Source organism: Echiichthys vipera (genome assembly GCF_963691815.1).
Source record: "Echiichthys vipera genome assembly, chromosome: 1".
In the NCBI taxonomy this organism is placed as follows: Eukaryota; Metazoa; Chordata; class Actinopteri; order Perciformes; family Trachinidae; genus Echiichthys; species Echiichthys vipera.
Window position 1 is genome coordinate 30259064 of NC_139826.1, and position 107457 is coordinate 30366520.

The window sequence follows — 107457 nt, forward strand, 5'->3', positions numbered from 1 at the left end:
CCTTTTTGTCTCCTTCCTCCGGGAGCTTTTGAGGACAACCTACTCAGTGAGAGATGACAAGGCAGGTTGTTGCGAGGGTGGCAGTGTGCAAACGCACGTCCCAGACACACACCACCAGAGTGAGTAACAAGACTGACCAAGGTCAGTCAGAGTGACTCTCTACCTAACTGGCTTCAGGGCTTACTGTAAATCCCTTGGAAATGTGCCCTGTCTGTGTGAATATCATCACCTTTCCACCGGCAACCGAATCATGAATTCATTAATGTGATAAATTGTGGCCTGTTTTCATAATACAATCAGTCTTAGTTGGTGTGACAACAGGAAAAGGCACAGACATTTTCACATGGCTCCCAAATTCTGTGCATGTCTGCGAAGCTCATTTTCGCAACACTAACAAAGTGGCTATTATTTCAGTCCAGCGGGTAAACAAGATGCAGACTTGTTTCCTCTCTTTTTCCCCATTGGCCTTATTAAAACCACTGGAATGGTCTAGGAAACACTCCTCTTTTTCTTATTGAGTGAATTCACTGTGGCCGATTATTGGCCTGTGTGTGAGGGCACAGGATAAATAAGAAACAAACGTAGCGTACTGGAAGACCACTCTCCCTTTTCTCTCTCTTCTTCATCCTCTCTCACACAAACACACAACACACTGCAGAAATGGAAACACGTGTGTTGCCCCGTTAAGGTCATGCTAATATTTACACCTGGTCTCATGCTGTGAAAACACAGGTTTCCACATCCCTGATTGATGCAGAAGTGTCAAGAAAGACGGCCGTCCCGGAAATGGCCCAGCTTATGTCAGGTCTGACTGGAAGAGGTATAAACACAGCTGTCTGCAGAGGTGGAGGGCGTAGGTCAGCGATGGCGATGCTTTTCAGCAGTGCTGCTATTCCTGTATGGAGAGGTGGGAGAAGTCAGAGACTTTGTCTTATTACTCAAGGGAACAAAGTGTCTTTTAAAGTTAAGATTCAACATCCCAGCCGAACTCTGAAGTGACGCACCCACAGCGAGTCAACCCATGATACAGTTCCTCTCAGCTCTTCAGATCATTTTCGCATCTTCGTTGTTACGCCGCATCATTGTTTTGATTTTACTGTCCGCAGTTTAACCTTTCTGGTTCCCTCTCACCACTCGCAGCTTGTTTTTGGCCACAACCAGCAGCTGTTTTCAACAAAAAAGCTCTACAAACCAAAACTTTAAAGAGACCGAAATTTGCCTCAGGAGTTGGTGGAGACCAAATCAGAACTAAAACTTAAAGAGTGAATATTAGACTGCTGCTTCCAATCTGTTGGATGTGTAACATGTAACTGCTGCCCCTGAGTGACTGGACCTGAGAAACAAAAATATTAAAGTTGTCCTTCAAGTCTTCAATTTTAGAATTTTGTAATTTTAGCATTCAGATTCCTGAAAGTCTTGCATTTGACCGGCAATTTGTTTATGAAAAGCTGTGACTTGACAACTGTTAACCCCAGTTGGACTTTCCCCTTAAGCAGCTCTATAAGTTATTGTAAGGGGATCAAAGAAGTGAATGACAAAATATTCTCTCGGGTCCCTCTGCTCCTCCTCTGGACTCCTGACACTGAGGTTACTTCATCTCAAGGGTGTGTGAGCGTCTCATGTGACTCAACATATAATTCAGTCGATGAAACACCGCCATCAGTACCCCACTTGTCAGGTCAAATGCTCACTGTCACTCTAAGCGGCCCCACCCAATCTGGTTTCCACGGTAACTCTGTATTGTAGCACCGTGTTGTGGAATCTCGGGAAGTGCTTTGTCAGAGTGCTCATCTCTGCAGGCCGTCTGCTCTCTGCGACCTCTAGCATTTGTCATCAGCAGACCAGCAGATCTCTCTCTCTTCACATCCTGTGCAGAAAATTCAGACTGATTCAGACTTGAGTGATGACGAGGATAAGTGAGACTGCTGACAACCTCAAATTAGGTTCCTCAACCGTTTTCTTGTCATTATTTGGTGTGTTTTCTGCATAGGTGCATGTTTTTAGGCCTTCAATTGTGCCGTTCATTCTACTGTTCATATTTTAACTGGAACTTTCAGCTGGAGGCAAACCACAGCAGCCAGACACGGGTGGGACAGACTGACAGTCAAAGTCCCATTGCTGCTCATCTCGCCCCTCCACCCTTCTATGTCATAAACCAACCACATCCAACTTTCCGCCTCTCTTCTAAAACTTTCTTTCTTTCTACCTTTCTATCTCTTCGATCACCCCCCCATCCTCCCCAATCATCCATCAAGCTGTGGCCATCTGGCTCTCACTCTCCACACTGCCCGTCCACAGTTTGGTGATGCCTTGGTTTAGAACCACACATTAAAAACAAACGCTCCAGAGGCTCCACATGTGTTAAAGCTTGGCACACATTACAAACTCCTTTTTAGATTTGGAAGTCCTTGAGACACAAAACAGCTGTAACCATAGTTGTTTCAACTGTCCACTGTGAGTCTGACAATGTTAGAACAATTTTAATTAGTGAGCTTTAGAGGTGGATCTTGTTACATTTGGACAGAGCCAGGCTAGCTGTTTCCCCTTTTTACAGTTTTTATCCCAAGATAAGAAACCAGCCGGTTTCCCCATTAATTACTGTACAGCATCAATTGACCTGCAGAAACAGTTTGTTTAGGTAAACTATGCACTTATTTTTGTCAAAGATGCATTATTGTTGCTTTGTAAAGCACTGCAACCTCACTTACGACTTAATTTCCATGGAAATGTAATGCAACTTTCACTGCAATAAGTAAAGATGTTTTGTTAATTGCAATGGATTCTCAAACTCATGTAATTCCCATTGTTGTTTAGTGTTTAATGAGTGGAAAATGATGACTGACTGAAAAGTTGCAAAACCAAATCTAAAACGCTACATCATGCTTTAGAAAACACTGTGCCAGTTCCAGATTATCAGAACCGGTTTTCTCCAAAATACAAATCACTCACACTCAACCGAAACATCTCTATGAAAACAACCAGAGTGGAGATAAATCTCGGCTGAAATATGGATGTTATGTATAGAAAGCAGAGACAGATAGAGAAGCAGAGAAGAGGTGAGTCATTTTGATACAAGCCAGGCAGCTTTCCAGAGGCTTCGACAGAGACAGCTCATAAATCTCAAACACCCCAGGAAATTAAGTCATACCCCAAATACACCATTCTAACTGAATGTCTCTTTTGTTCACAAATATTTATACGTTCTTTTACACCAGTTCCTCCCCGATACTGCATAAGTGCACAATTCAGGGAAAATGTGTTGTATAACATTAGTGAATCTCGAAATCACACTTTTTTAAAGGAGGATTCTGCAGCTTCCAACTCTCCTGTGTTTTGATCCTCCTCAGTTTGGCGCTGTTTCACAAGTGGTGGAAAGTATGTGGAGGCTTTTTTCCACACGGGAGAGTTTGGTGAGTCAGTTGCAGTTTAAAAACAAGGACAGATTTTGCTGTTTTCTTCCTCTATTTCCCCAAAACCATCTGCTTCATTCTGCAGCCCTCACTTACGATCCATAAGCCCTGTGGCAGTAATTATTACATTGCAGTCTCACACACAGTAGCTTCTCTCCAGACTCAAGTTATGAGTAATTTTAGTGGAGCCAGCAGCTCCTGCACCGTGAAATGGCAAAGGGATCATGCTGTGATCCATTTTATTATCATTTCCCCCTTTTTCACATTCAGAACATTTCATTTCTTGTCATAGGAATTACCTTGACACAAATTAACCCCACGGACCATGACAGAAGCTCAGGACTTTTAATGTCATAAAGGAGATTTTAACTGTGGTTTACAAGTTTCTAATTTAATTCAAACTCAACCTCAACATTTCATTATCAAACACAAAATTAAAAAAAACAACTAATCAGGCCAGCAAAATAATTGGTTCCCCCCAGATCAGGCAAGCCACTCTGATCAAGAAGGGCCCCTGTCACCACCTCCACCAATCCTTTTCAGTCTCTGCCATCAGTTCATCTCTATAAAGTCCCACTGGCCCGGAAAACATCAACAACAACATCCTTTAATCCCTCTGCGATCATCATCCTGGACAAGCTGACACTGTTCTTGTCCCATTTTACGTGTGTGTTTGTGTTTAAATGTGTTTTAAGTGTGCATTCTTTGTTTGATGTTGAGCCTTAAACTTTATCATGACTAACTAATCATCAAACATGTGTAAACTGTGATTTTTTAAAAATGTATTTATTTATTTTTAGCTCTTTAAGATCCCATGGTTTCAAAATCATTACCATTTTTTGGGCTTGATAACAGGGTACAGTTTATAAAACGTTACACTACACATCTGGATTTATCCATTAAATGCAAAGGTGCAGAATGTAAATGTAAACTCATTTTCAATGTTATAAAGCTTCATTTCAGTTGTAATACCTTTTAACCAAATGTACCTTAATGTGATCAAAATGCATGATCTGATTTGAAGTCAATTTCATTCCTCCATGTACTGTGCTGTTTACAGATGGATGACAGTAAAGTCTGAATTAAAGACATTAATTAGGGGCCAAAGTGTGACAGTGTTTCATCACAAAACACTGCATATTCAATTGATAATCAAGGAAAATTACAATGTGAAATTTGTCCAAATACAATGGATCATGTCGTCAACAGCAGAAACGTTAGATACATATTGTAACTTATAATTGTTTTTTTTTCTCAGAATGGTCTCTATGCAGCTTTAAAATGGAAAACAGATAAATGTGTTTTTGCTTGGAGAAGTCATGCAGAATGAATGTGAAAGCATGCAGTCTAACACATACATCTAAACCAGATGACAAATGAAGAAAGTAAGTAAGAAACTATGAATGTAGAAGGGAGAGCTGTTTGTGTGATATGATATACAGTATGTGGTGGGAGGTGAGTAGGATTGAGGTAAAACCCGACTGAGGTGTTGAATAATACTGATTAAATTTGAAGACATTTAATGGTAAATATTATCAGTTTATGTGATATCCAAAACGATTTCAAATATTTTTTAAAAGAGGACATGACGGACAAACTGCTGTTAGTTACTCAACCGACATACTGAAGAATAATGATGATAAGATAGTTTGGAGTTACACTCTTCCTCATTCATCAACAAGCTGCTCTGTTCAGCCCCTCAATGTTTTTGCTCATTTGGGATGCAGAAAGGTTCAAGTGCTCAGGTGGCATCAGCCACCTTGGACCCCCAGCTGATGTGAAAAAACAAAAAAGGTTACAGCTGTATGGCCTGATCCAATAGTTGAACAAATCCCAATCCCAGAGCTGGAGGACATTTTGGGATTTGGGAATCAGAGCACTACACTACACACTAAATATTTTGTGGGGGCTGAACAATGTTTTGTTAATTGGGAGTGATATAATGTGTCCTTTTCTTTTTTGTTTTGGCATATTCATAATGAGAGTAATGTTTTGCAATGTTTTATAGTCATTTTAATAGTCATTAAGTGGGTTAGGGTTAGGGTTACTGTCATTAGTTTTATAAATTGTAAAATTTGTAGCCATACAAACATCATCAGTAATATACAGTATCTCATTGTATCGCAGCTGTTATTACCACTACTCATCACTGATCATATTTACCACCATAATTATTATTATCATTGTCATATTCTATCACCTTGGCTGTGCTTGTTTCTGCTTTTCTATTATATTAACTGCCATAACATGTGAATTATACTCACATTGCTATAGATATTATTATAGTTACTGTTACTTTGGTGGTTGCTTGCATCTCTGGAAGTGTCTCTCTGTCTTTGTCTCTCTCTCTCTCTCTCTCTCTCCACCTGTCTGTCTTTTCTCTTTTTCTCACTCCTTTTCTCCCCAACCGGTCAAGACAGATGTCCATCCTCCATATAAGTCTTTTTTTACCTACTCCATATGTAAAGTGTCCTGAGACAACTTCTGTTATGAATTGGCACTGTAAATAAAATTGAATTGAATTGAATTGTGTCTTTGAACATTTGCACATTGCAAAATTATTATTAAATTATTAGAGCTCCAGAAAAGACTTGTCCCAGAAGTAACTAGTTTTGGGTCTGAGTTGTATTTTTTTATGGTGGTTTATTAATATGGTGGTTTGTCATTGTGATATGTATGTTAACATGTGTTTTTCTCTGCAGGTATTAATGCTCCTGGTGCCATCTCACCTGGACTGATCTCTGAGTTCTCTGAAACGAACAGACTTCAGTTGCTCATTCGTCTTTATAATAACTTAATGTTTCCTCTTCTTGTCTTGAAAGTGAGGTGTCGAGTGTCGGCATTGCTCACACTCAGGCGGGTCATCCACAGCTCCAGTTAAAGCCCTCCCCTTCAATAGGCTGCAGCAGTATAAAACCTGTGCGCTCCTCTCTCCTCGGTCTGATGCACCGGCTGCGAGGCTGCAGCGGGGAACTGAGAGTCAACAGAAAATAGATCTCTCCAAGCTAAACTTCAGTTCTGCACTCGCTTCTTCTGTAAACCTTGCTTTGCTAACTAACAATTTTTTTTTACTTCACCTTGAATTCTATATTTCTCCAAAAAATGACTGGTGGCCCACTGACAGGGTTACTGGTTGCGCTGTGCGTAAGCAGCGCAGTCCACGCCTTACCAAGGAAGAGCAAAAGACAAACTGGCCAGTATCAGGTGTATCCTCAAGTCCATGACGCAGCGGCCGTTACTCCAGGTTGGTACAAGGACTCCCATAATAATGTTAAGTGTTCTTCAGCTTAATTGTCCTTAATGTGGAAAAAGTCATTTTTCCTTTCTGCATTAGAAAGTTGGTGCGAGTTGTATCAAGACATTGTGGCAGTAACTTTTGTACCATACTTCATTTTATTTCCGTTTTATTTCTTTTGAGATGAGCCAGACAAAACGTTAATGGCCATTTTACGCTCCAAATGTTTGTTAATCTTTATGTGACATATATTCCTGTTCTGTTATTTCTAGTCGGCTGTGAGGAAAACGGTCGCTCATACAGACCGAATGAGCAGTGGGAGAAACCCTACCTTGATAGTACACTGGTGTGTACCTGCAATGGAGCAGGCATCAAATGTAGAAGTAAACCTGAAGGTCAGTCTTGGACCAACTGGTTTGAAACACAAATGTCACACCACTTTTTACATCTGGAAACGAGTGAAACGTTTGGTTTGGGCCTCCCCCAATATCACTTGTTCAGAACTTTTGTATCAGTGACAACAAAAGTTGACTTAAACAAAAATTGGGATCTTATTGAGGTATCCATGTGATCAGTCATCAGCTCGTCTTTACGCAGCAAGAGAAAAATCCACAACACTAACTAACCATTCACAGTGTAGTGTTTCCTCTGTTTTTCTTTCAGAGGAGGAGTCCTGTTATGATAAGTACAATGACCGGACATACCGGGTCGGGGAAACCTACGAGAGACCAAAGGACGGGATGATGTGGGACTGCACCTGTATTGGTTCCGGTCGTGGCAAGATCAGCTGTACCATCGCAAGTGAGTCACCAGAATATCAAAAATCAGCATTAATCTAGATGAAATGTCAGTGATTTTCAATCCAAATGAAATCTACTGTATATTCTATGGATTACTGCCATTTTTGTGAGTTTTATTTTCCTCACAAAAGAAAAGTGGGTTGTCTGTCCTTCTTCTTTCACACACTTATCATATTTCACTTAAACTGTAAAGATTGAATATAAAATCTGAAGGATGGATATGTTTCGTAATGCATATTAACTTAGGACATATCTTAAAGCCGACTAAGTACATTTTGTCCTTCACAGACCGTTGCCATGAAGGTGGGAGGTCTTATAAGATCGGGAACACTTGGCAGAGGCCTCATGACACCGCTGACTACATGCTGGAGTGTGTGTGTCTTGGAAATGGCAAAGGAGAGTGGACCTGCAAACCTGTGGGTGAGTCCTTTTGCCTCATAAATTCAAACCTGCGAGGCAACCAGGACGTCAGCACTGTCCATGTGAAGTCTGGGATGCAGAAAAATGGGAAATATCGCAACTTCCACCACACATATGCCCATAAACTTTCAGACAGGGTCATTTCCCAGAAGCATGACTGTGCTTGATAGCATTGTAAATATTTGACAACAGTCCAGACAAACATTTGCCCATCTTACGCCACAGCTATTGATCTTCATTGACTTAATTTCTCCTGGAAATATCTGGGGTGATTTAGATGCTGCTATTTCAAGCCGGATCTTACAAACAAACTGAAGATGCAATAAATGTGTGTTTCTGTGCAGCTGAGCGTTGCTACGACAACACTGCTTCATCATCGTACGTTGTGGGGGAGACCTGGGAGAAACCGTACCAAGGCTGGATGATGCTGGACTGCACCTGTCTGGGAGAGGGAAATGGACGCATCACATGCACCTCAAGGAGTAAGACGAGTATAAACACACACACTTTTTACATAATTTAGTGGCGGCTGCTTACAATTGTTGTTCTCCAACCAGACCGTTGCAACGACCAGGACACCAGGAGGTCCTACCGTATTGGAGAATCATGGTCAAAGACTGACACAAGTGGACACCAACTGCAGTGTCAGTGCTTAGGAAACGGCCGTGGAGAGTGGAAGTGTGAGAGACACAACGCAGGCCGAAGTAAGGCTAAATTTTGCTGAAAGTGTTGACCAAATAGCAAAAACTCTGATCTTCTCTGACATGCATCATTCTTTCAATCTGCTTGATCGTGTGCAGCCACAGGTGTCGTGTTGAGCCCCATCCAACCACAGACTCGGCAGCTGCCCGAGCCCCCCATCGAGGGGACATGCCGCACAGACTCTGGAGCCACCTACTACGATGGACAGCGCTGGTTCAGAAGCCAGGGCAGCAAGCAGATGATCTGTACCTGTCTGGGTAACGGAGTCAGCTGTCAGGAGTGGGGTGAGTAAAAGAGCAAATATGATGGTGAACTCTGTGCTCTGTTATGTTTCCAGTTAGCTTTCCTTGACATGAGTTTGAGGGCCCCCAGTTCATGTCACAACACTCAAATAATCATCGTCATTAGGTGTATGTCGCTTTGTCTCTGCTACAATTACCATTTTCTTGCTTTTCCCTCTTCTGTCTGCGCAGAGGCCAGGAATCAGGCGTATGGTGGCAACTCTAACGGCCAGCCATGTGCGTTCCCGTTTGTCTTCATGGAAAAGACCTACTACTCCTGCACCTCTGACGGACGCACAGATGGGCAGCTCTGGTGCTCTACAACCTCAGACTATGAGAAAGACCAGCAGTACTCTTTCTGTACCGAGAAGAATGGTGAGACACAGGAACGGGGATGTAGACCTGGGCGTGACCATTTTATTGGTTTTCTGGATATATTGGACTGATGGTGGCCTGTCAGTGTCATCCACCAACAATTTTTTAAGATTCCCTCTCAATATCTTACCCAGTGGTGGAAAGAGTACTTATGTCTTTTATTAAACAAAAGTAACAACACCACAGTGTAGAAATGATCTATTATGCATTCAAAATCATGGTACTATAGCATCAAAATGCACTTTTAGTCAAAATACTCATTATGTGGAAGGTCCCATCGCATAATTAAGTATGCTATATTTTTTTATTATAATAGTTGATGTGTTCATTACTTTAATTTTGCAACTAGTAAACATGGAGCATATTTTAATTACTTTATACTGCTGGGTAGTAAATCCATAATAAATAATCATAATCTATATGTGTTATTATTCTGAATCTGCAAAGATACTAGTAACAGCTGTCAGATAAATGTAGTGGAGTAAAAAGTACAATATTTGCCTCAAGTAAAGTACTCAAGTTAAGTACCTCAAAAGTACTTGAGTAAAGGTGGGCTACTTAGTTACTTTCCACTAGTAAGCTTTAAAAAGTCTGTACAACCTGCAATGGAATTTGATTTAACATCAGTGAATTAATGTACTTGTTCATTTGTGTTTTGATCTTAATGCATTTTACACTCAAGTCTTTCCCTCTTAAGAGTTCCCTCTTTGTCCCTAAACTCTGAAGACGACAGCCCATGGTAGTATGTTAAGGTATAACCTGCAGTGTTTCCCTCTCTATTCCAGCCGTTGTGGCAACAAGAGGTGGAAACTCCAACGGCGGCCTGTGCCACTTTCCCTTCCTCTACAGTGGCCGCAACTACACCGACTGCACATCTGACGGGCGCCGTGATGGCATGAGGTGGTGTGGCACCACCCACGACTACGACACAGAGCAGCGCTTTGGATTCTGCCCCATGGCTGGTGAGTGTGTGTGTGTGTTTGTGTGTGTGCGCTGCTTTGTTTGTTCCACACCATGCAGTCCTTTTGAAACTTATCAGTTGATAAAATTAATAATATAAGTATTTTTTTAATTCTCAAAATTTTTTAGTCCAGTCATTTTGAAAGGTTTCCAGTTTCACTTCACAATATAAAATTAAAATCATAATGTTAGTCAAAATAGATTTTTTCAAGGAAAGGTTTGACATTTTTCAAATGCTAAACAAACATGCTATAGAAATATTTTCTTTGTAGAGGATGCAATCACACTAAATGCTTTGGTCTTTATTTCATCTTGTTTTCATAGATGCTAATGACTGCTTGGTTGCATGGCTCACTTGTCGACAACTGGAGACTAAATAACTAGTGTTTAAAGGAGAGAGTGTTTATGGTCATGGGAGAGTAATGGCTCTCAAAGGGCTCTTACATTTACAGCACTTGATCACACAGAGTGAGGACTCACTGCACCAAGGAGAATTCCCAGTCCGAACACACCCAGCACTCTTTGTTTTTGTTTAATTTTTTCCTTGTCTTTCTTTCTGTAGCTCATGAGGAGTTATGTACCACCAACGATGGAACAATGCACCGTGTGGGCGACAAGTGGGATAAACGCCACGATGTCATGGGTCACATGATGGAGTGCACATGCCTGGGTAACGGCCGTGGGGAGTGGAGCTGTGTTGCTCACTCACAGCTGCGAGGTCAGAGAGCTAACTCCATTTGGATAAAAAAAACAGTTAATGTTGTCTGAAGCACAAATGTTTTATGTTGACCTTACTCCTTTTTTTTTAACATCCAGATCAGTGTATTGTTGATGGCTTGCACTATGAGGTTAACCAGGAATTCTCAAAGCGCCACGACGAGGGCTACATGATGAACTGCACCTGCTTTGGACAGGGACGTGGACGCTGGAAGTGTGACGCTATCGGTGCGTTCATGGCTCATTGCTCAGCTGTTGGGGAATTCAAATGGGGCGGCAGTAGTTCAGTCTGTAGGAACTTGGCTTGGGAACAGGAAGCACAGACCAAGTATGGAGTCTGGACCTCCTGGGCACTGCCGAGGAACCCTTGAACTCCCTTCACTCACTCTCCACTGTGTCACTATGTGCCATATGTTTCCTTTGTGTGTGATGCAGTAAAATAACAAACAGAGAAGAAGGATAATTCTGATAATTACCTGAAAATTACAACACCATCTTTTGTACAAATAGATCAGTGTCAGGAGCCACAAACCAGAGCGTTCTACCAGATTGGAGAGACGTGGGAGAAAGCCATCCATGGTATCCACTACAGCTGTTATTGCTATGGCAAAGGGATTGGAGAGATGAGATGCGAACCTCAGCAGACCTACCAAGGTAGGAAAAACTTATCTTCACAGCATTATCACTTTACAGCTGCTATCCACTTCAGTTTTTGTACAGATCTGTTTCTGCGGAGTCCACATGGTCCATATTTATGTATATAATCTGGTGGTTTAAGTGTTTATCGCCAGAAGACTTCAATCGGTGCCCTACAACTTGCATCAAAAGTCATAACTAATTTAGATTTAGCATGACACCTTTATATATCTGATGTTCATTATAGATAAATGTTTGCAAATCCACTTAGATATCAAAGAAAAAAAGACATTTCTTTTTCTGATCTTCCTTATAAACATTGTTCTGAAGTTTTCGTCAGAATCAAAGTGATCCAGTGACACCAGGAAGTCAGTGAGTGCAAACGGGAACTGCAAATAACTAATTTGGCATGACTTTTCATTGTGCAAATTTGCTAAAATGCAAACAAATATAAGTAAGTTACACTTCAGCATCATTTTCTAATTTGTGGACAATTTATTATAATTGTGACAACTTTGGCTGGTCTGAGGCTCAATGATGGGATAAGAGAGATTTAAATCCTAAACCCTACACATACAAGATAACATGTGTGTTATAGACTAGGATTATTTGTTTTTATTATTTAAGTATTATTCAATTGGGAATTTCTCCAATGCTTCTCAGGGTTTTCCTGCAGTCAGACAGCTCACAGCTTAATTTGTGTTTGCTGTACTTATTCAACCCTTCCTCTCACCTACCCCTAACCTCCCATCACACGTCACTGAAATAAAAAAGTTCACTTGCCAGGTTAGTGGAGGGAAGCGGGGGTTTGGTGTTTTTCTGGACTTTGAAGTCTGGCAAATGGAGAAGTGCTTGCCAATCACATCATCCCCTTGGTCTTTGTAGTCAGAGAGGTTTTTCCTCCCCCGCCTGGTGTTATTGTGCCGACCTGCTGGGAAAAGGATGCTGGGCTGGGACGTTTGGGGTGGCCTTATAAACACTTCACCTCCAGTATCTCCCTCTTGTTGGGTAAAAGTTGCTTAATGTGGTACTTTGTACTGCAGCACATAGTGTGTCCTGATCTAAACATTGACCGGAAAAGTTCCAGTTGAACCATTTATCTCATCATGATCAATGGTGTGTGCAGAGCTGCTAGATGAACTGTGATGAATATAGTACTCCGGTGTTATATCACACTCTAAGATGTCAGCCGTGTTTGAGCTGGTTTAGCACCGTCTGGTCGTTTGGTTCTGTCCCAAAACGATGAATCTGCCTGACAGAGGCTCACCAAAAAGTAGCCAACTTTCACCCACACTCTCTACGGGTAACACTGTTTCATTATATGTCTTTGACAACGTGAAAATCTTTTTCTCATCACTAATAGCAGCTGTGTTCTGTGTCTCTCTTTATTCTCTCCTGATGTCTTCCCCTAAATCTCTTCCTACCCCTGCTGCTCTTACTCCTCAGATGGCCACAGACCAGTCCAGGTGATCATCACAGAGGCAGGAAAACAGCCCGACTCCCACCCCATTCAGTGGAACCCCCCATCATCTGCCCAGATTACCCAGTACATCCTCAAATGGAGAATTGTGAGTTACTCTTTTGGTTTAGCTTAGAAAAGGCAAATTGCTTTTAATGTGCTGACCGGTTGCATTAGTAAAGGTGAGCAAACAGTCAAGCTGGTAATGTTGACCGGAGTTCGAACATGGACAAACAAGGGGATTAGAGGGAACACACACTCCCCTTTACAGTGTGCATACACAAACACACAGACTCCAAAGAAAATATCCCCCTCCCTGTGATTTGCTTTCACACACATAGTTTTCTCTTTGAATATCTCAAAGACTGACAAGCCGGTTGAGATGTTTATGAAGCTTTAATTGAAGTCAAACAGACTTCCCTCTGAAGGTGTTTGTGTATTTTGGACAGCAGAGTCACTTAAAGCCCCCGCCTGGCTCTCATGCTGAGAAAGTTTGTAGTTTAAAATAAAACAACCTCAGTTTAAATACTCCTAAAGCAGGATTTGGCAGTAAACAGGTCTGAGCCAGAATCCAGATCTTTTTCAACTTTTTCACCTGCGCTGTCAAAATTGTTCATTACTTTTAAGATTTATGCGTGCCATCAAGAGTTTAGAAATCAGATTATCCAGTTGGAATAACAATCTCGCTATGAGGTCCATTTAGTAGCTCTTCTGCAGCTTTCAATCATATGACATGCTCTTCATCTTGTGATGGAGCTTGCTGGCTTATAATGTGATTTTAGTTGTTCAAATTTCGAATTTTAAGTATAAGATAAACATGATTAAAAGCCTCTTGACTTTGGAAATGGCGGTTGAGAAAAAGGTTTTGATCTTCATCTGCAGATTTTTTTTGGGGGGGTTAGGTTTAGGAAAACATCATGGTTGGGGTTAAAATAAGTACAGTATGTTTGTAATGTAACTTAAGTTTCACTTTGACTTTAATGAGACACAAACAACTGTTTCCTGGGCTCCTGTTTTTATTTCTAACCTAATACATGTCATAAAAATTGATTTATAACCCATTAACATTTTATTTTCTTACCCTTTCTGGTAGAAAAATGTCCGTGCACCTTGGAAGGAGGTCACCGTCCCCGGCCACCTCAACTCTTACACCATCAGCGGGCTGCGTCCAGGTGTTACCTACGAGGGTCAGCTGATCAGCTTCCTGCGCTACGGAAACCGCGAGATCACACGCTTCGATTTCACCACTACCCAAGGTTCCTGTGAGTAGACTTGAGCAGTGAAATTATCACAATGTCACAAATCTAAAGAGATTTTTCAAATGAACGTTATGTCCCTTGATCTCTCAAGTGGAAACATCGGAGGGAGAGACGACCCCACTTCCTCCAGTGGTAGACACTTCAGAGTCGGTGACTGAAATCACCTCAAACAGCTTTGTTGTGTCCTGGACATCAGCCTCTTCTACCATCTCTGGCTTCAGGGTGGAGTATGAGCTCAGTGAGGACGGGTCCAAGTCGAAAGTCCTGGGTGAGAGCCTTAGAGCATCATTAAATCCTCCATAATTATCATGCAGATCATTGAATGGATTGATTCATTGGGTAGTTTTTCTATAGAGGTTCTAACTGATGTATCTCAGGTTAAATGTGATAAATATCAGTTCTATTAGGGGTGACGAATATGGATAAATCATCTACAGTATATGGCATCTGTCATTTTATATCAAGGTAATCATATTGTAAATTTGTCTGTTTCTGTCTACACTGGCCAATTAAATACCTGGTGAGGCAATGTGCTTCCTCACATTCATGCAAAAATAATTTTTTAGAAAAACTAATATTGCCATAGAGTGCGGCAGGAATGACTTATTTTTGTAAACCATCTTGGAAGTTACCATCGCCCTGGTCCCCTCGACAAAATATCAGTGTTTATATTTCCCTTGGATTATTGGCAAACAAAACTTTATGATATTTACATGTTTTGTTCAGCGAGATCATTTTCACAAGCGTTAATGCAATCGCTAGAAGTAAAAAGCTAATGTCAGGCTATAAACAAACCACCACAGTCTCATGACTTTACCGTCACCACCACTAAGCTGACTGACCTTTAATTTCCTCGACAACCTCTGTAGTCTCTTTGAGCCACTTGTCAGCAACCGCCTTTTAAAAGACACGTAAACACGTGTTAACCACAGACTTAATTTCATCGCGAACTCATTTCCGGGTTTTTGAGGACTAATTCCTGCAGAACTCTACTGAGTAGTTCCTCATTGATGTGCAAAATTACCCAAAAAGGTTTCAGTCACTCAGAAATGTTGAAGAAATAGCCACCATGGTATAAACTTACAGCAAAATCATGCTATAAAATAGTGAATACATTTATAAAAACCGACATTCTGGCACGTGTATTAACCAACTTTTTGTCCGCTTCTCCAGATGTTCCACGCACAGCCACCTCTGTCACCATCGGCGATCTCCTGCCAGGACGCAGATACAACGTAAACGTCTACGAGCTCCCAGACCAGGGACAGCCAAACCTCATTCTGACTACCTCCCAGACTACAGGTGAGAGAATCCCTCTCCTCCTCCTTGTCATGATAATATGATCAAATACAAACACATTTAGTACATTTTTAAACAAAATCCAACGTGACAGATTTCCATTTTTTTCCTTTCCCTAGCTCCTGACACTCCTGCGCAGCCTGCAGTCCATGATGTGGGAGAGTCTTCCATCCGAATCAGCTGGACCAGGCCTCAGGCTCCTATTACTGGTAAGGAACTTGTCTCAATACTAGTATGTGTCATTTAAATTATAGTTTTGATATAGAGATCCATATTGTTTTGTTTGTGCCTGCCAGGTTATCGTGTGGTGTACACGCCGTCAATCGAGGGCAGCAGCACTGAGCTGAACCTGCCAGACTCAGAGACCTCAGTGACCCTGGTGGACCTTCACCCCGGTCTCCTTTACAACATCAGCATCTATGCTGTGGAGGAAGACCAGGAGAGTGAGCCTGTTTTTGTTCAGGTCAACACTGCCGGATCCCTTCAACCAGGTGCACATTTTTAACAGATATATTTATGTATCTCATGTCTTTTAGTTGACAAAAGGGCTGAAATGAATGTAAACTGCTTAATAACATAAGCCAATGGGAGTTTGTTTTTTTATTTTTATTTTTTAAACACTAACCAGTATGTATGATTTAGGTGGACTCCTTTTATATTGTTCGTTGTCTTCTGGCTCGCAGTGAAACCTGAGAAGATTAAGTTTATACTTGTAGCTAAAGATTCCTTATAGGGCAAAGGAGCTTTATGAGAGGCTTTCCAGTGTTTGGGAAAGACTGAACCTGTCAAAACATTGTTTTGTCAAAATATGCTTTTACAGCTATAGCTATACCATGGTAATATCTTCTTATCTTTATTTTAGTCTGTCGTGGCCCCTGAATGACCTCTCTTTAATCCATGTTGGGCTCTGAAACAGACACCTGTTCAGGCTTAGTTGAAACACTTATGAAAAAGCAAGCGTGCATGTACAGCACTACACCCACACACACTTCATAAATCTTCAGTGTATCTTAAACTGGATTTCCATTTCGGACTCTCTCCTCGTGCCTGGCACGGCAAAAAGTACTGTTTTATTATGCTAGAAAAACAAAACCAGATGCTGTAGATAATAGCATTTCTCTCATACATTATTTTCTGCTTCATCTGAGCCATTATTGTTAAGATATGTACATTGTTACAGCCTTAAATTACACTTTTCTTGTTTTTCAGATGTCTGCAAAGCTGTCACAACACAGACAAACAGATTTTAGATTGTTTTACTGTATTTAGCTTTTTAAAGTTAGCCCTGTACAGCTAAGATGCCATGTGGAGGTTCTGTTGATGTTTTGTCTTTCCCCAAACAAAATGAGGACTGATTCATTAAAACTATTGCTCCATAGCGTAGTCAATAACTCTAAAGGGTAATATAAAGACACCAACTATACCCCATGTCAATCAATCTACCACTATCTGTCCACAGAGGAGGTGCTGGCACCCACAGACTTGCAGTTCTACGAGGTCACAGATATGAAGATCACCATCACCTGGACTGGTCCACCCAGCGAGGTGACTGGTTACAGGGTGCAATTCACCCCTGTTGGAAGTGACGGCACTGAGACGAGACTCCTTCCACTGCCCATCTCACCCAACGCATATGCCGACATCACCCACTTACAGCCGGGCACACTGTACCGCTTCTACATCTACGCCATCAACGGTGGAGCGGAGAGCAAGCCACTTGTGGGAGAAAAGTCTACCAGTAAGTATCACCATGGACAAAGGAGCCTAGGTCTGACACAGACAACATATAAAGATGGGATATTTTCTTCCTTACATGTCTTTTATTTTCTTACCCCTCTAGAACCTGATTCGCCCACCGATGTGCGTTTCACGGACATCGGCCCCAACAGTGCAATGGTCATCTGGGAGGCTCCCCGCGCCATCGTCAGCGGCTACCGTCTCTTTCTGAGCATCGAGGGCTCCAACCCCATTGAGAAGAGGATCCCTGGCAGAGTCACCCAGTTTCCCTTGAGGAATTTACGTCCAGACACCCAGTACACTGCTGTCCTGCACTCTGAGCTGGACAGTGATCTCAGCGAGGGCGTCACCACATATTTTACTACCAGTCAGTATTAAGAGAAACACATCATCTGCTGAGATTAAAATAAATTGTTGCAATGAATTCAAACATATTTCCCCCCCATTCTTTCCTCCCAGCTCCACAGATGGGAAACGCTCCTGCTTTCAGCACTGACGTCACTGATACCGCTATCATGATCACCTGGATACCCGTTCGCAGGTTCAGCTACAAGGTAGACACCTGCATCCTTTGACCACGAAATAAATAAAAAAACAACTCGATTCATCATCTTAAATAACATTGTTCATAGTCAATCAGATTTGGAGCTGCTCTGATCAATATTTTTATACTATCAATGGGTCAAATCTAGTGACAACATCAACTTTATGAGGTGATAATATGTCAGTGTTATGTTGTGCTGCACCCAGGCGGCAAAAAAATCACCTAACGCTGATTTAATGTGTTTGCTGTGGTTTTATTTTAAAGGTCCCATTCTCAGGTTAATGCTTGTATTTTATGTTTCTATTAAAACATATTTACATGCTTTAATGTTTAAAAAACATATTGTTTTTCTCATACTATCTGTCTGAATATACCTGTATTCACCCTCTGTCTGAAACGCTGCGTTTTAGCGCCTGTCTCTTTACGCAGCATCTAGACATGCTTTATAATAAATAAATAAAAGGACTTGGAAATCTCTACTTTTATGGGCTCTTTAAGTGTATTTTCTTAGTTTCTGATCTCTGCCTCCTCTGCCCCTGCCTCCCCCACAGCTGTCTGTGCTCCCCAGCCAGGAAGGAGAGTCTCCCAGAGAAGAAACCTCTGACTCTGGACGTATTCATATTCCCGGTCTCATTCCTGGAACTCAGTACACCTACAGCGTTCAGCCCATCTTCAATGGACACAACCGTGGAAACCCCGTCACCCGCAATGTTGTCACTTGTAGGTATCCAATTCACTTTAGCTTAAAAAAAAAGAGTAAAAATAAAAAAGTAATGCTGTACGCCCACATAGCACTGTTCTAACAATTAACAATAGTTAGTTTGAAAAGTTCCTGCTGAATCAAATCAAGTTTCTCATGCTTGTGTCATGATCTGCATCATCTCTTTGCAGCCCTGTCTCCTCCCACTGACCTGCGTGTAGAGTCCAACCCCACAGGAGATCTCACTGTCCACTGGGTAGCTTCCAAAACACCAGGTAAATATTGACTGTGCTCCCCACGCACTGACAGCACACTGGACCTCGCCAAGTCTAGACTAGTCTAGCCTTCAAATGATTTTTTCTCTCTCACTAGGACAAATGTCTCTACCTGGTATTTCCTTTTGACTCATGAATTGCAAGAACCTCTTGACATCTTACATATTTGTCATGTTCCCACACCCTCTGCAGGTATCTCAGGCTACAGAGTGACAAGCACGCCGACCAGCGGCCAGCGAGGAAACACCCTGGAAGAGTTTGTAAGGGCTGATGAAACCTCATGCATGCTAGAGAGCCTGAATCTGGGCGCGGAGTACAACATCAGTGTCTTCACTACCAAGGGCCATTTGGAAAGTGTGCCTGTGTCCACAATTGTCACACCAGGTAGGAGCCACCAGCCTTCACACATGTGTTAAAAGGCATCAAACACTTCATCTACAGAAAGGACAAGTGTGTCTGTTAGAGATGAGCAAAAGAATGAATTTCAGTCAAAGTCGAACTGGAGCCAACTCCAATATTTCATTTCCTGTCATAACAGTAATATTTACTTATATTTACTATTCAAATCTTTACAATGTATTCCTCTTCATGCTCAGGCCTTTTCCCTGCAAACACATTATTTTTTAAATTGGCACACTTTCAAAAAGTTGTGGGGAAAAATGCTTGAATGCCTTAATGAAGCTGCATCAACGTTTTTTTTAGTCACCTGTCAAAACGACCAACGACCTGACAGACATGTAGCTCTGACACCTTATTAAGTTCTTATGGCTAATGGGTTAGCAGCATGGATGTATTATATGACCAGAATCCAGTGTGGTCACTCAGCCTGGCAGACAATTTTTTCCAGTGGCCACTCGAGGTATTGCAATGGAAAATCCCCCTGTGGTTAAAAAAGCATTTTTCCCCATAGACCACCATTGTAAAGGAGATGTCTGAAAAAACACCTGGAACTGCAAACAAGGTTGATTATGACTGTTTCTATGATGAGTTTTTAATATTTCTAAAAATGTCCTTTAGCTGAGAAAAGCTATTTAAAAACCTATGATGTCATCTGAATGTAAAGTCAATGGGCCTAGCATTAACTTGTGGGCGGGGCCAGTGGGCTGCATTCCCCAGAAGTAAGCTGGAAGCCAATAAAGTTTTTTGGCGTCGATACCGGGCGAGGAATTCTCCATGAACTGAATGGTGCTACCTTAGGATCCGGTATCCAGGTCTTTTATGTGGTTAGCAGAAAATTGCCTACTTCCACATTCAGCAGCAGTGACATTAATTTTGACCAGAAGAATTATATTCAACACAAATGTCCTTTGAGCTGGGTTTGGTCTCCACCAACTTCATCAAAATGATCTTGGACTTGTTAGAATGAGGCTAGATGGAGCTGTAAAGTTTGGGGCTAATTCTCTGGGTTTCTTACTATGAGCAACCCCTTTGTAAAAATACATTGTTTAATGCAGCTTTATTTATCCTAACCTACTGCTAACATGACCTTTGGCTGATTTACTATGCATGGGGATCATGTTTATTAATTGGGATGGTAATTCATTTTTTTAGCATGCTCAGAAACGGTTCCATTAATCACTGCTTTCATTTTTAATTAAATTGTGGATGTTTATTGACTTCAGTAATTTGTAATAATCTCTATCTAGCATGGCTACTGTTACACTCCGGATCTCTGAATGCTTTCTTGGAAATGAAATTAATGTTTTTTGGTGTAATTAATGTAATTATAATGGCTATTGGGTCTTTCTATCTCTCTAAGTTTTGCTTGCGCTTTGCAACTGGCCTAACCCTTTCAGACATCCCCACACCGAGTCACATTGACTTTGTCGACATTACTGACACCACCATCGGCCTGCGCTGGATCCCTCTGAACCATTCAACCATTACTGGTTACCGGATAACGGTACTAACGTCAGGCGAGAGCATGCCAATATTCCACGATATGGTGGAAGCATCTGCTGGTTATTACACGATTCGTGGTCTGGAGCCGGGCGTGGACTATGACATCAGTATCTTCACTGTTACAGAGGATGGGGAAAGCGAGCCGACCACACACACAAAGCAAACACAAGCTGGTGATTTAACTCTTTCACTCAATCCGTGGGAAGGGCTTGGGTTTTGATCTGAGAGAACTGATGAAGGCGCATTAACTGCCCTTTTTTATCAACGTACACAATTAACTCAAACACTACAGAACATTTGAGGAATGTATCATGTTAATAATGTTTTCTTCATGCCATTGTAAATCTACTTTTATTGAATGATCTCTTTGTTTTTCCTCTGTTAGCTTTAACTTTTGACCCCTCATTCTTCCAGCCATTCCCGCTCCCACCAACCTGCAGTTTAAAGGGGTGGGTCCTGACCACATTAGGGTGACATGGACAGTCCCACATGTCGCCACACAAAGTGACATCTCTCGGTTTGTCATCCGATATCACCCTGTTGCCACCGACGATGACATTAAGGAGGTTAATGTCGGCGGAGCCACCAACACCTTCCTCCTGGAGAGTAAGACGACATAAAGATTGTCTGTTTAAAAATCCAAAATGTGTTGTTTTTCATTGCAGTGCTCCACGTCAAGCCATTCTAACTGTATACTCATCTCTCAATTTTCATATAGACCTTCTGCCCAACACTGAGTACCGTATCAGTGTGATGTACGTGTACGGTGAACGAGTAAGTGAACCAGCCACAGGGACTCAGCAGACAAGTGAGTATAATAGTGGTTTCCAAAATTAAGGGGTAAGAGTACCACAAGACCTATATATATATATATATTTCATATTATATAATGTTTCATCACATAATAACAAGGCAATATTTACATGAACTGTATTGTTTTTTAACAGAAGACAAGCAATATCAAATTAGCTTAATTAATTAAAAACTTTTTAAATATGCTTAAATATGCAATTATGCGGCATCCAAGATTGGTGACATGAATGCTTTTGAACAGAAGGAAGTAAAGAACATGCATTTAACAATTAGCATACCTCATTTTTGTTTCTTGATCAATTTTATAATTAATAGGTATCTGAAAATGTGCACAAAACGACTTATTCTTGTTTAGACTAAGACTAGATATTGTATTTATATTAATGTTAGTTTATACATGTTTCATACTAGCATTTATGTAATTTCTATTTGAAAAATATTATAATAGCTATTCATGGTGCCAATTTGAGCTAAGGTTGAAAGTGTATGCGTGTTTTGTGGGTGGGCAAAAATCACCATGAAGTGATGCCATTGTTTAAAAAGGTTTGGGAGCCACTGAATTATCACACCAGTACAAAAACATTCCAAGTCAACGACCCACTAATTATTAAAATAGATTATTTATGTTGTGTTGCAATTTCATAATTACCATTATCATTTTATGTAGTTAAAATGTCTCTGATACCTTTCCCTGCAGCTCTGGACTCCCCCACTGGCTTGGACTTCTCTGACATTCGCACCAACTCCTTCACCATTCACTGGCTGGCTCCGACCGCTGCTATCACTGGCTACCGTATCAGCTTTCAGAAGACGAGTGGGGGACGGCCAAAAGAGGAGAAGCTGCCTCCAACCAGGAACTACTTCACCTTGACAGGACTGACACCAGAGACAGAGTATCTGATAAATGTGTTTGCTGTCAGCAACAATCAGGAGAGTCAGCCTCTGACTGGCACACAGGCCACCAGTGAGTTTCTATACTGGTTTCCACTATCACCTCTCCTTTTCTTCTCTTAATGAACATGCATTACGATTGTTTGGTCATTTTCTTTTTATAGCATTTCTTTATTATAATGCACCTCTTTCCTCTCCTCTTCTAATCCTCTCCAGTCTCCGACGCTCCCACTGACCTGGAGGTAACATCGTCCACCCCGACTAGCATCACCATTCGTTGGGACGCCCCGTCTGTCACAGTGAAGAACTACAGGATCACCTATGGAGGCACAAGTCTGTATATGTGTTTTAAGTTGTAGTTTCATCTAAAACTACTGCCATATTTGGAGTGTAACACTCAGCTCTTCTTCACTCTCTTTCTAGGTGGCGAGACTCCTCAAGAGTTCACAATCCCAGGCACTCAGACTACCGCCACCATCACCGGTCTGCATCCCGGCACCGACTATACCATCACTGTCTATGCTGTTACCGGAAGAGGAGACAGCCCTGCCTCCAACACTCCAGTCTACATCACACACAAGACTGGTACAGCAATGTGAAAAAAAATTATAACTGGGGAAAAAATGTTGAGGGGTTAAAACTAAATCGATACTGTGCCATGTGTCTGTCTCTCTCTTAGATACCGAGGCCCCCACTGACATGAAACTGACTGATGTGAGTGACAACGCCCTCACAGTGCGCTGGACTCCTGCTCAGGGACCAATCAGAGGCTACAGAATCACCAGTGTCCCCAAGAATGGCCTTGGACCCTCCTACTCCGAGGTGGTGGCCCCTGGTAAGAAAGAGCGAAATATAAATAGTTGTTTAGAACCAGGCTAAAATCTTTATTATATATATTATTTTATTTTTTTCCAACACAGTATCCTCATGTCATTGGCTCCTTCTCTGCTTCTCTGTTACAGATCAGACTCAGATGACATTCACAGGTCTGATGCCCACTGTTGAGTATGTCGTGAGTGTCTATGCCTTGGGCAATGATGGACAACACTCTTCCCCCGTGGTGGAGAATGCTATCACTGGTTCGTTTGACTCACTTCAGTGAAAACTGATCCAAGAGATATAATTTGCCAAGTTCTGTTCTAACTTTGGGGACCACCATCTGTAGAGTGTTATGAGAGCACAGGCCATACTGGTTTTGGTTTTTACAGATAAGAAGGAACCAGTCCAAGGAGAGATTTATATATGAAAGACAAGCTGTTCTCTTTCCATATTTGCCGCAGTTCATATTTACAAACTAGCTGCTAACTGACAGATCTCCGAGAGTCCTGAGTCATGTTCAAGTTTCAGTATCACTACCAGGATTATATGTTCCTTAATAAACACAACGGTTCAGATCTGAAATTAATTCTCCCCTCTTCCTCCTCTCCTGCAGCTATGGACCGTCCCAAGGACCTGACCTTCTCTGACATCGACTCCACCTCCATGCGCATCACTTGGGACAGTCCAGACGGCACGGTGACATCATACCGCGTCCTGTACTCCAGCTCAGAGGAGAGCGAGAGGGAGCTGCGTCCAGCACCCAGAGGTGACCAGTACACTGCGGTGCTGAGAGGCCTTCACCCCGGGACAGAGTACACTGTTAAAGTCATCGCCCTCCATGGCCGCACACCCAGCCCACCGCTGGTGGGAAACCAGGCTACAGGTAGAAATACATGTAAAGGAAGTGATGAATGTGATCAATATTTTCTGTGTCCCGTGACCCCAATTCTAAATTTGTTTTTGCTGTCTCAGTGATCCCTGCTCCGACCAACCTGATGATCTCAGAGGTCGGTCCCTCCACCTTCACTGTGACATGGCGAGCCCCTAATGCACGCCTGTCAGGCTACCGTGTGGTTGTCAGCCCCAAGAATATCAACGGCCCCAACAAAGAGATGAACCTTGCTCCGGACACCACACGTGTTGTCGTACCAGGACTCATGGTAATAAGAGTTCTTACCTCAGTATTTAAATGGATTCATAGTCAGTCATTGAGTAAGTATCAACTGTATGTGTGTGTATCCTAGGTGGCAACCACATACCAGATACATGTCTACGCTCTGAAGAACTCTGTCACCAGTAGACCACTGCAAGGCGAGACGACCACACTGGAAGGTAACCGGATGCATCATAACTGAGCACATTTCCAGTCATCATTGCATTATCCACTGCTTTTTTGACGTCTATTTTCTTTCACCCTCAATGCAGATGTAAGTCCTCCTCGGCGTGTACGTATCTCTGATGTGAAGGATTCTTCTTTCACACTGACCTGGCGCTCCAAGGTGGAAACCATCACCGGTTATCTCATTGATGCTACGCCCCAAAGTGGCTCGCACCCCACCATCAGCAGGACCATCCCAGGAGACACCTACACCTACACTCTCACAGGTACACCACCTTTTCCTACGAAACAGACCTTTAAGAAATGTGGCAACAGATGAAAGTTTTGGAAGTGTGATTTAACTTTTCTGTCTTGTTTTTCTAAGGTCTACAGCCAAGCACCACATACACTGTTAAGATGTATACTCTGAACGGCAACACAAGGAGCGCCCCAATTCCTCTCACCATTAAAACAGGTACTTCTCTCTGCTTCATTGTGAATACATTTTCAGGCTTCATAATGTGAACGTTAAGTCAGGTTTTTCTATATCCAGAGATGTTGATCTAAAAGTAGTCATGGTGTTCTCTCTCTATCATTACATACAGTATATACTGTATATAAAGGTACAATGTGAGTAGAAGCAATGTAAAGAGACAAAGAGAGAGAGATGGAAAAAATAAGGTACACAACGCTTTAGTTAAATACAGCCACAGTTGATGCACCCATTTTCGAAATCTTTGGTGGCTCCAGAGGGAGTTGTGAAAGTCTGATAAATTACCTCAACTGATGTCACTGGATGTCGGTTGGAGCTGAAGACTACAAGTTTGAACATTTAAAAAATCTTTCTCTCGTTTGTGTGGAGTTAGAAAGAAGCTGCTACTAGCATAACACAACTGAAGGGTTCATCCCTATGTTCCCCGGGTCCGATGTTCCCTGGATTTAATCCAGCAATTTAATTCAGCATTTTGTTGGTTTAGAGGTTTCATTTTAGGGTCAGGGTTAGGGGGGAGTGTTAGGGGGTACAAAGGTCTATTTGCCGTGGAATTAGGTGCTGAAAAAATAACAGAACAGGGAACATAGGACCCTTTCTGTGAAAAGCAGGGAACAAGGAAGTCAAAGAAGTCTTATATCTGGTTCTGCTACGTCAATTTAATTAGTTAGTCCAACTTTGTTATAGGAGTGCACTGTTAAATTGGTGGCGCGCTCCTTTAAGTCACATCTTACAAAAACAGATTCAACTGTAGTCAAAGAGTGTGGTCTTGACCTTCTCTATGTAAAGTTTCTTGAGATAACGTTTGCTATGATTTGGCACTATATATAAAAGCGGTTGAAGATGAATGAATGAATGAATGAATTGAACTTTAGCACTGGACACAAATCACAACTCGAACCGACAGTGAGTGAATCAATCTAACATGGCATTTTTCTTCATAGCTGAACCAGCGGTCCAGGCTCCTAGCAGCCTCCAGGTCACATCTTTGACCCCAACCTCCATCTCCTTCACCTGGCAGCCGCCTGCCACACACATCACAGGATACTACGTCACCTACGAGGAGTCAGGAGGAGCCCCACGAGAGCTCATTCCACGACCCCACGCTGGCCAAACCTACGCCACCATATCTGGTATGCACTTGTCAACCTGTCCATTATCACTACAAATAACATTGCCACTGGAGATATTATACAGATCACATTTGTCACTAAAATCATTCATTTGGCTAAAGCACTTTTTATTCTTCTTTTCAATTTGGATTTTTATGTTTTGTAAATGTTTATGAAAAGCTTCACACAGGCTCCACTGGTTAGATCATCCTTTTACATTTAATCCTGAGTCCGGTGCGACCTACTAACTCCACTATATGAAAATAAATCCTCTCCTCAGGCCTGAGACCAGCAACAGAGTACATCATCAAGATCATCGCCATCCAGAACTTACAGAGGAGCACACCTCTCGTGGGAAAAATCAGGACTCGTGAGTATTTTGAGACTTCGCCTCAGTTCTGTGACAAATGTGATGGTAAAGGTGATGCATTTGAATGATATAATAAAGTGCCAAATTCAAATGAACTATGGGTTAACATCCTACAAAATCATTGTATGGCAGCTTCAATCGGCTAAGCTGAATCAACACTTTGTGCTGCAGCAGCTCAGAGGCCGTAGAATAAACTGTGCAGTCAATCAGTGTTAGGCTCCTAAAACAATAATACCAACAATAAAACCCTTGTTAAAATTTTGAATGCCTAAAAATGCCATTCAAAATATCTGTTGTGTGTTCATAATACTGCATTAAGACATACTTCAATAGGAAGTAATTATGCTGCACATGCGTCGCCTCCTGTTGGATGAGATATGTTACTGCAGCTCTGCTCTACCTCCCCCCAATCTAACCTGCTTGCTTCCCTAACCCTATCTCTCCCGCCCAGAAACAGACTCCTTGCTTCCCCTGCCGCTGCCCAACCTCCCTGGAGGTGTTGATGATAGGCTGGATGTGCCTGATATTGACAACACAGTCCAGGTAGTGGGCAACAATGACCAGGATGGGCACAGTGGTCAGAGCCAGAATGTGGAGTACACAGAGTACAACAACAACGGAGACAACAACAGATATAATGGGAACAGTGGCAATCCACAGTCTCCCTATGGGCAAGTTCGTGAGCCCCTGGTCTTTGTGCCCCTTCCTGATGCAGAGGGCCGCAGACTGCCCATCCTGAAGCTAAACATGCCCGTTGGCTCCACGTTTGGTAATGAGACAGGAGTGCCGCAGGAGGCCCAAACTAAGACCTCCATCTCCTGGAAGCCTTACAAGCAGAGCAACGCCTACCTAGTGTCCTGCCATCCCCTCACACACTTGAATGAGAAGATGTTCCAGGTAAGAGAAAAGGTTCCCAGTCCAGCCCATCATGCTGTCTGAGCAGTATCTGTCAATCATATAAGATGAAATCTCTTAGCTGAAAAAAGCTCTTCTCTCTCTCCATTTCTCCAGGTCCGCCTGCCAGGCTCAGCCACCACTGCTACCCTGATAGGACTCTCACCTGGAGCAAACTATAATGTGATGGTGGAAGCTCTGATGGGGGCGCTCAAACACAAGATACTGGAGCAGGTTGTCACTGTTGGAAACACAAGTAAGAATCCTACAGCAACTGCTGTGTCAGAACTGGGCTCCAAGACAAGTCATGCTAATTTATTTACCTCAGTGGCCTTTTTATATCTTTTTTCCCTGGCTGTTGATATGACCTCAGAACATTCCCCATGTTTGGATAATGTAATCTTTTATAATTGAGTATAATGTACATTATGTCAAAACACTTAATCCAACAGTTCAACAGCAGTGGTGTCCTATTCACCACTCTACTGTTGTAAGAGAAATACTGTTTTTTTTTCAATACAATATATGGTATATGGAGGAATCCTGAAGTGAAGACATTTTTGAAGACCCTTTCCATACACAAGTTATTGTCATTGTATAGTTTGTCTTTAGAATTCTAATTAAAAAGTCATAGTGTAGTGTATCATGACTTATGACTTTTTTAATACATACTATAACTTTTTTTCTCATTTTGACCATGTCAGAAAATGTCATAATATGACATGCATTAAAAAATGTCATGAAAAATAAATTGTGTAGTATGTCATGAAAAAAAGTAATTGTATAATATGCCATTAAAATGTCATAAAACGTCATAGCATTGTATGTGAAAAAAAATTATAAAAAAGTAATGAAAAGTTCATAGTTGGTAACAAAAAAAACCTTAAAACAAGTTAATTAAAAAGGGAGCAGCAATTAATCTAGCTAATCAAACTTCAAGCAATGATTAGCTTACACACATTTCTTCCTGTTTATTCTCCTCCACCCATCTTTCTTCAGTCCCAGAGGGAGTGCCCTCCACTAAGGACTCATGTTATGATGCCTTTACTGCAACCTACCACGATGTTGGTGGTGAATGGGAGCGGATGTCTGAGACGGGCTTCAAGCTGTGGTGCAGGTGCCTGGGCCTGGGGAGTGGCCACTTCAGATGTGACTCGTCTAGTAAGTTTTTGGAATATTTCTTTTCCTGGAGGTACTTAAGCATACTGAGTATATTTTACTTAGTTCTCAAACTATTATTTTGCCCATCATTAGAGTGGTGCCATGACAACGGCGTCAACTATCGCATTGGAGAGAAGTGGGACCGCCAGGCAGAAAATGGTCATTTGATGAGCTGCACTTGTATAGGGAATGGCAAAGGAGAGTTCAAGTGTGAACCACGTAAGGCCTTTTAAGATTCAATGACATGGTTGTCTCTAAAAGTCGCAAACGAGTTACAAAAAAATGTCAAAATTCTGTGCATGTATGCCCACACAGATGATTCAGTGTGCTACGATGATGGCAAAACTTACAAGGTGGGAAACCAGTGGCAGAAGGAGTACCTGGGTGCCATCTGCACCTGCACCTGCTATGGAGGACAGCAGGTACGACACTTCAGCCTCCCCAGCTTTGGGTGTGATGTCCAGTGATCATATATTGACTTGTGATTAACTTGTTGTCATTGTGTGAGTTATCTAAATGTAATAGTCAAAAATTAATTTATTTCTTTATGTTTTGATTGATCAGGGCTGGCGCTGCGAGAATTGCCACAGACCAAAGGGGGACGTCGATGCCAGTCTGCTGCAGCCTGTTAGATACGGAAACACACTACGCGTGAGTGGAATTAATATAAAATGATTTTAGTATTACGGTTGTTTTTTTCCCAATAACAGCACCGGGTTTTTCAGTGTTTTCTTGCCCTTGATATCATTGGTGGTTCCAATATTATCAATTTGTCTTATTTTGTGTATTTAATATTAATAAATAAGCATTGCATGTACTGTATATCAAATGAACTCACATGGGAAACTGATGAAGAGTGTGATCAAATCTAATGAGCGAAACTCTTTAACTCTTCCTACAGAGTATACATTGCCCCATTGAGTGCCTCCGACCCGACCTGCTGGCAGACGCAACCGCTCCTCAAAATCCCCGGGAGTAAAGGATCTGTCATGTGCTTCGCTCCCTCGCCGTCCATTCGCAGCACCGTCTCACCATTTTGAAGCCATGCTGTCTGCAACTGAACTTACTGCCTTATCACTTTCTGACAAATGTTTAGCCAACAATGTTACACTGCCCTGCTCCTCTTAAGCCAGTCTTTTCACTGTTGACTGTCAAGTCTCTAAATTCACACTCTATTGGAAAAAAAGGACCCCTGACATTTTTTTTGGTCACATTTCCCGCCACATACTTGAGCCTTTACCTCAATGAAAGTAATTTAGGACTTGTCACCAGTCAGATTTATATTCTCCTGCAATTGACATTTCCGTTTTCCATTTAAATATTCAGACACATTTCCTAATCAAAGAGCAGGAACTATCAGAAAGTAAGCACTGTGTTAAAGAATGTCATTATAGTTATTAACAATGTTGAAATTGTCCATGAAAATGTGCTTTCCTTTTCTGTAGCCCTTCTTTCTTAAATGAGGGGGTCGCACTGTGTGTGATTGACACATTCTGATTTCGTTTGTCTTTTTACTAATTTATCCCTTTAATCTCAACGTGTGAATGTGTGAACTGGGATGTGAGGATTTGAACTGTTCTATTTTTGTACTTTGTTGTCCGTGCCAAAGTTGTTTCTACCTTTTCACAAGAAGTCCCTTATTTTAATAAAGCTGGAGAGATCCTGAAACCTAACCTCAATATCATGTTTGATCTTTTGTAAATAAGAGTCTAAAAGTGCTCTAATTTTGCATTATATACACACACAATACAAAAGTACTTGCAGAAGACTTAAAACTTCTACCACCTGCTCTAAAATAAAGGCAAAAATGCCCTAAAAGAACAAAACCCCAGAAGACTAATTTGATAAGCTAATCTGTCTTTAAGAGAATGAGATGTCGTAAATGAAATACAAAATATATGCAGGCCAAGCTGAAGCCATTTGGGAGATATCAAAAATACATTTCCTTAATTTAAATCAGAGTTGTTCCAATACCATTTTTTCCTTCCCGATACCGATTCCTATACCTGAACATGCAGATCAGTCAATACATAGATACAATCCAGTACCAGTGTGTTTATTATTATTATACTGTTTTTAACAGCTGTATCTTACAAACCCTGTATGGATTAGTTTTGTATGGTCTGGCTCAGGTTAAACCTTTTGTAAAACACAAACAAATACATACAGACAATGCATACCATAGAACTTTCTTGTATTACCTAGTCAGTCATAACTGAAAAAGGAACAAACTACCATAAGGGACATTTCTTCTGGGCTCAGTTGCGTGGTAATGGCCTTCCATAATCACCAAAGTGACTAAAAATTAATCTTAAGGGGGGAAATTTCACCGCAATCAATCTATAAATTGTTGGGATATTTCACTAAATTCCAAAAATGTAAACCTGCTGGTGGCGCAAAAGAAGTTGTTGAGATTTATTTCAGTCCAAAGTGGTGCTGCTAGCATGGCTAAAAACATTCACAATACTCATGAACTGTTTCGACAATTTATTTTAAACCGAACATGATGGACCTTGAATCAACATCAACAATTACTGTATCTCTCTAATGTTAGGATCGTAGTAAGGAATGCAGTTAATGCGTTACAAAACAGTGCATTTGTGAACTCTACACTTCAGCATGATCAGTAGGAATGTTTTGAGTATCAGCAGTGTTAGACTTGTTTTTACTCTAATGATGCAAAACTGAGTTGAGAAGGAGAACTGCTGAGGTGCTCAGTGGTGGAAGAGCCGCAGGTTGGTGTGCACCAGAGCGATGCCCTGCTCATTACAGGCATTAATCACCACCTCATCAGCAGCAGAGCCGCCTGGAGCTGCAATGTACTCCACACCACTCTACACACACACATACAAACACACACATACAAACACACACAAACAGAGGGAAGAGACATTAGTAAAATGGTTGGAATGGTTGTCAGTACACTTTTGCTTTCAGCCAACAGAGTTTCTGCAGGTCCCATGCTATGTTTTAATAAATGCATATCGTAGAAACCCATGCGTTTGTGAAAGATGTGTTATATTTACCCGTTTGGCACGATCTATGTTATCTCTGAAGGGGAAGAAGGCATCAGAGCTGACAGCCACGGCCTGCAGGGAGCTGATCCAGTTCATCTTATCAGTCTCTGTCAGAAGCTCAGGCACCTCTTCATACTTTGACTTCCAAGCTTCAAAGTCTGGGCCCTGTCAACACAAAATACAGGACTTCTCTTTTAAGTGATTTTCAATGTCTCAAACTTGACATGACCTCAGACATCACAGGGGACACAGGTAGACTGTCTGTACTTAAGTGTCACTGTGGGAACAACTTAAACTGATTTATCCAAGTAAAGAAATGAAATGAGAAGCCAGAGCCAACTAACTGTAGCTCTCTTTGGAGTGGTAACTAACCTGATAAGAATGACCAGCCACTGACATGAAGAACATTACACCACTTGATTATCCACTTACAACTACACTACTTTTTAAAGGTGTCTGTTGCCCCTTGCTACCTCCCTTACCTCTCCAATGGTGTTGCTGACATACTGATCAATTGCGTTGGCCATTTCCGCCCGCTTCACACCACTGCAAAACTTCATGTTCAGGACACGAGGGTGGTGTCTCAGCCACCAGTTATCGGCTTTGTCACCTGCCAGACGTGTGCAGTGGATACGAGACTGCTGACCCGCTCCAATACCAACAACCTGTAAAACACAGAAATCATTAGAGAAAAATCGGGAAGTCAGGAAAAGTCATAGAAAAGTGTGTCCAAAAAATAAGCCCAAAAAGTCGTAGTATGTTATGCTGAAAAAGTCCCAAAAAATGCTAAATTCAGTCATATGATAGCCTGTCTCAAGCAGTCACATCATAATTTCATGAAATAGTCAGGAAAAGTATTTCTAGAACACAGGTTTCCTACACATTTTCTATTTTTTTTTTTTTAATTCTGGACTTTTTCCAGACTCAAATTTTCAGATTTCAGAGTATTTTTCAGTCAATATTAAACATCTGAATACCAATGGTTAGATGCTTATGTAAATAAATTGTTTTAAGATCTAACTTTAACACTTATGTTAAATTCTGACTATGTATGCCATTATGTTACCATGTACTGTAAGCACAAGACATTTTTACCTACATATTGTTGCTCATATGAGTGAATGAACTCCAACCCGAGACATGTTCAAAACACAGTTAAATTTTGCAATTAAAAACTGTGTACCTGCACCCCTACAGACCGTAACAGTAGGGATGTACAGTTAAACAGAGAACTACAAAAGAAAACATGTCGTTGATTCATTGGCTTTAGATGGAGTAAACATACTTGGAAATAATTCAATCAAAACTCAATCATAAATAAAATGTAACGCAGTCGCAAGGCGAACGGTAACCCTGGTAACCATTCTACAGCAAGCTTGATTGGTTTCATATCATCTAAGGGTCGGCTTTGTTGCATACGTAAAGTTGTTTTTATTTGTATCCATTAATCTTTTTTTTTTTAGAAAGTGAGATAGTCTGGAAACAATAGACATTTTTCCGTTTTTCCATACTACTTAAGTTAAATTCCATACTGCGTAGGAACCCTGTGTATAGCTCATCCAAGATCCTCTCTCCTCCTTTCATCTGCCTGTTCTTACCTGCCCATCTTTAGCGTAACAGACAGAGTTGGACTGAGTGTACTTGACAGCGATGGTGGCCACAGTGAGGTCCCGCACAGCTTCCTCGGAGAGCTTGTGGATACAGAAAACAATCAAAAGGGTGAACACTTCGATTGGTCAGCGTGTCTATTATGAAAGAATTATTCACAGCAGGATGAAGAAGTGACTTACGGAGCCCTTGGAAACGACGTTGCTGAAGAACTGCTTATCGATAAGCGCTCCATTCCTCTTTTGTTTGAGAAAGAGGCCAAACAGCACTCTCACCTCAGCCTCATCAGGCTCATACCCTGGATCCATCTGGGACAAAGAAACCAGAAAATCTAGCTAAACTCATCAACCTTATTTAAATACAAAAGTGAGGAATAATAAACATTTTTTTAAAAATCACTCACCTGAAGCACACAGTAGTTGCCATTCTTCTTTTTGGAGAGGATCTTGAGTGCCTCCTCGTCATAACCAGGAGCAATGATACCATCTGACACCTGAGAGCAAAACAAATTAAATCCTGGTTAGACAAAGCAATGTTGCAGCAAAAAAACAAACTCTGTATTTTTTCTTTGGCACAGTTTTACCTCTCTTGATATAATCTTGGCAGTGGGAACATCACAAACATCTGACACAGCAATGAAGTCTCCAAAAGACGACATCCTGTCTGAACCTCTTGCCCTGGCGTAGGCCGTGGCCAGCGGGCTGAGATCCTTCAGCATGTCATGCACCATGCACACTTTGGCTTCCTCCTCAGTCAGAGGAACTCCTACTGCAGCTCCTTCAGAAGAAACAGGAAAAAAAATGAATTTTCACATTTAAATAAGGTGCATGAATCTGTATTTACCTGAGTCTGTATTTGTACTGTTAAGAGTGTGTCTGCGTGTCTTTTGTTGTCATACCAGCAGGGCTGACATGTTTGAAGGAGGTAGCAGAAGCCATGCCAAGGGCACTTTTCAACTCTCTGACCAGCTGCCAGGCGTTCAGAGCATCACACAGGTTGATGAAGCCGGGGGAACCGTTAACCACTGACGGGGCGAAATGAATCATGTTTATTTGTAGTTTTCTGTATTTCTATGGAAATGAACAACATTTTTCAAAAGAAATACCTCACGTCACTGAATTATCTCCCTCTTCTACAGTCTTATTTCTATATTTCTCTCCGACATGGTCATTTTAGGGTGACATGGATATTGACAGGACACGACCGCCAAAACTCCTGCCATTTAATTAGTCATACACACCTATTATGGTGGAAAATAAGAGAAGTTCAATACACTCTCAAATTTGTCCATTAAATATGTCTGTTAGAGACTAGAAACAGAAAAACGGCTAGTCTGGGTCTGTAAAGATAACAAAATCCACTTAGTTAGATTTAAGAGTGCTGGTAGGGTCATTTGTTTCCTTTAGAAGGATCCAGGCTAGTAGTCCCCCCTGTTTCTAGTCTTAGTAAAGATAACCAGCTGCAGCTTTATTAACTGACGGATGAGAACACTCTCACATCCAACTCTAGACCAGTGAGCAAATAAGTGTATTTCCCAAAATGCAGGAAATTAAAGCAAGAAACAATCTGTGAGGCTGAAAAGTTGTCCAGGGGGAAATTTGTACAATTTATTGAATTAAGTGTTATACAGATTTAAAACTGCTCTTTGCCTGAAAACAAACATGGTTCCTGAGAAGTCTAAGCCCTGCAATATGTCAAACTACTGTCTAATCTGTCTCTAAACACAAACTCAATTAGCAGATGGTCTACCTTTGAGGGGCAGGGCTGAGCGCAGGGTGTAGAGTTGGGCGGGTGCTTGGTGAGGGTTCATGCCGTAGCGCAGAGGAAGCTGGGAAACACCGCGGCTGTACTGACCACGAAAGTAATCCGATATAGCCTCGTCATACTGTGCTGTGTGTGTAAAGGCCTGAAGAGCAAAGAAATACACTGTATTTAATTATAGACCGCAAAAGCATTTACAATTTATCACAAGAATTTAATACAAAGTTGAGACCATTTTATAAGACGACTGTGCTCCAATGGCATTAGGGATGAAGGAATTTTTAAAAATATTACGATTTGCCTCTTGGTACTTTGTATCGTCGACCAAAGGGAAGAAGTTCAAACTCCCTATCGAGTGGATGAGAGGGATTGTTTGCTATGTTGACAGCTTTTTTCCTAAGCACTTCCTCGTACAAACAACTTAATCATAATTGTCTCATCCCTATGATTTTTGAAGCTATGTTTTACTATTTTACCTTTAGATTACTGTACCCAACTGCCATGTTAAAAGATAAGATTCCCTCTATCAGGTTCTTATAAACTGTCTCCATAATATGCTTGCTCACTCTAAAGGAAATGAGCTTGCGTAGTGTAGAGGTTGATTACAGGTTTTAAACATAAATTAGTTAGCAAGTGTCTGTATGAGAATCCACCTTTGCCTTCTGAGACTCAGTTTTTGGTGTCTGAAGGAATAGTATGCTAATATGCTATAGAGCTACCATATTACCATTGGATACCTCAAATTGAAACCTGAAAATATAGACCTTTAACGGAATTCCATTGCTAGGCAACATCAGCTGACAGGAAGTTACCAAGGACTAAGGCTGTCATTCTCATACACTGCAACAGGAAATAAACTAGGACTGTTTTGGAATGTTTATGTTTACATATTTGAAAAGGTCCATAGACAAGCAATGTAAAACATTACAAAAGACACTACTTACTTAGTTTAAAAAAAGGGATTTTAAAGCATTGACATACTTTGAGTTTTACAATCTAGTTTTTACAGCATTAAGAAGACCCCCACATATTCAAAAGTTAAGTTGCATTGGGGAAGAGGAATGAATGTGCTCCAGAAAGTATAAAGTACTTATTACAAAAATCACCCTAAATATGCTACTTTTTTCCAAATTCAGTTCATATACTTGCAAGTTACAATGATAGGGAAAAGAAGAAAGTTATGTTACTTTTAGGGCCAGAGTCCTGCGTGTTTCCAGAGTTGTATCTTTTTCTCCTGAACTATCCATCTCCTTGGCAACTAGCAAATAGTCAGCAGGATCGCACACTATAGTGACCCGAGCATGATTCTTAGCCGCTGCTCTCAACAGTGTTACGCCACCTGGAAAGAAAGAAGGAATTCTTTTTCAAAGCACATGCTGATATTTAGAGGTTTTAATTCAGCGTGACACATTCATCTGTGTGTAATTTACTACATGCACACGATCTCGTCTGCACATCTCACCGATATCTATCTGCTCCACAGCATCTTCCACCGTAACACTCGGGTTAGAGACGGTCTTCACAAACGGGTAGAGGTTGCACACCACCACCCTTAAAAGAGCAAACACAGAATCAATGTCATACTCTTCTTAAAGATCATCGATTTGAAATAAGACATGCATTCATTACTGCAACACATTTGAAGTTTGTTAACAGTCACAAAAGGGAAGACTTGCACTTTTTTGTAATTCTAGATTTCACAGCGTGTTCATGCGTATGGCCTCTCTGCATTCATAATCCGAGTCATTTTACCTTATAACTTTGGTATAATTGTAAAAAGAAGTGTTATGGTAAATATCTCATTATTTTTGCGATTACAAAGACTATCAAAAGCATGTGAGGCGTCGTGCACAAGGATCCTTATGTGGTCAAACGTACACGATAAAGTCAACTCGCAATTCATTCTGATGGTTGTGTGAAAAAAAACACTCTTTTGTTAGAGAAATAACTCTTTCTAACTCCCATACGAGGGTCATGACTCAAATCTCATCAGTTTGCTTTCATTTACTTTTAAGTGAAATAAACTACAGGGTTCTCTGTCCCAAAATCTGGTTGCTAGGGCAACAATTATTTGCATGGTTCTATCGCTTTCTTATTATTTTATCAACTAACTGATAAAATCACAATCACAATTTCACAGAATCCAAAGTGATGACTTCTATTGCCCAAACAAATATTACATATAAAGTTCTTTTTAAATAAAAAAAACAAAAAGCAGCAAATCACAAAAAAGATAATATTGCAATTTTTTCTTTTACAAATGACTTTAATTAACTATCCGAACTGTTGATGACTTTTTATTGATTTGCTAATCATCTGATTAATTGACTTCATTTTAGCAATTTGCTTTTAATATTGCACCATTACAACAGACTTTATACCTGATAATCTGATCCTTAACCAACATTTTCGGCCTTGTTGTCTATGTTTCTATGGATTTTCTTAATTACTCTTGCATCATTGCTGTTTAAGTATCATTGATCAAGGATCTCATGGACTAAATGCCCTGTTCTCGTGATAAACAACTTTACAGTGTGAGCTTTTTCTTACATTGTACATCCTAATCAGATGATCCACTCAACCTCTCATCACACACACATACACACACACACACAGACACACACAAACACTCTGCATTATCTTGGAAAGACAAATAAACAGATATTTCTGTGTGTGTATCAGATTTAAATCAAGTGTGTAGTTAAATCCTCCGATGACCAAACTGGGAAATCTCTGATCTGATCACATTCTTCTTCTTGGCCATAAAAAAACAAATGAGAGTCACAGGACGACCTTATAGCAGGAGCAGCAGTTTTCCAATTAAATAGCGGCTAAATCAACTACACATGCTTCCTAATGAGACAACACAAGCCTTTACTCTAACCACGTCAGCTTGTGATCTGCCACAGGTCATGCATGCTCTTTGATTCAACTGTGCTTTGTATGAAGGATTTCCAATTCAGCCTTATTCACCTCTATTCCAAATAAATATCAACTGTGTTATTAAAAACCTGAGAGCATTTTAAAACGGGAATTTATGAGTGTTTCAATGTGCTGCTCTCACCTGACCAGGCTGTAGCCCAGCTTCTCCATGTCTGCAGAGTCGGTGGGGGTTTTCCTGGCCAGGATGCCTCCATGGACAGCAGGGTGCAAGGTCTTCACTCTGCCTCCCAGCATCTCTGGATGTCCAGTCAGCTCAGACACATCCCTGACACACAGCAGCAGAGACACTGACAGGTTAGAGAAGGCCACCAACAGAAGGAGCTGCTAGATTTAGTGAATTTGGGAGAAAACAAACACTTGATTTATTTTTTTAAAGGACCACTTCATCACCCACCTGACAGCCATCCCAGCATCACGCAAGGCTTTGGCTGTGCCACCTGAGGCGACAAGAGACAGTCCAACATCCACCAGCCTTTTGGCAAAGTCCACCAGTCCAGTTTTGTCTGAGACACTCAAAAGTGCTGCGAGGACAGATTAAGTGATGTAAACAAACATATGCATGCGTTTAAAACACACAATAGAGCAGTAAAGGCTGTTTTTAGCGAGGTAAGGGTGACCACGTTGGCTCATGTTAGCCAGAGAGCTAGCATCCTGCATTTCGCAGAACAAAACTTTATAAGACGACAGTGAATTAATGAAATGCGCAGGAAAAGTCTTACCAAGCTCTGAGGAGGCCATGTTTACAGTCACGGTGTTATCTGCACTCTGTGTGGGTGTGAAGAGGGGTTCTGCTCACTTTTCAGTGACTTTAAACCAGTAAACTCTGCAGAGTCAGACTGTGGAGGCTGTGACAAGTCCACACGCTTTACACTGCTTCATCAAGCGCTTCAAAACTACAAAGACCCGCCCAGCTGAGGTCGGCCCGCCCCGCACACACAAGAGCACTCAAAAGAGCCACACTGCGCACGAAATGCGCATTTTAAATTTTAAACGTGTCTTTTTAATTTTATTTTACGGACACTTTCAAATATGTAAAGATAAACGTTCCAAAACAGTCCTAGTTTATTTCCTGTTGCTGTGTATGTGAATGGCATCAGCTTACAGGAAGTTAACCTGTTGCCTAGCTATTTAATTCCCTTGAAAAGGTCTGTACAAATATACAGGATTATACATACATAAAAACAAATAAGTAGAAAAGCAAAAAAGAAACAAACAAAAACATAATTCACATAAAACATGCCAGTGGTCATCAAATGATTTAAAATAAATTAATTGAAAACATTAAACGTGTCCCAGTTTTCCTGTTGCAGTGAATCACATCAACTGACGCCCAGGCTGTTGCCATAGCAACGGAATTCCATCATATGTTTATCAGCTCTTCAGTGAAACATTAAAGCACAACTAAATATGTGTATAATAAAGATAAAATAAAACACAATTTAAGTAAATAAGTAACAGCAAATTAACAAATAATAAATAAAATATAGCCTATACAAAGACAAGTTGGTTAGCAGTATAGGGTGGTATGTGCAACAACAACAACAACAACAATAATAATAATAATAATAATAATAATAATAATAAAATCAAAGACAAAACATAAAAAACTAAATAATAATAATAATGATTATAATAATAATAACTATAAAAATAAAAAACAATAATATTAAAAGACAAAACATAAAAACCCATAAAAGAATAACAATATTACTACTACTACTACTACTACTACTACTACTACTACTACTACTAATAATAATAATAATAATAATAATAATAATAATTAAAAGACAAAACGTTCTTGTTCATGCTTAAGGATAAGCCTATCTTTAATTCCATTATGATTTTTAAGAACGAAACATTGAGTGGCTACATCAAATCAAATAGACATTATATATATATATAGATAGATATATAGATAGATATATAGCCTATATCCAGAAATGTGTTAAATGTATTTAAAATGTAATATATCTCTCTCTATAAATATCATATATATTTTAGGTTAGGCCTTTATTTTACAATTTAACTGTAAATATCTAAAAGTGAGTTTATGACGACGTGTTTTGCAGAATTGTTTTTTTGTCCATCACCAAACAAACCTGTAAAAAAAAGCTGTAAAAACTTAATTATAAAGATACATATGGACAGGTCACGTTGATCTTTATGTATCCAATCAATAACTGCTCCAAACTGGAGAACCATAATAAAAAATTGAGTCAGGTCAGGGGACGTGTCTTCTTTTGTTTTGCCTCAAGAGGGCAGAAATGAACCTTGTTCAAACAAACGTCTGCAGCGTAACTGTCTCATATTATATAACAATATCATTTCTCCACATAATCTTTACAAGGGAAACTTTAATGACATTATAGGCCGACTGAGATTTATGTGAAGAGCTGTGTCTTCCCTTCTGAGTCACTGCACAACTAGTTTTGATATCCAGTTTACTTGATTTGATCCCTTGCACCATTTTTAGGTTTAGATTCTCATTTTTGTTTTTTTCTTGCGTCATGATCATCTTACTCTTTTAAATAAATTATTAATGAGCCAAGTTTTTCATTATCAAGGATTGCTTCTTTGTAATTTTTGTGCACATGATAAATAAAAACTTGGACTCGAGACTTTTACTTATTTCATACAGATTTTATTCCTTGAATGTTCATCTGATTATTTGTTATTATTATCATTATTATTAGTAGTATTTATTAAGTATTATTGTTGTTGTTTATGCTATAGGTCCATGTTATTTACGTTAATCTGCACATTATTCATTTTTTACGTTTTCTTTTGTTTGATGTAGGTTCAATCTTTTTGCTGATCAGCGCAATTGAAGGTTACACTGACACCAAGAAGGGCCATGCGCATCACCACTAGCCCATAATTGGTAAAACACCTGTAACATACATTTCCCTGCAACAATAAATGACGCTCATGAATACGCACGCTTTTCAATAAACTTTATTGGACCAAAACGGTGCCTTTTTCCTGCTTTGGAACAGCGTTTTAAGTCGGACAGATGTGAATTTATTAGACCCCGTCACTCACTCCTTCACTCGGCCATTAGTTAAGTGACAGGACAGGGCCCGGGGAAACCTGCACCAAGACGTGTGATTACGTTAAAAGATCGCACAATCTGTTCATATTTACGTAATGAGCCTGACATTTTCCAGATTGATTAAACTATGGGGTGTAAATATTTTAAAGGGCTCCCTGATTTATTATCCAACAAAGCAAAAAAAAAAAGAAAAGAAAGAAAAAAAGAAAAGGTGGCAATTTATTTGTCTAACTATGAAAATGTGAGTTTCTGGTAACCGCCTTGTGTTTGAGGGGCCGGGCTGACATCTCAGGGGCGAGCTGAGTGATTCAATAGACAGTGAAACGTTTTTATGGAAAGACACAGGCTTCACTATGCATTATTGGTTAAAAAGAGAGAGGCAGGAAGGCCGTCAGCACTTTACTTTAGAAAACTGACAGCATTATCAGCACTAACTGTAATTTACGCCGGATATTTTTTAATCAACGTGACTGGTGTATTCAGATTAAATTAGAAGAGAAACGGAATCAATGACCTCCATATATTGCTACACTGCCTTATCAATTAGCTGTGATTTTTGGTACTGTGTCAGATGGGCCTGTGTCATAAAACAGGCCAAATGACATCTGTCAAGCAGCTGACAAGTCACACAACTAAATGAGCTCCTATTGATTCGCATGTTTTTTCATCAGCCAAATTAAAAGCTGCAGTTTGATCGAGGTTCAGTCTGCAGGCTTGTTTTGTATTCTCTACTCACCCGTATTAAATCAAGTCTAAAAAGTTCAATGGAAAGTCCTTTGAAGTTCCTAAGTGGACATAAAGTAACTTGAAGCGTTAATGTGCATTGAACAGGTTATTTGATGCTGGCATCAGGCCTTATTGGTTAAAGCTGTGCTGTCACTTAATTTACTGCATGTTTAGCTCTTAAACTGTAAATAAAGTGACTCCGGAGCATTTCTAATTGTGTTTTCCCATCCTTCTGTTGGTATTAAACATGGTGCCCCATAGTGTTTTAGTTTAGTTCATTACTTAACAGGGACAGTGCAAAGCATATTAATAATATCTCTGAGAAAAAAATGCAATAGTTTGCCAGAAAGACTAATTTTTCTGTGTGGTCTGCAGGGCAGGCAAACTTTAAAAGCACAGGTTTTAAGAATAAAGGCGTTGAAAATACAGTCAACGACAAAAAACAGTGAAAATATGCAGATACAAACCACCACACAGAGACAAGAGAGGCCGCTCTTATGACACACAACGGGGTCACAAGTTGTAAGAGCTATTAACCAAAAATAGTGACTCTATATAATTCAGATAAAAGATTCTAACATTTGATTAGACGTATGATGGCACAAACTCTATTACGCTTAATTTAGTCTTTTTCATGTTGAATCGTCTTATGTCACAGAATCGGGTCACAATCACATTTAGACTAAAACCCCAGCTATCGAAACGTGTGACCATATCTAAATAAATGCAATGGGGCACCGTGTTTGGTAAAAAAAATATGCATTAAAATACCCATGAACTGTATTATGATTAGGCCTACATGGTAAAAAAAACACATTTTAGAATAACAATAACATGTTATTGATAGCCTGCATAAAGTCAATAATGTGGATCATTTTATCTATAAACTTCATTGCATTTATACTCAAATGTTAGTACATCAAAGTACTTGCCCTAACCTTCAGATAACAGAGCTATCAAACCCAGTAAATGTCTCTCATTACTTTCATCATTACTTTCATACCAATACATCTTTTAATTAATGTACTGTATGTGGGACAATCGATACCCCTAATTACACTTAAATTTGATAGCTGCATTCACAATAAACCTGAAAGTTTTTGAAATACTTCTTAATGTGGACGCTGTACATTGTGAAGAAAGAACCGACCTCGGCCTCCTTCTGTAGAGTCAGTAGATGAAACCTTCACAGATATCATAGTGAATAATTTCATAGGCCTAGACGGTTGTTTATATTTAAAAAAAAACATTTCTGAAAATCTTTGTCCCCTGGCCAGATGTAAAATCATCAAATTAAAACAACAATAAAACACACATTATGTAAAATTTGAAACATGAGAAAGGAAAACGGAGAAAAGACGATAAAGCAGAATCATGCCAAGTGGGATCTTTTTCACGCGTTTTTATCATCTTGAGACTCTTTTGTTTGTTTCTGGGCAGAATACCACAACAAAGTCCCTGCTAACAGCGCCATCAGCATTTAATGGCACTTCCAATCAGTGCTGGGGTTTTTTTTCTTCACAAGCGTGGTGTGAGTGTGTGTCCGGCCACTTAAGACACATTTAATCCCTATATAAACATGTGACTGTGGTCTGAGAAGGGGCTAAATGACACCATACTGCATCTCCTCCAATCTGCTCTTTAATCACAACCCTTACATGGGTGGCTATTAAAACGCCCCGCCGCAGTAACACACACTCATCATGCTGTTGCTCCTGGAAATTAAATTGGGCCTGTGTGACATCACCATCAGGCTTTTGATTGCTTTACTTCCTCTTCATTAACTTAATTATTTGGCTATCAGTAAACCCCACTGGGTAATTAATATCTGAGAGCCTTTGTAGTAAATTAAAACTGTGAACTGAGAATCGCTTTTTGCTACCAGAGGCAGCACAGCGGCTGTGAACGAGTGAACACAAAAAGGGTTTTTCTCTACATCATGTTGGCTTGTTAATGAAAGCATAGACCGTTTTCCTGTGAGCGAGATTTAAAGAGATACAACCGCAGAGCGTGATGCGGAATGACGTATCGTTTTGCGTCATTCGGCGGATTTTGGCAGATCTGTGATGCTCAGTTTCGCGGGGACTTCCACCACGGAGACAGGTCAAACACTGTTCATCTGAACATAATGCCCACATTGCCATGATACAGACCTGGATTAAAATGGGTAAAGTATCCCTTAAAGTATACCTTTGAGGTGTTTCTTTCTTCTGATCACAAATCGCAAGTTTGTGTTTATATAAGTTTTAAGGGGAATATTGGTCTGTCGGTCCACCACTTTGGTTGTTCAGACATTCATGGTCTCCAGAGGATGATTCCTAATGACTTGTGATATTCTGACTATTACTCTAGCGCCACCAGCAGGTTGACATTTGTGGTTGTGGACTGCGAAATTCCCATCAGCCTCAGCTGCACTTTGGGTTATAGCTAGTTAGAAAATGTGAGTATGCTAACACGCTAAACAAGATGGTGAACATGTTAACATTACCTGCTAAACATCAGCATGTTAGACTGATTCTTCTTTTCTTTTTCATCTTGTATTATAGACAAATTTCAAGAAGAGCACGAGAACCTAATCCTAACTTTTACGTTGGGGACAGTTGGCATTGATAGTGTCTCATTACTGGCTGAATACATGTTGTTCCCATAATAAAGTTATTGTTATCACCAGAGGATAGTGGACGATGTACAATGTAGTGGGCCGATCATTTTCACAGAACTGGTTCCTTCGAGTTGATACATGTATTGAACCTCTGGAGTTTTGATACCAAAATGATGGCATCAATTACAGTCCAGGATTTTGTGAATCGTCTGCATCTGGCAGAAAAAGAAACAACCCAATACCAGTGGACATTGCTCTCAGTTTGTCCAAGTAACAGTGTCTTCCTCCGATTCGAGTTTCCTGAGACATGACATGGTAGCAGGCCCGTTCTAGTTTAAAGCAATTCTTACCTCTCTTGCATGTCTCACAGTGCTTCCCTCAAAAGTCCCACCATCTTCCCCCTGCCTGACCTCTGACGCTCCTCCCCCGACACATGTGGCGAGAGAGAAATGCTGCGTTCCAGTGCCATGGAAAGTCCAAGGTTTCGGACCTCCAACTAGGCAAAGTGCACTGGAATGCCCGTAAAACTGGAACCTCCTTCTAGCAAATTCGGGGGAAATCAACCAACCCCAAATTTGCTAAAAGGAGGTTTCACTTTGACAGTGCACTTTGCTTTTTTGGAGGTCCAAAACTTTGGACTGCTGCAATTTCCCAGCTTGGAATCGATAAAGTATTTCTATTCTATTCTATTCTTCTCATGGCACTCGAATGCAGAATGAGCAGCGCAAGTGAAATGGAGCGATAGATGACAGGCAGGAAGCTCGTCAAATAATTTAATTCGGAACAAATAAAATGATTGGTTTGACTTTTATCAGAAATATATGAGAATGGAATATTTCTGAGTTCTAACACCTGGTGGATTTCTAATACATTTTAATGTGCCATATGCTTATAAGGAGCATTTTAAGTTTACAAGAGAAAAAAAACCAAATGCCAACTGGTAAGCTGAGTGCTCTAATGCTATTCATGTAATATATATATATATATATATATATTGGTATTCCAGGCGATGAGTACTGATATACAGTTTTTTTGGGGTTGTACAATAAAACATCTATGTTTTGTTAAACCGTAAAATGTGATATATATATATCACATTTTCTAAGTAACGAGTCCATGCTTGTAGGGCTGTATAAACCCAACACGATGTTGCAGAAAAGTGATTTGACTGATGACTTATTACTTTTCCTGAGCAAGTAGCCGTCCAAGTTTGAGAGAACATTTCATTCGGTCGTGTTCTGCTACCAGACTGTCTGGACTCGAGTCACTCACTGACGTCCTCGTTTGATTCCCGCCCGTTCATTGGTTGTCTCGCTTCCTATGTTCTGAGTGACTGCACCACCGTAGAAGGTAGCGTGAGCAGCACGTTTAAGGCGAGTAGTGGGGCAGTAGAGGGAAAAGTTGGCAGTTTATGAGCACTCTGCACTTTCAACAGGCTGATACAATACACACTGAACTCTAAAAAGAGTCGTTCAAAAAGATTTGTTCGTTAATTTTGGCCCATCATTAGAATTTAGCAATTTCACTATGAGCCTGTATCCAGTATCGTTGAGGGCCCTCCTCACATGACGACCCTGTATACTCATAAATAATCATAAAAAATTATGACCAGTTATTAATAACTCAATTCTTTTCTAGCTGTCCTTTTTATTTCACGGTTACACCACAAACAAGTTTCAGATAAATACAAGTATGATTCATCTTTGCAATCATTCAAATAAATTAAGTTAATTTACATGTAAGTGACGAACAAATTCATAAACATCATCAACAACAAAACAAAACATCAATATTTACACATAAAATGCACAAAAGTAAATAATACATGAGAGGTTCTGCAGCAGATGTCTCTGAGCATATTTTGTTTCCTCAGTCATCACACAGCTTGTTTAACTTTTTTCTTCATGGTGCAGTGGAGGCTGCACCTTTACTGTACATTCTGACGCTGTCTGAAGGTACGACAGTTCACGTGTGTCATTTTGCATCCTTCACTCATTCATGTAGTCGTGTGTGTTCACTGGGTGGAGCTCCAGCTGTCAGTAGATGGAACAAAGACAAGGGAAACAGCTAAATTTAGGGAGGAAATGAGCACCTTTTTTTCTCAGCATGCTACCAAATGTACAGTACTTAGAGATGATTTTATTCACAGATAGTTTTTACAGTGTATTTGTGTCATTTGTGTGTGTTTTCATTCTGAAATTGTCTTCTGTAATGACCACAAACACAGACGTGTCCCAGTGTAATGTCTCTGTAACACTCAGGAAATGAAGCTGGTGTTTCTTGGGTGTCTGTTCACAGTCCTGCCCCGATCTTCCTGTCACCTCCTCCTACTTGCACCCCCTCCAGCTCTTCATCAGAGAAAGGGCTGTGGGGATTGTAGTCAACGTCAGTGCTGCGCTGCAAGAAGTCCGTGGTTCGTGGCATCCCGACAGGAAAATCATGCTGGGCTTCCTCCTCCTCTTCTTCCTCCTCCTCCTCTTCTTCTTCCTCCTCCTCTTCCTCCTCTTCTCCATCCTCCAGATCCAGATCCATTCCTCCGTCGTCCGGATTCACAGCTCGTCTGCTCTCGTCTGATTTGTCCGTGGCTGTTTTACCTCCACTGCGTAGGCGCTGTGTCTCAGATGGAGCAGAGGCGGTGGCCTGCTCCTTGGCCTTCCGGCTACGTTTCCACTTCATCCTTCGATTTTGGAACCAGATCTTGACCTGCCGAGAGAGGACAGAGCAAAGAAAAGGGCTTGACAAGATGGTCATGTTAAGGAAATCTATTCATCTATCTATCTTTTATTATAACATCTCTTATTAATAGGTCATTCTGAAAAAAACCCCCAACTGAGTATGTTTTGATTTGATTTTTAAAATACACTTTCTGTCCTGGAAGAGGGGTCCCTTATTGGTTTCTCTCTCTGGGGGTTTCTACACTTTTTTTCTGAATAAAAACATCTGTACACCTTAATATTGACTTTTCTTTTACCACTGACAAAGAGCAAATAACTTATTTTCTTCTGCAGAACTTCCACAACGCAAAATGAATTGGTAATTCATAAATCATTTATCTTTGTTCGCCTGCATCCTTTAAATAATACTTGAAATGTATATCTATGATCAAATATACTGTAATTATACCAGAATTATGAAGGAATATATAATAAAATTAGTGACACAAAACATAATTTAACTCGTACACATAAAATGCAGAGAAAGCAAAAATGCATTAATGTCTTTGTTCAGTCCTTTAGGAGAAAAACTCACTTTGGACTCAAAACAGTCTCAGGTGGTCGATATCACCACAATAATTAAACAACATAAAGTTAGTCTTTGCTTAGTCCATAAGGGGATGTTTTAGAACACGTCAGTCACAATTTGTTGAGAAATTAATCACCGTTGGAGGTATATTTGAATTAAACAGCTTATGTGTTGTTTTAAGGTGCCATTTGTGTTGTTTTTTTTAGGATGAAATGTTTTACACGATTGTATGTCATTGGGGTTTTATCGTCCCATTTCTGTTTTATCTATATTTTATATATGTATATGAGGTGGCAGTAGCTCAGCCCATAGGTTACTTGGCTGGGGACCGTAGGGTCACTGGTTCAAGTCCCTGTGCGTACCATGTACGGAGCGTGGACTGGTAGCTGGAGAGATGCCAGTTCATCTCCTGGGCACTGCCGAGTTGCTGTTGAGCAAGGCACTGAACTGCTTGGGGCGCCGGTCACTGGCAGCCCCCTCTCTCCTTAATTGCATGTATAGGTCCTGTATGTGCATGTGTGTGTATTTCGGGCCTGTGTGTGCAACATGATTAATAATAAGAGTGAAAAAATTTAATTTACCTGTTGCGGGATAAATAAAGTAATTCTTCTTCTTCTATATGTTGCTTATCTTCTGTTGAAAAAGTGATTTCAGGCTTTTCCTGGTTCAGTAGAAAGTAAATCATATAACTAAATGAATCAAAAGTCTGTCCCCTACACCTCTCTATGCATGTGCTGTGTCTGGCCTGTAGTATGTATTCAGCTTGACAGTGGATGAAAGCTGAACAAGAATAGGATGTCTTATGTCAGTTCTTGCCTCATTCATGTTTCTGTGAATAACCTTTTTTTGTTTGTTTTCTTTAAACCTTGAAATGAACCTGTTGACTGGTGAAGTCTCTCCTTTACCTGTGTTTCAGTCAGCATAAGTGAGGTGGCCACTTCGAAGCGTTTGGGTCTGGACAGGTACTTGTTGAGCTTAAACTGGTTCTCCAGCTCCAGCAGCTGCTGACTGGTGAAGGCGGTGCGGGGCCTCCGGCACTTCCCCAACAGACCAGACTGAGGGCCCGCTGGAGGAGGAAGAGCAGAGTTATCAATCTGTGGACAGGATGCATTTATTATTGCTGTAGCTATGACAACTTTATTTTCTATTTGATATCAGAGATTCATAGGTTCACTTGTGTTTTTATGTTTAACGCGTCTGGAAATGTTTGTTTTGAAACTTACTTGTGAAAGATGAAATGTTTTGCCAGTAACTGCCACCAATCTTATTCATGCTGCCAAGGACATAGGGAGTTCAATATAATGTTGTGGGTGGGAACAGGCGCACATATGCCCGCACTCTCTCGCCATCATTAACTATAATAGCTTTACTCCAGTTTATTGTTGACGGGGGGACACGGCAGAAGCGGACGCAGAGGCCATAAAAACACAGGCACGCCATTAACTTAATGAAAATTCAATGAAGGCTTTTGGGATTTTATTGATGAACTACAGAACGTTTTAGGTGTTTGTTTATAGTTTCTTCGTCACACAAAGACAATTTCCATCGGGTTGGCGTTTATAGAGAAATAAATGGGCCAAAATTAAAATATGACACACAGATATGCAGTAAACAGAGACCAGTGTGTACTGTGCGGGACAATGTGTGGATGTTATTAACGCTAAACATAAAATAAATACATATATATATATCCAGCGTTACCGTGAATGACATGTTATACAAAGCATATTTTGGAAAATAGGAATAGATTGTTAGGTATAATTATACTGATTACTTTTTGATGATGAAAAATAGATGTCTGTTATTCAACAACACTGAAGCATAGAAGAACAAATACTCAGTAGCAGACTTGCTGATCATTGATATCATTTAAATACTAAATCATTGGCTTTTATTATTCAGAGAAGGAAAACACGATAACAAACAACAAATAAGCAAAAAGAAAGAACGACCTATAACGATTCATTACGCCTAAAAGCCCATACATTCTCTATAATTGCATATAATAAAGAATAAGCCTAATAATAATAATAGTAATAATAATAATAACCACCACACTACTACTACTAATAATAATAATCTAATAATAATAATACTAATGATAATAATAACTGAAAATAAGTCGAGTTTAGTGAAAAATTAACTCCGTTTCATTTGTCAGTCTGTGTTTTTTGTTGAGTTTACAAAACCTCCGCGGTTCTTCAGAGGTCACCTCATCTGATTAAAAGCTGTAAAACTTACTTAATAACGAACAACGGTTCATGAGTTTCAGTCACATTTGAGAATTTTAAAAACAATATTTTTGCACCCCTTATCTCATCTTATTTGGCTTTTGAGTTCTAAAGTCTGGATATGTTGGACCTATAATGATCATATACAGGCTACTCACTGCTGTAATCTGGCAGGCGTGGCATCATGATCCCGGCGCGGATCCAGTGCTCCAGGGGCAGAGATCCCGCCATGGCAGCCGCCTTCAGGTGCTCTGGGTAGCTCTGTGTGAGTTGTGTGAAACCGGTGTATGCGAACGCCGGGTGCTGCCCACCCAAGGCGGATAACGGGTACATGGGTGTATGATACATGCCGGGAATCGAAGCGAGTCCTGGATGCGGGAGGTTAAGGACACCGGGTTTGTGGATTAGTCCTTGAAGTTGTGCGGCCCGCGGAGACGGGGTGTCCGCGCGGCGGCAGGACACCGGGCTGCCCGCGGGGCTGTCGCTGCTCAGACCGGGGGAGAGGTCTCGGCGTACCCGGTTGGTCTCATCAGCGAGCAGGGCGTCAATTCTGAAGTTTTTCGATTTCTCCATGACGGCTTCACCGCGGAGGACTGCAGAGTCTCAAAAAAACAACAACAACTAACGTCGAGCTTGGCGGGTGCGCACCTGTGCCGTGCGTCAGCGCGCAGACAGCGGAGCCTCTTCCAGTCACAAACTCATATGTCTCCTTATCTTTTCATAAAAGCGCAGACCGGACAGATCAGCACAAGTTATATACTATTCAAAAACAATTATTATTATTATAATTATTCACTAGTCTATTAGAAAAAAACTCTTTTAACAAACTAAATCACTGGCGTTTGCAGGTGCATCCCTCCTTCTATGTCCTTGAATTGTACCTGCACATGTCACCCTGCAAACATTGCGTTCGTCCTGGTGTTTAACAGTAACTTCACAAAGAATCATGTGTCTCACTCCATCAGTCCTTCCCCACCCCTGCAGGCCGGTGTGAGCTGGGATTGGCTAGAGGCTGAGCTGCTCTGACGGGCCTCTAATCAGCTAATTACTCGCTCGTTTCTCCCCCCAGAAAGCATTCAGAGTGAGGTAATGTCCAACCCCTGTCCCGCCTGCAAACACCTTCAACTGCATCAAAGCGCTGAGGTACATTAGAAGATTAGGCGATTGTATTTTCAGTATCTATCTTACTGCCAGCTCCTCATACTCAACACAGATTGCAGCTACCTTGCCATAAACAAAGAATTATATCCACCGCGTTGATTGTCCAAACTAATTATTAGTGCTGCAAACATCCAACACACCTTAGCAACAAATATTGGCTGTTTTTCAGCAGCCTTGAGTTATACGATTGGCTGACGGAAAATTAAAAACAAAAAAAAGAAACATTGTGTTCACTCCAGTATTTAAATCATTAATATTAATGGCTTGCTTCATGCTCATACTCAGGCCATACCAATGCCATTAAAGTTTACGAGTAGGAATTGCACACAGACCGTATAAAAGTGTAATGACTTGGCAGAAGAGGCTATAAGTTAATTGGCCTTCTGCTTAAGGTGAACTAATGCCATTTTAAGACTGGAAAAAGCGAAGGTGCATCAGCTGAAGTGTCCTTTTTTTACATACATGTTGCATAATTGGTGTAACATACTCCATGTTATTTCACGGACAGGAAACCATGTAAAAATCGAATAATAATAACATATAATAAGCTCTTAATACATGTCTACTTGAGCTGTAGAGTTAAGGCAGTGTTTCTGAGTCTTTTAATTTGTTTAATTTTTTCATGAGAATCTGTGGACGCAAAAAAAAAAAATACTGATGCTCAACATTTATGTGCATTAACGGGATGCTTTTTTTTTTTTTTGTAAAGAAAGGAACTTTCGGTCATATATCTGGACCTATAACGGGCGTGCTGCTGCTGATGATCTATCCCGGAGGATGAGGGGTCCAACCGGGTGCAAATAAGCTTCAGTCCCGGTAGCTCACGTGGCGCAGAAGTGGCAGAAACTCCGCAATTTTTCTCCTCCTTCCACTCCGATTGCCTCTCTTCTCCTTCCACACCTCCTCTCTCTCTTACCCTCATCCCACACTCCTCTATCCTCCACTCTCTGACTTCATCTCCTTCCTCCAGTTTACCGGTAGAATTACCCCTCCCTCTACTGAATCAACCATCCTGCAACTCCACCTTTTCTGTAATATTATTTAGTGCAATTAGATTTTTCTTATAGCCTACGTGCGCCTGTGCAGTATATATATCAAAATAAAACATAAAGTAAGTCTGAGCAAGGAAATGCATTAAATTGCAATAAGACAGATAATATATATATCTGTTTATGTTGTTAATTTGGTTTTAAATAAAAAAACAATGCATATTTTCAATACCAAGAGATGTGTTGCTTATAATAATTGCCTTTATTGCAGATAATTGATTATTGATTGATATACATTAAACCAATGTAACAATTATAACACACTGACAGCACTATCACAACAAATATAAATGCATGAAAGGCAATTCAAATCCCTTCACATAATATGAAATATCACATAATCATTTGATCTAAAACAAAACATCAGTACAATCACAAAACATAAAAGGATATAGGGAAAGGCTGCAGCCCAAAGCAGCGATCTCTAGAATCACATGTATCCACAACAAAACAAAGAAAAACAAAATAAACTTAACTAAATACATATTTACAATATAACACAATATATAAGGAACAAATACAGGAACTAAAGGGACATCTGCACACGTCAAGACCAAATGTTGACCTTGGACCTTCAATACCTTTTCCTCAGAGTTGTTGTTATTATTATTATTATTATTATTACTATTATTATAGTTATTGTTATTGATATATATATATATATATATAAAAATGTTTTCATTCTATCAATAGCAATAATATTTAAGCTACTTCTACCACCACCACTCCTGCTACAATTAATAATATAATAATTATTACATACAGTACACACTGACTTTTAGTTTTTAGTAATCTCTTTCTCTCTCTTTTGTGTTCAACTTCAAATGTTTAAATTTGCATTAATGTCAAACATCCATTGTTTTAAAATCATCTATATAACATAAAGACAATGAAAGGAAATTTCAGTGTCTGTCTCAGCTGAAAGCGGCTCTGCTCTCCTGGTCCTCTGGTTCACAACGGCTACAACAACACAGAGCATCACCAGCAGAGCACTGAGCACTGAGCCCCTCGCTGTGTAGAAGGTGGAGTGAATCCCAAAAGGCTCTCCGTACTTAAAAATAATTCTGGAAGTTGACACACACTGACCATATGGGTCAAAACTGCACACCAGTACTCTCCTGTGTCTTCCAGTGAGATAGTCGTGATAACCAGGCTCCCATTCAAGTACCTGCTCACTCTGCTTAGTTGAGATTTTACACAAATTATTCTCCCTTCTGTTCTGTTTGCCTTGATGACTGACCCTTTTCCAAATCTCTGCATCTGAGAGTGACTTCTTCTCCCTCTGAGAAGAGCTCTACAGCAGGTGGGGCCAAATTTACATCACACAACCATGAAATACAATTGCATTCACATAGAGGTCAAACAGGAGTAAAAACCTGTGTGATAACAGATAACGTTAGTGATGACAACAGGTCCACTGAAGTCACAGTCTGGTTTTGTTGTCCTAGGTTGGAGTGTATTCTCTAATCAGGCGTCTTCCATTGCGGGGGCTGGTCATCGGTGAAATCAGAGGCAGTGCACAGCAACACAACCGTCTCGTCCACTTAGTTGTAGATTGTCTCTGTATATAGGTTTAACTTTACAGGGTGACTGTTAACGCTATGCTGTTCGTTCATCACCAGACAAGTGTAAAACGTATAGGTTATTATGAAACTGGATACATGAAAAGCTGATGTGTTTGTCACCAATTGGTATCTTTCCTTAACATTGCCCATCACAGATGTCGCATTGTCCCCAAGACTCTTGCCCACATTGTTTCCTTGTATTGTATATGACGCTTGAGCAGCTGGGTATCCAGATTATCAGCTGCTCTGAAACATGGCAGGTCCACAGTTTCTCCAAATCTCACTGAAATATATTTTATATCAACAATTAAAGTACAAATAGTAAGAGTGATGTTTTTCTCAGGAGTCACGTTGCCCTCAGTCCAATACTCCTCTTGGCACTGTACAGGCCGGAGTCTGAATGCATCAGGCTGTGGATCATGGATGCACAAATGTTCGGCCAGCTGACAAGTGGTTGTTTCAAGTCCTCAGGTACTGTGGAGTTCTTGGACCAGAGGTCAGAGGTGTTCCACGGGACAAGTTCACCAACAAATCTGGAGATCAGGCATCATTTGTGGTTGGACAAACATGACTTCCTTTTCCTCATCATCATTGGAAACTTTCAAGCATTAGGCTCGCTATGACGCGATCTGTTTCCTCTGGACGTGTCTTAAAGCCTCGCAATACGTCTGTAAACTTATGACCTGAACATTTTTAAAGTGTTATCTTGAGGTCACTGTACAGGGAGGGACATATCTAATGGTTAGAGTAATAAGATCAAGAGTTGGGGTTGAATAAGTCTGGAAAGAAGTTGCATGCTGTTAAACCATGGTCACTGAGGATTTTCTTATCCTGATTGGCCGGAAGGTTTGTGTAAAATGTGACCAGACACGTCTGTCAAACATTTGTCTGTGTTTAATTCATGCATCAATACAATAGCAACAGTGGAGCTTTAAGTCACACACAGTGAGTGTATGTTAACCAGACATGCTAGCAGCTCTGTGAGGCTTTACTTTGGCACAGTGGTGCTTTGAGCTAAATGCTATCATGCACCCAACCTCTGATGTCTCCTCCCCAGACTCCGGTCACACACTCTATTGGCATTCTTCTCTTTCCACTTTCTTCTCCCTCTCTTCTACGTCACGCCATACTCCTCTATCCAACTCTGATTTCTTCCGTCCTCTCCCCTTCATCCCTCTCTGCATGGCCTCTTCTTTAATTTATCACCTGGTTTATATTTAACTCACACTTCCCGATGCAGATTTAGCCCAGAGCACACAACAGTTTAGCCCCCCTATTTCAACCTTATGCTGAGTAGTCTGGATCCATCCCTCGAGAGTCTGTCACCCCCTCTCTGTGATTTAAACTCAACTATAGACAATCTGTTATATTGCACATTAGTCTGGTATTTTTGATCTTGTATATATTTCTTACATTTTTTTCATAATATTCGTCTGTATAATATTTGTTGTTTGTATATATGGAGTTTCGTAGCAAAAATCATTTTCCCCCTGGGATTATTAAAGTATTTCTGAATCTGATTCTGATTTTGTGGACATTGTTGCAGCCTGTTGCTGGTGCAGGGCTCATGGTGTGTTTTCTGCAGCCTGTGGGCCAATGCATGTGTGTCTCAGCCCATGTTGGGCCAGTGTTGTTTAGGCAATATTGACATGATTTTTCAATTTGGTTGTTGTGTTCCTGTACATGTACAAATAATAGTTACAAAATACAAACAATACCAGTTTGTCAGTAGTTCAAACTGATCCAAGCTGAAACCGGGTTTATGGATGCTGTCATGAAATATATTTCTGTATGTCAAAGACACTGTACTCGATATTTCGAACATTAATACAGCAGCAAACAAATATTTGCATCCTGAGCAGAGAATGAAATAAGTCTCCCTCGGTGTGCATTGTAATCTGAGTTTCTCTGGTCTGCCCCAAAGTACAGGACGTTTGATCATCACTTCACGTAAACTGTCAGAAAGTTCCCTTTTGTATTCGCCTATTCCTGTTCCGTTCACCCTGAATAACACAATTTCCCTTATACAGTATATACTGAATTGGCTCAGACTGCTGGAAGTCAACTCACACATAATCAGTCACAAACTGGCATAATCTTCTTGCTGAGGAGGCAACAACGGGTATCTTTCTCATTGCTCTGCCAGAGGGAACATATTTTTTGAAATGGGAAAGATTCTCTGCCTCTCCCTTTCTCTGGGACTCCTTACTTGTTAATTATATTCACCTTGTTCATTTGTTCTTTGTGTTAGTTTGCATCATTTTCGGATTAGAATTATTGAACTTTCACTCAAACAGTTCATGAATGTAAGTAAAATGTGTTATTCAATAAATCAGGTCCCAACAACTAAACAACTTTCCGTAAATTTGATTTCCCATAAATAATGTCTAAATGTTGATTCAGAGACTTCGTCTGGTGGGGAAATAATACATTTTTTATTTCTTGACCTTCATCTACCAGGTGTGCATTAGACAACAGAGCAGATCGATTAAATGATCCACATAAAATGAATCAGCAACAATTTAGATAATCGGTTTATCGTGCAGTTCGGCACAAATTCACTAGTTCCAGATTTGGAAACGAGAATGTTTTCTGGTTTTGTTTGTCATTTATGACATGTATATAATTTCTCTGAGTTTTGGACTCACTTTAAAACATTTGAAGGTGTCCCAGTGAGCTCTGGGAACTTATAATTAGCAATAATCAAACTGCTTGAGAGTGCTGGTGTTTGGTCTTGGAGACATCCATTCAAGGAGTTTCACCAGTTTTTACGTGGCGTCATCAGTTTTTCATCACTTCAGTCACTTTAAATAACAAACAGCCAGTGCTGATGTCACAATCTTACATTCAAACTGCAGCTCCAGCCTCCATACCAAAAAAACCCCCACAAAACTTTAAATGTTGTGTCTCAGGAAATTGAAATCCATTCTGCAGATATGAATAAAACACTACATGGGAGAATCTTTATAAGACCCCCACTCATGATATGTAATTGGCTGGTGCACGTGTGGGTGTGCACGCGGGTAGTTGACCTTCAGAAAATTGGAGCTGTCTTGCAGGTCCGCCCATCTCTCTCTCTCTTCCTCCCTCACCAGTGTGTCTCTGTGTCTCTCCCCCTCAGCTCTCTATCAGGCAGATTACTGCCTGTCTCTGGCGCTGATATAGAGGTAATTTGCTCCAGGGAAATCAGTGCTGCTTTCTGCCTGTTTCTGTCAACCTCTTCCCCCTGCAAAGTCTCATTCCCTTGCTTTTATGATTTGAAGGTAATTTAAATAGCCAGGCCACGGGTAAATTTGTCACCCAGGCCTGTTGACAGAGGTGCACAAATTAAATTGAATCAGTGCCTGAAAGTGCGCTCCTGCTTCCAGTGTCAGCTGACTTCTGAGCAGCGCTGTGCACACTGTCGCTCTCCTTGAAGAGATCAAATGGTGTTTTATGTGTGTAGCCACGATAGTCAATATTAGTCATTTTAAATTAAAACAGCGAAGGGGATTTAGGTCAGAAAACCAACGAAAACATCCCGAAAAGTTTGCTTTGCAAGATAGTCTCCAATTTTAAATAATTCAGACTAATAAAGTATGCAAGCAAACAAGTTGTTAATCAGGGAAAGCAGTAAATGAGTAAGTACATAAAAACAGAAGGGCAAACATTTCTTGTTGATTAAATCTAAACACAATATTAATTGCCCATCAAAATACAAAATGACAGGAGATACCCAGGTTTTCAAAATATCTGTAGTTTGACACTCCAATATATCTATATCCTGGTACATCTAAGCATGGTAAGGCTCAACTAAACTCACTCTTTTTGTGATTTTCCATGATATTAATGTTTGGATCTGGTACTTTTTATACAATACTAGAAGGTGGAGTTAAAACACTGCACTAGTTATCGGGACACGTCCTGCACAAATCCGCTATTTTTAAATAGCCAACCTGCCATAGCAATAGCAACTGCTACGTTTAATTCACTAGATTCAGACTTTTAAAACTGGCAGCCCCATAAAACTTTGCCGTACACTATGTACATTGACCATATGATTGACAAAATGCAGACGTTCTTCTGTTTGGTTGCCGATGAAAGGACTTGAGTGTCATGTTGAAGATGACATAGCTGCATGTGGTCACCAGCTGAGAAAGCTGTGGGTACTAGAACCTGGTACAAAAAGGGAGAAAGGCATAAATCAGGCATTTTTAATCATGCCAGTGTATCGGTCGGTCCACGTCTTTGGGTTAAAATTGAGATATTTCTCGAACTATTGAATGGATTGCCATAGCATTTAACATTTCATCCAGCACCCTCATGAGGTTATTTTCTTTAGTAAGTTAGGTTTGGTTTGGTTAGTTTATGACCCAATACCTGCAAAACTTATGAAATTCAGCTTCAGCTTTGCAAATGTTAGAGTGCTAACAAGTTAACATTGGATGGTGATTGTTAAACATTATACCTACGAAACATCAGCATGTCAGCATCGTCATCGTGATCATGTTGATGTTAGCATTTAGCTCAGGGTAGCCACAGCCACACAAAGCTGCTAGCACGGCTGTGGATTCTTTGTTTTGTTTTCCTTTTTTCTTCGCACCTATAAATAGCAGAGATGGTAATGTGGTCGTATATCGATCAATTAGGCAAAAGCCTTTCAGAGGTCAGGGTCAGCCACAGTGCAGCACAATGTGACCACTACGATTTACTGTGCGGCTGACGGACACTTCAACAGCGTGGAGGACGCTCACAACTGAGTCATCAACAGCATTAGCAAGATGTAGTTATCTGAGGGTTTTATTTATCTTAACATTGACTCCGGTCTAACCAACCTTAACCCTCATTACCCACACATGTCCTCACATGCACGTGCCCTCTTGAACCCTTTGCAGAATTCTCAAAATGTGGCGTACACCTTTCTCACCGTGAGAAAACAATTGGTTCAAAGAGACCGCCGGCCCTTTACGTTGCACTACAAAGCAAGACTTTATCGACGAGTTATGTCAGTAAACTTAGCGGCCAACAGGAGTTTACTGAAACATTAAAGAGCTTATCAGCAATTACAGGCATATTTTTCAATCATTACCACAGCTCTGAGACAGCCTCCCGTGTCCTAAAACTAATCCCGGTTTGCTCTTGTGCTCTCTGTGTGCTCGCCTAATAAACACACTATTGACTCCCACTGGGTCACCGATCCTCAGTGGTTTATTTAACTTACTGATAAGACCCTTCACACTGTTGATAAGTGAGACTAAAGAAAGTTCAGGAGCTTCTACAGATTGCCAGTCTGATAACATGGATCATGTTGCGGACCACAACGGACCATGAATGATAGAAATATACTGTAAAAGGTGTTGATTCACCGTTATTCAACTTGCTTCGTACGTCCACATTCCTGTCTCTGCTCTTCCTTCAGGCTTGTTGTGACACATGTAGTTTTTCAGGGACATTGTCCACCAGCACTGGTTTTCCCACCAGGCCTGGAGTACAACGTCCAGATCGCGGCTGTGATAAATGATTCTGCTGCACAATGGGCTTTCTGTGCAGTGAAAATCAGCTCTCCGTACCCCAGGTAATTAAACTAATTCCCACAACGTTAAAGGCAGACGATAAATCAGCTCGCTTTCTGCCAGACCTTGAGACGAAAATTAATGTTGTCTCATTAAGGAGATAAAGGTAATTTATTAGAGTTTTACTTCACTCCTCGGTCTCTGTACCCTGTCCCCATCATTTATTAACCAATATTGAGCTTTGCCATATGACATCCAGCCCACTGGATGTGAATCTCCTTCTGTCTGTCTTTGCTACTTTGGCCTCTTCCCACTCCCATCATCAGGTGTGCATCAGCACTTTCAGGAGCTGCTGGTGGAGAGAAAATGCAGTTGTTTGGTGAACCTGGAAGTATTTGCTCTACTTGGAAGTTTTTAAGACTAAGCATAATGTCTAAGCACATAGGGGAATTCTGCCATCATGCATAGGGAACTTTTCACATTGATCCTGCTTAAGCAAACCACAGTAGCAACAGTATTCTTCAATCATCCAGTTGTAACAAACATTTTTGTTAATGGCGAAATCTTTCAACTAAATCCAGTAAGCAGAAAAAGCTCAGCCCAACAGCAAAACAGACTACATCCTATCTTTGAGACCGTAATTACACGCAGACAAATGGGAGAAATGTTTTCATCGGTCTCACAGTTTTAATTCTGAGTCAGAGATATCAGGGATTTCTGACCACAGCATCATGCAAGAGATGTCTGACACATGAAAGCCTGACGCCGGCCTAAAGCTTGAGGCTGTACTTCCAAGAAAATCAACAGAAATACTCATTTCAGGAAGTGACCCAATATGAATGTTTAAATGAATCCAACGTAGCCCTCAGCTGTGGTAAATACGCCAGGAGAAGAATAGGAAATGTGGTCTGCACAAGGAGGAGGCCGGGGTGGGTGGAACGGTCAACAAATAGTCAGACTTTAAGTTTCTATCTGACTGTCAAAGCTTGTTTACTTTAACCATTGTTCCCCAACTAAATTGTTTATTCAGTAAAACATTTATTCTAACCGTAAATGAAGCCCAACAGGTGCTGCTGAATATCGAGAGTCAGACATTTCTCAGTAAGCTGTTTGAAACATTTATTGCTGGATTGTGGATCACTTTTAGTTACAATTCAAATAGAATTAAAGGTATCTCTGTGGTGCGTCAATGTAATGGGCTGATCTCAATAGCCCCCTTGCATATTTCAGTTATAATCTTAGCTAATCAAAGCTAAATAAAGTGGACACATTTTATAAACCACAATAGAGGCAGACTAAATAAAACAACAACAGGTTCAGAGTCTGCTTCACATCTAAATTGGGGAATTCCAATCTCTTCCCCAGTTCACCTGTTTATTTTTTCCACACTGGAAACAAAAGCTTCCTTTCAACATAATCTAGTCCAGTGTGAGTTTTATTACCATTTAATGGGTCATTCCATCTAACAGCCCTGTGTTTTACTATCACCAATACAAGGGCCCCATTGTGCATAGACATGGGAGACAGGAGATAAATACACCTTATCAGCCACAACAAGACATCATTACTTTCACCCTGCTATCTCACTCTCCCTCTCCACCGTGCATTACATGCCCACTTATGAGGATATTCAGAGCCATCAAGTGCTTTGAAGATCTCCGCCAGTTGGCTGTTTGCTCTCCCCGTTTCCCCCTTCTGCAGATCAACTCTATTTCAACTGTGTTGTGTTATATAAACACACTGTATTTCCAGCTACTTTGCTGTCTAAAATGACATCTAATTGCTACTTTTGGGATAAGGCTCATTGCTCATGCTATGCTATGTTTCCGCTGTGAGGAAATCGCTCACTGCCATTAGCACGCGGGTAATGTCTTCTTATTGCCCAATTTACCTGTTAACACTAACCAAAGGTTACTGAGGGGAGAAGGACAGATGAGCGGTGAAAGATAGTGAGAGCAAGACATGCAGGTTTTAGGTCAAAAACAACAATTTCACTTAAAAATGAACTCGACTGAAATAATTCTGCTACTTTAAAACAAGATAGAAAATTACCTTTGTTAGGCAAAACTGTAGGCATGGTAGTCGGTCTGGCTGCCACTAGTATCTAGTGTCTGTAGGGCCACCATGAGGTTCACATTTTGTGTTTTTTGTATTGGATGGACTGTGATGAAATTTGTTACAGTGGGAATATAACTTTTCCTATAAGTGAACTCTAATAAAAAAATCGCTTTGACAGCTCCTGTTAAGAGTTTTCGTGGATATACATAAAGTATGTATGATGTGAACAGTTAAACATTAAGAGGAGCTTCTTCAAATAACTGTTGAATTGAAAAGAGAAATTTAGACATTGCTGCAGAAAATAATGTAAAATAGAATAGTTCTTCACTTTAAAAGGTCCTGTGTGTAACGTTTGATATGTGTTAATCATTTTATAATGCCAGTGGGCAAAAGAGACTTTCACCGCCTCCTTCGGTTGTACAACAGCCCGTGGACTTCTATGTAAAGGATTCTGGACTGATTTTGGTGGTCCAGGATCAGATCCCCGGTGCTGTGGTTCAGGCTAGCTTAGGGTCCAGGCTGCAGGCTAGCCTGAACCACAGCACCGACTTTAAGTTTGGTACTTCAAAGAGTTGTTATGCAAATTAGAAAAAAAATTAAATCACACACCAGGCCAATCTTTTAAGCAAATTAATCTCTTTGTGGTGATGCTAGAAGTGCTACCTCCCATCAGGTAATTTGTGTTCGGACGCAGTCAATATTCAAAAAATTTATATGAATTGATCAGTCACTTGACTTTGTCAATAGACTAATGGCACACTGCTAAAATCTGTCAATCAATGAAATTGTGGCAGAGGTAAATCACAGCATTGTTGTATATTTTAATGGCTCTCAATTGATCAAAACGTCATCAGAGGTGTGACAAAGTGCGGTCAGTCCAGCTCCTTCAGGCAACAGAGCTCTGATGAAGTGACACAACGGTCAAAAAAACCCATACAGAGGACCAACAGTGTAGCTAACATCTTAGCACATTATACACACAAGACCGTAAATACAGATGAAACTAGATCTTCTACATTTCGAGTTCGCCTTTCTATAAGTGTAACGGTGAAAATAATGATGTCCAGTCCTGCAAGAAACACTTCTGCTGCTAATTTGATGATTTGGCTTTGATTCACAGCACACTGCACCACTGACTTTGAGGGAACAATCAAAGTTTAAATACAATCGTCTCTGCCTTAGTCACTCATCTTTTCTTCACTCCTTGTTCATTACATTTGTTCTGTTTACGGCTACAAAGGTGGAGAGGTCAGGGAACTCATCCCTCTCTGTCAGCGTGCTAATTGGTTTGAATAAGCTGACCCTCCCCCCGATAAACTATGTGTGCTCAATCTTTAAGGTAGCCTAAATCATTTTTAGTCACTGTCACAAATAACTATAGAAGGACAAATTCTCCATCTCATTTGGATTAAACATTTGCATTACATATACTGTGCAGAGAAACAAAGGCTCTGAATGTATTGATATATACCAGGAAAATCACCATATTAATTTAATGAAAGACATTCAAGATGTTAATGAACAGAATCTCACCTCAGCCAGTTTTTACACTTGCATTTCACAAACAAATCTCTGGTAAATCTGATAAACCCGCCAAATTATGTCAAAATGGTGAATCTTTGAAGCTAAGACTACAATTTTATTCCAGTAACCTTTCTTGTAGTGGCACAGTATGAACTTCCTGTTAGTTGACATAACCTACAGTTGAATGAGCAGTGAAATTACTACTTACTGCAGAATGACAAGTTTTAATTCTCCTTTCTCGTGGTTCCGCTTTCCACACAACAGACTGAACAATTCTGATCAATTTCCAATGTTGGCATCAGAGGTTCTGCTCCTGATTTGGTCGATCTCCTGCACACTCAGGAGTCAATCTGGGCTATTATTTTAATAACTTTTCTCTCAAGCTCTCTGTTTTTTTTTGCTCTACGTAACCATTTATGTCACTCCGGGGCTGAAAAATAAAGCCAACGTTGGATTTGCCAAAAAGGAAGTTTTCAGAAGAGATTTTAAAATGTTTTACTATTGAAATTTAAGGATTACAGCCTCACACCACAAGCTAAATTACTTCTTTATGGAGTGTATCGCCTGGTGCTATCCTTTATCCTTATGTTTATCTTCTTTCACCACTGTTTAAATACTCATTTCTTTGATAATGCTTTCTTTCTAATTTCCCTCTTGGCGATTTTATTGTGTCTTGGTGTTTTTGTGTTATGAAGTACTTGACACTAGTAAAATAAGGTATTTGAGCACTTGAGTTGACATCCTTTTCGCCTATGTCCCAAACGATTCCGGGACACAAAGTCCTACACCTGCCATATTTACACAGCTAAATCTCATATTTATTGACATTTGGTTTTGTTCAAATATCCTTATGAGATTTGCACTGTATTTGATATTCTGTTTGCTCTTGGTGCACTGACGTGTTGAGTTTCAGGAAATGCTCCAGATGTGCCAAGCTGGGACCGACTCAGAGCGAGCTAACTGAGGAATTAGCAATTCCATAATTGGCCGTTCAGTCAGAGGTTCTGACAGGCCGAGATGATGAAGCAGTTACTAAGTGATTTGTCTCCTGCTCTGTCTCGCACTGTGCCCGACACCAAACTTCAGGCACCAATTAGAATATCGTCTGTGTCCTGCTTTTCAGACTACTTTAGTCCTTTTCCCTGGGTCAACAAAATGTCAGACTTTTACACAGGAGACTACTGTGTGTTTCTTGTTTCTAACTGCAAATCAACTTGGTTCTCTTTTAACCATGGCATGTTACCATGACGATATTAAACACCAGTTTCACCGGTGGTTTGTGTCTCATTCATGTCCCCTCCCGTGTGAAGGTTAAACTTACAAAATACAAATTTTAACCCAAACCATTATCTTTTTCTAAACCTAACCATGTTGTTTTGATACCTAAACCAAGCTGACGTTTAAGACAAGATATTCCTTTATTAGTCCCACAAAGAGAACTTTCTTATTTACAGCAGCAAAGTGGATTGCACACATAGAAGAAGCATCAATAAGATAGAATAAAAATATGAACAATGTAAACAGAGGGAAATATAAAAATCTAAGAATAAAAGGAACAATATATTCAGCATTTTTTTTAGTATTTTAAATTTACACTAGACACAGAGAAAAATAAAAGTATTTCACATTGTGATTGAGATTGTCATTATTTATTATTATTGTGTTGGTGTGTGGTCTACTGGGAGCAGTGCTGATTGACAGCTGCAGGAAGGAAAGACCTGCGATAACGCTCCGTCACACACTTGGGGTGACGCAGCTTGTCACTCAAAGAGCTCTCCTGTGCTGTTAAAGTTTCCTGCAGGGGGTGGGAGTCATTCTCCACTCACTAGTTTGTGTTTGAATTCACAACATTAATCATGTGTTTAAAACTGTGATCGTTGAGCCTAAAAAAGTGTTGGTATGTGGCGACCTCAGCGGGTCAGAGACATTGAGATTCAACGTATCTGTGTGTATGCAGAAACGTACCAATGCCAACATTTTATTATGGCGAGAAAGTCCCCAGTAGTATGATATGTGCTCTGTGTTTGCCCTATGGCCAACTGTATGAAGTTTTAAATGTCGCTAAAGGTTGGGTTGAGTTGCCATTTAGTGAGTTAAGTGCTCTTTGGTTTTACACTTATATATATTAACTTCCAGGATTACAGATAAAGATGGTAGAAATGGTAGAAACATGAACATGGATGAAAGTCCTACCATTAAAGAGTATAGTGGATGTGCCCACTAATGTTTTCAGAACTCACTGAATGTGCCTTTAATGTCCTTCATCGTCCTCTCTGTTTTCTTGCACCGACTCCCTCGCTCTCCTGTTGCCCCTCCCGGATGTTGTGTGCTTGCCCTGACAATGCAGCATTATGGAAATAAATTGTTCCATTAGGTGCATTGTGTTCTGTCATCAGGCCAACCACACTGGGTTATTAATGGACACGGTCTGCTTTGATTAAGCCTGAAGATTTATGGGGAGAAAAAAAACCACCATGCACACACATGGTGGCGTATCAACCAACATATTTTCCTTCACTGAGGTGTGTTACACCTCGCAGGAAGTGACCTTATGAATGCTCAAACTGGAAGACCCCGGATATATGGTTTGACAGATGACAACACACGGATATTCACAGCGGCAAAAACATGCAGTAAACACTATAAAATGTAAATGACTGTCAGATGAAAAGGTTTGGATATCTTAAGATGTACTTGATAACCCATACATTAACTTGAGTTAAATTATTTGATATGTTTTACATCAGTGTGGTCTGATATATATTGGAGACATCCACAGTGCTGGATAAATAAGTCTTGGTGTCTACATGCTAACATGCTCACAATGACAATACTAACATGGTGATGTTGAGCCGTTATAATGTTTACAGTGTTCTACATCTTTACCTAGCGTAGGGCTGGGCGATATGGCCAAAATCTTCCATCTCGATATCTGTCTTTATATATCTTGGTAATGATATATATCACAATATAGCATGTTTTCTGGTAATTCAATATTTAAATAGTCTATATGAAATAACCACATGGTAATGCAGTTTTTTGTATGCTCACATGTGAATTAAATGCTTTTTCACACTTTTTAAGAACTTAAGTGCAAAATGAACTTGACATGCATGGATCAAAACGCAAGTGTTGGCCAAATGATAAAAACATTGCCGAAACGCAATTCAGCCGCTGTTTTTTTAACATTGCAATAGAAACGATGTAGAAAAAATATATAAGATAGACATTTTTTCATATTGCGCAGCGCTGGTTTAATTAGCACTGAACTCTGCAGCAGATGGATACGTCATCAGGTTTGCAGGAATTTGGTCATAAAAGAAATTATTGGACAATAATTATTCTGATCTGATAATAGCACTAGATGCAAATCAGCAGATAACAAAAATTATTAGAAGATATTTCACCAAAAGAAAAAAGGCAGCATGATTAATCCTCTGGAGACGATTAATATCTACCAAACTCATATCCAGTAGTGGTTGACATATTTCAGTGTGGAGGTGGAAAGAGCGACCAAGCAACCGATGACATTGTTCATGCCGCTTTCAAATGTATATTTAGAAGCTTCTGACCATTCGAACACTCAACAAGCGATCGTTTGAACCAATTCACGAACAGGACAGGACATCTACAAAACGAGATGTCGCTGTTTCAGCATGTTTGTTGGAGTGCAGCGTATCAGACCTGTGTGTAAGCTACATGCTAATTCAATATCTGTATCTTCACCCATTTTGTTAGAACCATACGGGCCTTAGTCATTGCCTCTCTACAACACAGGTGTGTGTGTGTGTACGTGTGTGTACAAGTGTGACTGATCCCATTTATCAGGCCAGTTAACCCTTGGCAGCAAGTAGTAATACAGAGCAGAGGACCAGAGGGGGATGCAGGCACTCGCTCTAATTAAATCCCCCCTCCATCTACCCACCCACACCTACACAGACTGCCTCCCCTCCTCCGGCAGGAGAGACTATGACCTTCCAACCCAGCCCCGCCCCCTGCTGCCTGCATCTCCCACCTCAGCTCTGCAAACTGCTAAGCCCCACATGGAAACAGTTTTCTGTTCATATGGGAGTTTACATCTCAATCTTTGGTGTCACTTACTTCAGCCACACTGTTTGGATTAAATTACTAATCTGTCACATCACAGTATGCTCAATGAAAGACAGCTCTCACTCACTGCTCAGTGTTTGCACATCACTTAAACAGATGAGGCCCCATATAAACACGTAGCAAGTGCATCAAAATAAAACAGTCAGATTAGAAATAATCAACATTGGGTTTTTAAAAAAATATGAACGTGATGTCACAACAAATGTGTTTATGTTTTCAACCATGCATGCGGCACCTTGACGTGTTCACCACTTCGGTCCTGACAGAAATAGCTCAACAAGTATTGGATGGTTTGTCAGTAAATGTGAGCATGTTGAATCGGTGGCTGATCTCGTCTATGAGAGAAATCACTCCGATTGGCTAAAGCATAAAACTCTACGTAAATGTTTGTGTTATTGTTTGCTAGTGGATGGTAAATAAAAATAGTTCTTTGGGGCGTGCCGTTGATGTTAACAAGTACAGACTACCGGCACCTGCTGGTAAGGGAAGTTGTTTCATCTCACCCACGTGCAGAAAGTACACACTGGTTGGCCGTTGACTGTAGTCTTCGCGATGTGTTCAAGTCTTTTCGGCCCAGAGAGCTAGTTCTTTCAGTTTGGTGTGTCTGGGCCTTAAGTGCAGCCTCACAGACTCTAACCTCGTTTTTGTATGTGAAGATTACATTACTACAAGACTGAATGTTCTTTTGTCCAGGTCATCGTTGTCCCCAAAGAAATTTAAGTCAAGAGCAACTGGACTTGATTGTTTGTTTGTCCAGTTGCTCTTGACTTCAATTTCTTTGGGGTTTACATTACCACATAAATCGTAAAGCTCTAGTCCGATACTGTGTAAGAATACAGCGGCATAATGGTTTACTTCCCTGTTTCTCTTACAAGCTGTGCTCACAATGCAGCAAATAAACCCATTTAAATTCAAAGAAAAACAGGAACATTGTGTTCAACTGTGTAAAACTCTTCCCACATTGATCGATTTGCTTTTTCTGTTGTTAGAACTGTATTTGCTTTCCCAGGGCTGTTGAGCTAATCGACATATGATGATGATGTTTTTACCCTTTCAACTATGTATGCCTTCACTGAGCCATTGACCTTTTCTAATCCAGCGAGTGGTATATGATCTTATTGCTGACTCAAAATAAATGTGTCCTTCTTTCACTTGTGAAGTAATGCCAGTGAATAAAGTAGCATTAATGTGAATAAGTGTTTGCACTGGTGTGAAGGCGCACAGCTGGCTTTTGTGTGGCACGCTGGGTTCAAAAGTGGGTTAAGAGCAGGGTAATTTGTCTGGTTGACAGCATCAAAGCGGCTGGCATCATTAATACAGTCCCCGGCTGAGGCGTAGTCACAGCGGCTCCATCCACTGTTTGTGAAGGTTACACATGAACTTGCATGTAAGCACAGGTACCTGGGTAAGAATATGTGCAAATTAGAGAAAGAAATACAGCCTTAAATGTTCAACTATATATTTTCTTTAGCTAACTGGGATGCTGTATGTCTCTGGGACCATTTTGAGTTCGGTCATATTTGAAGTGCAGCTACCAATTTATCAAAACAAAGTTTAGTAGCACAAAAATGTTTAACTGTCTCACACAACAGTGATGAATGTGAAATGATTTTTCCATCAGTCACTGTCCATCTTCTAAAGGCAGATAAATAGCATGTTTATTACTAGCACGTTCTAAAGATTTTATTTCTTTGACTGTGAATCACTTTGTGACTGGTGTCCGTGAAAGGTGTTAAATTAAATAAACGTTGCTTGCTTGCTAAAGGTTCTAAGAAAAAACTGTCCTACGGCCCAAACGGAGACTGTTAGACCAGATGAAAACTGCCTTATACGTGGTTGTGACTTAAATTACGCTCAGACACCCTTTTTGATACAAATGTACATGGTACCTATAGTGCAGAGAGGCCTACTCTGTTTCACTGTATGTGGGAGTGTCAGAGATTAACACAAAGTGTTCCAAATTAAGCTAAATTATGTGTGTAATATATACCCTGAAGATTAATTGTGAGGAAATCCAAATGTCTGCCTTTTACAGGGCAAACATGTAACTGCTTTAAAAAAGAAGGATATTTAGATCTGAATGGATTAAGGAGATATTTTGCAGTTTGGGGGCCCTTCTTACAAATACTGATTTTGCAGATGTCGATGATAAGACACCGACTGTTGCTACTGTTGTCACTGGTTACATGTTTGCACATAGGGAGGATAATAGGAGGGTGAACAGATTTTTATATATTTATAAAGCACATGGTTTTCCATTTACTGAGAACGTTGAGTTTCTGAAAGTGTTTGGAAAACTGAAATGAACAAAAGTCACTAAACATATAGTGAGAAAAAAAGTAATGATAATGATTTCTTCAATATACAACAGTGCAATATAACCACAACATTGTGCACTGCAGTCATTGCCTGCTCAATAACTAGCGGCTGCACTGCCTTAGCTCTTGCAGGGTGTCAAGTGTAGAGACGGCAGGTAGAGAGGCAGAGGGAGTGCCAGCAATGTGCTCAAGCTAAAATATTTATCCAGTAAGACAAACAATTTAAAGGCTGATGTGGTCCAAACTAAACTTTTATTCATTATGGCTTAAGTTGCATCTGCTAAAGTCTCATTGCCATTGTGCAATGAACATAACTACTTAAGGAACAGTCTCTAAGTGGTTCTGGGAAACGTGGGAAATTACAAAAAAACTTCTTTTGAATGAAGGCAAATACGCCTAAAATGATCATTTAGCACAAATGTGATGGCATAATGTAGACGTGCAGGAGAATCTTAAGATACGTTTTGTTGTGCGAGATAAACTCAAAAAACATTGAGAAGAATAGTTTAAGGCAAAAAAAAACATTGTCTTTTTAATTTAATTAAAAACAAAACAAAGAAAAAACACGAAACAGACAAATTAATTGGATGATGTATAACGGAAAAAAGAGTTTCTTCTAACAGCAAACACAATGGACTCATTGGCTAGACTTGTATTCTATTTGCATGAAACTTAAGAGATCCTACTTTGTGTGTGTGTGTGTGTGTGTGTGTGTGTGTGTGTGTGTCTGCATGCATGCATATAGAGGGTCACGTCAACATCTCATTTATGTAATGGCTCCACATTTATCGCACCCTGACATGACTGACAGGTGGAAATGACATCACTAACATTTAAATTGTTGTCCTTCTCTCTGCAGAGTAATACATCCTAAGTGATGCATATTCCACCAACAAGCTATTTCTACACTCATCTACACCATCTTTACGCCACCGTTCTCAAACACACACATGCTTTAATTCCTGTCTTGTTTTCTGTGTTTCATTTTACTGTCCCCCACAACCTCAGTGTCACTGCACTATCCAATTGGCATAATTGAGCCAGGTCAGATGATAAAGAGACCTATAACAATCAATGCAAGTGAAATAAAAAACAGCTCCCAGTTATTACTTTTGTCCTCTTCTAACGTCAATCAATGCCTCTCCCCTACATCAGTTTAACAGACTGGGACTGCTGTGTATATTTTAGGGAATACGGTTTGACATCTCAGAAGGAAGTATGAAAAGAGAAGATGAAGGCAGAAGAGGAGGAGGAGGAGGTGGTTCAGCAGTATCGGAGCTGAGATAGATGAGATGTGACAGGCTGCCTCTCTTCACGGCACCTTCTCATCAGCATGGCACAGCTGTCACAGCCCTATTTCAGGAAAATTAAACGGCCTTACGGTAAACCGGCCCGCCTGAAGGGAGGGGCTGGAGGAGTGTGTGGGCGTGTGTGTGTGTGTGTGTGTGTGTGTGAAAATGAATAAGCTTGTAGTATGCAGATGGGTTTTCTGCTCCTCTCCTCCCCCAATCTGTTCCCCTCCTTTTAAGCACCATCCTCTCCCTTTGACATGGTAATGGCTCCAAATTGATGAAGACACTTCACTCATTCAGTGACAACTCTACTGGCAAGCGACATAAACACTTCCTCCACGCCTCCTCATCCATCACTCACGAAGCCCCTCCCTTCTGCCTGCTTGGCATTGGCTGGGCGGGAAGTTGTTCAATCAGCTAATTTGCTCTTCTTTGGCCACCGTTAATGACTGCGCCACCTCTGGATTATCTTGTCATCCCATCCTCTTAATCAGCACTGATGAACTGCTCATCAAACTATTAGCCTCCTTTTGCCCTTTGTCAAGCTTCGTAAAGGTTATATGCCTGTAATTAAAACTAATCTGTTGGGTCACATTTCTCTCTTTAATTGACAGAGCAGAAGTCATTTCAGTAGCATTTATATAGTGACCAAAATACCGTAACTCTCAACGAACTTCAAATTCAGAAAATTGCAATTAAATGAAGCACAAGAGGTTTAAGGAGTCGTGCCACAAATAGAAAAGCTGCACATTTACCATTCTCAGTTTGCTTCTGTTTTAATTATTTGCAGAATTTCTTCAACAATGCTGCCGTCAAAGAAATGGTTTCTCAATCTATTTGTCCAGGTGTATCTTCCTGAACATCTTGGAAATGCGCGTACTCTGAGTGGATCTATAAACACAGTTGAATACATGAGAAACCAGAGTCAAATTCCTTGTGTGTGTGAATATACTAGGATGTTAAAGCCGATTCAGAACTCATTTGCTGGGGTTTTCTTAACAATATATATTGTAAAAAGTGAGATTTTCATGTCTTTATTCACAAACGGTGCCTTTAAACGAGGCGTCAGTACTTCAGTGTAATTGTGATGTCACAACTATACTGCCGAGACAGGAACTAAAACAGTACAGAACATTATAGTTCATGTTCTGGTAGATGCCCAAAAAACAAGAAACATGAACATGAAAACAATCCAACATAGGTTCTTTAAATTGCAGTGTATTGAGCCCGGTCTACTGCAGTAAACAGTATTTCTGAAGGAAATGCAGAACTGCGGGATTTAAACAAATCTTTCATGTATTAAACATCTGTTTACCATGTTAACCTGTAATCAAATAAAAAAATGGTAGATTCCTATTCTTCCTTAATAACATTTTAGTGTACAGTATATATATGTATTTTTTTATTATTTCAAGACTCATTATTTTTGAGTCAACCTTCATAGCCCTTTAAAGCCTAATTATCATGTTAACAGAGTTGACAGGGTGAATAGTCCTCTTGTTTTTTTTTTTTAATGTTATCACTATTAAAACCTTACAGCATATTATCATTAATATTAGCTGCATCAATTCACTGCTATTATTCTTCTTCCTTGACTAAAGCTAACTAATCATAAACTACTTATTTATTTAAGTTTTTTCCCTTCGAAGCCTTTTTAATTTTTTTTTATTTTACCAATCAGATTGTTTGAAGTGAACAAAGTCAGGAATAATTCACAGAAACAAAAGGATGATAAGCCTGTGAATGTTCTCATTTGTCCAGGTCATCGTTATCCCCGAAGCAATTTCAGTCAAAGCAACTGGACTCGGTTATTTGTCTAGGAAGACGTTTCACCTCTCATCCAAGAGGCTTCATCAGTTCAGGATGATGTGTGCAAAAGTCAAGGTTATCAGTGTCAGTGCCAATACTGCCTTTATTATTCAGAGCCGTTAGCGCCATGATGTGAAAAATCAACATGAAATAGTTTCTTTGTTAAAAATTTCAGTGCTTCAATGATCGGTTACATCCACTCAGGTGAGAATTTATTTAAGAGTTGATCGACAGATTTCCTCCTAAAAGAAAAGAGACTGGACTTGGTGCTGCTGCTTTGCACACTTGTTAGTTGATTTTTTTGGGGTAATGTATTATACTTTGCTTGGGTTCTCTAGTTTTCAATTGTTTATATCTCATTTGTGCCTTATTTGATGTATTTCTTTAAAATTGTATAATTATGCAATTGCTATTATGCATTAATGCTTGCATAATGACATTTTTGAATCCGACAGTGAATATTTTAATTTCTCTTGAGCTTGAAAATAACACATGAAATTAGTAAGTAGCCATTATTGTTACCTTCATTTAAAAATAGGGAAACAAATAATCACATCATGTTGATAATCATATCTGAATAAATAATCTATTTATGCAATTTCTATTTCAACTTTGCTGAAATAAATAAGCTTCAGCTGAAAGTACAACCTTTAGTTGAAGGTGACCATCACAAAATATGCAGTGCATATTGGTGCATACACACTGATACTGTGGGGCACGGTGAAATTCAGGGTTAAGATCAGAAATGAAGGAATCTCTATGTGCTGATTTGTGTGTTTGCTGTAAACTAGAACCCGTCCAGTCTGTCTCACTTTTGAGCTGAAGATCTTGACTTAACTGCCTGTTTACGCCACTTTTCGCTGCTTCAGCACAAACATGCAGCACTTTCACTGCAGGTGAAAGAGTTCTGATGCCTTTAAAAGAATTTCATAACATCCATCTGACCTTATACAGCGAATAAAAACTATCGATCCTCCCCCAACTCCCACTTTAAAAGACTTATTGTGGAGCTCCATTTCATCTAATCACTTGGCAAAAGAGTCCAGGGTCTAAATAAAGAAAGAATAAATAAAAAAGTCCCTGGGCCAACGTGTTGCTCTCACCTTTGCAGATGAAATTACCCGAAAAGCTGTTACAAATCAATATAATCAATGCAATCAGCTAACTGACACAGGCAATCTCCTGCCAGTAAGTAAAATACCCCCAGCGGAGATCTTTCAATCTCTAGTGCCATAATTGCCCCCAAGGGTGACGTTAGGGTGTTGCATTTTGTACACTTAATTAAATTAGTGAGCTCTGTGGACAGGGTAGGTTGCCGATCTCATAGAGAACGGATAGATCTGGCCCTGAGCCAGTAATTAAGGCAATACCTTTCCTGATTACGCCAATCCCCCTTAATGAACTCATTATGCATTTTAACCCAAACACTCCCATGAATTAATGAGCACGAAGAAAGCCCCTGGACGGAGAGAACGCCTCGATCACAAACATAAGGCATAACTCATCCACTCAACGGGGCAGACGTAATGTCCATATTTCTCCCTCTTTCAGCAGCAGCCAAGGCTAATTTGGACTTGAGTGACAGCAAAAGTTCTGGATCTGCGCACATAAAGCTTTAAAGAAATAGGATCCTTCGTCTGGGAAGTAACAACAGAAACTTTACTGGCCGACTTTACAAGGTCTCACAGGAATCATGTCTGAAATCAACGTGTTCAGAAAACTTTTGTGTGCTCATTTCGCACGCATAAGACCACATGCTCCCACCAACATGGGGTCTGAAAACATATGTGTAAAATGATTTAAAGAGACCTAGGAACACTGCAGTGTGGGAGCAGCTCTGTGCTGACCCATAATGCTTTGCTAATTAAATAATTCACTAATTGATTCATTGCCAAATCAATAAAGCCTGCAGATGGTTTATGGTGTGAGAGCTAAAGTGTGTTTGTGGACTGGGTTGTATGGTTTCAAATGAAACACACACACACACCAACACACACGCACTGTATCCCCTAACTGAACGATAAGCAAAAGCACATGAAATTGGTGCTAAAATGTGGCCGAGCATTGAGTTGACCTTGCGCTTGTGTTGTATGACATCATTTCAGACCCTCACAGGCAGATGATAGTGAATATAAAAAGGTGTGTGACAGTGTGTGTGTGGGCACATGTTGGACCCATAAACACGGCTCCGTCCTAGACCCAGTCCCCAGGGAGTCTGGGATTTGTAGGTGGGCCTGAAGAAGAGATCAGCTGGGATATAAATATTTCAAGTGTAATGAATCCTTAGGGTGTTTGTGTGTAAAAGGGCACATGCACTGTAAATATGCGGTGTGTTATGTATACTTTACAAACGTTCATTTGCGTGTGTGTGCGTGTGTGTGCCTGGTAAGGTCGGCATTACCTCTGAAAGTAATTGGGACAGCAGTGAAGTGTGACATCTTACTGATCTAAGTGGACGTAAGGGTTGTAAATCCAGCTACATGGGCAGTTTGATATTTGTTTCCAAGGATGTGTGCACAAACACACGCACACAAACACACAGAGAGGTGCAGAGAATAGTCACCAGTGCTCAAAATACTGGCGGATGAAGGTTGTGTTTGTTTGCCACGGGAGATGATTCATCTATGACTGAGCCAACTTAATTAAAAAAATGCAGGTATTTTGCATTATACCTATGGCAAACGTATTCTAAAAGCTCTACACTAACATCGTTACACTAAAATTATTCAGGAACAACACTCCATATGATTAGTAAACACGTAAGAATACTCACTTTAAAGACATAATCTGTAAGATCTGGTTAATTGTCTGTTAAGTTATTCAATATGAAAGAGTGAGTTAAAACAATGATGATTGATCAAATAACCCACTAATGAAAGCGCCTCTACTTGCCTCTTTGCTGAGTATTTCAATCAGTGTGTCTGTGTCAACATTCCCTACCTAAGTGTTGTGCGCGGTTGGTCTGCCTAGCTGGAGCTTGTCAGTCGGTTATGCTGTGTTCAGACTTGTCACTTGTGCTTGGAAGTTGTGAACTTCCAACTTCCATCATCCGACAAGTAAAAGTGTGATGAAAGGGAACGCTCAGGTCTGAATTCCGAGTCAGGCTCACTCTTATGTGTCTGGGAGATGAGGTCACAGGAGGCTCACCTGCAGTAACATCTTCCCGCCAAAACTTTCTTAATTCTCAATTCAAGGAATGAATGTCACCTCATTGGTACTATTGCTCTTTGCTACTTTATGTGGTCCCTAAGGTTTTACAAAGGATTTTGGAAATTGGCTGGTAAAGATGTTTCAGCCAGCACAGCATTTGGCTCTCATGTTGGGTGATAAGGCCTGGCTCAGACTCGATATTTCTGTTCATCTCAAAACGTGTTGGATGAAGTAAATAATCTGGATTCTGTGCAGACCAGCTATATTCTTCAACACCTAACTGGGAATGCAATGTCTTTATGGCCATGATTTTGCTTTGTTAAAACAGGAAAGAATAGTGTTAGTTGTTAGCACACTATTGTCATCAATACTGTAAAATTACCATCCATCCATCTTCAACTGCTTGTCCCTATCGGCGTCTATCGCAGGGAACATAGAGACAAACAGAGACAACCATTCACTCTAACATTCACCTACATCATCTATTACCTAACAAGTGCATGTCTTTGGACTGCGGGAGGAAGCCGGACATTTAAAGCAGGAACCCTCTTGCTGTGAGGCGAAAGTGCTAACCACCACCGTGCCGCCCACTGTAAAGTCACGATTTCTCTTAATGGGAAATAAGGGGCCCCCAAACTTTAAAGTTGACACAGTGAATTCAGAGAGGGAGTGTTCTCCTGGCATCCACCAAAGCAAGTTTCATCCATCAGACTGCCAGGTAGTAAAGTGTGATCCATCACTCGAACACAACAGCACGTTTCCACTGCTCCGGGATCCAATAGTGGTGCGTTTTACACCACGTCATCCCTCTACTGGCACTGCACACGGTGAAATTTTAGGGTTAAGTGCCGATGCTAAGCCACGGAAACCCATGTCGTGAAGCTCCGAGGGAGTCTGGAACTTGAGTGAGGCAAAAGACTTTTCAAGCCCTTCACAGCTGACTGAGGAAAATGCATCAGGCACTGATGGAATTAAACTAAATACAAATTTTACGTACTTTATTATTTCCATTTCGTGCTACTGTATAGTTTTATTCAGTCCCAAATGCTAAGTATAAATTATTACTTTACAGGTGAATAATTTGCATGCAGTAGATGACTGGATTATAAAATAATGCTGCTACGACAAAAGTAGAATTACACATGAATGCATCAGCAGTAATCATAATAATAATAATAAAGTATTGGAATACATAATGGGACAAAACCTTTACATTTTCTGAATCATGAATATTTTAGCTTTTAATAATTTAAATATATTTTGCCAATGATACTTTCATACTTTCACTTGGGTGACTTGAAATGGATATTTTCATATTACAGTATTACTATCATTACCAAGGATCGAAATACTGATACTGATAGCATGGCAGAATTTTGATGGACTGGAAAGCATCTCACGCTACTGCCATGTTAAAGTCACTGAGCTCTTCAGTACAACCTATTCTACTGCAAACATTTGATTTCATAATCGTAAGACTTATTTTATGCAGCTGAATCAACAAATTACAAGTGATGACCAAATACTTAGGGCCATGTTGTGTATATAATGCTCTTTAAGTAGTACAGGTTATTGAATATCACGTACTTTTCTCAATGTGCGATGCATTTATTTCACAATATTAAAAACTGTATACAGAGTGCTACATATTTAACGTTTATTTATCCTTTACTGTGTAGTGAATAAGAGATGAAACAGAATTTCAACAGAATTTTCCATAATCAAATAACACATTCGTACTTATGAATATCCGTCCATCAGTACATTAGCAACACAAAAATTCATAGTCATCTGACATATCCAAACTTAGCATTAAAAATATTAAACAGTAAGCCAATTACCATTCCAACAATAAACTTAATTATCAAGTTTTAGTTCTAATATGGTCCAATATCAAAGCATTACAGAGTCACAAAAGCATCCAACTTAACATAAATGCCCAATGTATTATTTTATCTAATGATCATTTTAAAAAAAAGGTACCATCTAGGTCCACTGCTTCAGACTGTCAGACCCTTTAAGATGTGGGTGGACCCTGAGAGAACAAAAGGTGTGAGACCACATTCACACATTACAGGAAACCCAGAATGTAACACAAGCATAGCTTAAATGGAAAAATACTCTTTAAAAACACAATACAGTAAAAAGTGAGGGTTAAACTGCAATACCAGATGTGACACTGGCCTGATTAATAAAAACTAAAGGTGATTCAAAGTTCATGTGTTATTGTTTAAGTGTGTTACAATAACAACTTGCCCCGTCTCCTTGAACATGTATTTTCTTTTTATGTAAGCAGAAACTTTCTGTTGTATTTTGCAAAGAGTCCATTCACACATTATCAACAGTACAGAAAGATCCCCATGACAGTATGCTGGGCAGGGGACTGTGATGGTGGAGCACCTCTGTGTGTTTAAACGCAGCATTGCAGGTGAGGAGAACTTTGCCTCTAACGTTTCCAAATTAGAGACAACCCGTATGAGTGAAGGTGTGGAGAAAAGCTGAAAGCGAAGTTGTATCACACGTATAACCACAAGATGTTAAACACAAAAAAACACCTCAGGAATGAATATCAAAAAAATAAAAAGGAAACAGGAGCATATTCCTTCTTGGTAGGGAATGAAATCTGATATGTTTTAAACTCAGGTAGTTTTCATCTGACGGAAGGTTTGGCAAAGCATTGATGTTGTCCCTTTACTTGTAAAAACAAATAATGCATCTACAGTTTTGAAACAAAAACGCTTTCTTTCTTTTTAAATTAATATTATAAATACACTTATTCACTAAGGCTAAACAAGCAGCCTGTTAGCTTAGCTTAGGCAAGAAGACTGGAAACAGGGAAACAGCTAGCCTGGCTCTGTTCAAAGGTAGTCAGTTGCCAGTTAACATTCTGCTAAAAAAAGAGGGGGGGGCGGACCCTGACTTGTTTGTATTTCTTTAAACCAATCATAATTGTCTTGGGTGGCAATAAGCCCTACTTGCAGCAATGATGCCCTTGCAAAATAGATAGTGGAGATAGCAGAATGGAAGGAGAAATCCTGCAGTCTCAGCATGCGAGAAAGCTTATCCAATAAGCCAGACTAGTTTAGGGTAATAAAATCCGCCTACTAGCACCTCTAAAGCTCACTAATTAACATGTTCTGTCTGGTTTTATAATCCATACAAATATTAAGGTGTAAAGCAATAACCTTGCATATAATACCCCATAGAACCAACAGTTGTCTTTTTTTGGGCAGTTTTTCAAGCCTTTTATAAGATAGGACAGAAAGGAAATGGGGTGAGAGAGAGGGGGGGGAGACATGCAGCAAAGGGCCGCAGGTCGGAGCCGAACCCGGGGCCACTGCCTCAAGGACCTTCAGCCTCTTTACATGGGGCGATTTTTACAGTTTGGATTTTGTACAGATTACACAAACATGATAATTAGTGAGTTTTAGAAGTGCTCGTACGCAGATTTTGATACCTTCAGACAGAGGTAGGCTTGCCGTTTCTAGTCTTTATGTTAAGCTGCTGTCTCCAGCTTTGAACATTGAACGGGCTGACATGAGAGAGGTGCAAATAAGTGTATTTTGCAAAATTTTGAACTATCCATTTGAAACTATTAGGATCAACAGTTGACCCTTCCCTTGCTAAACACATTATACTGCAGTGTCGACTTGCATTTAAGGCCTTTCAGATACTTCAGATCACTTGGTAAGACTATACGGACAAAGAGAGTCCACTGTGAAACACAGGCCGGGTGGGATCATTCAAACTAAGAGCTGATACTAATGCCAAGCTTCCCAAGCTGAGTGTAAGTCTGCACCTAGGCTTTTACACTAAAGTCAATAAATAAAAGAAATAGTTTCAAGCTCAAAATAATAGGCGTTCATTTATGTGTGCAAAGGTTTCCCCACATCCAGTTCACCGTGCAAGATCAGACCATGTTGGTCTGGGTGTTGGGGCTGCGGCTCTGCAAGTCCTGTACCTGGTCAAGAACCCAGTTGATGTTTGGTCTCTCTTGGGGATTAGACACCATTATGGAGCTCAGCAGCATCTGCAGGCCCTCCGAGTAACTAAGCAAAACACAAATTATTATTAGTTACCTTTTTTTTGCACAAAATAGAAATAAAGAGGAACGCCCTGATCACATTCACACCTGGAAGCTGCCCTGCTCTGCTGGCCACTGAGCAGCATTTTTTGGGGGTTATGGGCCTTGCCCAAGGGCACTTCACTTACTGCAACCCTCAAGTCACAAGTTCGATTCTCTAACCTTTAGGCGGCCACAGAACTTTCTTCAAGTTACAATCAATGTAGGATATTGTTATAGACTGAATACTGACCTGCAAGACTGTGGAATGGTCACTGGATTCTGGACAGCCAGGGCAACGCTGTCCCCCTTCTGAAACACCATGTCATACGGCCCCTCCAACATCATCATGCAGTAAAGCACACAGCCAAGTGACTGGAGGAGTATAGGTACAAATCATAAGGAGAAGTAGTGAATGATCCAGGGCACTTGGTTTCAGAGATTTACTGATGCAACAACAGAAAACAAGCACAAGATACAGAAGAGATAGAGAATACAAGGCTTTACCCAGATATCAGTGCGCTCATCTATAATGCAGTGGCTCTCTACATTGAAGAGTTCAGGAGCCCTGTAGGAAATGGTGCACCGCTGGGCTGCCCAGTCCTGTATGGTCATGGCTTCTCTGGTTCCTCTAACCTGAAATTAACTCACTTTCATTAAATTTACACAGGGCACGGGTCATTAGAGGACAAGTAATAACAACTGACTCTTAAAATACTTATTCCATGGCAACACTAGACAAACTCTTCCTGTTGTAATAACGTTAGTTGTTTCCATGGAAAAACCCAAAACACCAGAATGCCAATAATCCTGGGTGTTTCAAGAGGCGCAATCAGTATTGTAAGTTCCATCACCACAAATGTGATAAAATATACTTGCTGAAGTAACATATTAAAGATCATGACAGACTTGTAGATCTATGCGCTAAGACGATAAGTGAGCTGGAGCAACAAACATTTTTGTGAGCATTAAAGGACCATGAGAAAGTTGCTCTATACACCAAACTGTGGAATATATTGTGCTTTAGATTAACTCCCAGTAACATCACTTAGGCTTCTGCTTGTTACAATTTTCAAATTTCCATTGGTAAAACATCCAGAGAGTTGAAAGATGTATTCTGAGAAATGATAAACAATATCCAGTAGCTGTGGATTTCAAAGTTGTGAAGCATGATATTATGTGGTACATTGGCATTAAATGTGTTACTCTGCCATCTAGAGGCAGAAATCTGGACCTTCTTTCTAAAATAATGTCAGGTCTAGTGAGTACTCTGTGCACAAGGATGAGTTGCCACTAAGTGTTAAGTTGTAGTTTTTGGTCGCCACCTATTTTGTAGATAACATAGATCCTGACAACTGCCATACTCAAACTACTCAACATAACATTAATGTTAAAAAATTACTTTTGAATATCAATGGACAAAATAGAAGTGATGCACTGTTTGTACACAGAAAGAGCCTCAAAACATGCAGAATTTTGCTTTAAATGCTACATAAAGAATGGACTGTGAGGATGTGACCTAATTTGGGCTTTAACGTTTGACCAATAGTATCAATGCTTATAAAGTGATCAGTAAAATCCTAAAATCTCTTTGACCCAGCACACTTACCTCAATCCTGGCACGGTTCATAGAGCCCAGGTCCATCAGAAATGGCCTGTCGTCCTCATCAAGTAGCACATTTGTAGGCTTCAGGTCTCTGGCAAATTATAGCAGACACATAGCATTCAGCTTACATTGTGCTCAGATGTCTATGATTGTGTTAATATATAAAAAAAGTGCAATTTAATTCATTCGGCAGAGATTAGGTTCAGGGCCAGTAACTGATACAATAATAGCTCTGTGTATGTGCAACTCGTTCAAATCTAGGATTATGTCTCCCTATTAGAGAGATCAATTGCCAATAAAAATGCATTAAAATCACCTGGTATTTCTGTTTTGAACAGCTTCATGAGGTAAAACTTATATTATGCTGTAGAGATGCTGGTGCAGCAACATCAATCCAGCACCAGCATCTCTACAGGATAATATAACCACCCCACTGTTTCTGGAAAACTGCATATCCACTGAAAATGAGAGTTAATGAACCAAATAGATGAGAACTGTTGCAACTCATTCTGCTTTTGATCATAGTGCAGGTTGTGCAGATTCCCAGACAACCAGCACAAGAGCCTTATATATTTGTCCTATGCATGTAAATGTGCCCTGTGATAGACTGGCGTCCTGTTCAGGGTGGACCCCGCCTCACGCCAGATATCAGCTGGGATCGGCTCCAGCTCCCCCGCGACCCCGATAGGGACAAGCGGTTGAAGATGAATGAATGAATGTAAATGTTTGGTTTTATGTGCATATGGAGAGAGATTACCTGTGTGCATAGCCCTTTTCATGAATGGCCTTGAGTCCAGAGCACATACCACGCAAGATTTGCAAAATCTGTTTTTCAGGCATTGAGCTCCCCTTGTCTCTTAGCTTCTCCAGAACAGACCACAGACTGCCTTTCTGTTCAGACAAACATACAAAAATATCAGAATCAGACAATTTCCCACAAGATTATTCTGGTCGTATTAGCTGCTGCACCTACTTACGCCAATATAAGGTAGAAGTAACCAGGCTTCAGTCTTGCCTCCACGATCAACAAAGGTATGTGCAACCAGGCTCAAGACATTGGGGTGATTAAAAATCTGATGCATCTCCACCTCTGTCTGGGCCTCCTGACGGCCTTCACGGTCATGGCAGAGGATCCTCTTCAGGGCATAGAAGCGCCCATCCTTTGCCCCCTCTACCAGATCAACATAACTGAACCCACTGAAGGGAGGACAAAAAGAGATTAAAGTTTGGGAGGAGCATTAGTCCAGATTTGACTCTACAGTACAAGGGTGGCAATATTCTTCCTCTTTCTTTTTGTTATTTTCATCTACTTCCGACATGTTCCTCAAAGAAGAAGAAATAGTGCAGGTACTCTTTACAACAGCGCTTTGGTGTGCTAGTTTTTATTTACTGCAAAAGGTTTGAATATGTAGAATTGGCTCAAAATAACATACTGTGCCCATGTTCATTGTAATACCGAAAGATGTCATCAAGTGCAACACTGTGATGTAGTTTTAAACGTTTTTAGGATAGTAGGATCAAGAAAGATAGAAAGATCATGTGCAATATTTTTCAAATTAATTATCATGTGCAGTATATACTCATAAGCGCTTTATTTTTTATATTTCATCGTTTTGACACTCTTGTCATCCAATATTGTTATTGTTTTGTAATTGTTACTGCAATTTAAGAGCAATCTGGAACAAGAATTTACTTAAGGATTAATAAAGCTCTATATCATCTTATCTAATCTTATTTTATAATTTCATTTTTTTGCGATTTGTTTACAAGCAAATATAAAATAGAACCAGAATCAGAAATACTTTAATAATCCCTGGGGGAAATTGTTTTCGTTTAAACTCCAGCTATACAAACAACATATCTAACAACAATATTATACAGATAACATACATTTGTAACCATATAAATATATACATAAAATATAGAAAAAACGACAATGGTAATATACACAGAAGTAGTGTAATAACGTAACCACACTTAATCTTAAAAGTAGAGTTAAATGGAGTTTAAAACCATGGCAAACTCTTACCCTTCGTCTAGTTTCTGGACAAAGTAATATTTTTTGTTATCAATGGTGATGGAGCCACGGGAGCATATGCACAGGGTCTGTCCCATCTTGACTGGTACATTGTTTAACGCCAACCTTTTAAGGGCCTGGGAGAAACAGGACGAATTAAAGTTATTTGACAGAGACAGCCAGAGAAATAAAGATACTAATACAGAGTTACTTACTACGAAATACATTAATTATTGCTAGCAAACTGCGAGTTAACCTTTTGGTCAGTTGGGATGGAGAAACATATTATAAGACAGCTAACAAAATGTCAACAAACGTAAAATATCACCAAGATGTAACGTTAACGGTAGCTTAGCAACTTCCAGGCGTTTCAACAACCAAACTGCGACACCAATGTCACTTTTTAAAGGTCGCCCTGGTGGAAGAGTAAATGTAAATTACCTGTCGCTAAACATACCAAATATGTGCTATAATTGGTGATTTTAGATCTTTATTCTTACCAGCTAGCTGTCTGTTTACCAAATTAGCTTACTGTCATATTTCCCCCATCTTCTTCTTGGGCTTCGTCGTCGTCCTCTTCTTCTTCTTCTTCTTCTGTTATTGGCGGTTGGCTACCAGCTTTAAAGGGCATTACCGCCACCAATAGACATATCATTTGTTACATTATTATTTTTTTCATACAATTTAATTTAATTTTAATTTTATCCTTGTGTGTGTATTGTAACGTTATGTATAGTTAAATGTTTTATTGTCATGTTTTCTATTTTCAATTTAAAAAAAAGTCTTTAACGTTTCTTCTTCGCTTGTAAACAGCGGCGCTTGTTTTGCCCCACAGCGCCTGATGAAAACCAAGCGGCGTGAGCTGGTAACATTATCAAAGAAGAAATGATGGCGGATTACCAGTATAAAAGAAGGGGTGGCAGCGACGACGGAGGTGATATTTGTGCTGTTTTGACGTCTAAAAAATGTGCTTTACAAAATAAGCAGTATTTAGCTGTTAGCTGGATTTGCTGCATATCCATTAAAACCGCCCCCAGCTAATGTTAAACAGAGGAAACTTCACTGAGCTAACTTGATGTTAGCTACGCATCAGTGGCGAGCTAATGCTAATACGAAGTAATAGCTTAACGGTGTTTTAGCGTTTCCTACATAGCTATAGGACACGGGGCTGGTTGTTACAGTTGCAGGGCTGAAGTTACTGCTAACGTTAGTCTGGTAATAAGGTAAAGACTTGCAGCATTCATATGTTGTTAGCTTGCTAACTTAGCCTAGCAAGTGTGCAAGTAGCTAACCTACCCTAAACTAGTTAGAGCAGGTTAACTATGGCAAGCGATTTTAACATTTAATCGAATCACACTCCTATCTGTAATTACATTTTAGATATCCATAATACCATTTCTCCTAGTCAAAATTGAATTCCTACTAAATGATCATTTAAGATCCACAATAACATTCTTGCTACCTACAATTGTCATTTCAGATATATTTTTTAAAAACTGTATTTGCACAAATAGACGTACAACAGGGATAACTGTTCAATCTTCAAACAATATAACAATAAGAATATTGCTTGAGGTAGTGCATACATCATAAATAAAACAAAACATTGAAGTACATAAATCAGTTCAGATCAAATTCATTACAAATGGCTTTTGTTTTTACAGCTTTGCAGTTGGAATACTTTAGTGAGTCCAGGTGTTAAAGTAAGATATGAAAACAGTAAAATTAGGCTTCTGGTTTGCAAATTCGGTGGTGTGTATGTAGAGGTTAGCTAATTATAAGAAAATATTTTCCTAGTAAGAATGACATTACAGATATCCAGAATGTTCATTTTATATATCTAAAATAATAACAATAATAATAATAATAATAATATTTTATTTGTATTGCACTTTACATTCAACCATCTCAAAGGGCTACAGAGCAGAATAGAAACAATATAAAAAATAAAAGGTAAAATTAAAAATAAGAGAAAAGACAATAAGCACAATGCTTTGGTACACAGGAAGGTTTTAAGGTCTTTTGTGTGTGTGTGTAATTGTGGAGATCTAGCATTGAAATCCCAATACACATGAATGGCAAAAGTGATGTAATTTGTACTAGTAAGATTGATGATTTGGATACCAGAAATGCCATTTATTATTTCATTTTGTTTTTTCTTTTTGAAGAATGTAATTTGAAATTTTATTTTTGACTAGGAAGAATTTAATTACAGATATCTGCAATACATATCAAGTTTTTATTAAATGTTAAACCGCTTGCTATAAGCGCAGGTTAACAGCATATGAGTAACAACGTTACAATTATTTACTTTCAGACATTGCATACAGTACTCTTAGATTAACAATATATTATTATATTGTAATGTTCGGTACACACTCAGCCTCCAGATGAACTTTTAAAAATAAATGGTAAATGTTGAGAATCTAAGTTCCATTTGGTTAGTTAACGTTAATGGCTAGAAATGTAACATTAGCCACACAGGTAAAGGTGATAGCTTTTTATTATTCTCCAGTTCCCAGGAAACGGTTGTTCACCTTGTTGAGTTGTCTTGCCTCAAGCAGAGCCGCAGGAGGAGGGAGACAGAGTGAAAACTAAGCCTGTCTCTTGTAGCACTGTGGGAGAAGGGACCACCGCGTTCAAACGCAAATCCCAGCATCTCACACCTGAAGATGAAGATGAAGACGAGTACGAGTCTGAGTCCTCAGCAGACCCACCAGCACCCCGCAAAGTCTCCAAGATAGGCTTTAGCATGAGCAGTCAGATGGGGAAGAAGTCGAACCCCATATCTATCAAACTTGGAGCGACAGTGAGTGTGCAGCATAACTGCTTGAATACATAGTGTTTGAATGCAATGTTGCCCCCATTGTGTGTAGTGTTGATACAATTATTCATGATGGAATTATTCCACTAATTAAGTCAAGAAAAGTGGAAAATCCTCAAATTTGATACGTTTAACCAGCTTTTCTTTTGCATTTTATCAAGAGTGAAGAAGTGTGATGCTTTTCTGTTTCCTTTAATTGTTTATCCCAAATCTGTTCTAGAAACCTAAAGAGCCTGTACCATCAGCTCCTCCCAAAAAGGCAGGGATGGCATCTGTTTTTGATGAAGATGATGTAAGTTCTCTCACACACACACACACACAGTAATGTCATGATTGTAAAGGTCCTCAAACAAAAAATGTGTAGAAGTTTATTTGAACTTTCTCTCTCCATGCAGAGTGAACCTGAGGAGATGCCCCCAGAAGCAAAGATGAGGATGAAGAACATTGGCAGGTATATATACACACGTACATGATGCACTTTATAATCGTTTCCTAGGCTTCTGCTTTTATCAAAACATTTTGTGCGCTTTTAAATCTTTTTGAATTAATGCGACATTTCAAATTTAGTTATTTTTGAGGTGACTAATCAGAATTCTTTTTTTTCAGGGAGACTCCAACGTCTGCAGGACCCAATTCCTTTAACAAGGGCAAGCAGGGTTTTTCTGACCATCAAAAACTCTGGGAGAGGAAGATGAAGGCCCAAGCAGACAAATTGTAAATGACTACCGCAGTTTTTGTCACAAATGGATGATTTAGAATAGTAAAACCATGTCAGAGATATCTATGAAGGCTCAAAAGATTCCTCACTGTAGCCTCGGTTGTGACAACTTCTCAGCTTTGTGGACATGCTTTAAAGAATACTTTAAGCCTTCTGTCACGTTTACTTTTCTAACCACTACTGGCTGACGCTAACTGAGAGGAGAGGTACCAGTGTGTTAGCCCTCTGCGATGAGAGGTGCAGAGACAAAAAAATAGCCAGAATATTGTTGATTTTGCTGGCAGAAAATCTAGCATGTTAGAGCCCTCATGCACCGCTTGTGACGTACTTGCTCCTATCTGAAGCTGGTCGAGTGTGGTCCCAAGCAAGCTCATAGTGTCGCTTGTCAAATATTTGGGTACATTTTTTTTATTTTTGAATCCACAAATGAGTGTTTGTGTTTTGAGTGTTATGTTACCGTGCCTGTGTGTGTGTGTGCGCGCGGCATGGACTAGACGTACAGATGGATTGTTTTGTTTTAGTTTCTCAACATCAATGTACAGCCCTTTGTATTCACCAGCTGTGCCCCCTCTTGGGCAGTTTGTTTATGTTTTATGTTATTTTGACCTTTGTGCCAGCATTCCTGGTTTTGCTTCCTCAATACTCTATTTCTGTCTGCTTATCTGAATCTGGCAAAGAAATGCGGTTCTGATCTTTTTTATGTTCATAATGGAAGGATTGCTGACAGGTTTTTAGTTGACAACTGTGTGAAGAAAGCCGTCGCATTGATACAAGAGTGCTGGTAACACTAATTCAGTGTTTTCTGGGGGTTAAAATGCAGGTTAGCAACAATTAGGCTCATTTACAAACCCCCATGCTCTCTCGTTTGGTTCAGATAAATGTGGTACCTCAGTGACTTTTCCTGTGTCCTCTGTGACACTTTGAACTATAAACTTTGAATTTCTCTGTGGTTTACCTGACTGTTGTGCTTCCCCAAATGAATCACATTAATATACACTGCTACAACCTGTTTTATCAAACAACCCTCTTGAATACATATTTAAAAGTCAGTCAAATAAAAATAAAAAAGAATGATCTGTATTGTGTCAAATGTTTATTGCTGACATGTCTGCTGTGACAATACATCAACCTCAACTCTTCTGTACTTTAACTGATATAACAACTGCTATAAAAGCTAACTGTTTAATTGATAATAGCACCATTTTTTGGTATATTTTGTTAATCAGTGTACTAATAGATATTCTTATGTTATATTCATTCTTTTAATGCATGAAGAGTTGGTAGGTAATTGATTATTTTTACACTGTTTAACTGAATCAGTTTATATTTGGTACAGATGGAACTAAAATATCATAACTCACACACGAGCATGGCACAAATGGTGACTCACTGTCTCTCCCTACATTTAAATGAGACTTAATGATTTGGCATCCCTATGGTATTACTATATTATACAGGTATATACATATTTCTTTATTTATGTCTTGCACCTGCATACGAACAGTACAGAATGCAGTAATACAAGCTGCATTGTAAAATAAATATGTTGTACATGTTGGGGAAATGTCTTTTGCTAATCATTGGTCCTGCATGAGTGAAACCAGCTTCACTCTAGGATTAGGCATGGCCTTCCTCAAAGACCTCCAGAAGTTGCTGGCGGCTCTAGAGGGATTGTCTGAGGTCCAGTCTAGACTGGGTAGCACCTTCAAGGCCCTTTGGACAGATGTGGGCAGCGGGGGGTCCGGCTGGATGGCGGACGCTGAGGCTCTACTGGGCCATATCAACAGGAGTTTGAGGATTGAGTTTTTCAGCAAAGCCTAAAGATATGGACCAAGCAGAAAGTGACTAATGAGTTGTGATCTTGTTTTAACCTGAGATACACATTTGAAACAGACATGTCATCTAAGATAAACTTAACCGCAGGTTTTCCTACCATCCACGCAGCTACTGGTTTCAGATGTCAGTAAATTTATAAAATGAAACCAATGGGATATTTGTGTATTTATGATGCTGGGAAGTCAAAGCCAGAAGACTGTTTTTTGCAATAAGAAAGGGTGACATCCTGTTCAGTCATACTACTACTACAAATAAATGGAAAACAGTGGTTAGCCGCATAATAGGAAAGGTTAAGCAGATAACAGGAAAGTGGTTGTCCGCATGGGTGAAGGGGCCAGACTACCCAGGGCCCAAGGGTGGGTGGGGTTGGCTGGAACGCCTGTAATTTTTTGTTTGTTTGTAATTAGTGTTTTCCAAGTATTTAGTGTCATAACAGAAATTTAAAAAATGGTGGAACGATGTATTTAAAAGAAATCTTTGAGGGTCCTCTAACCCTTTACAAAAGGCGCAAAATGGTTTAGTCTTCTACACCCGTGAAATGTCGGCCTACCTGGACGCCTGATTCCAGTACAAACACAGCATTGCTGTTGGAGAGGTAGTCAGCTGACAGGAGACAGATAAGCATTTGGCTTCTCTGCATTGCAAGGACCACATCATTTGTATATGCTGCAATACAAAGTGGAAACCATCAGGGACATCTGCGGTTAACACACATACACAAACAGACACACACCCAGTTGATCCTCTGACCTCCTCCAGGAAGCACGTCCCTCTCCAGCAGACAGAGGCGATACCCCCACTGGTCCTCTAACATTTGGGGTAGCAGCAGTTCTAGTGGTCTCTGGGTGGATTCACCCTCCTCAGTGTCCAGTGAACCCATGCTGGATAAACATGCTGTCAATAAAAGTAGTTGTTAATTTACTTTACTAGCATAGTTACATGAAAATAAAATCAAGATATACATTGAACATGTTGGCCTACCTTCCTCATCAATGTCAGGTCCTTTCTGAGAGGAAAGGGTCAAAACTCCCTCCACCTCTGCTGATGGAGGGCTCCACACATAGGACAGAAACACATCAAACTCTTTCTCATCTGATTGATGGTGGTGGTGGACATGAAAGACAATTTTGAAAAAGGAACAATAGAAAATGAAAGCTGGGTTCTTGCATGTGTTTTTGTTCTATATGCAGCTGTAGTGACATTTAATAAAGATAATAACAGTGGCATTTGTCTACACTAAGTGCAATATCATAGTGTCCTACATACATTTGTGGAGCACATGCACTGGATTAAGAAAATTATTCAAAGTGTTATGATGATATTTCAGTTGCTAAATTAATGCAATGCTTTTTATGGTTACATAAATTGAAAACGAATGGTATCTTCGTTTTGTGGTATACAGAGCTGTATCTAAAAGGTGACCCACATCCTGTGAGGAGGAGCTTTTGCGGTCAGGATCAGTATGTATGCCAAGTCTGCCACTGGGTTTCTACTCTCTCTGTATATATGTACTGTGTGTGTAGGGTCAGGTGTAGATGTAGATGTGTGTGTGTAGGTGTGCGTGTTTTTGTGTGTGTCTGCATTCTGACCTCCATCATGATTTCCACACTGGAAGTGGGATCTGTAGATAAGCTGTATTTCCAGCCATTTCACATGCAGAACTATTCCCAGCCCTGCTACCAGCAGCAAAGACACAATGGGATACCCGACCAGCGAAGGCCATTTTACTGAAACCCAGTCAAAAAAAATAAATACACATTAAATTGAAATATGTATTTAAGGAGCAATAATGGACAATGAAGTTGATATGGTGACCTGGTTAGCAAACGAAAATCTTGGTTGAGTAAATAACGGTTCATATTGACGATAGCTTGGCTATTTTCAATATCGTCGACTTTTATGATTCTCTCTGACCAGTGCAGTGTTTTAACTCCACATTCTTGTATGGGCTCAGGTCACTTGGAAGCTGGACCGAGGTGCTACCAAAAAATAGGCTGCCATGGTACCAGGTTCTATCCACAACTTTTGTCAATGGAAAATCTGAAAAGTTCAAAATCACTTTGGCTACACATCCAGCAGACACAGCAACATTAGCATTAATTTAGAGATGTGCTTGTGTGCACCTGATGGCTGTAAGTGTCCAATATTCTTTCTCCTTTTAACTTTGAATTGGACTCCATTTCCACAACTTTCCTCACCAGCCTGTTTCTAACTTTGCCCTTCCAACATTTGTTGACACTAGGTAGTGTACAGTCGGTTTATCTGAGCCTTTCACTAAAACAGCTTGAAACACAGATGAGGTCAGTGAGGGTGGACCACTAACACTAAATTGTGGGCCATAAAAAATAGTGCAAATACACTAAAGCACTCTGTAGAGATACACAGAGGACAGAACATTTATGTGGGATCATTTTGGGGGGTCACTAGCAGGGATCTTTTTCACATTAAGCATGCTTTCACATTTGATCCTTTGTAAAAGTAATATTATTGGCTAGTGCAACTTTAAATGTTGCCTTGCCTGCACACAATTAAACCTAATGTTTCAAACTCACTATTGGTATCAGTCAGTGGACATAACTGGAAATGTTTTTTAGAAATAAGTTGCCTTATGGATGTTACCAGGATTTATTAGAGCTGTAAGGTAAGAAAATATAGTATCGATACAACAAATACATGAAGGTAAGAATAGACAGAATAGTACCTTTAATTTTCTCCTTGAGCTTGATGGTGACCCTGCTGCTATTGACAGTATTGCTGGCGATGCAGATATACATGTGGTTCAAGTGATGTGGAGTCACCTCTTTGATGATGTGTGTTCGCGTGACCTCAATCTGATGAAACTCCACTCTCTTCTCCCTGAATCAGGGAAAGGGTTCAGCTCCCTTGCATCCTAATGATCACTGACAGTATCATGCAAGCCAAACTGAAACATCATGTTTAAATCCTCAGATTTTACAACAAGCAAACACGGACGCTGGATAATGAAAAACAGTTACTTTCAGGAAAAAAGAGTTAATAAAAAGGTGACTGCAGTGACTCACTGTTGCACCTGCACATCCACGTGTAGTTGGGTCATATTCTCCATGTTTCCACCGTAACCGATGTACCACTTCACCTCCGGCGAAACGTTTATCTCATAAAGAAAATATACCTTACACATCAGAGTGTGAGACCGACCTAGAACGAGTACAAAAACATTTGAACCTAACTATTTGGATGTTTGGTAACAGTGTTGACCTTTGAGAGACAATCTAAACCAGGCATCTCCAACCCTGCTCTTGGAGGGCCGCTGGCCTGCATGTTTTTGGTTTCTCCTGCTGAAACACACCTGACTCTAATGAATATCATACCTGTGACAAGCTTCAGCTGCTCGATCACAAGCAGAGCATTGGAATCAGGTTTGTTAGAGCAGGGAGAAACCTAAAACATGCAGGACAGCGGCCCTCCAGGAGCAGGATTGGAGATGCCTGATCTAAACCATCCAAATGTGTAATTAACTCTTTGGGATTCTACCACTTACCAAGCTCCACTTCGTCTGTCGTGTTGTCCTCGGGATTTACAATCAGGGGAGAGTAACTTGTGACGTGAGCTGTTTGGGCATGGGGAATAAAGTCAGACAGTTCTGCGTTATAATCTTTCTAGTGGACTGTGTTTCTCAGAGACATACATTCTGTATAAATCAGATTTGAGCTCTACTTTGACACACAGCGGGCATCAAGACACTCATCAAAACAACTTTAGAAGTTGTATGTGGAAGATTTAAAATAACTGAATGAAAACAAATAAATAAAGAGAAACACAATTCACATTATTATATGTATTTCCTTTTATGTGAAGCATCTTACTGAGTCAAAATGAAATGAAACAAACGGTGTGCACAGCCACAAAATAATTGCTCTTCTGATACCCTTTATTGTGTTTTATATCAGTGCTGTATGAAAATAGGATATTCCAAATTTTAAGGTATAATTTTATCTTAAACTTGATTTCCTGCACAGCAGAGTGATGATTGCAGGAAGCACACAGACAGCTAACCACCTGCTGTGGAGGAAGTTGTGGTGGCCTTTGGGTTAGCAGCCAGATATGAACCTGAAACAATTGGTGTTTAAAGTTAAACACATTTCAGACTCATGATGGTTTCTCTGCAAGGGCTTGTTCATTTGTTTTTAGTATTGTGTGGCTTTTTGAAGTTAGACCTGAATAATAATTAGTTTCAACTGATTAAATTGAATTAAAAGGTCTATTTACCGAAAGGTGATTGAAATAGCAACATTTAAAAGGTGCTTTGTATTATAGGGCATAGGTTTCCCAGAGAAAGTGGAATGTAGACATCCCTCATTGTTGATTTATTCATCCATTTTCTACACGCTCTGGGATTTTTCCTCAGTGCTCCATGGATATTTGCACAAAATTTCATAGAAAACCACCCCTGAGATATTCAGCCTTGGCACCAGACTTTTTCAGTAGCAGCTTGGTTTGGAAACCTCTCTTTGAAAAACAAAAGCTCACTAAACCAAAAAGTGAAGTGGTCCAGCTGCTGATTGGTGAGCCACAGCTCAACGTGGAGACCTTATACACAAAACAACTACAGCGCATGACCAGTACAATTCTAAATGACAGTTCCCATTCATTGTGCGCTGAGTTTCAGCTTCTCCCCTCTGGGCGCAGGTTGACATTCCCATGTGTCGAACAAAAACACACAAAAACAGTTTTATCCCTGCAGCTGTCACACTGAGGAGTGTCCTATATTTTGCAAATGTGATCATTTATTGCTGATGTTATTTATAAACTCGGTGCTGTATTTATGCCTTTTACAGTTTACTTTTAATTTTTAATTTCTATTTTAGATTTTTACTTTATCCATTACATTTTAACAACCAACCTTTAACAACCATTTATTTATTTATTTGGTTATTGTTATTCTATTTTTACGTTTTTTTTATATATCTTAACATGATATGGTTTAAGATACTTCTGGACCTGAAAGAACTTTTTTATTTGACATTTCCTTTTCATTTCCACTGTCTTAAATTAGATTACATGTGATATGTGCCTCATATGTTTTTTCCATATTTGTGTATGAACTCTATTGTATAGTTGGGTATTATCTCCAAGCTTTCTTAACCACACACACACACACTTACGTATGGCTGTGACGTTAACAGCCCTCCTGAAGGTCCAATTGAGTCCTCGCTCAATTATTTGCCTGTCACAGAAATATACACCAGTATCCTGTATTCTGACTTGGCACAGATGTAACCGCCCAGTCTTCTGATAGGAGTCTCTGTTTTGCCCAGACACAGGTTTGTTACGCTGTAAGAAAGCACAATTGTTGAGTTTTTGTTGTGATTTAAATGTTTCCATTGTGAGGTGGATGTGTGTACTTCACCTTGTACCAGATGACATTTGTGTTGTCACTACAGTTGAGACCTGGGCAGGTGATCTCCCCACCTACATCGACACGCAGCCACACACTGTTCTCCCAAGGCTGAGAGCATCCCAGACCAATTCTCTCCACCACCTGTAGGTGGAGAAACAACTCGCTGCCGCTGGACAGCAAAGACCTGAACACTTAATAGAAGTTCAATCACATGCCGTCTACACACATAAATCATAAGCCACCATTGAGTATACCGAAAAGACTGATAAAGTTGCTATAAATGAATTATGCGTATTATCAGTGACTGCAATGTATATTAATCACTTATTAAGGCTTCATAAGTAATTAATTTATCTATTCATCTTTAGGAGTTTGTTAAATAAAAGTCTTATTGGGTTAGGAATTTATTGTAAACCTTGATATGTAATATAGTATTGCCACTACTACCAACTCGCTGTTTATTAATTGCAGATTTACTAACCAGAGGTGTGAACTCCGCTTTGACTGGAGTCAGACTTGAGACATGAACCATAGACTTCAAGGGCCCATATTGTAAAAAGTGAGATTTGCATGACATTTTTGATTATAAAGCAGGCTGAGGTGCTATATAAATACTGTGAGTAAGTATCAAAACGCTCCAATCCACACAGAAATGCACAAAGCTCAAGTTCAGAAACGGTGCCTTCAAACGAGCCTTCAGGACTTCTATACGGTTTTGATGTCATAACTATACGATAAAAAGGTAGAAAGTGTTGCTACAGTGACGTTACAGTCATTCCTTGGCTGCATTGACGGTGCAGATGCACAGAGCCCAGAACTCCAACCAATCAGAGCAGACTGTGTTTTCTTTTTTAGAAGGGGGTCTTAAACAGAAACCATATTCGCCTACAGGAGTCGCCATCTTGTCAGACTTTGACTCCGCCTCATTTCCTCTTACCAAAAAAGGGCATTGATGTGACATTGGGGGGAGGGATATACATCCGTCTGGCTGACGTATACTTAATTAGCCACATTAGCACAACTGCCTGGGTGCTAGGCTAACAGCACACACTGCTTGATAAACGGGAATGTTGAGGACAGAGAGGGAACATGGTCATTTTTTAAAATTTTGTAACGGGAACAGGATTTTTTATAGGGTGGAGACTGACGAGGGAGGTCAGTCTCTAGCAGAATTAAGTGCAGACAGTCCTGTGTCTCTAGTGGAGATTACAACGGCTCTGCGAGTCGAGAACAGGCAGCCAGCATTTATGATATATGATTTAAACTGATCTTCAACACAGTGCCATGCCCATAGCCGTAAAACACAGACCCTTACGGCCCGAATCCTCCTGGTGCTGTATGTGCCATAGATAGTAGGCTATATTGCAAGTCATGGTGAAAGTCAGGCTATTTAATTAGCATAACAGAGCTAACACATTGTGTTCCTAAACCATCTGTTGGTACAGCTGATCAAAAAGCAAACCATCTTGTCACTTAGTAACACCACCACACGAATGACCGCAGTCGAGATCGAGATGACAGAGTTGGCGTGCTAATCCTGACAACTAGCCTCCCAGGAGAAGTGAGGGCCAGCGGCTAACTGTCACTCTAGAGGCCACGCCCCTAATTTTTCATAAACTTCAACCTCCAATAAAATAAAAACTAGCCTGGTACAAAAAAAAAATCACCCCCCTCAGTGTTGTCATGGAGATATGACCTAAACATACAGACTAGAATGTTTTTTTTGTACCAGGCCTTAAGTAGGTTTAATTATGCTGTGAAAACGGCCTGTTTAACATGGAGGTCAATAAGAAATTGCTCTATCATGCAAACTACTCCTAGTGGACACTCAGAGAGCTGAACTTTTTGCCACGTCCTTTTGGATCCACCAGGAAGACGCTGTGGTGGGGGCTTGGTAGAAACCCAAAGTATAGGTATCTTCCATCTTCAAAACCCAAAATATAGGTATGAACCTGAAAATGTATTCATGTCCCGTTCAAAGATGAAACAAAAGACTTATTTCGTACACTTTTGGCAAGTTTTCGAAATATTTTAAATCATGAAATGTTTATACATGTTTACCAGCTAAAAAACACTCTGGCTTGTTCGTATTTCTTTAAACCAATCACAACCATCTCGGTTGATGCTAAATCCCTGATGCATAAAGGTCACATTGCCAGAACAATTATTGTCATTATTGTGTCAATGTACACTCATGTACACATGAGCATGTGACAGTTAAGACATACTTAGACAACCCATACCCCTTAATGATTATACCATATTAATAGTTGTACCATTCCACGTCACCATACTCCATCCTACATTATTTTTCCAATGCAACAAAGAAATACACTAAACTGTACTGTGTGATTGCACGCCTTGTTTTGAAGACATCTTTAAATATAAACAAATAAAAGTTTAATCGGACACAATTGGGGATAAAAACATGATTATTTACCTGCATGTGTACTTTCCAGAATGTTTTGTTTCAGCTAGGAACTCCCTCCCACAGATAAAGGATGTGCCTTCCTTTCCTTCTCTGCCATCTCCCGTCCTGGTCCACAACACCTCCATGTGCGGATTCACAGATTTTATGCACGGCATTATAAAGACTTCCCCCTCCACAGCTCTGTAGTGCTGGTGTAACGTATCCTGCTGAAGACCTAGAGAGAGTTCTGTTTTTGTTTCATTTCAAAAAACACCACCACAGATTTAAAAAAGGTGTGGGACAACATTAATAATAACATGCATGCTTCATTTAAAACAAAAAAAATCAAAAGTTTTTCAGCAGTAAAATTGAAATACCCGTTCTTTTCTTTAGACGCTTTCCCACACAGCATCCCTCCAAAGAAATGGGAACGATAAAAAAACACAGAATGTATCCAGTTTGCATCCTGTGCCTCTAAATCAGTTTACATCGCTCCTTGATGCTGGTGAAATCAGTCTTCTTTAAATTTCATCCTCTTTTTTTTCTAATGCATTCTTGTGTATAACCACATCGGGAGTTCTTGGTATTTTCTCATCTTCATTGTTTACTCATGGGCAGCAACATGAGGTGTTATATTTTCAAAGGACATGTAGACGAAGTAGGTGGTATCGCACGGTTTCCTGTTTGATTGTGTTTGAACACGATTTCACTGGAAACTGCTCGATATTGTTTTCCTGTATGTTGAAAGCTACTTCCTATGTGAACAGAGAAGTTAGTGCTTATTGTTGAGTAATATTTTACTGTGTTGTGAAAGGAAACACTAACTAATGTACATATATATAGAGAGAGATGACTAGGTAGTCACATTGCGATAAAAACATCTTTTGCAATTATAGCCTAGCCAAAACTGGATCACTTTTCATGTTGCACATCACAGAAATACAAAATGCTACTCAGTTGATTGCACTGAAAATAGGATACACAAAAGGTACGCTAGATTATATAGTTCAAGGCGTGCTTTGTGATAAGGGAGATATAAACACAGTTTTCAACCAAAAGTGGTAAGTGGTTAAGACCCAATTTTCTGGGGTAAACCTACTTTCACTGGCCTAGTTTCTGGTATCTGCTGTCACATTTGGACTAACAAAGTAAAATGTGGGAGTGAACATGCTGAACTTCTACTAACCTCTTACAAGCTTCCACCTTTGTTTGAGACTGCCATCCCCCAAAATTGAACCAAAAAGAACTAAGTAATTTGTACCAACAGCAATGGCCCATATTTACATTTATTATTCCTCTAGTGGCCGTACTGTAGTAATTATGACAGGAGTAAAGGTACGGGTAAAACAAAAACAGGACTTTGACCCAGAAGATCAATGTTTGTGTCCCACGTGAAACCAAAGTTTATGTATTGACTTATATATATATAAGGTAGCTTCTAATAATGCTACATAAGTTATGTTATGGTTTAAAAACGACAGTTAAAGGGAAATTCTGGCGTAAAATCATCTCAGGGTCTTTTTCTGCAAATACAATCATCAAATAACCCATCGAGACAACAACTATTAACGGAGAAATCTTGGACAGTCGCTAACAGCCGAATGAGGCTAACATTGATTAGCTTGGGGCAGCACGGTTAAGGCAATAAAACGTCTTTTTTAACCACCAATACTGCTCATGATAACACCTAGCATCCTAGCAGGATAAGAGTCAAGTGTTTGAGTGTTTTGAAAGACTTACCAACTGGCCCCGGAACAGCTCCTCTCATAGTAAAGTCCATTCAAGTCGATTACCAAATGCAATCCAAAAGGAAGGAGCCCATTGATGCTTCGGTTAATGCTTCCGGCATTATGTACAGACAGACTTTTTTAAAGTTCAATAATTGTTTCTTTTTTCAAAATTGAGACTCGTAACATTTGTTATCACCATTGTGTCATTTTTATGATGTAAATTGAGGGAGCAAAAGTAGTATCAGCTCCAAATGTCGAATCAAGAAAATCGGCAGTACGTATCGGTCATCGGCTAAGGCTGATGAAAAAATATCGGGGTCTGCATCGGCCCTAAAAATCCATATAGGTCGATCCCCAATCTTTACTGCTCCTTAGTTACTTTGTTGTTGCTGAGCAGGGATCATATAGTGTCAGACACAGTAAATGTGCGTAACTGGGCTGAAAGTTAGTAAAAGCTCATAATTCTCAATGGATTTTTAATACATATTGATGAAATAGACTAATGTAGGAATTAATTACATTTTATTTTGAATTACATTACAAACATTCTGTATTTTGCCCCAGGGCATCACAGTAACACATGCATGGTACAATGCATGCAGTGAGAGAGGAACTGAATGATGAGGATGAAGAGCAACATGACAGTACTGAGATTAAGATAAATGTACATATACATAGTGGTATAGCAAGGAATGTGTGTGTATATAAAAAAATCAATTTTAATGAATGAGCCAAAGTGAAAAGCAACACTTCAACTGTAATGAGAAAACACTAGTTGGACAAATCTGGATGCGTCAGTAGTGTCAGTGTATAGGCTGATGTGATCATGCATAGACGTTCATAATTAAATGACTTTTTATTTCCTTTGCCGTTGTCAAACTAAAAAGGAAACATACCGAAATATTAAGACACTAAAATAAAATATTAAAATGTATTATGACTGACTTCAACGTGTGTCAGTAAATGTCTGTATGTATTTTGAATATCTGTATTATTTGTAGTCATAGTACATTTTTTAGGTCATATACTGCAAACTGATATATTATCAGTTATTACATCCTAGATTGTCTGAGGTAAAAGCCTTATTCTTGGTGAATGCTGTGGGGCAGGTAGGTAATAACGTAGCTGTTTCCAGAAGGAGGAGGAGAGCGGCCTGGAGCTCATGCCCCTCCAGGTGACACAGTCTCCAGCCTCGTCGAGAAGCTGTAAGGCCTCTGGTAACGAGCCAGATCTCGACACTTTTGTTGTCTCAGTTTTAACGAAAACCAAGCGAGTCTGTCGCTCCACAAGCGCTGCATGGATGGCACTCAGCAGGCCAGTTCCTGGACCAGGATCTGGAGAGGTGGGAACCAAAACCACCGTTCGACTCTGCTCTATACAGTCCAACACTGCCTCGGCTACCGCTGCAACAGACCAGAGTTCAGGTTACACATTAGCTTCTTTAAGATTTATAGGTGCATTTTCTTTAAAGTAGGCAATAGTTTAAGTATGTACCTTTCCCTGGTAAGACGTCACGATCATAAAGACAGAGGCTGTAACCAAACCTCTCTTCCAAAACACTCTCCAGCCATTTTCTGTCATCTTCATGTAGTGCTGCGTCTGTGTCGCTCTTGTAACACATCAAAAAGGCATCGTAGCTCTTTCCATCTGAGCAAACAACAACAAACAAAAACAGCGTTGTCACTCCTGTCACATTGTCTGAAGAGTACAAAGAAAGCACAAATAGGTGCCTCTTAAACATATGTTATTGTTTAAATGAAGCAAAGATCATGAACCCCACCTGAGGTGCTGCTATTGCAGCCAAGAGTGTCTCTTAGGAAAATAGTGATGTTCATTTTGAACCTCACATAGAAAACTACAGTCACAGCCATCACCATCACAATGCCAACAATGCTAAGAGCCAGGGGAACGTAAGAGGGGCGAACTGTAGGGAATTAAAAGAGAGAACACATTTATTAAAATAGTCATTCAAACACTCATTAAAGGTGAAGTCTGTGATTCTGGAAAAGGTTGCTATTTGAACTTAACTCCCAAACAAAAACACCCCTTCAGTGTTTTGGTTTCACACAGGAAATGATCCCCTGTCACATCATCTTACAGTGCCACGGTCTAGCTTACCAGTAGTAGCAATATGATAACGGAAAAGTGTTGTGTGGCTTGGTTCGAGCCAGTTTCCCATTTACAAAGCCAGGGCTAATTGCAGTATTTGTTTTCAGCATACTCACAGAGCTAGGGTTGCGTACCATTCACATCTGAACTGCTACCAGTACCCAGAATTCAGTAGTAGTAATCAGTGGTACATTTTCTTCTGTATTGTAATAACAAAAATTTTAATTCAGTTGTAAAAACAATTGCAAGCCTATTTGTCCTATTTATTTCGATTATTTTACACACTACACAAAATAAATCCCTACCCTACCTTCCTCTCTCATCCCCTCTCAAACCCGTTTCTACAACCTCCAGCCGGAGAATGCTGTTGTGTGTGTGTGTGTGTGTGTTAAGGGCAAAGTGTAACGACCACATGATAACATCACCACGACCACTTTGGCTGCCTATTCTCTTGCAGCGGAGGTTTTCTGCATGAAGTTTAGAAAAGGTTAACCACACTTTCTGCTCGCCATAGCTCTGGTTCACTGGGAATCGAACATGCGTCAGGGGTGACGTTGTCGCACACATGTGTGTGTCGGAACTGAGCCGCACTCTCTGTCAAACAGGAAGAGAGGGGGGGCGGCTGGTGGCTGAGTGGTTAGAGCACCCCATGTAAAAAGGCAGCGGCTGCGGGTTTGACTCCGACCTGCAGCCCTTTGCTGCATGCCCCCCCCCCACCCCATTTCCTGTCTGTCCTGTAAAATAAAGGCTTGAAAAACTGCCAAAAAGTCATCTTAAAAAAAAAAAAACATGCTGAGAGGACAGAGAAAGTACCATTATTTGGCACCGATTGATTTAACGTGAATCACTACTTGGTGGTACAGACGTACTTTAACACCGAATAGACAGCTAGTGGAAAGTGAGGAGATATTCTTAAAATTTGACAAAAAGTGTATTATATTCGCAGACACCACCTTTAATGCTCGTAGACTGAAAGACGACAAAGCTGACCCAAGCAGGCTTTTATGACATTTTTCGCAGAATAAATGATTAATTTATTATTCCAAAAATAATCATTGTTAGTTGCAGCTCCTTTCAAAAAGCTTGATAGAACAGGCTTAAACTTTAAGACAACATGTTGAACACACGTTAGATCTATCCATCCATCTTACAAAGTATACGCTTCTGTGCCAACTTGATGGTGATGGAGCTTGAATCCAGTGTGCAGGTGTAATTTTTTGACAGATCCCCCTCTGACACTTTTTTGAAGACTAGAGATGCTGTCACTTCTCCAGCATTATTTTCCCTGGAAAAGAAAGAAATGGATGAAGGAAGATCCGGAAGGACATTTGTTAGCTACGATACTTGTGTGTGTGTGCCTTTGTGATTACATTCAATTAAATTTGCACTTCCAAAATGTTTACCTTGTGTAATTATAGAAAACTGGTAAGGTATTGTTTGTTTCCACTAATGATTTCCCGCTTTCCCAAACCACCTCATCAAAGTCTGAACACAAAACCGCTTTACAATCAATCACCACTGTTGAGCCTAGAAAAAAAGCAGTTTCCACAAGAGTTAAATGTAATTTAGAAAGATAGCTTGTATTCAAGTGTGCGTATCCACGTTACAAGATTGAAGCTCACCCAAATCTACGTATAGTAGTCCACTCTTGTGTGACAAAGTGATCACTCCACATATCTTGGGTTTTTCTGCGCAAAAAAGGGAGAAAACATGTTACATCTTCTTTTTTTCAACACATAAAGATAAACATATGAAGAAAAAGTGCTCTTTTCTCACCCTTTGGTTGGACATCAAGCGCCATTGTAAAGGTCATGTTATATATTTGACCGTAATGCAGGTAAGATCTGGTACACGTGTAGTTACCATGGTCTTTCTCTTCCACGCTTGGGAAGTAACCGTCTATTGGCGATGACTCGCCCTCCTACAGGACAGAAAATGAGGTTGAATTTTAAAACATGAAATGAATGAAAACCGGCCTCAGTTGTGGGACAAAACTATGGTATGCTTTGAAAAAATGAAAGAGAGATTTGTAAAACGTGGAATCAGATGTCTCCACCAGAGGGATCACCTGACCACATCTATGGAGCTAAAATAGGACGTAATCAAATCTCAAAGTCTGCTGTGTTTACAAACCTTGTGCCATATAATGCCGTTGCTGGTAATAGTCGGGATGCTTTCAGCAGGTACGTTGACTTCAGGGCAATACAATTGGCAGGCCTCTTGTGTGTAACATGGTATAGGGTACTTCTCTTCATACTCTCCCGGTGTTGTGTAAACTATCAGCCTGAACCACAACTGGCTGCTGGCATTCCTGTATTGTCATCAAAGTAAAAGATAGTCAGATTTTTTTTCAAGTGAGGATGTATTGTATTACCTACAGTAGATGGCAGTCAGGACGCCCCCAGTTTTGGAGAAGTATATAATGTAGTTAGAATATTTTCACAGCTAGTTAGAATATTTTAAAGCTGTCCAAAACTGGGTGCGTGCCGACTGCCATCTACTGTAGGTTATACAATACATCCTCAATTGAAAAAAAATCTTACATGTTACATCTTTTAGACAGCAATGTCGCTTATATCACTCTCTTCCAAGCCACTATTGACAAAAACTGTCATTTTAACTTGCAGAACACAGGAGTTCGTGCCTCGATAGACCGACGATAAACCAGCAACTGCGTTCTATGAGGTTAAATATCTGCTTTTATCAATGGGGTCTTGTGGTTTTGATGAGAGCATAGATAACAACTTCAAATCTCCCTGTGTAAACTTAACCAGGGCTATCTGATGCCAAGGTAAAGCAGTGACAATTCCAAATATAGCATACATGTCGAGACTCCTGCATGTTTCTCCAAACTGGTGGCATGATGAACTCCATCTACTGTAGGTAATAAGCAGCCTATGGATAAGTACCTCATACAACCACGCTTTAAAACAAATCTGAACCACCCCTGTAAAGAGAAGCTCTATGTGAAGGTTTCACTTTACTTTTAAATCACAACCAGTGACTGAATGAATGTAGAAGTAGTGACAGCTTTAAGGATAAGTTTCCAAATTACACATTTGTCTCTTAGCCAGTGTGCTATTTCTACATCAGATACATTTGGTATTATTTCGCAGGATCTGTACATGAAAGTCAAGTCTTTCCAGAATTCATGACACGGTTACTCATGATAATACCTATCGTGAATAGTTTCATATTATCCACATTCAATGTACTGTGTCAAACTGAAATATGAAAGCCCACACACTGTGTACGGCATGCAAGTGAAACACAATTTAAAATTAGGATAGAAAAACCGACCATTGTATGACTGACTGGACTTTACCCCAGAGAGCACGAGTAATTCCCCCGATGGTTTACAGACGCACTGAGAATCACAAGGCTCCTCCCGTGAACCAGCACGCCCATCTGCCTCTGCTCAGCTGATGACATGTTGGTCAGATCCATCTCCTGGGTGGTGTGACTGGTCCAGGTCAGTTTGGCATCACCATGGTTAAACCCTCTAATAGGGGAGCAATACAGCGCCACCATCTCACCTGCCTTGACATATATCTCGCTGGGTCTCCGGGGACACACACCTGCGAATAAATGTCACAAGTTTTAGTTGAATTTATCATCAAATCATCTGTCTTGACATAAACCTCTTTTGATCCCTAGAGACACCCCTGTTAATGGGTGTCAAAGAGTGATATTTGAGTGAATCTTTGTGCATTCACGTGGTCCGTTTTCACCTGTTAGTTATTAGTTATGAGGCTGTTGTTGCAGCCCCATAGTTGCTGCCAGAACTCCCACAGATTACATTGGTTAGTTGGAGTACTGCTCAAATAGTCCTGTTTATAAAAAATTAAATTAAATAATGCATCCATTTATCTTAAAGGTTGAATATGTAGAATCTTTATTAAAAGCTATATATATATATATATATATATATAAAAATATCAAAATTATACACCCACGGGGCGTTTTGAGGGGTACAGATTGAAAGTATTGCTTTTCCATAAAAAATATATATATATATTTAGTCTGAATTAATATTTAAAAAATGTTTTGACATGACTTTCCGTCACGTTCTGTTTACATTGTACCAGCCAATAGCTGCATTGCGGGTTGCCAGGGTTGTCTGTTGTTGCTACAGAAACAAAAAATAATTTTGAGTTGAGCGCTAACTAATTAGTTAGTTGAAATTAGTCGTTTCCCTGTATGATTCATCACTTAAAATGGCGCAGGCTGATCGCTTGACACACTCGGAAACAAACCTGACAACGCGGCTGCTGGGACTATTTTTGTTGTTGCGACTACGATCTTGTGACACTAGTTGGCGCTGTTCTGCTCTTTCTCCATATTCTTAAGCTAATAAGGAACTTTGTCAGATCCATGAACTGGAAGTGGAACAAAACTAAAAATATTGAAATGGTTTCAATTCATAATCCAAATGTTTGTTAATGAACAATGTTTGTTAATGAACAATTTACTGCTGTCAACCAATCAGGGAACTTCTTCAATTGGCGACGTAGATCTGTTGTTTGAAGAAAGTTGACCTTTAGTCCCAATTGGATATAAATGGATGTTAGTTGTGAAACAGCATGAGCTTTGCGGATGCCACTGTTGAAAGCACAGTGGGAGTAACCACATCCTATTTTTTAGTGCTTGGTAGTCTTGTGATTTAAGTGTGATTTTGAAGAAATCAGAACTGGTTTAGTGGAACCGGAAAGAGATGTGCCTGAGTATGTAAAACAGAATATGTCATGTAATATCAGCACAAAGTTTAATATCTATATGATGATCACATCTGCATGCCTTAATGTTGCACAAACAGTCAGTGTGCTGTCATTATAAAATAAAATGATACTGAAAATGAAATGAATTTAAAATGAAAATGAGCCATTTTGACTGAGTTTTAAGTACATTTACTCAAGTACTTAATTATTATTTTAAAGTGCACCACTAATTTTGAATAGAACTATTTTTTTTAGCAGATTCAGATTGATAATACAGAAAATAATCATGCATTATGCATAATTATTATTGATACAAGCTATCCATGCATTAGGCTATATGAAGTAATTTGATTGCTCCCAACTGCAACAATATATGTACACATTACTGCATCAATAATTATAATACAACATTATCCTATATCAGTCAGTTCTATTAATCTATGTACCTATAATATGTTTGTTTGTTTGCTTGTTTTAACCCGACTTAGAGCATTTTCTTACCTCTTAAAGATGCAAGAAGACAAAACAGAGGGAGCAGAAGTAGTGTAAGCATCATGAACACCTGCAGAGTCGCACACCAAACATTCAGGAGTTCAAACTTCAGTCTCCACGCGCAGTTCTGCTGAGTTGAGCATTTCCCCAATCAGGGCGGAGGATAAGTGAAACTTAAGGAAGAGCGTCATTACCACCGCAATGTAAACTCCCCTAACTCTTCCAACAAGACAATATTTTATATTAGCCTGTTGGTGTTGTTATTATTATGAATTATGATTATACCTGTTTATTGACTGATGAAATGCTATACTTTTATGATTTGGAAATTCATATTAATATTTCCATGTTCATGAACTTCCCTCATTAATCTCTGTTGTTATTTCGTGTCATCAGCAGGGAGAGGAGTGTGAACCACGCGCTGCTGCGCTCTGGAAACGGGCAGGGGAACCCGCGTCGTTTCAATTAAAACCAGAGGAAACAATGTGACGGACTCATTTTACTCCTGTGATAGGGGGTCCACCGGGCAGGACCGGGGACTTTCACCTTCTCTCAGCAGAATAAGGAGACACGTCCACAATGATTCAGTCTACCTCGTGGTAATCTTATTTCAGCAAAAGTATTATCAGCAAGATGTACTTGAGTATTAAGTAAAATCATGCAACACGGCTACATTTATATATATATTATTGAAATATTATTACTGATTTATTATTGTGTAGACATGTAAGCTGTATTTTAACATTGTCATGGTAGAGCTGATTGGGACTTATATACTGTCGGGTAGTTTATGTCACAAGATAAATCTGAAAAATATAATTATGTTTATGATTTTAGATGTTGATCTATCATTGCTTAAAGCTTATCAAAGTTATTCAAATAAATCAAGAGTAAATGCTCTTTGTTTGAACTGAGAACAACTTCAAAGACACTGCTTCATTTTGTGTAGTGTGACAACCCAAAACCACTGCTGTAGTCCAGTGATACCTACAGCATGAGTCGAGCAACACTGAAGCCTACACTTCCCACAATGCAACCGGCAGCATCTTTTAATTGTTGGCATCATCATGGGTTATTTTTAGAGGCTTGACGAAGCTTCTCCACAGCAGCAGACTTTATGCAACTGTTTTCACAGACTGAGTGGTAATAACATGACCTTTATGTTTAGAATAAATGGAGTTTCCCTTTAGAAACAACAAGGTGGCTCATATATTTCCACGTAATACATGCAGCTACATAGCCCAGCACATCAGCCATAACCACACAAACACAGCAGCTGACAGAAACACCAGAAGCACCTTTAAAGTATGACAATCAGCACTGACCGCAATTGTTCTTCTGAAAAAATTCCACTAGGTGGCAGAACAACATCAAATAAGTTGACATAAAATGCCCTCATCATGCAAACAATGTTCTATTTGTTCCTCAAACATGGAGCAAGAATGTATTTCCAGCCACTTGATTAGCCATTTTTGGTTTAGATGTGCTTTTCACCAAGTCTTGAGACAAATCTCTACCTCCTTAGCTGACAAATGTTCTACTTTCTTCACCTGTGACTTGAAAACTGTTTCCTATTTGGTGCCTGTGCCTTCAGGGAGCTGATGAGAACATCTGAGCAAAATGTACAATCAAAACAATATAAAAGAGACTAAAAGCTAACCTTTTCACATTAAAATATATAGTATATTTAATATAAAAACATTCATTTATACAGGTTAAAGTAGGACTACTGGTAGCCTACAACAGAAATGACAGAAAAGTTCAAGAATATTTTGCCCAATGGCAGTGAACACTTTCCATCTTTCCCTGCAGAGCCCACTCCTGATTGGTCTTTTTCACAGAACACATTCTGACATTTCACAGAAAGAAAAGCACAGGTGTAAAGACTCAAATGAATGAGGGCAGAATTTAATTTAGTTTTCAGGAGCCACATTACAGAAAGATGCCTAAGCAGCACCCAGGGGGCAGCAGGTGGAGGCAGAGTTACGTGACTTTTTCACAGATCGTCTGTCTCATATTGCTGTCGATATATAGTGTGGGATATACTGTACAGTATAATATAAATATCTTTTCATTGGAAGTTGCTGGCTTCTGCTTTAAAGATACAAACACCTGTTTTTTCCACAATGACAAGTCAAAATGTATGCTAAGAAAAAGGCTTCTTCCGTAAATGAGATGTATTCAACCAATCAAGAGCTGCTGAGGTGTGGTCCGAGTGGGGGAGAGATGGCAGAGCAGCAGAGCTGGAGCTCACCAGGAGT

At 39.9% G+C, this 107457-nt stretch overlaps 7 protein-coding genes across 9 annotated transcripts; 2 read left to right on the plus strand and 5 right to left on the minus strand.

The window, feature by feature from the left end:
* Nucleotides 1-6364: 6364 nt before the first annotated feature.
* On the plus strand, nt 6365-30258 carry fn1b (fibronectin 1b). Its single transcript, XM_083918040.1, has 45 exons — nt 6365-6654; nt 6918-7040; nt 7309-7446; nt 7734-7865; nt 8210-8347; nt 8423-8569; nt 8666-8851; nt 9041-9223; nt 10009-10185; nt 10746-10901; nt 11000-11128; nt 11411-11554; nt 12983-13104; nt 14089-14257; nt 14346-14522; nt 15428-15556; nt 15673-15762; nt 15850-16044; nt 17013-17291; nt 17394-17657; nt 17750-17844; nt 18386-18554; nt 18726-18809; nt 19002-19193; nt 21126-21317; nt 21430-21519; nt 22222-22488; nt 22632-22748; nt 22839-23000; nt 23095-23250; nt 23378-23494; nt 23848-24117; nt 24207-24394; nt 24479-24566; nt 24660-24839; nt 24938-25027; nt 25987-26175; nt 26435-26524; nt 26976-27421; nt 27536-27674; nt 28418-28579; nt 28673-28798; nt 28895-29001; nt 29144-29230; nt 29481-30258. Exons 1-45 carry the CDS (start codon nt 6513-6515, stop codon nt 29556-29558), a joined length of 7101 nt encoding a protein of 2366 aa, XP_083774166.1. The 5' UTR covers nt 6365-6512; the 3' UTR covers nt 29559-30258.
* An 837-nt stretch (nt 30259-31095) lies between these two features.
* atic (5-aminoimidazole-4-carboxamide ribonucleotide formyltransferase/IMP cyclohydrolase) lies at nt 31096-38763 on the minus strand. 2 transcript variants are annotated; one of them, XM_083914130.1, is made up of 14 exons: nt 38628-38763; nt 38303-38429; nt 38030-38173; nt 36428-36516; nt 36153-36304; nt 34954-35110; nt 34103-34228; nt 33788-33981; nt 33608-33697; nt 33387-33512; nt 33195-33287; nt 32079-32261; nt 31606-31761; nt 31096-31413 (listed from the first exon to the last, which is right to left on the minus strand). In XM_083914130.1, the coding sequence occupies exons 1-14, from the start codon at nt 38644-38646 to the stop codon at nt 31294-31296; spliced, it is 1776 nt and encodes a 591-aa protein (XP_083770256.1). In that variant the 5' UTR covers nt 38647-38763; the 3' UTR covers nt 31096-31293. The 2 variants fall into 2 exon arrangements, with proteins under 2 accessions (XP_083770256.1, XP_083770257.1); XM_083914131.1 differs by having other exon boundaries at nt 38303-38345; nt 38628-38725.
* A 7612-nt stretch (nt 38764-46375) lies between these two features.
* Nucleotides 46376-50338, minus strand: mnx2b (motor neuron and pancreas homeobox 2b; the record flags this gene model as incomplete). The annotated part of the gene is made up of 3 exons (XM_083917741.1): nt 46376-46994; nt 48440-48600; nt 49924-50338. 3 exons carry the CDS (start codon nt 50336-50338, stop codon nt 46584-46586), a joined length of 987 nt encoding a protein of 328 aa, XP_083773867.1. The 3' UTR covers nt 46376-46583.
* A 26598-nt stretch (nt 50339-76936) lies between these two features.
* Nucleotides 76937-83568, minus strand: stk16 (serine/threonine kinase 16). Of its 2 annotated transcripts, none has more exons than XM_083918627.1 (8): nt 83512-83568; nt 82992-83116; nt 81940-82159; nt 81720-81853; nt 80966-81053; nt 79864-79992; nt 79610-79731; nt 76937-79342 (listed from the first exon to the last, which is right to left on the minus strand). In XM_083918627.1, the coding sequence occupies exons 1-8, from the start codon at nt 83515-83517 to the stop codon at nt 79204-79206; spliced, it is 963 nt and encodes a 320-aa protein (XP_083774753.1). In that variant the 5' UTR covers nt 83518-83568; the 3' UTR covers nt 76937-79203. The 2 variants fall into 2 exon arrangements, with proteins under 2 accessions (XP_083774753.1, XP_083774754.1); XM_083918628.1 differs by having other exon boundaries at nt 83480-83550.
* Nucleotides 83569-83844: 276 nt separating this feature from the next.
* pcnp (PEST proteolytic signal containing nuclear protein) lies at nt 83845-87566 on the plus strand. The gene is made up of 5 exons (XM_083919201.1): nt 83845-83913; nt 85544-85788; nt 86024-86095; nt 86199-86254; nt 86410-87566. Exons 1-5 carry the CDS (start codon nt 83865-83867, stop codon nt 86519-86521), a joined length of 534 nt encoding a protein of 177 aa, XP_083775327.1. The 5' UTR covers nt 83845-83864; the 3' UTR covers nt 86522-87566.
* Nucleotides 87567-87855: 289 nt separating this feature from the next.
* LOC310949252 (interleukin-18 receptor accessory protein-like) lies at nt 87856-96618 on the minus strand. The gene is made up of 12 exons (XM_083916623.1): nt 96525-96618; nt 96178-96382; nt 93747-93906; nt 93502-93670; nt 91878-91946; nt 91399-91534; nt 91059-91213; nt 89947-90084; nt 89339-89449; nt 89108-89251; nt 88908-89023; nt 87856-88338 (listed from the first exon to the last, which is right to left on the minus strand). The coding sequence occupies exons 1-12, from the start codon at nt 96610-96612 to the stop codon at nt 88099-88101; spliced, it is 1731 nt and encodes a 576-aa protein (XP_083772749.1). The 5' UTR covers nt 96613-96618; the 3' UTR covers nt 87856-88098.
* A 1979-nt stretch (nt 96619-98597) lies between these two features.
* On the minus strand, nt 98598-105300 carry LOC310963895 (interleukin-18 receptor 1-like). Its single transcript, XM_083936852.1, has 10 exons — nt 105206-105300; nt 103312-103564; nt 102120-102297; nt 101763-101907; nt 101609-101674; nt 101390-101513; nt 101138-101271; nt 99658-99801; nt 99372-99524; nt 98598-99280 (listed from the first exon to the last, which is right to left on the minus strand). Exons 1-10 carry the CDS (start codon nt 105258-105260, stop codon nt 98937-98939), a joined length of 1596 nt encoding a protein of 531 aa, XP_083792978.1. The 5' UTR covers nt 105261-105300; the 3' UTR covers nt 98598-98936.
* Between the last annotated feature and the right edge of the window lie 2157 nt (nt 105301-107457).

Coding starts and splice junctions, on each gene's coding strand:
- fn1b (XM_083918040.1), top strand. CDS start 6,513: ATGACTGGTGGCCCACTGACAGGGTTACTGGTTGCGCTGTGCGTAAGC. Junction 7,041..7,308: donor ATGTAGAAGTAAACCTGAAG/GTCAGTCTTGGA, acceptor TTTTTCTTTCAG/AGGAGGAGTCCTGTTATGAT. Junction 21,318..21,429: donor CAACACCTTCCTCCTGGAGA/GTAAGACGACAT, acceptor ATTTTCATATAG/ACCTTCTGCCCAACACTGAG.
- atic (XM_083914130.1), bottom strand. Junction 36,305..36,427: donor TGTGGAGCAGATAGATATCG/GTGAGATGTGCA, acceptor CTTTCTTTCCAG/GTGGCGTAACACTGTTGAGA. Junction 32,262..33,194: donor GTTACGCTAAAGATGGGCAG/GTAAGAACAGGC, acceptor TGTGTTTTACAG/GTTGTTGGTATTGGAGCGGG.
- stk16 (XM_083918627.1), bottom strand. Junction 79,993..80,965: donor TGAACCGTGCCAGGATTGAG/GTAAGTGTGCTG, acceptor AGTTAATTTCAG/GTTAGAGGAACCAGAGAAGC. Junction 79,732..79,863: donor ATGAGCGCACTGATATCTGG/GTAAAGCCTTGT, acceptor ATACTCCTCCAG/TCACTTGGCTGTGTGCTTTA.
- pcnp (XM_083919201.1), top strand. CDS start 83,865: ATGATGGCGGATTACCAGTATAAAAGAAGGGGTGGCAGCGACGACGGA. Junction 83,914..85,543: donor GGGTGGCAGCGACGACGGAG/GTGATATTTGTG, acceptor TGCCTCAAGCAG/AGCCGCAGGAGGAGGGAGAC. Junction 85,789..86,023: donor CTATCAAACTTGGAGCGACA/GTGAGTGTGCAG, acceptor AATCTGTTCTAG/AAACCTAAAGAGCCTGTACC.
- LOC310949252 (XM_083916623.1), bottom strand. CDS start 96,612: ATGCAAACTGGATACATTCTGTGTTTTTTTATCGTTCCCATTTCTTTG. Junction 93,671..93,746: donor CAAATGTCATCTGGTACAAG/GTGAAGTACACA, acceptor GCTTTCTTACAG/CGTAACAAACCTGTGTCTGG. Junction 89,252..89,338: donor ACCTGACATTGATGAGGAAG/GTAGGCCAACAT, acceptor TTTTATTGACAG/CATGTTTATCCAGCATGGGT.
- LOC310963895 (XM_083936852.1), bottom strand. CDS start 105,260: ATGATGCTTACACTACTTCTGCTCCCTCTGTTTTGTCTTCTTGCATCT. Junction 99,802..101,137: donor GGCACAGAAGCGTATACTTT/GTAAGATGGATG, acceptor AATTCCCTACAG/TTCGCCCCTCTTACGTTCCC. Junction 99,525..99,657: donor CTGCAATAGCAGCACCTCAG/GTGGGGTTCATG, acceptor TTGTTTGCTCAG/ATGGAAAGAGCTACGATGCC.